The following is a 121,896-nucleotide window of genomic DNA, read 5'->3' on the forward strand; positions in this document are numbered from 1 at the left end:
TAAGTGGACACCCTGTATGTATTATCGAAACAAATTAATTTTAAACCGTAACAAACTACTTGTCCATGTTTGTTTATTCAATGATAAAAATAAAATCAATATATAGCAATTTATTTACAATTTATTCTATCCAAAAATAAAATTATTATCTTTGTTATAAAGTATTTTGTCGTATAATAAACACAAAATACAATAAACAATCTACATTTGCATGTTAATAATAATTTTATCCACGTCTGACTGGCTTCTAAGGAAATTAATTTGTAATAACAATTAGATAATACAAATTATAGAATTTAAACAAATTCTGTATGGTTTTTTACTAAATAACCTAACTTTTCTGCATTAATTTATGCATTGTTACAATTTGTTTAGAAAATCTAAGTGTTTCGAGGCATTATTCGACTTTTTATCATGAAAATAATTAGTTACAATTATTGACAGTGAGAAAGTTCATTTTTTTTAAGTATCGAAACTTGTGGGCCATCTGTGTGTTAGAATTCGACCTAAAATGTTAAATATCAAATGATTTCATGTGTATAGATAAAAAAATCATAACTCTCAAATGAATTGGAGGATTTTAATGTTTCTAAATGCAAACAATGCGTATTTTGGTGAAAAATATTTTTAAATTCTGAAATAATTGAAAAAGTTGTTCTTTAACTTCGTAACGTAAAAAGCCCCATAAAAATGGTCCAATTTTCAAACAGCCATAACTCCTACAATTGTGAATATATTTCAATGAAACTTTTTTTAGAAGTAGAGCTCATGGATACCTACAAAAAAGTATTAAACCACTTTTCTATAGGTCGTCAAACAAAATTACTAAAAACGAAAAACGAATTTTTGGGGTTAGGTGACTAAACTTTTCGACGAAAAAAAAAATTTTTAATTAATTCTAAAAAAATTATTTTCGGTTGCGGGGGTCAATTACAATCACTTTTGGTCAATAGGCATAACCACGAAATCCTAACCATTTTCGTGAAAAAAATTCTTTACCTAAAATATAATGCTTAGTCAATAAATGTTTCCCCGAAATTTCATGCGTATATATGAAACATCATAATTTTTGAACGGATTGAAGGATTTTAATGCTTCAACATGCAAACAACGCGTATTTCGGAGAAGCATATTTACAAATTCTAATAATGTTGGAAAAATTGTACCTTAACCCCGTAAAGTGAGAAAAAACCCCATAAAAATGGTCCAATTTTCAAACGACCATAACTCCCGTAATAGTGAATGTATTTTATTGGTCCTACCACTTGGCATTTCCTTGGTCTTCACTGGATTGCTGACCTTGATGTCAACCTCACTGTTGGCCATCTATGATCATAATCCTATCATTACAAAGTCGAAGATTAAAGCTTTCTTACAAGGATTGTCTTAGAATTTGATGCACGATTTTCTTAACATTTTGTTCCACTTTGGAGTGTATCTCAAGACTAGCAATTAAAGGAATAAATGTTAATCGACACAATAAGACATACATACACGTAATTTAGAATTATGCTTACCACTGGATACTGAATCCATGCTCACTGATACAGTTTATGTCTCCCACATTTCTTTGTCCATTACATAAAACATAAATTTATTTTCGATGTTAATAAGTAATCCACAACTAAAACAGTCTTCCTACAGTACCAACGAATCGACGTCGATAAATTAGATTTCATATCCAATCGATGATACGGAAAGGTCTATTATCAGAAGAGATAAATATTTAGTATAATAATTAAACGACTAGTGTCGCTGTGAACCATCTACCCAGGCTCTGACACTAATTTAGTCAATAATTATTTGTTAAACAAGATACTAAACCCTTAAAAGTTATTAAAAAACTTTTATTTTAATCTGATATTTTGATATAATAATTATTTGAGCTAATTTTTTCAATGAAAATTATTTGATAACAGTAGTGTGACCATACTAACAATAATTAGAGATTTTTTAGGAAACCATCTAAAAAATGATGTCAATATGAATTATACAAAATGATGGGAAAACTCCTATTTGACCTCTAATACTCACAGAAAAGTGATCTCAATTTTTAATTATTATAACTGTGTAAAAAGATCGTAGAATGATCGTCTTGGTTAGTTTTAAAGATAGGACCCTCTACTTTCAGACGTCTAACTTTAATTTACTCGAAAATCCATAGTTTCATTTAGAAAAAAGTAAAAAGGCAAGAGAAATTGTGCAACTTCAGAAACTTAAATAAAAATTGTTGTTTGGAATAATTTAAATAAATATTTATGGAATTTAAAAAATTTTTTCGTACCTTTGATCATTTTTCAAGGCAACACAGTACAATTTTCGAGGCTATTGTTAACAATAATTTCCAATTATTCAAATTATTACTTACTAAATTTCATTTTCATTAATGGCTGCCATATTTAGAAAGTGAAACTACGAATTCTCTTCGAACTTCTTTTACACATAAAGTGGATGGTCTTCTATCATGTGTGCCAAAATTAGGTTAGTATCTGTTATAGTTTCTTTTCTAACCGTTTAAAGAATTTGAAACTTGTACAACTTTCCTTGAGAAATCGTTTTAGAATTTTTTATTTCAGGTTAATGGACATTTAGAACGTCATATTGTAGGCTACGTACACTCACGCAAAGTTTCAAAATTTTTAAAAATATTTTACTCCAAATTTCAATGATTTAAAATGAAAATTCCCTTTAAATCCCACCTGGAAACCTTAAAAAATAGTGGATAGATTCAGAATTGAATGTTTCGACCATTTTTGGCTAAATTTTTCTTCTTAAAACTGGAAATTCTCAGTAAATAAACGAAACTTTCGTAATACTGATCGTGTATATTTGTGAATTCCGCGCCATTTTAAGTATTTCGAGACACGTGACGGTCGCCATTTCTGCCGGACACGCGTCATCCGTACAACTTAACCACGTGGTGCTGCTACAACTTGAGTGTTAGCACGTTTTACGATTCGAGTTTCGTGTTTTCAAGTAAAAACTGGAATTTCTATCGTCGCCACGCCAATGTTTTAGTTAATAACTTTCGTCGACCAAGGTAGGAACAACAATTTCTATTTTCTTACGACTATAAACATTCCAAACTTCCCACCGCCAACCATAACCTCATCTTTCTAGATCAACAATGTTTTTATTTACGTTTTTCTTCTTACTTAAACTTAAATCACTTTTCAAAATGGATTAAAAATGGACTATTAAAATATGTGAAAGAGACACGGTTGAACAAATGTGTAGTTTGTTAGGAAATAGTCGAACCTATGTTGCAAAAATTATTTAATATTCTTATTTAATTTCGTAGACAATAGAAAATTGGTTAAATTATTTCTTAATTAGAAGGAACAAAAATGAGAATTGTTTGTTTCATACGTTTACTTTTGGAAAGTTGTTTAAAATATTCTCTGGAATTTTAATGAGTAACAAAAGTGTAAAAATGATAAAAGGTGGCCATTGTTGTTCGAAGATCAATATTTTCTGATATGTAATCGCGAATATATGAATTTTATCAGTAATTATATAACGTATATTAACAATTCTTCTTTTATCAAACAAATTGTAAGTTTTTGGGTAAATATAGTTTGATTTCTTCTTTCTTTTATTCTACAGCCAAATAGAAAATTATTTAAATAGAATAATAGTAATTAATTTGAGGAATTATTAGTTTGATTCATTTATCTTTGACTTGGTTTAAAATAGTTTTAAAATTTTTGTAAATAATGAATTATATGGATATTTTCGAGAGAATAAAAATCTAAATAGTATCCATTGTTGTTCGAAATTTTATTTCGAATTTATAAATTTAAACATAAAGTCAATTTTATTAACTATTATACATATAAACGTAGATTTAATAAAAGAGAAAAATTTTGAATCGGATGTCAAAATTTTGAAAATATTACAAAATTATTAAATAACCATTCTTCGGAAAGAAAAGAATTATCTAACATAGGAATAATTATAAATAAAATTTATGGTCACGTGATTTGATAAAATATTCCAAAAATTATTATGATTAAGCCCTAACCTTTAATTACTCGCACCAACGCGATATCTGGTTTCTATTTTTGTTCCACAAATGTTACTAAATCTCTTAAAGAACAATAAAAGTACAATTGAAGGTTAAAAAATTGTTTAATATTGTAATATTCGCAAATAAAATTCACACTAGTATGATTTAATAAAAATTTTGAATTTGATGGTAAAATTTTGGGAACATTTGAAAAATAAAAAAAAAAGAATTACATTGCAACAATTATATCAACGAGTTGAAATATAGTTTGTTCAGTTTAAAAGAAATTTTTAAATAAATTAAATGCGTAAAAAGACTTTTGTACGAAACACGTTTTATTAAATTTTATCTTGTAAGGATATTTAATAAAATACAAAATTTGTTTACTCATGGAAGTTCTTTGTTTTTTTGATGACTGAATGGTGACAAATTAATAATAATTATATATGAAAAGTAAATTTTACGAGAGATTGTACTATTGCACAAAATGAAGAATACTACGATTCTGTATATAGTATAAAAAAAAGTAAAAAAAATGAAAAGGTATAATTGTTATCAGTTTATCAACATTCAGTCATAAAACCAATATGAAAGATTCATAAGTAAATAAATTTGTTATTTTACTAAATATCCTTGTAAGATAAAATTTGATAAAATATTTTATACAAAAATTTGTTTTTTTTGTTTTTTGTGTAGAATAAGAATCTGTAAGTGAAAACATAGATATCCATTTAAAAAACAAGATTATCATTCAAATAACCTTGAAAGCATTCAAGACATAAAATCAATAAAATAGTTGTGCTTCCTCCTTGAAATCGAATGACTTTTGTATTTAACATTTTTTCCAAAGATGTGTTGTTTTCGAGATATTTAGATTCAAAGCTTTTAAATGAACTCTTCGTATAAACACATGGTTGAGTTGATGGACATTTTGACCTTTTTTAGATAAAACTGCCTACTTGTTAAGTAGATATATTATAAATATCGAGGTCAACAAAGCTTTTCATAAATCTATGAAAATGTATAGATAGTTTAAAAATTGTTAGTTAGGAAACAGTTTACGATTGCACGATTGGAATTTATCAACCTCGAAACCTCGATACTTCGATACCTGGACCCCCATCAATAACTCCATAACCTCAGGTCATTTACAATTTACAAGTCCTTTAAAACTCCAGCATGAACCACCGATACCGTCGATATAACACACAAACCAAATCTGTGGTCCCCCGCTAAAAGAAAATTTTTTTCAGATGTTCCAGACTGTCCAAGATGGAGATGTGCAACGGTCGCGAGTCAAGCACCGCGAGCAGCATCGATGGAGGTGACACGTTGGAGCACTTCGAGGAAGAGGTGGACACTCTCCAATACATCACCCACAGCCCACCGATCAATCTTCCGCTCGAAATGCCCTTTAGAAGAAGCCTATTCCCACACGTGGGCCCCTATATCGCCTTTCAATCGTTCGACTGCGAGGGCCCGATGATTCCCGGCGAAATAACGAAACACTTAAAATGGCGCCTGAGCACCATCACTCCTCTGATCGTACGTAGAACGCTAGTAAACTCCGGTTTCCGTCTAATGAAAAAGTCACAGGAATGGTGCGGGACCTGGGGCAAACACATGAAATCCGTCGGCTTCCGAACCCTTAAAGAGTCACAGAAGATCAACCATTTCCCAGGCACCTTCCAAATAGGTCGCAAGGACCGGCTATGGCGCAATTTAAGCAGAATGATGGCGAAATACGGTAAAAAGGAGTTCAGTTTCGTCCCAAAGACTTATGTTCTGCCTCAGGATCTTCGGTGTTTCAAGCAGGTGTGGGAGAAGTGCGGTAGCAGGGAGAAGTGGATCGTAAAGCCGCCTGCGTCTGCCAGGGGAACAGGTATCAAGGTCGTGCACCGCTGGTCGCAGATACCAAAGAAACGAGCCGTAGTGGTGCAACAATATTTGTCCAGGCCGAAACTGATCAGCGGTGCAAAGTTCGATTTGAGATTATACGTCCTGGTGACTAGTTTCAATCCATTGAGAATATACATTTACCCGGATGGCTTAGTGAGATTCGCCTCGGTCAAGTATAGCGACGACATTAACTACCTCAGCGACAGATTCATGCACCTGACCAACTACAGTATCAACAAAACGAATTCCACTTATACCAGCAACGATTGCGTCGACTCTTGTTCAGGGCACAAATGGACACTCAAGACTTTGTGGGCGTATTTGGAGAGGGAGCACGTGAACGTGGAGAGATTGTGGGAGGCCATGAAGGATATCGTCGTTAAAACTATGATAGCTGGAGAGTCTTCTATTAATAGTCTCTCGAAGGCAAACAGGTCTTCTAGGTATTGTTGTTACGAGCTTTTTGGCGTCGATATTCTTCTGGACGAGAACTTAAAACCTTGGTTGTTAGAGGTTAATATTTCACCGTCCCTGCAGTCATCGTCGCCATTGGATATCGCTATTAAGGGGCCTTTGATTAAAAATGTATTCAATATGGCGGGATACCAACTTCCAGATACCTTGACGTCGGAGGAAGAAGAGAGGCTGGCGGAAATGTATAGGTTGGATGTTGTGTGTCAGGATTTTAGGCTACATACTACTAGTTTGAGCTCCAAAGAGATCAGGAAGCAGGATTTGTATGCCAATCTAAGGGACAGGGATGAGTATCTTGAGGAAATTATCGAGGATCTCACGCCCGATGATGTTAGACATTTTGTGATTTATGAGGATGAGTTAACGCAAATTGATAAATTTGAGAAGATCTTTCCTACAAGCGAAAGTCACGAGTATCTTCAGTATTTTGAAGTCCCGAGGTATTATAATTTGTTGTTCGATGCGTGGGAGTTTAAGTACGGAGATGATAGAGCAAAAGGTATATCTAGACTGCAAAAACTTTGTCGAAAGAAATATCATTTGGAACAGCAATTGGAGTTTTAAAAAGTTTGGATATTGAAATTTTGGAAAATTCGAGACCAGTTTCGAAGTTTTTTATATACATGCTATACAATACCTTGTTATATGCGACTCATGTGACTTTTGCATGACTGAAAACTTATTTTAATGTAAAATCTTGTCTGAATAAATCGTTTTACAGTTCAAAAATGTTTTTGAGTCGATTCCGAGTTTCATTTTATGAAACCTTGAAATAGAAACGATATGATGGGTAGGAACGTTCGTGGAATCTAAATTTCAGTCGAGATTGTCTTGAATTTATCTTAAAAAATTGTTTGGGCATTGGTGTTTACCCGGTGGCCGACGTTTCAAACTTTAAACTTGTTATACAATGACGGTTTTGTAAAATTTTGTTTCAAGTACCGCCATTTTATAACAAGTTTGAAATACCGGTCACCTTCGTCCACCATTTTATGACAAGTGTGAAACCGCCCCCAAATGAGAATCCTATTTATAGTATTCTAAATAATTATCCGAAACTGAACAACGGGACCAAGTTCAATTTCAATATGTCCTGGTGACCAGTTCCAAACCGTTGAGAGTTGAGAATATACGTATATGAAGTATAAAGACGATATTATCTACCTCAGCGATAGGTTTTTGCGCCTGACCATCTATACAAAACAAATTCTACTTGTACCAGTAACGATTGCGTGAACTCATGTTCGGATGCACAAATGAAGACTGAAGACTTATGGGAGGCCATTAAAAACCGTCGTTAAGACTGTTGATTGCTTTCGATGTGATACAGTTGTATATGTATAGTTGAAGAAGCATACTATATTTTCTAAGCTACCATAATATGTACTGAGGGCAATCCTTGGCACAAACTCATAAAACCGCAAAATAAATCGAGTCCTTGGCGACTTATTTTTAAGAGCCCCATTGCTAATACAATCCTTTTATTTATTTCAAACGTTCTGTTTTTAAACGGACTCAAATTAATCAATCGCATAGGGGAGCACAGCCATGAATGGGACACTTTTATTTAAGACAAAATAACAGAGAAACTAAACCTGCCTAGTTTGAAACATTTAAAAGATGCTATATAAATGCATAATATCAATAAGCTTCTCCTACGTTTACCTGCTTTATTTTTAATTAAAAGAAAAAGAAGTTTATCCATTTCATTAATTGGTTGTATCGAATGGGACAGAGTACAACAAACTTATGTAATATTAGTATTAATCTTATAAATTCTGTTTCTTTTATTCATTGTAAGTATATATAATATTATTGTATATTAATCTTAAATTATATAAATCATTTTCTACATCTTTGGTTAATATTTCAATATTGTATAACAAAGGTAATCCTTTCTATAAGAAAAACTTTAAAAGAATGAACAAAAAATATCAGAATAAAAAAATCTTAAAAATGTATGTCATAAAAAGAAATTTAGTGCACCTTTTATGCTACATATTTCGTGTACTCATTTACCATATAAATATGATTTATTTACATATTTGGCATTCATCATTATTAGAGGTTCTGATTTTAAACGTGGAGTTAATACATTCGTATTTTAATCTGTGTACTTCTTAATACACAGATGCACATATAATATGCATGCATCTGTATTCTATTACGTGTCATTATTTATGTCTAATGTGTAAGTACCATTCTTCCAGAAGAAGGTACAACGTGTTTACATCCCCACTCTTGCTGCAGTCCGCTGATTGGCTGTCACTGTTCTTCGTCACCGTTTTCGACCAATGCCTGTGAATCAGCTGACTGCAACAGGAGTGGGGATGTAAACACGCAGTGCACTGTGCCTTCTTCTCGTAGAAGTACCTGTAGTGTCAACGCGTTTTCAAGAACAGAGATGCACGTGTTTAGATCACGTTTTAGAAAACGTTGATTGGACTATGCACGAAAAGAGTCACCACAATAAATGCACTTGTCTCAATTATAACAATTCATTATATTTAACTTTCTATGCTACGTACAGTACTCTACACGCGTTCCATATTTACTCAAACCTAACCTCCACACACGCATACGCCTATTCTCGAAAGTATCGAACGACATAGGCCTTAATATACTATTTTTAAAAGTACTCAACGAAACAAATTTTTGACATATAAACGTGTAAATACTTTTGATGTCTCCCTAATCTGAAACAATGCGACATACAGGATGAATAAAAGTTTCATTACAATTCAAAAAGTACAGAACCCACCAAAATAAAATTAAACCCCATTAACTGTCATGGTTGTCACTCGAAACTTGGGAAAATCAACCATTCTGAAATGAGTGACTTTTGAAATAAAAAAGAAATTGCATACTTTTCACCGAACCTTCCTAACCAACCACAAGTTTGACACAATTCAAAATTCCCCAGTAATTAAAACCTCATAAAACGTCTACAGTTTGACAAAATGAAGATCCAATTACGACAGAATGCAAGCACAGGTACCAGTTACAGCAAACGAACTCTGAACCACTATCAGGACGACGAAACATATATGTATTCAGAGATCACAGAATATTTAATCGAACAGAAACCAAAACTTCGAATCTTGTCCACTTCGAACCTCGAAATCTCGCCATTACCATTACGTAGGAGTCTCTTTGCTCACGTACCGCCCTTTATAACCTTCCAGAGGGAAGAAGCCCCAAATCAGCTTCCTCCAGAAATCACGAGACATCTTTCTTGGTTAGTTTCTAATAATTCGTTGGAGTTAATTTTCTCCGTCGTGAAAAAATCCGGATTTTCCCCAACAAAGAAGCTCAATTCTAATTGGTGCGGGGCCTGGTGGAAGGAAACCCTCGTGCAACACGCAAAACCGTTCTCGAAAGTCAATCATTTCCCCAGTGGCAGCCATTTTGGTAACAAAATCCAACTTTGGAAACGTATCAAAAAGATGCAAAGAAAACACGGTTTTAAACATTTCGATTTCATGCCACTGTCCTTCATCTTGCCAAAGGAATTGGATTCTCTGAGACAATATGCAAGACAAAATGGCGGATGTTGGATACTAAAGCCCCCAAACTCTTGCGCGGGCGAGGGGATATCCATAATCAGTGACTTAAAAAAAATTCCAAAGAAACCGTTAATTTGTCAGTTTTACATCTCTGTACCTAAATTAATTAATGGCGTTAAATTCGACATTCGATTGTACGTCTTGGTGACCAGTATCGATCCTTTAAGGATTTACCTCTATAAAAATGGCCTCGTCAGGTTTGCAACTGTGAAATATTTAAACAGCCCGACAACATTCCAAAACAGATTCATGCACTTGACGAACACGAGCGTGAATAAGAATAGCCCAAATTTTATAAAAAACGTTAATTTGAACGAAAACAAGGGGAGCATGTGGTCCATAACCTATCTGTGGAAGTATTTGGGGTCTGAGTGTGGCGTGGACACTGTATGGATCTGGGATAGGATCAAAGAAATTGTGGTTAAAACTGTGATTAGTATGGAGTCGATTCTGGTGAAAAATTTGAAGAATTGGAATTCGTATAATTTTTATCAGCTTTTGGGATTCGATGTTATTTTGGATGGGGAATTTCGACCTTGGCTGTTGGAGGTTAACGTGTTTCCCTCGATGGAGACCGACACGACACTGTGTGGTATTGTGAAAGGGCAGTTGGTGGAGGATTTTTTAAATTTGGTCGGGTATCACGTGCCTGATCTCTTAAGCGAAGAGGAATTAAGGGTTTTAAATGGGATTTACGAAGAAAGGAATATTTGTTTTCAGGGGAAAATTTATTCCTGGGGTCTTACGTGGGAGGATGGGAAGAAACAGTATAAATTTAGAAAGATTACCACTAGAGAATTATATTTAAAGGAGATTTTGCGGAGGCTGACGCCAGCTGATGCTAAAGTTCTGATTCGACACGAAGATGAATTAACAAGGACCGGGAGATTTGAAATAATATTTCCTACGAAAGATAGTTTTAGGTATTTCGAGTTTTTCGAAGAGGTTAGGTATTATAATTTGTTATTGGACGCTTGGGAAAATGAATATGGCGAAGAGAGAAAGAGAGGAATTGAAAGACTGAGGAAACTTTGTAAAAGAAAATATCATTTACCTTAGAATAAATGTGACGTGAAGTTTTCGAGTCGGTTGTGAATTTTTTGGAATATTCGGTGAATTGTAATTTTTAGATTCGTAGAATTGAGATTTAATAATAAGTTACAAATCTCAGTTCAAACACTGTTTAATACTCAAGAATATATGTACATAAGAAAATATTGTAAAACGTGTATGATATAATAAATTAGAATACATATTTCCTGAAATATTGAGGAGTTGGTTCTTGATTTTTTAAATATCTATTGAATTACAATTTATTAGATTCTTGGAATTACTTAATATTTCATTGCAAACACTGTTAAGTGGTTATAAATTTTTGTAATGTACTGGCTGGATTAAATAAAGTGTGATAAGCTGTTTTCTTAAAATTTAATAATGGTATCAATTTTATTATCTTCTTTTTTAATTAAATGGCCTAGGAGATCTAATCTTTTAATTCTAATGACAATTTTTCGGGATCATAGCTCCTTGAAAATATTTAATTTACGAATCATATCTGTGGTTCATTTTAAAAATCATTATTGTAACAAAGAGAAAATTCCCCTTGTTGTATGAAACATTGGATATGATATCTAAATTCACAGAAAGATACATTTCTTATCTAAAGGAATTATTAATATGTTTGCGAGAGTTTTGTTCAAAGTAAATTGCTGTCAATGTTTCTTGAAATGAAATCTTTTTGTTGATCGTTAGTTTGCGGATTTTTTTGCGAAGAGAGTATTGCTTTAAATAAATTGTTGTGAAGATTTTATAAAGTAAATCTTTTTTTTAATTATTTATGTGACGCTTTGGTCGCTCGCGAGAATTCGTAGGAGGGTAAAAAAGGAAAGGAGGGGGGCGCATTTCGTCCGAATCTACGTAGTGGACTCATCAGAGATGCCAGATTCAGCATCCAAGTTAACCGAAGTAATTTCAGACCGCCTCGTGGGAGTCGAGAGAGCCGGCCAATTTGTCGTGGAATAGTTCGTTATTTTCAACGCTAGATGGCGTTAATTTTCCGACCTCAAACCCTCTGGTGCTAAAACGCCCAAGTTTGTCGTGGATTAGTTCGTTATCTACAACGCTAGATGGCGTTAATTTTCCGACCTCGAACCCTCTGGTGCTAAAACGCCCAAGTTTGTCGTGGATTAGTTCGTTATTTTCAACGCTAGATGGATTTCTCGACAAGCTTGGGCGTTTTAGCACCAGGGGGCTTTAGGTCGATAAATAAGCTCCATCTATCGTTGAATATAGCGAACTATTCCACGACAAACTTGGGTGTTTCGCCATCCGGATTTCCAATGTGCCCGGAACATTTCCAAAATGCTGGCGGCCTTGCGAAGAGCTGGCGTGTATCTTATAACTAAGGGAATAATGGGGAGAGGAAAAGAATGGTAAAAATGATGAGAACACATAGAATTCTTTAAATTGTATCATTTATTGCCATAGTTTTACATTATACAAAGTTTTAATACATATAATATCATGTCAGTAGATGTCAACGAAGGTCAGCAGGAGCCACCAGAAGCTAGCAGAGGCCAGCAGAGGACAGCAGAGACCAACGGCGGCTGGCAGAAGCAGAGATGCCAGAAAGGCACCGAAGGTGCTCTCTCACACTATGTCAGATCACGCGTACGCAAGCTCGTGGAGTTTCGGTAACCCGACAAAGGCAAACTGACACATGCCCTCTTTCTCGATTCACCGAAGCTGCCCAAAGTAAGTTCAAACCGTCTCATGGGAGTCGAGAGAGAAAGGCTCACACTTCCCTTCTCGCTCTTGAACAACTAATATCCGACTTCCCGTTAACAGGTCTCCACTGGCCTCTGCTGACTCGCTGCTGACCACTCCTGGAATTTCTGACAACAATAACGATTACTACTGACGTCTGCCAGCCTCCGCTGGCCTCTGCAGACCGCTGCCGACCACTCCTGTTACTTCTGACAACGTATAACGATTACTGCTGACTTCTGTCTGCCTCCGCTGGACTCTGCTGACCGCTACTGATCTCTACATGCCTCTACTGATTGCTAACTTGAATTAACAGGTAATGTCATAAAATTGTTTTACTAAGATACACCTCCTTTTACGAAGTACAAGATACGACGACATGTACTTTTGAATTTTCCTACAAAATCTCCGCTGGCCTTTGCTGACCGCTGCTGACCACTCGTGGAATTTCTGACAACGTATAACGATTACGACTGGCTACTGTTAGTCTCTCCCAGCCTCTGCTGACCGCTGCTGACCACTCCTAGAATTTCTGACAACGTATAACGATTACTACTGACGTCTGCCAGCGTCCGCTGGCCTCTGCTGACCGCTGCTGACCACTGCTGACCACCGCTTATATTTCTGGCAACGTACAACGATTACTACTGGCTACTGCCAGCCTCTGCTGACCTCTGCCAGCATCCTTCCGACCTAAGCTGGCCTCTGCCAACATCTCCCGACGTCAGCTGACCATCGCTGACCACTGCTGACCGTTGCAGGCAACTTGTGACATGATATAATATAATATAATATGTTTATATGTATTAAAGTTTTGTATAATGTAAATTTATGTCAATAAATGATATAATTTAAAAGATTTCTATCTGTTCTCATCATTTTTTACCGTTCTTTCCCTCTCCAAATCATTCCCTTAGTTATAAGACTCGATCGACACTCCGTATCTTTAAAAATTTTCTAAGTTCTTCGGAAAGATTTCAAATCTCCCGCCGCCAGAAAATTTCTGCGAATTCCTGGAAATGACGTCATTTCTAAGAATTCCTGAAAATTCTCGGAATCCCTGAAACTTCTCGGAAACCCTGAAACTTCTCGGAATCCCTGAAATTTCTCGGAAGTTTCAGGCAGCGGCAAAAATTCCGGCCTGAATTTTTCGGCAAAAATTTTAAAGAGGCCCCCCTTTGAAATCTTTCCCGGGAACTTTGCAATTTTTCTGGAAGAACATCGCAACCGCCCTTCCATCATCTCCTGACAGCCGGCAACCGCCAGGTGCCTCTTTCTCGTGCTAGCTGTGGAACTTAGAAATTTTTCTGGAAGGAACATCCCGAAAATTTTGCAGCGACACCCCCCCCCCCCCACTGGGTGGGAGACCGCCAGCCAGACCTGGCCGGACTCCCACCCTCCTCCCCTCCAGGGGAGGACCAGCTCCTGCCGGCTCCGCTGCTGCTGGAGATGTTGCTGCTAGGAAGGCATGTCATGAAATGGCCCATTTAGAGTTGGGTTAACGAGTGTATATATAGAAACGAAGGCCCGAGCGAGCGCTTGTGAGAAAGCCTAGGCGGCGGCAGATTCGAAATTTTTCCGCAGAACTTTGAAAATTTTTGCCTCTGGCAGCTAGTACGCTGAGCTGTCGTATACCTATCGACCGTAGCTATGGCGCTGACGATTTCAGGTCCATTTTAGACTTGAAAATTTTTATCTCTGGCAGCTAGTACGAGAGCTGACGTTTACTGAATGAATGAATACGTATCTCTAATCGACCATAGGTCAGGCGCTGACGGTTTTATGTCCATTTTAGACTTGTTATCAGGAGGGGATGGTAGAAGAAGAGGTGGCACGTATCTTATAACTAAGGGAATGGTTTCGAGAGGAAAGGAAAGGTAGAAATGATGAAGACACATGGAATTCTTTGAAATTATATCATTTATTGCCACAGATTTACATTATACAAAACTTTGATACATATAAACATATTATATTATATTATATCATATCACAAGTTGTCAGCAACGATCAGCTGTGGTCAGCGATGATTAACTGACGTCGGGAGATGTTGGCAGAGGCCAGCTGGCAAACAGTAGCAAGTAGTAATCCTTATACGTTGTCAGAAGTATCAGGAGTGGTCAGCAGCGGTTAGCAGAGGCCAGCGGAGGGTGGCAGAAGTCAGTAGTAATCGTTGTAGGTTGACAGAAATATGTATAAGCGGTGGTCAGCAGAGGAGAGCAGAAGTTGGGGAGGCTGGCAGTAGCCAGTAATAATCGTCATACGTTGTCAGAAGTACCAGGGGTGATCAGCAGCGGTCAGCAGAGGCCAGCGGAGGCCTGTGAGAAAAATTCAGAAGTACATGTAGTCGTACCTTGTAACTCGTACTTTTTACATTATAATTCAGTCAAAAAAGGGGTATAACTGAGAAAACAGTTTTATGACATTACCTGCTAACACAAGTTAACCACCAGTAGAGCCATGTGGAGACCAGCAGTGGTCAGCAGAGACGGGCAGAGGCTGGCAGAAGTCAGTATTAATCGTAATACGTTGTCAGAAATATAAGTGGTGGTCAGTTGAGGCTAGCAGAGGCTGGGAGGGTCTGGCAGAAGTCAGTAGTAATCGTTATATGTTGTCAAAAATATAAGTGGTGGTCAGCAGAAGCCAGCAGAAGCCAGCGGAGGTCTGTGGCAAAATTCAGAAGTATATGTAGTCGTATCTTGTACGTCGTACATTTTACATTATAGTTCAGCCAAAAAGCGTAAAACAGTTTTATGACATTACCTGTTAACTCAAGTTAGCCATCAGTAGAGGCATGTAGAGACCAGCAGTGGTCGACAGAGGCCAGCGGAGGCTGGCAGAAGTCAGTCGTAATCGTTATACGTTGTCAGAAGTAACAGGAGTGGTCAGTAGCGGTCAGCAGAGGCTGGGGGAGACTAACAGTAGCCAGTCGTAATCATTATACGTTGTCAGAAATTCCAGGAGTGGTCAGCAGCGGTCAGCAGAGGCTAGTGGAGACCTGTTGACGGAAGGTCGGATATTAGTTGTTCAAGAGCGAGAATTTTTTAAGTACTATTTATTAATTTTTTCCATTATGGGTACTTTGCTTATGTGCGCCTACATAGGTCGAAAGGTAAAAATGACTGGGCAGTCGAGAATCTCGGCTCGAGATTCCAAATCGTATGCCGTAGATGGGAGGTCGGATTTCAGTTGTTACGAGCGAGAAGTCAAATGTAAGCCTTTCTCTCTCGACTCCCACGAGGCGGTTTGAAATTACTTCGAGCAGCTTCGGAATAATCGAGAAACAGGGCATGTGTCGGTTTGCCTTTGTCGACTTTCCGAAACTCTACGAGCTCACGTACGCGTGATCTGGTATGTGTGAGTAGGGCACCGGGTGCTGAATGTGGCATCTGTGGGCAGAAGTCAGTAGTAATCGTTATATGTTGTCAGAAATACAAGCAGTGGTCAGCAATGGTCAGCAGAGGCCAGTAGGAAAATTCAAGAGTACTTAAAGCATTTTGATTTTGAAAAATCGTATTAATAATATACATATGTACGCTCATACATAGGAATAATAAAAAAAAATATCTTTGTTTAAAGAACGAAGAATTTGAAAGATTTATTAGAAACACTATTTAATAATTCAGAATGAGCATTTTATTGTAAATGTTAAAGACTGTTATTAAAAATCGTACATCATAATGATTATACGACCGTAACCAAATAATCTGACCTCCGAGGTTTCCATCTTGGTTCCAACCACGTTTGCCCTTTCCAAGATTACGACGAACAATTTTAATTAAAATATTCAATGCACGACTAAGCGACTCGAACCACACTATTTCCTAACCCTTCCTCGATTTTGATTCGACCTTGGAACAGAAGCAGAGAATTACTGTAGTAAGCAATCTAATTGCAGTGTTATCGTCCGGTTGCATTATCTCCGGGATATCAAGACACTCGACGCTAGTAATCTTAGATTATCTGTAACGCATTTTATTGTATCGATGAGCCAAGTCGACGATGACTGACGGTGGCCTCTGTCGGGCAGCAAGGATAAGGGAAAGAAACAGAAGAGCGAAGGTTAAAAAGCCGGAAACAAACGAAAGACAACGGACTGTCGAAGCGACCATATTTTCCTGGCTGCGTTTCACGGGCGTCCATTAAAGTCGAGGTACTTTTTTCCAAACGACATAATTGCTTTTATTCTGCTAATCCTGCGCGAGAATAATCGTGATCGGGAAATCAAGTTTGGTGCTACACTCCTTCGAAGATTCTTGGCTCGTAAGTTTTTCCATCATCTCAGCCATCCTTTGCGTGGAACTCCCCATTTTGTCAATGTCTTTTCGATATTTTTCACTATTAAATTTTCAGTCTTGGTTTTATAAAATTCTCAATGTCTTTACTATTAAATTTTCAATGGAATTTCAATTGCGAGACGATTTCCAGAAATTGGTGATCTTTCAGTGACCTTGGGTGGGGGGGTTTCCAGTTTGTCTCCTTTTCTTCGAATTTTCTCCAGGTTTTACCAAACCGTGGGAAACTGTCTGAGAAAATGTCATTAATTAAAAGACAAACTCTACTAATACCATTATTTCTAGCTAATTTTCTAATAAACACGTGGGGATTTATTATAGTTGCTGCTAAAATGTTGATAGAATTGTTACGGCGCATTCTTCCCTGCTTCAATTTTTTTAAACAGTTACTTAATTGCGTACAATTAAATAGCACGTAAATAAAATTATTATTCATATCAAAATTCGTATCTGATTTTTAATAAACTTTAGAAAATCGAACAATAAGGAAAGCAATAATACTGAAATAATTTGATAAATATTCGCCAATTAATTCATCGAAAATCATAAAGAAACGCGTAAGCAGATTGTAAAATAGAAATGTTATTAATAAAATAGGAACTACGATACCAGGAAAAGATAAAACGGCTATATTAATTATCACAAATTTATCGTAAAAGCAGAAGTTTTAATTAGTATTGTCAACGAGTGATAAAATTACCAACTATGATAAGAGAAATAGTATAAAAAAAAGGAATCCAATTGTTCTAAACAATGTTTTCCCAATCGAAACTTCGGGAAAAATTATATTTCTCAGATTATAATAGTGAAAAAATTTTTTGTTAAATTCTAAAATGGGGAAAAACTTGTTTTATCAAATGATACAAATTGTTGATAAATATAATAAATACATAATTGATAAATTCGAGACGAGGAAATTATGGCAAACGGAGAGACCCATTTGATTTATCAGCGTGCAGCGATCTAAACAAGAATAAACAATGATAAGGAAAGAGATAAGGTTCGCAGCTAATTTATATCGCCATCGAAGGCAATTTCCCAGAGTGCAACGTGCAAAATGGAAGTTTATGCGGATGCGCCATAAATGTTGCCATAAATAAGAACGATCTAATGCAGTTTATAAACCGGTTTTCTAACGTGCTGATTCGAGGAAATTTCTTGGAAATAATTAACTATTAATTTTCTTCTTTTGCATCTAAGAATAAATTTTCTATATGTTTCTATTCGATACTGGTTATTTATTTTATTTAAAAATTAATAATGTCCATACCTGGCCATCGATTACAATATCAACTATAAATTATTTTTCCCATTCGATGCTTTAATACTTCAATTATCATTCCTAAATATATTTATTTAATAATAATTGACGTAAGTTTTTTAATTAACGTAATTAAGGATATTCTAAAATAATAAATGTACCCCTAAGATATAGGAAAAGCTTATAATAACGATAATAACATCAATAACCAGTGATTGATACAACATTTGTTCAAACGAAACATTAAACTTAAAATCTTTCACAAAGATCCTTACATAAATTAAACCTGAATATTTATGAATTTTCTTAATCAATAAACATTAACTCTACTATAAAATAATAGGTATTTCATTAAAGTATCGACTGGAAGATGAAGTAACAATTAATCGATGGTCAACTATTGGAAAATATTCGTTTCTATAACCAAAAAAATTTTTTTAAATATTCATTATAGTATCGAATGGTAGAAAATGAAATAGTAATTAATAACATCTCCACTTCTCGATATAGTATTCGTTCCTACGATAAAAACTTTGATGTTAAATTAAACCTTAAGGTAAACGTCTTAATCGACATCATTAAGAACATTTTAAAATAATAAATACGCTCTTAAAATGCCTCAAAAATCATCTAAAAACAATAATCGATAACCAATATCAACAATCCACTAATCACTTTCGGTTCACCTTACTTTGTTTCCTCAAACGTAGACCCTTACTGTCATCGTCCCTTCTACTAACCATTCCCCACCACTCACGTAACCTTAACCCTCAACCGCGCGTGCGCAGCATCCCACGTGACCTCTAACCTCGAAATACGCATGCGCAGCTCCTCTTAGCGGGCAGTCTACTGCCAATCTCACACGTGCATTCAAATGAATCGTGTTCCAGCAGTTTCCAAGTATCCTTCAACCTTCCATCCTCTATTTCCCCAATTCTACCAACAATTCAGTGAAAAATAAACTCTGGATCCACGGATAACTGTAAGTAATCTTCATAAAACAACAATTAATAATCGAATTATGAGAAATTAGGCTTGAAAGACCACGTGGGATGATCCGATTTGCATACGTGACACGGTTCGATCTTTCGCTTCTTATTGGTCGATTCACCTCACATAATTACAGATAATTGATAGATTAGGTTTATTATTTGTCCTTGTTGGTCCGATAAATGAGAAATTTTACGTTTCTTGAAATTTGGTATTGTTTTCCGTGTGTTTAATATTGGTTACTTTAGTCTGTACATGTTTTGAATTTTGTTTTTATTTTATTAAGTTTTTACAATGTTGGGAACTGTCTGTGAATAATTGTGTGGGTAATTGTGGTGAGATAGGCGATATTATTAGATACGGCCTGCAGACATTTCTTTGTTTGAAGATTGTTTTGTATTGAATTCAAGGCCGACCTTGCCGCGACGCAAACGTAATCTCTACCGGGCGTACCGAAATATCTTGCCCTTGGACAAAAAGTTCGTTACAAATATTAGGTTGTTGTTTTGGGTTTCGAAGTTTGGAATTTATATAAATTATAATTGTTTCTGGAATATTTAAATTCGATGCTTTGGAATTTACGGGATTGTAGTCGTTTACAGAATTGTTCAATAGAATATTTATATTTGAATTCTTCGAAATTTACGCCAACATAATCCTGTATAAAATCATTTGACACGTTTACATTTAAAATTATAGAACAATCATAATCGTTTATAGAATATTTAGATTCGATATTTTGAGATTCATGCGACCGCAATCGTTCGTAGAATATTTACATTCAATGTTTCAGAATTTACACAACCAGGATCACTCGATAGAATATTTATATTAAGACTGATATTTATACGACCGTCATCATTTCGAATATTTAGTTTCGAAATTTTGGGAATTTACGAGACCATAATCGTCTATACAATTATTTGGAATATTTAGATCACAAGTTTCGGAATTTACGGAACTATAATCGATATTTATATTCAGATCCTTTGAAATTGACGCGACTACAGTCGTTTATAGAATATTTAAATTTGAACTTTTTGAATTTAAGTGACCATAATTGTTTAGGTAATTTAATTCCAAAATTGTTGGTTTGGTTAGTTTTGTTCAATTTATGAAAAATGTTTGCTTTTGAAATTTAGATAACTGTAATCGTTTATAATAGCGGTACTTAACGTTTTGTCTACCACGAACCCTCTTTAAATAACTTTTTGCGTTTGCGAACCATTAAAAATTTAATGCGGACCATACGTTGAGAAACGCTGATTTATACAATGATTGGCTAGTATATTTATATTTAGATTCGAAACATTGGAATTTACGTGACCATAATCGATCATAGTTACATTGTAAATTGTGTTACATTTAAATTCGAAACTTCGAAATTTAGGTGACTATAATGGATTATAGAATAATCATTCATTAAAATAGATTTGAAGATTTGAAATTTATGTGACTATAGTCATGTACAGGCTGTTCTCGGCCACCCCTGGAAAAAATTTTAATGGAAAATTCTAGAGGCCAAAATACGACGAAAATCAAGAATACCAATTTGTTGATGGAGGCTTCGTTAAAAAGTTAACAATTAAATTCAAAGATTTCAAATCGTTCTGAAAAAATTATTTTTAATTGCAGGAATCAATTACAATCATTTTTGGTGAATAGACATACCCCCGAAATCCTACCCATTTTCTAGAAAAAAATTCGAGAACGTGTGAAATTTTTCGGCGAAAAACAAATTTTTCAAATCGTTCTAAAAAAATTATTTTCGGTTGCACGGATCGATTACAATCATTTTTGGTCATTACACATACCCCCGAAATCCTACGCACTTTCGAGAAAAAAATTCCTTACTGAAAATCTAATTAGGTGCCTAATTTGTCGACCAAAAAAGATTTCAAATCGTTCTGAAAAAATTATTTTTAATTGCAGGAATCAATTACAATCATTTTTGATCAATATACATAACCTCGAAATCCTATCCATTTTCTAGAAAAAAATTCGAGAAGGTGTGAAATTTTTCGCCGGGAAAAAGAATTTCAAATTGTTCTGGAAAAATTATTTTCGGTTGAAGGGGTCAATTGCAATCATTTTTGGTGAATAGACGTACCCCCGAAATCCTGCGCATTTTCGAGAAAAAAATTCAGAACGGGCGGAACTTTAAACGTTAATAACTTTGTAACAAAACCTCCATTAGCAAATTGGTATTCTTGATTTTCGTCTTATTTTGGCCTCTAGAATCCCCTGGAATCATTTCGAATATTTAGATTCGAAGTTTTGGAAGGTACACAACGATAATTGATCGTAGAATCATTTGATGAGTATATTTAAATTTTTTGGAACGTACGACTACCAACGTTTATAAAATATGTAGATTAAAAATTTTTAAATTTATGCTATCGTAATCGTCAATATTAATTATCCCGAAATAAACAAAACTTACTTACTAAAAATATTCGCCTTATTATTTCCAGATTTCAACCATCCAAAATGGTGTCTTCATCAGTAACAGAGGTTGCACAACTCCCAAAACCCAAACCCTCCTTTCCTCTAACTCCAGGTGACTACCAACTAGTAGGCTGGGATATGGACACAACCGGCAAAAAAGTAATAGATGAAATCTGCCAGATAGCCGGCTACACGCCTAATTCGTCCTATTCCCGATACGTGATGCCGTACAAGAACCTAAATCCACCAGCTATGAAAAGACACAACATGAAAGTCGTAACTATCGGAAAATTTCGAGTTCTGAAGGACATGAAAACCAACAAGGTCATTAACTAATTATTTCCAACTAAAATTAAATATTTCCAATACTAAATTATGGTTGATTTCCAGGTTTTGAAGACGAAAAGCGAGATTTCCTCTTTGATAGAATTTTTAAACTGGCTGGAATCAATTAAAAATGATGAAAAAAATGGAATTATTTTAATTTATCACGAACCGAGGAAAGTTATTCCGGCAATGTTGATAGAATCCTTGAAAAAATATAATCTTCTGGAAAGATTTAAACACACCGTAAAGGGATTCGTCAATGGATTCAATGTTGCCAAAGTAAAATGCGAAAATTCGATTAGAGCATTTTCTTTGAGGACTTTGTCTCGTGTTTTACTGAATCAGGTAAGAACTTTCAATTTTAACTACAATGTATTCGTTTGTGCAAAATATTTCTTGCCCAAGGAAATTGTAAACTTTATTTTTTCCGGGAAAATTTTCTTCGAAAAACTATATATTTGCAAGGGAAGTTAATTAATTTGGGGATTGTTTAAAAGGAGAAGGAGCTAGATAATGCAAACGACAGAGCCTGCTTGGCTTTGGAAATAATTCATCATTTACATTCTTTGGAAACTGTGACCGGAAGCGAAGCAAACGGAAGTGGCGACGGTGGCGCCAATGGCACGAAAAGTACTATAATAGAATTTATTAGTGAATTTATTCAGCCAGTAGAAATCGAAGAACAAGAATATGCAGGTAAATAAATTATTTTACTATTAATTAAATGATTTAAAAATGAAATATAAAATATCTTGAGATTCGTTTAGTCCTTGTACAATTTTTATATAACTTTAATGCAGTTTTTCTTTTATTGTAAAATAATATTTAATGATTGGTAATTTTAAATATGTTGGATTTGTTTTAGAATTGAAAATAGTATTTAAAAGGCAGAATAATTTGAGACCCATTTTCGGAGTTCTATTTCGATTAAATCGACGGGAACGCCAACATGCTAGTCCTTTAAGAAGACTACTGGCCGAAGCAGGAATTGAATATTCCCAATTGCAAGTTAGTATAATTTATAATAAGTAATAATTGTCTTCTATTGATATTTAATCGCAATCTTTACAGAAATTAAATTAAAGAAAAGGTTTAGAGCAGTGGTATCAAACACGTGGGCCGCATATGGCCCGCAAGATCTTAAAATGCGGCCCTCTGCCAGAAGCTTAAAATTAATTTTATTGAAACTTTTATATTCGGTAATTCATCCCTATGCAAATAATTATTTTCTCATTTAAAGACTAATAACACTTTGCACAGGGGGAGATTAACAAGTGAGCATTTAATATCTATATTAAAAATATTATTGCAAACAGTTATACCTGATATTGATCGAATAATTTCTGTCAAAAGATACCAACTTATTAGTAAAAGAAAAATATTAATTTTCCTACTTTCCTACTAGTAATATCTATAACTGAGGTATTTTTTCATGTATAACTTCATAGTTTGTGTAAATGTAAACAGAAAGAAAAAAGAAGTAAAATTTAAATGAAATTTAAATAAGTTTGTTTAAAAATGAATAACAAATTTTAAGAGACCTTTTTTTTGACCGAGACCAACGGATTCCCCGAAACTGTATTTGTTGGTTCGTGATCACATACGAGTTTGACACGACTATTTTAGAGGATAGTAAAATATTAAATTAGTACTTTTTTTAATATAATGAGAAATTCTTATATAATATTTTATTGTGATCAGAAATTTACATATGTATTTGCCTTCAAGTGATATTTAATCGCAAATTCTACAGAAATTAAATCGAAGAAAAGATTTGGATACTAGAATATTAAATTAGTATTTTCTTTTTTTAATGTGATTGAACGTCGATTGCACAAAATTTGTCTTGGTGTGGGGCTTTAGGAGAATTTATTTAGAATTTTATACTACTAATTGTAAATTTTCTAAGAGATAATATTTGCAAAAAATGTTTTATTTTGTATATTGATTGATAAAATAATGCTTGGAAATCCAATATAAAATATTCAGAGGTATATATGGGTCTTGTATAATTTTTCTACAATTTGATACAAAATTTTTTCTTGTAAAATAACACATAGAAAATCTTTGTCTCTTGCCTTTTGAAATTTATTACTTTTGATGCCATTAAACTTTGCAGAACTCCAAAAATAAACTATTAATTCACTAAAAAATAATAATAAGTAACTAATTAAAATCGTTTATCCATAATCTTTAATTTCGAAAGAATACTAAAATAAATTATTTTAAATTAATACAAAACAATTTATTATTAATAATTCATCGCCAATAGTATTTGAACAATACATACCCCAAAAAATTCTATTTTTTTATACCATAAATTAAAAAACTTTTTTGACAAGATTGAATTACTGTAAAATATACAAAGATTGAAATGTTACAATATATAAAAACAATCTTAGAAACCTTATTCTCACTATATGTATATGGAGATGCTTCAAATCTATTTCATTAATTTCATTTCACCAAAATCCTTCAATTATTTATTAATAACGTTGAAAGAACTGAATCTATCGAATTGTTTATCCACAATCTTCAGTTTTAAAAAGAAATTTCAATTTTTATTGCTATAAATTAAAAACCCTCAATGAAAGCATTTTTTTTATTAAATTTTGCAAACCCCCAAAAATAAATTATTAAATTACAAAAACGTTATTAAGTACTGAATAAAAATTATTTTCTAGGAAGCTTGGACCAATGGAAAGAGAGAAGGCCTAGAGAAATTGCTCAAAGAGAAACTAATAACAGAAGATAAGAAAATGAAGGATTTGCTTATAGTACTTGAAGGTCACTTCGATTCAGAGAAAAACCCAAGGTCAAGTTTATCCCAAGACTCGAATAATTCGAGAATTATTGACGACAAGATAAACAATAACAAATGCGATTCTGACCAAGAAAGTACAGATTCTTCTACTTTAAAAAGAAAAGCAGAGTCCAAAATTAGTGCAATGATTGCCGAAAAATAATGTGATTAATCCTTCCAGTACCTTTTAATTAATTAGATCAAACCTAATTAAACAAAGAAAAGTCATTCCGTTTATTTTTACAATGAAAAGTGTTATTTGTTGCAAGTATTATAAGTTTTATTTTTGTTTTGTTTTAAGTATAGAATTTATTTAACAAATGTACAAATAACACGTTAATTATTTTTATAACAGTAAGTTTAATTAATTATGCAAAATATTGTTTTTTTTTTTTTTGCCTAATATAATAGATTATTCCTTTCTTTTTTGTAATGAAAAATGTATATTTTTTACGAAATTTCATTTAAATTAAATAAAAACTTGAAAATTGGAATATGTTTGGTCTCCATTTTTTATGGAAGATTTTGTGTTTTCGCTTTTATTTTTGTGAAAAATTATAGGTTTTGCATCCGTTTAGTCTCTATTTTTTATAGAAAATCCTGGTAATTATATGGTTTTATGTTTTGTATTTGTTATAAAATTTTTTTGCAAATTTTATAATTGTTCAATTAGGAAAGTTAGTGTAATAGGTAAAAAATTGAGAGTTTCTGGTAATTTGTTAACTGATTTCATATGTGAATGTCTATGCGGTGGACCGTTGTTTCCGTTTATGGCTTTTCATAGAGCGTGCCGAACGATGCGAACCGTGAAGAGTATACATAGTGCGTAGCATAAGCGATGACTGAGTTTGAGAAAAATTTTAGGACGGATTATATACGGGATTATGCGAATTTTTTAGTACTTCATGGAGTTTTCTTTAAAAGTGAATTTTTTTATTTCTTTTTCCGGGGTATAAATCGTTGAAATTTGTTATTTAGTATAAATATTAGCATAATTAGTTTTTTCCCGTGCATACGTGTGTGGGTGTATGTGTGTGTGTGGTTGCTTATTTTATACTGTTTTTGAAATTATTATAGTTTGACCAGAAACAAAATTTTAGTGGATATGGAGAATATATGTATAAGGTACAATTTTATTTGGTAAATATTATTAAGCATGATTTCTTAACCTCAAAATACAAAAATAGTGAGGTGAGAAAATTCCGACGATTAAATAAATTTTTAGGATAAACTGGTATCTTTAAACCTCAGAATCAGGATTTGTTCAGTTTATGCTTGTTACGTAAAGACGTATGGTTTCTAGTTCTCGAACTATCTATAAAAATTGTAGATTCTACAAAACTACGATATTTTTCAATTTATTTATAAATTTCTGTGACAAAATGGTTTCCTAATTCTTAAACTAGGAATTAAAACACAAAAGCTTCGTTCATTGCTTTTTTTCTGTAGAAATTTCTATGTAAATAATAAATAATATTTACTATATTAATTCTCAAAATAATATCAATTTAAAATATAGAAGAAGATTATTTCAGTATATTATTAATTATCATAATACTTTTTAATTAGAATCCTCCAGCAAAACCGAAACTAATTAATTTTTTAAACCGTATGATACAAGCTGAGCAATTAAAGAAGATTCGCTCGAGGAACTCGTAAATTAAATCCGAAACAAAAGGAAATGAAGTAATCGATTTGGCGTAAAAATTATGCCTTCCATACGTTCCTGGAAAACCGTTAATTAGAATAAGGATTTATTTTAAATAAAACAAGAATTTATGATAAACAAAAATTGAACAATTCAAAACTAAAATGAAAAAAAAATAAAGAAATGTTCCCCAAAGTATTATAAACAATATAATTAATACGGTATCACCATGATTAAATTTTCAAAAAATTTTCAAGCTTTTTAAAGAGTTCAATTTTTTAAGGATGCAATTCTTTTTTTTCACAAAAGAAGATTGTAATATAATTTACAACAAATTGTGATAAAACAAACGATTTCCATTTGTGGACTGTTTAGAATTAAACAATTACTACAAAATCTTGGAATTTTGAAATTTTTCACGTGTTTCATATTTCCTTATTGTGTCAACAAAGATTATGTCAATATCTACAATAGTATTTTGGCAATCTTTTAAGTTTCACCACCCACGACTTCCATTTTGTTCGAAAAATAATTTTTTTGCCTCTCACTACTTATTATGTTCTAAGCCTAAATTAAAATAGTTTCTTTCAGTCTTTCAGTGCAATTGTTTAAATGATAACGAAGAAACTATAATTGTTTAAAATTGTTAAGTTTGTTTATCCATAATTATTAAATATGGTTTATAATCATCAACGGAAAGAACATTTCGATTATAGTCTTCGAAATTATGCTACTATGGCTTGCTTCAAGCAGTTTCAGCAATAATAGTCGACCGTTATAGTTTGTCACGCTTCAAGGCAGAAAATGTACCCGTTAGGGTGAGCATGAGCGCCGCCATTGCCATAATTTCGTGCCACGATAAAGGAAGAAATCATTTCATTCGTAAAAGCTTCGTCGGCCATTTTAAAAAATTTGTTTAAATTCTATCAAAGATTTTACAGTACTTAATTACTTCAATAGAATAATTATGGTCATTGACTGTTTGTTATAAACTAACGAGAAAAAATGTGACAAATTAATTTATAACATAATTTTGCTTTTAAGGGTAAAAAGATTTGCATCGTTTGGAAATTTGATCGAAATTAGAAATTAGTAATTGAAATAGTATAAAATAGACCAATTTTTGTAAAATCTTTGTAAATAATACTTTTGTGCATGCAACTTTCTAAAAAATTCTAATATGAATTAACTTTGATCTGTCTTGCAATTTATAATATAGTATATTACAGTCTTTGAGAAATTGAATCATAATTTTATTTTTCCAAAGGAAAAAGAGGTTATGTTCTTGGAAAATGGGCCAATTTAAAACCAATAATTACCAAGGAAATTATGAAATCGAGGTTCCAAAACACGTAAATAATTGCCCAAAGTGCAGAACGATACAAATCCAATTCAAAATGGTAGTCGTTTTGCCAGCCTCGGATGGAATCCTAACGGACGAGCAATTTTCCCGTAGAATTTCGACGCGTATGAATGCGTGACATAGCACTATGCTCTGTTAGATACTCTTCCGACTGACAGCTGCCATAAATCGCTTCGAACGACGCCATCTCGCTTTTTATGCAAGCATCTGCGTTGAAAAGAACGAAAAAGAAAATTCAACAAAACTGAAACTTCGATTTCCTCTACGATATTTCAACTTTGTAACCATAAACGCTAATTCTGATTTACTCGAGTCAGGTCTCAGTTAAGTAACAACATCAAACTGTAAGTTTGCAATCACTATAGTGCATTATCTTGCAATGGAAGCTTTAAATATTAAATTTTGTGACAAATTGTGACTAATATAACATTCGTTTCTTCTTTTAGAAATTATTTAACAATTATTATTCGAGGTCTGCGTATTTAAAATATCTAACTTCTATATTAAGTGTTATAATAAATTTAAGCAACAGCAATTCTTGGTGAAATTAATTTTAAAACATTCTATTCCCAATAAAAACAATTTCTTGTGGATTTAATTATTTATTGAAATAAATTCTCTCGGTACGTAGGAAAAATATGTTCTCCTTTTAAATAGTTTCAAGTTCGAATCTGATAACAAAGACGCTCTATAAATTATTTATAGAATTCTTTCCGTTATCTTCCAAGTAACAAAGAGGACGTTGATACTGATCAACTGGATGGAAACTAACGCTCAGATGACGCAACTAAACCGTCAAAATCATCATATTTTGGGACTATACAGTGTCCCATACAACTGTATGCAAACAAATGTCATAATTGTATCATATTATAAATGTTAATATTGTAACTAAGACGATGAAACAGTATATGTATGGCCAAGAACAAGAATCCTTCGAAAGATAGGAACAATCTGATATAGGAGTTTGCTACGGGTGAGGTATCATCAGAGTTCTCATGTGATACACTCTTAGAACTAATTAATAGTGAATAAGAAACAGACAACATGCTACAATTTAAAAGGATAGAAACCACTTCAACAGTCAGAAGTATAATTGATGCTCCTGGTCCATTAGGCAGCAAATGAAGGTCACAGGCTAATGAGTTTACAGTTAGTACTGATTCTTCTGGCGACTCTAGTGTCAGAGTTGTTAATTCTTTCAATTCGAAATAAAACATATTAACATTTTCACAAACTCAATAAGAGCTGAGAACCGTAACGAAATCGATATACCCATAACAGTTGTAATATTTTACCGATTCTTATAACTGTTTTCATCCCTTTATACTGTAATAGAAGACCGTTTGAATATTTATTGTATCGTGAGAATCGCAGAACGTCTGTAAAGTACACCAAAATAAGTACCTCAATACTTTTGTTATAAAGATTTAAAGACTGCATCGAATAGTTCGATAAAAATTGTACAATTTCATTCAAAAAAGAAATGAGGTTGCAGTAAATAAAATTACATTCGGCTTGTACATCATTCGATACCGTTTACTTGTGCCTTATAACATTTTTCTGTATTTGTAATCGTTTTAGAGATATAGATTTCCCCATTATCCGTGGAATACCCCGTATAAATTGATTTTTATCATTTTGGGATCAGAACAGTATCGTCAACCGTAGGGTATATACTCGAGTGAACGAGACGAGTCAGTGAAGAAAAACAAAGAGTTCGTGTGATATCCACGTAGTTTCTGCAGTCATTGACTACCAAAGAACATTTAGACAGGGGGGCACACGAGCGTCCAAGCGACGATCTATGTTCTTCCTTGTCTTGTAATTGAAAAGACATAGAAACGCCGATCTTGTCTGTCTTCGTTGTTTTCAATTACAAACAAGGAAGAACATAGAAACGCATGTCGCTTCGACGCCCATGTGCCCCCGGGCTTTACGATTCACATTCAGAAACGTTTGTTTACGTTTGCTGAGTCGTCCCGTTCGCCCGAGGATGCATACGTTGCATCACGTTCGTCAGTTTGTTTTATTTAGCGAGATTGGTCCCCATCTTTAGTCGCCGCATCACCAGTGCTTCAGCACCGAGCAACAAGTTGGTAATTATTCGTGACAAGACACACTGTACACCTGTATGAAAAATATAGAATTCTATTCATTTAATAAACGACTAAATCACTTAATAACTCATCGTCTAATTTAGTAATCCTTGTATATAATCATAATAGAATACTACCACAGATACAAAGGAACATACCCAATTCCAAAAATTTTGATACTTAGAGATATACAGGGTGTTTGGCCACACCTAGGAAATATTCTAATGGGAGATTCTAGAGGCCAAAATAGGATGAAAATCAAGAATACGACTTTGTTAATGGAGGCTTCGTTAAAAAGTTATTAACGTTTAAAGTTGCAACCGTACTGAATTTTTTTCTCGAAAATGCGCAAGATTTCGGGGGTATGTCTATTCACCAAAAATGATTGCAATTGACCCCCGCAACCGAAAATAATTTTTTTAGAACGGTTTGAAATTTTTTAATTTCACTGGAAAATTTGGGCACCTACCCCCCGTCGATTTTTCTTAAAAATTCGTTTTTCATTTTTGATAATTTTATTTGACACCCTACAGAAAAGTTGTGTAATACTTTTTTGTAGGTACCCATGAGCTCTACTTCAGAAAAAAGTTTCATTGAAATATATTCACTATTGTAGAAATTATGGCTATTTGAAAATGGGACCATTTTTATGGGGTTTTTCTCATTTTAGAGCGTCAAGGAACAACTTTTCCATTATTTTTAGAATTTCTACATATTCTCTACTAAAATACGCGTTGATTGCTTTTTTAAACATTAAAATCGTCCTATCCGTTCAGAAGTTATGACGTTTTAAAGATTCGCATGAAAATTCGGGCAGACATTTCTGGCCAGAAATCATATTTTCGGTGAGGAATTTTTTTCTCGAAACTGAGTAAGATTTCGGGGGTATGTATAATGACCAAAAATGATTGTAATTGACCCCTGCAACTAAAAATAATTTTTCCAAGACAATTCGAAAGTCTTTTTTTTCACTCAAAATTTTCAACACATACACGAATTTGTTTCTCAAAAGTGGGTAAGATTTCGGGGGTATGTAACAGAAAATAATTTTTCCAAAACGATTTGAAATTTTTGAATTTAATTGTTTATAACTTTTTAACAAAGCCTCAGTCAAGAAATTGATATTCTTGATTTTCGTCTTATTTTGGCTTCTAGACTCCCATTAAAATTTTTCTCACAGGTGGCCGAACACCCTGTATACGTATCTGCAATCGTCTTATCTTATCAAGCTTAATTAAACTCAGAAAAAATCATTGCAATAATTTACTGTTGGAAAAATGCTATTTATTCTTTGTTTATTTGTGGAATTTTGAGTCCAGGAAGCTCTGGAATCGCGAAACGATTAAGCGAATTGCTTAGACGGTTGCTGACTTTCTCGGTGCGTTGGTTTTTAGGTCAATGCCGCAACAAAATGAAGAATGAAGCCTCGTACAAGAACGGAATATGTAAAAATATACCTTAACATTATTAATAAATATTTATTAACTATCTTTGAAACTTTTTCCACGTTGGAAATTAAATTTACGCTTTAGAACATTATTTCACATCTTTACTCTACAACCCACGATAATAGAAACTAATAAACTTTGCTTTTAAAAATGTTTCTAACGAAGTGAAAAATTTATTGATTCATCTGAATTATATTATTACAATTTTTTGTCAATTTTCGACCAGTTAACTTGTTTTACTGAATTTATCATTGTTTAGTTAATCGAAAAAATAGAAAATTTTCAATTCTTACAACTTAATATTCCAATTTTTTACTTTGAAATTTTCAAAATAGTTAGTAAATATTTTTTTAAAACACAGTCTGATGAGAAAATGTTTCATATAAAAGTATTTACTCTTATTTTCATAAGATGAGAATCTGCAAAGAAAAATATAGGTTTCTATTTCAAAAAACTAAGTTGACTTTGGAATGGCCTTGAAAACACTTAGAAAATAAAAATGGAATAGTACGGGTTTATTTCCCTTCCAAAATCAAGAAAATTTCTTTTAAAAACACATAGTTTCCAAAATGTTTCAATTCTAAAATTCCAAAATTTCCCTACCAACAATTCAAATTTTCACTTAAAAAAGATAATAGTTCCTTTCCAATAAAGCATCTCAAAACACCAAGGCAAAGAAACCATTAATTTCTATGTCTAACAATTCCGTAAAAAAATTGAGAAAAAATTTTCTTCGTCCAAGCTGTACATTTTTCTGAACTGTATTTTAATAAACGAAGATATTTAATATTTTAATGCAGCTATGGTTTCCCAGGGGTGCCCATAAAGTCCATAGGTGGCGTTTGGGGATGTACAAGTATCGAGGTTTTAGTGCGCGAAGCTGACGGTGGAGTTAAAAATAGAAACCTCGAAAGTTGTTCGTATCTTTCGCTACTGGCGAGTTATGGTTGTTAGCGGAGGCAGCGAGCATGCATTAACAGTACTCTGGACGGGCCGGTGGTTCTCTGATCCCTCGATTTCCGCCTCCCTACCCCACGAAAGACGCTCGTCGAAGAATTCTCAATGCACGCGACTCAGTTCCCCGAGAAACTTCGTGAAAATTTCATCTTCCTCCACGAAAGTGTGTGTTTTTGTGTGTAACCATCCACCACCGATCAAACTGCAAATATACCGAAGAGGAATAGCTACAGAAATCATGTTCACTGTCCTTATCGCTGGATTTTGCACGGTTTGTACCAATTTCCCACATTTTGCGCGATTTTCTTTGAAAAATTGAAAAATTTTGAGTTTCGTGGGATCTCGTTTGAATTTTATAAAATTTCCGCCATTTTTATTGAAAGACCGCCTCCATTTGCAAAGTTTCTGTGTATTTAAATAAACTTCAGCTCTTTATATTCTGTAGAGGCGAAAGTGGGATTATAAGAAAGGGTAGAAATATGAGACACTAAGGTTTTGAGCCCTATCCAGTACTGACATATACATGAGAAAGAAGCATGATGATCATAGTAACATCATATAGCCGCAGCCATCGTTATGTACCATTATTCATTGTCCAACGAACCCTTATTGCTTTTGATACAACTAAAAGTTTTTGCGCGTAGGTGTTCAAGTGCAATTTCTGTTATTTACTTTGTGATTTAAAAAAAAGAACAGGAAGGTATGTTAGTCTATAATAATCGCAGTTTCATAATATCAATGGGGGTTTAAAGTTACTGTGCGTTTAATTATATTATAATGAGAAAAAAATAACATCCGGAGATGGTAGCAATATGAGACATTTGATATTAATGAACCTGGATAGTTTCGATCAGGATCAAATGATGCAGTCTGCATGTTTTGCAACACTAAGTTTTCTGAAGACACTAAGGGTGAGCTGTGGATCCAATGTTTGTCCTGACAATTATGGATCCATTACGATTGTGCATAAAATTTTAAACTTGTATGATATTAAAACTTTTCTGTAAATCCTTTAATGCTGTTTCATATTACTACCCCATTTTTTGGATGTCCGATCTTGCATCAATCTAAAAAAAGCGAAAAATTCATAGGTTTTGCAAGGTCCACAATATTGATATTCACGCATCTTTACATCAAATTCTCTAAATCCATCAAAATTTTTTAATTTGTTCTGAAAGTCTCTAGGTTAAAAAATAAAAATGATACCTTACATTCCTATCGCTTCGTCTAGTTATTAATCGAGAAATTATGATTTTTGTGAGAGTTTTAAAGGAATTTTATAGTTTACGATCCAAAATCGAGAATTAGCTGCCATTTTAGAGCTGAAAAAGGGAAAAATAAATTAAAAAATGTGAATTAGTTTGCAACCAGTGCTAGCTGCGACCGCCATTTTGGAATATTTTTAACCATTTATTTGAACCTTTTCCCATAATTGCTCGAATTTTTGGACTGGCTGTTTAAAAATAAATTTCGCAGCCATTTTGAAACATTAAATTCTTCTTCTAGCGGCCATTTTGTTGTTCAATGATTTTTACTCCCGTTCGAATAAATAGTTTCAATTGTTCCGTTATCTTATTCAATTTTTCTCCAGATTTTCGCTTCGAATAATTGAAGGAATTACTCTGTCGCCATTTTAGAATTCATTTTGGAAATTTTGATTTTAGACCGTTGTAAGTTACATAACCTAAAATTTGTTTCGGTACTTATTTTCGTAAGCTTGTTAAAATTCACAAATTCTATTCAAATTTATTTCCCTCGACGTCTTAACTTGAGAATTAATTTTTCTAGTATCATAATAATAAATCCTCTCACCAATACATATATGCGTGACGTGGCAGTCAAAGTGTTAAATTAGTTTTGATTGCACGTGCAACAACACGACACGCTAAGAAATTCGACGCGACGTCAAGTGGACCGCGTAGCGTAACCTGATCCGGGCTCAAATATCAATAACACAATTATACCGGGTGAGTCGGTCACTATTGTGCTCACGCGAAGCACAAACGTCTTCACTGCAGTAACCGTCAGTCTATCGTGCAGCGTCACGGGCTTTGAAGCTCATTTACTTTTGTATTTTGCTTAACCTAGGCGTCAACACGCGGTAAACAGACCAGACTGATGCTAAACTGCTTTGTAACGGAGATTATAAGAATCGCGATTTGCTGTTCGCGAGCCTGGCTCGTGATATTCACGTTTGGGCCCAAATCTTCATCACGAGTCGGACTCGTTAAAGTATGAGAAAGAGTTAACAAAACTTTACCAACGTGTTTCTGAGATTTTTTCAGATTAAAATAGGACTATGCACGATTTAATTTGGATAATATTTACCTATTAATATTAATTGTATATTACCATTCACTAATATGTAAATAAGGCCCAAATTATATCGTCTTTGGTCTTATTTTAATAAAAAAAAACTTGCAAATATACAGGGTGTTCGGCCACCCCTGGAAAAAATTTTAATGGGAGATTCTAGAGGCTAAAATAAGACGAAAATCAAGAATACTAATTTGTTGATGGAGATTTCGTTAAAAAGTTATTAACGTTTAAAGTTCCGCCCATACTGAATTTTTTTCTAGAAAATGGGTAGAATTTCGGGGGTAGGTCTATTCACCAAAAATTATTGTAATTGACTCCCGCAACTGAAAATAATTTTTTCAGAACGATTTGAAAAACTTTTTCTTCGTCGAAAAATTTCAGCACCTACCCCCTGTCGATTTTTCTTAAAAATTCGTTTTTGATTTTTAGTAATTTCATTTGACGCCCTACAGAAAAGTTGTGTAATACTTTTTTGTAGGTACCCATTAGCTCTACTTCAGAAAAAAGTTTCATTGAAATATATTCACTATTGTACGAGTTATGGCCACTTGAAAATTGGACCACTTTTATGGGGTTTTTCTTAATTCACGGGGTTAAGAAACAACTTTTCGAGATTTCTTAGAATTTCTACATATTCTCCATTAAAATACGCGTTGTTTGCTTTTTTAAACATTAAAATCCTCCAATCCGTTCAGAAGTTATGACGTTTTAAAGATTCGCATGAAAATTCGGGCAGACATTCCTGGCCAGAAATTCGATTTTCGGTAAGGAATTTTTTTCTCAAAAACGCGGAGGAATTCGGGGATATGTCTATTCATCAAAAATTATTGTAATTGACCCCTGCAACCGAAAACAATTTTTCCAGAACGATTTGAAATTTTTTTTTTTCTCCAAAAATTTAGGCACCTTCTCGAATTTTTCTCTCGAAGATGGTTAGGATTTCGAGTGTATGTCTATTCACCAAAAATGATTGTAATTGACCCCTGCAGCTAAAAATATTTTTTTTTGAACGATATAAAATTTTTTAATTTCGCCGAAAAATTTCAGCACCTACCCCCTGTCGATTTTTCTTAAAAATTCGTTTTTCATTTTGGATAATTTTATTTGACGCCCTACAGAAAAGTTGTCTAATACTTTTTTGTAGGTACCCATGAGCTCTACCTCAGAAAAAAGTTTCATTGAAATATATTCACTATTGTAGGAATTATGGCTGTTTGAAAATTGGACCATTTTTATGGGGTTTTTCTCATTTTGCGGGGTCAAGAACCAACTTTTCGAATATTTTTGCGATTTGTACACATTCTCCACCAAAATACGCGTAGTTTGCTTTTTTAAACATTAAAATCGTCCAATCCGTTCAGAAGTTATGACGTTTTAAAGATTCGCATGAAAATTCGGGCAGACATTCCTGGCCAGAAATTAGATTTTCGGTAAGGAATTTTTTTCTCGATACTGAGTAGGATTTCGGGGGTATGTCTGTTGACCAAAAATGATTACAATTGATCACTGCAACTAAAAATAATTTTTCTATGACGATTCGAAAGTCTTTTTTTTTACCCAAAATTTTCAGCACATAAAGGATTTTTTTTCTCAAAAGTGGTTACGATTTCGGGGATATGTATAATGACCAAAAATGATTGTAATTGCCCCCCGCAACCGAAAATAATTTTTCCAGAACGATTTGAAATTTTTGAATTTAATTGTTAATAACTTTTTAACGAAGCCTCAGTCAATAAATTGATATTCTTGATTTTCGTCTTATTTTGCCCTCTAGAATCTTCCATTAAAATTTTTCCCAGGGGTGGCCGAACACCCTGTATATCTTAGCAATACTAGGGGCGGAGGACCCTTAGATCTAGTGACTAACGGGCCTTGTGACTTACAGACGATGACTTATCGACGTCTGGCCTATTGGTCATCCAACACTTTTCTATCGCTTCAAAGAATTTTGAATTTTAATTTACAGCGTAACAGACTGCTATAGGTTTTCAAACGGCATCTCAGAAGTCGAATCCTCTTTCTTGGAAGCTGTAAAGAACAGAAAAGGGCGCACTGATCGCAATCGACTACGAAATTTGGAGTTTCGTAGGAGCTTAATTTCCAAACTGACAGACTTCCCTTGATGATTGAGCTGTCCTTCCAGGTTGCGGCCACTGTTGCTCAGGATTACGAGGTGTCTGAGATCCAGTGCAGCGGCGCAGGATCGGCCGCGGACCTTCTGACGGCGAAGATCAAAAGACCGATGAGTTTCAGGGGGGTGCCGTTATTCGCCGACGACAGGGCTGCCAATCCCCTCACAGACGTCCATTGCCAGATCAGGCCTGACCCCAGCGACCCCCAAGAAGACAACTACTTCCTCAAGGTCACCGATTTCACCAGGTGTGGCATCCTAAAGAGAAACGTAAGTCTTTTCATCAATACTAGTATGTAGATTATTTAGATTATTTAAGTTACAACAAATAAAACAATTGATAATTAACGAAGTGTACATTTGCCACCAGCACTAGTAATACTTCCAAACAGTACTCTTTGCTTTGTGAGACACTAGAAATACAAATTGTTTACAAAATTATTAAATAATTGGTCAATTCACACCAAATCGATCACTTTTGCCCCTCGATTCCTGAGATCTTGTTTAAAATTGAATATTAAGTTTCGAATTTGTTTAAAAGCTATAGGCCCCTGAAATTTACGACTTTTGTGAAAATGTATTGTACTTAAGAATTTTTATTTTGAAAACCATTTATCATGATGTACTTTTTCAGTTTTATTTGGAAAGGTTGACTTTTCTAAATAAATTGGAAATTAACTTGAAATCGACTGGAAGGTTTCATACATTTCTATTTCTTTTCGTAAAATTTTATTTAAATGAACGAAATTGTAATTTTCTTTTAAAAAGATGGATTCATAGTGAATATTGTAATTTCTTTAAATTCCATTGAAAATGCGAAATCGAGGAGTTATTCGAGTTTGTTTGGTTGTTTGGAAAATGATGGTTTTACTGATTTTAGGGTTTCATTCACTTACGAATATGGTTCCCCACGTTCCCTGGAGTCGTCATGTTAGCCGACCAGGAGTTGATCCTTATGTGTCGACCACCGGAACCTACGTTACTTCGACACAAAGCTGCTGGATTCGCTGGAACCTTGTGAGTCCTTTTCTCTACATTAATTAAGATAGATTTATAATTAATACTAATTTCTCTATATTAGGAGACAAATTACTGAGGGCAGTTATTGGTTTTCTTAGGTCTTACGTTTTCTCGATTTTCCAAGCTTCTTTCGTTAATGAGATTATTTTCCCTGTCGTAAATAAACAGTAAAAATCTTACGAAACCCACTAAATCCCGAAAAACTAGAATTCTCCCTTTACCAAGTAATTCTCAGTCCACACGATCGCTATGCTTTCCAGTCCACACGGGGCCCGCGTGTCTGGTGTAGTGGAGGAGACTCCGGGTCGTCTAGAATACGAAGTGGCCCTCTATCGAGAGGCCACTGGCAACTCTTCGGACTCTCAGGGATCCCAAACCGTGGACCAAGCGGTCCCTATCGGAACAAAGCTACAATTAAGAGCCAGAATCAGCCCTGACAGTGCTTGGGGATACGTGAAATTGTTAGAAGTTACTGTTAGTCCGGATCCTGACCAACCACACGCCCCAGGAAGCGTGGTTCTTGTGAAAGACGGCTGCAGGAATCGAGACTTCGCCTCGATAATCCCTCACCAGCCCGCTAGGTACAGGGAGAGGAAGAATGAAGTCTTTTTGGACTTTGAAGCATTTCTGCTAAGCTCTATGAGGGAGAGATCTACTTTGTGGATCCATTCGCAAATCAAGGCTTGCATGGAGCCGCAGGACTGCCAACCGGTAAGCTCTATGATTCTAGGAGAGGTAAAAAGAGGGGGTTCCAAGATAGAAATTGGGGCGTTCCAAAGTAGAAACAGAAGGTAATCAAGTTAAAATAGAGAGTTCCAAGGTTAAACGTAAGGTCTTAAGATTTCAAATGGAAGGTTTCGAGTTAAAATAGGGAATTTCTAAAATTAAAAGAGGAGGTTTGTAGAAATAGAAGGTTCCATAGTTAAAGTAGGTAGTTCCAAGATAGAAACAGGGGGTTGCAAAACTAAATAGGAAGTTCTATTGTAAGTTTTAAAAAGAGGCCAAAATAAGACGAAAATCAAGACTACCAATTTGTTGATGGAGGCTTCGTTAAAAAGTTATTAACGTTTCAAGTTCCGTCCTTACTGAATTTTTTTCTCGAAAATGCGCAAGATTTCGAGGGTATGTCTATTCACCAAAAATGATTGTAATTGACCCTCGTAACCGAAAATAATTTTTCCAAAACGATTTGAAATTTTTTTTTTCCGTCGAAAAGTTTCACACCTTCTCGAATTTTTTTCTAGAAAGTGGGTAGGATTTCGGGGGTATGTGTAATGACTAAAATTGATTGCAATTGACCCCCGCAAACAAAAATAATTTTTCCAGAACGATTTGAAATTTTTCTTTTTCATCGAAAAATTTAGTTGATTATATTTTCGGTAAGGAATTTTTTTCTAGAAAGTGGGTAGAATTTCGGGGGTATGTGTAATGACTAAAAATGATTGCAATTAACCCCCGTAAACGAAAATAATTTTTCCAGAACGATTTGAAATTTTTCAATTTAATTGTTAATAACTTTTTAACGAAGCCTCCATCAACAAATTGGTATTCTTGATTTTCGTCTTATTTTGGCCTCTAGAATCTCCCATTAAAATTTTTCCCAGGTGTGGCCAAACACCCTGTATACATATATGTATACATACAATTAAATTTAAATACTCGCTTAAAGAAGACCAATATTAGAAAATTCTATTAATATTTTCGAAAAATAAGTAATATTCTCAAAGGTGAAAATTTCTTGCCAATTTTATCCTTTTTGAAAAAAAATAGCCACAAATATTTATAAATCAAACATTAAAATCAAGAATTAAAAATGTTTTCTTGGAGAATTTGCATAATAACCAATGTATTATTAAAACGTTTATACATTTGTTCGTAGGATTTTTGTCTGGATCTGTTCGAACCATCGGGACACGGAAAAAGAAGAAGAAGGTCGTTAGAAGAGTCGAAGAAATTTCTTCCCAAACGCAAACGTTCAATAAAAGAGTATAATGACTCTACTGCCTTCACAAAATTCAAAGAAAACATCGAATACACTGTAATGATGCCTAATGGTGAGTTTAAAAATTAATTTTGACACACTTTTTTGCATTAATAATCTTTAAAATTAATTTTGCATTTCTTATAGAATAGATCAATTTTTAAACACTATTTTATAATAAATAAACAATTTTTTAGAACTATTTTGTAATAAATGAATAGCAATCTTGTTAAAGTAACGCATGCTATACATTTCTATTTATACTAAAAAAAAACACAAACATTGAATTGTATGGAAAATAATTTAAAGACTTTTGTGGCTTCGGTTTGACGAGTCTAATTTATCTTTTTGCAGATTTGTATCAGAAGGTCGCTGCTGGATTGGAGAACAGCTGTGGAAATTTTGTGTACGTCGCCACAGGATTAGGTGTACTTCTGGTTTTATCGGCGCTAATTATGTGTTATCTGGCGTCTCGTTTGCACAATTTATCTTCGACAACGTTGAAAAACAAATCCATCGACGAACTAATTACAGATCGGGCTAGGAAATATTGTGAATCTACACAGGGCTACACGGGACGATCCACAGTACAATAGTGAAATGCGGTGGGTGTTGATTTAACTGATCAAACACACAGAACTATGTAAATAAATAGTATGTGTGTGTGGCAGTCATAGATGATGTAGGTATAAGTATATTATATTTATAGTAATATATTTGGTTTATGAGAGTAAGATTTTTGATTGCAAAATCAGACTTTATTCATTTTTTTACGCAGATTTATGTGATTATGTGGTTTAAATCGTTTTTTTAAAAAAACAAAGTATGAATAAACAAAAACGATTTTTTATTAACTTTTTAGAATTCGAAAATTCCTTTCCAACGAAATATTTTTACTCTAATAATTTGAGACCTGGAATAGAATTTTTGGAAATTTCTAGAACAATAAACATATATTTATTTTAGATTTTATTTATTGATACAATTTTTATTTATTCGAATAACACGTTCGAATAAATAAAGATTGCAAAATTCTATTCTGGATGGTGAATAACGAATAAAAATCAAGAATAAACACTTTATTCATCGTTAATCTATCACAATAAGAATTTGGTTGAACGAAAAATTATTTTTATAGGCATTTGCATGAAAATTTATTCGAATAAATAATACCATTAATTTATTATGAAAAAGAAATAATTATTTCGCGGAATTTTATTATTATTAATAAATCTCGTTATTTATTCGAATATATTTAAAAAATGCTTGATTAAACAGAATTTATTCGAAAAATCATTCGAATAATAAACAAACTCAGTCGCATAAATAATTATTGGGTTTACTGGAAAATTGTGATTTCTTAAACAAAAGAAAATAAATATATCTTCTCATTATTTATAAATATTTAATTTACAATATAATTTTCATACAAATTAAAAAGTTTCAATTTCAATGGAAAAAACATATTTTCCTCCATATTTTTGAAACAATTTCCAGTAAATCTAATATTTAAACAATTAGTATACATAACATATAGTATATTTAACAGTTCAACAAGTTTTATACAATTAAATAAATTCACCATACATTACTGTAACATTATTTATAACTGGAAAAATCACAGAGATTTAAATTTACATTAATTAAAATCAAACTCGTCCACCTATCATACGTTTCACAAACCTAACCGCACAAAAGACCATAGTCTTACAAATTTCATTCGTGAATAATGAATTAAAAATTTATAAACTAACGTAATAAATTAATTTCTACACTTCAACTTTTTAAATTGAAATTCCGTCAACTTTTTACGAATAAATCTGAATTTTTTTGATTGAAATTCAGACAAACATTTATAAATAAATATAAATTTGTCAAAATTTATTTAAAATAAATATACAATTTTTACGGATTACTCACAAATAAAATTTGTTCTCCCACACTGTGGAATGTTAATTATAATATTTTACTTTCCACAATTAATTTCCCACTAGCATTCAAGTCTCTCCACAACTCTGTGTAAACTAATTATAAATAAAATTCATGCGTGCAGTGCTATTACGTGACCTGAAACAGTGCGTTTATTCATTCAGTAGCAATAACTATACTCATTATTGTTCGCTGGTTTCTTCAACAATTCACACATATAACTTTGACACAGTGTACATACACAAAAAACATACACACGCTCAAATATTTATTATACTTGTACTTTAATAATGTACGTTGACTTCTTAGGTTTATTATTTATTGCAAAATAAATTTTCTAAATTACTTTTTCTTGCTCGCAATTATTTCACCAAAACCCCCTAAACCACATACAAAAATGTTAACTAATTTTAATTATTATTACACAATCATTCTATTTCGTTAAATAAATTAAATGCGTGCAAATGTTTAAAATAGTACTTTAAAATCGGAATTTCAAGTGGAGCAGAATTTTAAATTAAAATTTTCCCCAAATTCCGTTAATTTAAAACTTCAAATTGAAAAATACTCGATCGATTGATCGAGCTTAATAAAGATTTCCAGCTACGAATCTAAAATTCTATTCGATTGACTAAAATCTGTAATATTTACGCTCGCCAATAAAAATATACACGGTTCCGAAGAAATTGAAATTATAAATATCTAATGTGATATATGTATTTACAAACCATCTTCGGTAGAACTATTTCCTTTTCTGGGCCTCGAGGAATGCTTCATAGACAGCCAGCTCCTTTTTTTCTTTTCGGAGGTTTCTATCTTCAAATTCCAACCTGAAATTATTAATGAATCTAACGAAATTAATTAAAACACATACTTCCATTTAGATGCGACAATTTTAATGGAACCTGTGAAAAATAATATTAAATGCAATCTAATAAAACACAAACATAACTCAATTGCAACAATTTTAATATACCTATGGAGAATAATGCGTTGTACAATTTTTTCCGTCGTCATATCATTCCCACTATCCAACAACTTAAACTTATTCCTCCTTTTCGGTTCTGCATAAGGATCAGAACCATCTTCGCAAGGCATGATAGGAGTCTGACCATGGCACACGATTGAAACATCGAAATGCTCCATAAGATCCTGCGTAACTTCATATGGGGCACCAATAACTACCTCGTTCACATACTACGAACACAAAAAATACATTTCTCTGTAAACCTCAATTTCTCATAAAATCAGAACTCTCACCTTGCATGCTAGAACGCTGAGTACTCGTTCATGTAAATTCATAATTGGGTGATTTCCACACTTGTATCGGTTTACCACAGGGTCCGTGTGGAGTCCCACGATTAAATAATCGCCTTGTTTCTTTGCAACCTCTAAGAAGTCTAAATGTCCTACGTGGAAGAGATCAAACGCACCAGCCACGTAAACTATTTTGTCTCCAGGCTGGGGACTCTTTCCGTCGCTGAATTGAATTATCTTCTGTGTGGTTGGCAAAAACTGCGAACAGCCTGTCCAGGGGCTTCGCGCAGTTCGATCCTGCCCCATGAAGTTGCTTGGTTCTTTATCAACGGTGTATTCGCTGTCGCCTTGTTTGAAATGTTGACGAGTCATCAGAAGCATACGTCCGACCATGTCTGTCGTTGATACGCCAGCAGTTCGTTGCACTTCTCTGCAATGAGAATAAATATTAACGCCAATTGGGATTTCTTTTCACTGTGAATTTAATACGAATGGATTCTGTTTTAAACGTAAGAACCAATTTCAATAAGTTTCGCTAACAGTTGTGTCTGTGCAGGAAATCTACCTGTAGCGACCAGCTGCTTTTACTAGGTGGTAAGTATCCACTCCATCAGCTGTTATGGTGATGTCATCGCCATGGACACAGAAGTCGCAATTGTACTTGTCTAATGTGTCTAGTGTGGTCACGTAGGGGGCTCCTTCAACCACCTCATCCACCCATTTTATCCCACGCACCATTTTGTACCTGGGGAGTACACATAAGTTGTGTTCAGTGATTTATATTTGTTTTATTTTAGAATTTAGTCGAGTTTCTACTAGTTAAATTTGAACAGCAGAGTTTGGAAAATTGGAGTTTAGAATACGTTGACGAAAGTACGTTGGCCTTGCCAGCCGTGCCGAGGGCCTACCGACTTTTCAGCTAGCGGGCCCGCATAGAAAATTTGGCAGACCTCCAAAACTTTCATCTCGGGAAAAACACCAGGGATGCCGGATCGTCAGGGCTGGAAAGTTCGAGGAATTCTGGCCTCATGGCACCCCCGCTACGACGACACTCGGTGGAGGGAGGATTGGTACAGAGATGACGAGGTGGATGGTCGCGGGCGTTTTGGGCAGAACATTGTCGAAAACGCTATAACGTAGCCATTAGAATAGAACAATTTTTGTAATTACAAACAGTTGACATGTGGGTGTTGAATTTTCATTAAATCTGTTAATTTCGTTGAACATTGCCAGTTATTAGTCCCCTACCAGGGTAGTCCTTCGGTTCTTAGTAAATATAGTTTAGTCTGCACATCAGGTACAAGCATCCACATTCAAGCAATTCTTTTAAGAAAGTATGGAAATAACAACATGAATTAGGAAGATACTGGATATTTTGATGGTTTATTAGAGTTGGGCAGTGAGTTTGTAAAATATCAGACTATTTTGGGCATCCTTGCAGCACAAACTAATTGCAAGAAAGCAATGCAAATGGAATATAGAGCTTTGTTAGGTGCAAACCCTATTTTGGAGTCACATGCTTTTTCACATTTTGTATTGCAACCTGGCACAATCATGCAACGTTTTGTTGTTTATTGGCTAATTATGAAATTAGTAGAGATAGTTTCTCTATAAGAACACCCGAAACCTTGAAACCTGTCCACATTAAATTGCAGTACTGAATATTTTCAATAATATTATGTTGGAATTAGAAATTGAGGTTTTTTTAAAAACATACCTTTCTTCTTCTGTGAAGACTGGTGGACCTTTGTGTTTAGTGATTTCTGCATCTGTGTGCACACCGACCACCAGATAGTTGCCTAATGCCTTCGCTTGACGCAGGGAATTTGCATGACCAAAATGCACCATGTCATAACTGTGTCAAAGAAATAATTGTCTTTAAAATAAACAATTTTGTAAAAAGAATGACTTTCAATGAGTTCTAAATTTGAAATTTATTAATAATCAACTACATAACACACATATAAATACATAGAGTACACAAAGAAAATAGGGGTACAAAATACTACCATAAAGAAACAACTGAAGATAAAATATTGACTACAAAAGATTCTAAAAATTATAAAACAAAAGCTATAAACACATATGCAGTTTCTATCTTGACATATTCATCTGGAATAATACAATAAGCTGACACAAAATTGGAGCAACTAAATAGACTAAAACTGTATTATGAAAGATTCAACCATAGTATCAGCCAAATGCAAACTATGCAACAAACAGAGGATATGCTTGGCCATAGGGTTGCACTTATCTACTAATAATAATAATAATTCGAAACTCGAAATTTGTAAATTCAGAGGCTGGAAGTTCAAAACTTGAAGTTTGTAAATTCAGAGATTGGAAATTCAAAACTCGTGAACGATTGAAAATTTAAAAATTCAAAAACTCTCAGTTTTAAATTACTGAATGATTAAAAATTAAATTAAATTAAAACTTCGTAACAATTGAAAAATTTGAAATTTATGAACAATTAAAATTTCGAAATTTCGAGAATCGAGAATTGTAAACTATTCAAAATTTTTAGATTCGAAATCTGTGAATAATTGAAAATCATTATTATAATACAATGTAAAAATTTTGAACTCGAATATTTAAAAATTTTAAACTCAAAACTCATAATTCGCAGATATTAAAAATCTCGAAATGTCAAAATATCGAAATTTGCAAACACTTAAAAACTTCAAATTCAAAATTCCTCAACAATTGAAAATAGTATACGTGGGAGTATTGCATCGATTATTCTTGCATCATTACAAAAATACCATAGTCACTAAATTTCAAGGTAACTTACCATCCGTCGCACCACACTCGAACTTCTTTCTTTTCATCAGTCATAGCGAAAACTATAAATTTCTAAAACACTATGTGAACTTTTCCTAAAGTAAAATTTTTTTAGGTTAAATATACTAATTCTTTCAACGATCAGTGCTCGTCGAAGACTTGCGCGTAGTGTTATCAGGCAATAGACCGGTGTCATGAGCAATATAACCAGACGTCAGCCAGTGTCATCAGGGAACTGCCCCTCCACTTACACACTCTGATGCAGAGCCACGTGTACATGAGCTTCGTACAACTTCGTACAGCTTCGGACAGTTTCGGAGAATAGAGAAAGAAGACGAATGTGAGCCTTTCCTTCTCGCTCTTGAAATAGCTGGAATCTGACTTGCGTCAACTGGCACACGATTTCGAGTCTCGATTGATTTTTACTTTCTGACCTACGTAGGTGTAAGAAAAGTATCATAATGAGATAAAAATGTCGAAAATATTTGTTACGAAAACACACGTTTTAAGACCCTTTGATCATATTTCAAATATTAAAAAAAAAGAAGAAATTTCTGTTCTGTGCTCTGTGTACGCGCGTACATACGTATGTTACTAACACAAATCACGGGAAAGATGGTGTTTTACATTATGAAGGAAATATAAAAAATTGTTATTCGAGGTAATAAAGGTAAAAAATCTCATAGATGCATCAATTTTGATTAATATACACACAAGATATCGAAATAACAGAATGATTGTTTACTTTTTCAAAGGATACGTTAGGGCAGTTTTCTGTTAGACTGCAATTATAGCACAAGCATTTACGCGTAAATTATGCATCGCGCGACGCCGCGATGTAAATCGCCGTGTCATTTCTATGATAACGCGACGTAAATTAAGTACAATATACCGTGACCTTGTACGAAAAAACTTGGATTGTGTCGCAGTTTTATTAATTACGTCCCGTATATTTTTTTTAGATAGCGTTAATATATAGTTGGCCGTTCGATTTATCTAACGCGATTCCTTGTTTATGGTTTTTGATTTCTGTAAATATTATTTTCATTTATTATTGGATGCAATACATATTTTTTTATTTTATTAATCAATATTGTAAATAATACGCGAGATTGCAATTACGACATACTACGATGTACCCTGTTGCACCTACGATGCAGTATCATAGGAGTAACAATGCGGAACATATTGCGGCGTCGCGTAATGCATAAACACGAAAATGCTTGGCACTGTAACAGTAGTCTAATAGAAAACTGACCTACCCTATCTTTTAGAAATGTAAACAATTGTGTCATTCTTTCAAAATTAACACGGTTATCGAAAAACTTATCGAAAACAATCATTATTGATCTACTTTTACTAAATATAATTAGTTTACAGTACTGACCAAGAGTGAACTCTCATTTTAATAAATTTTATTTGTTTACAAATTCTAAATATTTATACTTTCTTGTTGCGGGTTGCTGTATGGAAGAATGGTAATCCAGATAGCAGGAGTTCAGAAAAAAGGAATAGAGAGGGAAGCGTTTCTTAAATAGTGTTCAAAACGACAACTTTTACAAAAACGACAAATATAAAATTATAACGAAACTGATAGATACTAATACTCAATCGCTTAAAAAGCCAGAAGCAAAGGCTCGAAGCTGCTGAAGCATCGGAGCTCACGTATACGTGGCTGTGCATCAGAATGTTTAAATGAAGGGGTAATTCCCCCATGACATCAGTCTGCTATCGGATAACAATTGTGTCACATCACTCTGACTCACTTCTTGTAATCTCTAATAAACTGTTCTCCCATTTTTCTATTCGATTAATCGGAACATCCGATTATCAATCGATTTTTTATACATTTTTCGAATTATTTTTATTCAATCGAACAATTTCTTTGAAAAGTTATTTTTATATTTAATATGTTATTCCCATTAATAACATTTATTTTTTTATCCATTCGATTACTTAATTGATTATGTAATCGATTATACGATTTAATTATTTTCTATATTTTTTTGAATTATTTATTAGTCAGCAAATTAGTGATATTATTTATTTGAATAAATAACAATTTAGTTTATGTATTTATTTATCAATTTATTTGATTATATAATCTATTATACAATTGTATTCGATACGTTCTCGAATTCTATTTAATTGAATATTTAATCCACACAATAATAATTATTTATTATCTATAACAAAATTATTATTAATATTCAAATAACAAAAAATTTTTTCCAAAAATCCTCCAATTTTTGTTTATTCAGACCATTTAGCAAATTATGAATTTCATTACGAATTATTATAAACAAAAAATTCCAATTTCAGAATGAAATTCAGTATTACGCATATATGTATATATTTATTAAATTCCATAAATGTTACGATTATTACTTGATTCTAAGGACACATATATTACACAATAATAATTAATAATACACTTGCAGTGTCAGTGCAACGAAGAATGGAATACTTAATTATTTGTTAGACAACATTATACGATACAAAAATATTGGAATAATTTTGAACTCTGCAATGATTGCAATTCTAATTCAAATCGTGTCGATAAAATCAATTATTCATGTAATTATCCTAGAAACTGAAATGTTATCGCATTCTAATCGAAAACACGCAAAAGAAACTGGAATGAACGATAATAAATTCAAGCAATATTCTATTTGCATTCCACGCAAAAAGAATTCTATCATTGCTGTTTTCCTTGTAGTCACTAATACCTTTCGTGTTCTATTTCATCGTTTCGCTATATTACAGAATTCTTGATTAAGTTATTAAAGAATTAATAGCCGTTTTGTTGTCTATAATTGCTTCCGCCAGCTGTTCCACTCCCATAACCGCTTCCGTTTTGGCTGTAGCCGCTCGAGGTTCCGTAGCTGCTCTGCGAAAACGGTTTACTGCCATAACTTCCGCCTACGTTACCTAAACCGAAGGAAAATTAAGAATTAGATCGATAGAAAGTTTCCCCCTTTTCTTCAATTTTCTTCTATAACAAATTTTCCATCCCACAATAGTAAAAAGAAATTATTTACTACTGTTATTTCCGTTCCATTTGTTCCCCCGGTCGCCGCCTCCGCTGCCCCTCTCGAATCTGCCTCTATCCCCTCCGTCCCGCCCCCCTCCGCGTGACCCTCTGGAGCCTCGACCACTTCCGCCGCCGGAGCGCCCACCGTAACGCCCTCCTAAAAACAAATAAATCAAAATTAATTCTCGAAAAAATTCCAAAGAAATAAAATTCGATGTCTAAAACTAGAAAACTGTACTTTTGTAGATTCCTGGGTTCCTGGAGAGTTCGTAGAGCTTAGGGTTGACCACTTGTTTCGCTTCCTCGAGCACCTGAATCAGGTCACTGGCCTTGTGAGCGTTTCCTGGTGTGAAAAATGCGTAGGCGGTTCCGGTTCGTTGGGAGCGTCCTGTGCGCCCTATACGGTGCACGTAGTCCTCGGAATTCGACGGGTAGTCCAAATTAATCACAAACTTAACGTCTTCGACATCTGTACAGCGTTAGAAATTAGGATAATCGCGAGCCTAAGCCCCTAAAGATTCGATTTGAAAATATCTAATCGCGTTTTAAGTCGATACGGTGGAATTTTAAGCTTTTATTCACGAATCATTGAATTTAAAGTGTAATTTTGCTAATAAGAATTTTTACAATTATGGACTTTTCAATTCCACCACAACTCTAGTCGCAAAAATCAATTTTAGGGGGGTTTTTTAAAACTTCCATTTTTCAATATGACTTCTATTGTTAACACTAGATTCAAGGACGTCGATTTCATTTATTTTAGTTAAAAATTTTTATTTCGTAGCAATTAAATTGAAATTAAATTTTTAGCTTTTTTTTTATTAAAATGTATAGTCTCTCATAAGCGAATATTTTCGAAATTATTGACAATAGCGACAATATGTAAAAGTTGTGTGATTTCAAGGACCACATAATCTATTACAATTAAGTTTTTCCTAAATGGACGTGTAGAGGTCACACAAAGGTTAACTGTGTTTTAGTTTAGAAGATATTTCAATTTTAATATTGCTTGTCATTATTTATATTACAAGTGTAATATAAAAATTAAAATATCTTTCGCGTTAATCATTTTTTGCCATAAGTAGCTTTTGCCAAAAAACAAAACATGACTTCCAAACAGTCCTTACAGATCTATTTAAGAAAATTTTAATTGCATCAAGTTATATATTCCGTGAAACCATACTGCTTCTTCAAACATTGTTTCCTATCGATAATAGTTTCCAAGATATTTGATTAATTTAAACGATTCACCCTGTATCAACTAAATTTTCAATTATTTATCAATTTTATCGTTTCCCAAATCATCGGTACTAAATTTCCAAGACATCGATCTTTTTCAAAACCCTTCGCAATACTGACACATAAAAACACAAATTTTCCGTCGATGTGGAATATACATATATTCCAATTCCATCGATGGAATACGAGTAAATCGTTAACAAACTATGTTTGCAACTGAATTTTAGAATTGTGGAATCAAATCGACTTGGGATTCCTTAAATCTAGCGTGGATTATGAGTTTGATAATTCCACCGATAAACCATGGAGACCAACTCTTTGTGTCATTGGTCTGTTCATACTATAACTTTTCAATCATTCATCAACTCTATTGCCCCCCCCACATGATCAACACTAGATTTCCAAGACACTGAACGCTCTAATCTTTATGGAAACTCTTCCGCAGGCCGATGTTTACATTGTAACAGAATATTCTTTCAATCCAGGATATACATTCTAGTTCCATCGATGGAATTAAACTAAGTTACTAGTGCACAATGTTTGTGACTGAATTTTGGAACCATGGAACCGAATCGACCGGGGTTCCTTAAATCTAGCGTGGATTGTAAGTTTGGTAATTCCACCGGTAGACCAGAAATAGCAACGTTTCAGTGTGTTAATTACCTGTTTGTTGCCAAAGGCTGGAAAAATAGATTTTGGAAATGTAGAGGGAATCAGAGCTCAGATGGTTCTCATTCTCGGTTTAGAATTTACACCGAAATCTCCCCCTGCTACCAAAGTATGGACGTTTCCCGTCCACGTTGATTAACAAACTTAATTAACACTTAATTGACTTTCTTATTTTTTATCAGCGACCGGTGTGTGAATTAGGCTTTTTTTCATTCTGGTTTCCATACTTTGGGACCGTGGCAGGTGCGGAGAGTGTAGGTTTTCTATTTTTTGTGGCACATCGAGGCACAGCGTGTGGTTAGCTTGTTGCACGGGGACTGATGACAACAGCAGTCACGCCCCATATTCAATTTATTATTCCATAAGCAACCTCTCCAGAGTTCTTATCATTGATAAAACTCCGTCGCATGTGCCTCTGAAAACACATAGAACAGCACGTTAATACCAGACTGACACAACTTCTATTTTTTTTTTATATATATTTATGTATATATAAAGCAACCTACTGTTAGATTCCTATACATACTTACCATGGGTTGGATAAGCCTGAAATATTTTCACTTGCTTTTCAAAACTTTTTCGATTTGACAATTTTAATAATAAAGTCTGTCAATTCAATAATTTTACCGCCGAAGTCTGTCGATTCAACAACATTAATAATACAATCGCAGAAACCTCAGAATTTTAATAATAAACTCTGCAAATTCAATAATTTTTAACTAAATTGCAAGACCTTGTTTTGAAGCTTTTGGGAAGGATAGAGGGGAAGAAAGCAAGTGAAAATCCACCTAAGTTACTGATTAAACTACCATTTGAGTCCTCTTAGTATTGTCAGGCTGAAAAGATTAGAATATTATTAATTCCTCCTGGAACGGCATGTTCTTTCCCAGGGAATTTAAGCTTGAACACGTGGAAACATGTTCGCTGGCCATTCATTGCGCACTGGATGAATTAAACTATTTAATTCGCTGCCACTATCCTTTCAAACTATGCTCAGAAGCCTATGGAGTCAAGTATAGTAAATTCTTCGAAATTCCGTAATACCCCAGGTGCTTTGAACTTTATGGTAAAGATATTTCCTTCTTAAGGGGGTATTCTAACGTGGTGAACCTTTGAAAAAATCGATTTCCTTCTTTTTTGCATTTTCTTAAAAAATATAATTTGAAAAATAATATTTGCAAATCTTTATGCCTGAACTACTAAAATTAACGAAATTATGGCTGTTTAAAGGACGTGATGATCAACATCATTGTTACAGAGATACAAAACTTAAGAGTTTTTCTCGAAATTATGTTTATCAGAAGAACGGTGTTCATGATATCTCAAAATCTACTTGACCAATTGGCTTAAAATGTTAGGTGCACGTTCAGTAGATATGTGACTATAGCCCATACCAGAATGAACCCAAAATGTTTATTTTTTTATCTTTCTTTAGGCCTCCGAAATTAAAAAAAAAACATGAAAAAATCAATCAAAATGTCACATTTGAGTCTAACTTCAAAGGGTTACCGTATTTTTAATTATCGACTTTTTACTTTTATTCTACTACTTTTATTGGCTATTAGCTATAGCCAAATTCATACTAATTAAAACAAACAAACAATGACCGGAATATGAACACCGTGAGACGACTTTTTTTAAAAGCGACTATGTTTTTAACCTTGTAAATTCGACTGTAAAAGGTGTCATAGTTTATTTGCAAAAAATTCTTCAAGAAAGTTTAAAAAATGCACTTTATAATACTAGAGTACCCTCTCTTAAGACATACATATATGAAACGTAACAGCAAAGAAAAGAAGATATGCAATTAAACAAAAATCTACAACTTCGTTTTTTTCAAAAGATTAATAAACTTTCACTGAATTAAATAATTATATAATTAAATACATATACAATATTACATTATCAAAATGTTTTTCATGATTTTATTCCGTGATTTTTCCATCGATTCTTCCGTACTATACAAATTTTCAATTATCCGAGATAGTCTCGGTCCACGTTATCTCGGATAATTGAGATTCTACTGTACAATAAAGATTGCATAAGCAACTAAACTTTCTTAATTATACTTTTTGAAACTGAATATTCTGTTCTGAGAACGTTTTCCAACCAGGATTGTGAAAAAAAATTGCAAAATTGGCCTCAGAAGCTCCATAATACGATAATGACTTCGTAGGCAACTGAAGTTTTTAATTCAAACCGAAATGAAAGAAACCATCGACTTACAAAAGAATAATCTTCTGTAGTTCACCCAGTGTACAAATTAAGTCTCCGTTTCCCTCACAAAGTACTGTCGATCAGTCTGGCACATGCCGTCGTTGCCACATAACTCGATGAAACAACCATCGCAGCCTGACCCTTACACTCTATCACTAGCGGATTCTCACCTAAGCCCCTCGCTGCCACATCTGTCGCCACCAAGATTGCTGACCTGCTGTTCCGGAACTCTGCACATACAAATTTTCTGCTCAGAAATCTTCATAAACCTTTCTAAAAATTATGATTCAATACGTAGTTTCTCAAACCCTAGAGACCCTTCAAAATCCACAAAAATTATTAAAAAGTTACGATTTAATACGCAGTCTCTTTAATCCTTAGAAACCCTTAGAACCCCTTAGAAATGTTTGTAAACCTTTAAAAAACTTACGATTCAATACGTAGTCTCTCTCCTGCTGACTTTTATCACCATGGATTCCAATTGCTTGCCATCCGTACCTATTAATGGCTCTTGTAATATCATCAACCTTCCTCTTGGTTTCCACAAAAATAATAGTCTTGTTCTCTGGTTCATTAGAAATCTCTTCCAATAGTTTCATAAGTTTTCCTTCTTTTTCGTACTCCTCGCAGACATCTACGATTTGGAGAATATTATGATTCGCAGCCAATTGCAGTGATCCAATATTTATTTGTATGTAGTCGGTGAGGAATTCTTCAGCTAGGTTTCGAACTTCTTTGGGCCAGGTTGCAGACCACATAAGAGTCTGACGATCGGGTCGAATTTGTTCAACAATTTTTCTGATCTGCGGCTCAAAACCCATGTCCAGCATCCTGTCCGCTTCATCCAGAACCAGATACGTACACCTAGAATCATTAATCGCAAAGATAGTAGCTAAGCAAAGTTTTTAGTTAAACGCAAAGAAAACTACCTAGAATATTCATTGCAATTATAGAAACTTGGGAAATCTAGGGAAAACTTGCAAAAATTTTTGTTTGCAAAGAGAACTACCTACAATACTAATCCAACACACTTGAACTTGCTTAATCTAGTTATTCCCAAAGAAAACTACCTCCGTAGGTTGGTGGTTCCCCTTTCAAGGAAGTCGATGAGCCTCCCAGGAGTAGCAATGCAGATTTCCACGCCACGCTCCAAATCCCTAGCTTGTGGACCCTTGGGGGCCCCCCCAAAAATACAAGTATTCCTCACTTGTGAAGACACCCCAAAATCTGAAGCAACCTGCTGGATCTGTTGGGCCAGTTCCCTCGTTGGGGCCAGGATCAGAGCTATAGGCCCATCGTTTCTATTTAATCTAGGTTGATTATTTATGTGGACAATAGCTGGCAGGATGTAGGCCAGAGTCTTTCCTGACCCCGTCTGTGCGATTCCCACCATATCTCGACCAGAAAGAGCAATTGGCCAACCTTGGGCCTGAATAGCGGTCGGTTCCCCGAACCCCTGTCTTCTAATTTCATTTAGAACATAGTCTGGGAAACCCCCCTCTTCAAAGAAGATATTTGGGCTCGGGAGGTTGGTACCTTTGACAGTTATTTCCTTGTCAGAGCGGTAGGCTTCTACTATGTGAGGACTTCTGGTTGTAACATTTGGGTGGGGTTGGTAGAAATCTTTTCTGAAGGGCTGGAGGGTGCTCATGTCCCAGCGCGGTTTGCGGAGACGTTCTCCTGGTTGACGGTTTTTGAAGTTGGAGAATGAGGGGTTCGAGTCGCGGGAGGGGAAACGACCATCGCGAGAAAATCGTGCGCCTCCACGGGAGCCGCCGCCGCCTCTTCTGTCACCACGCTCGCGGTCTCGGTACGCCCTGAAAGAATTTTAAGAGATTATAAACGGTAATTTGAGGGGGAGGGGGGAGGTGAGGGGCTTGATGAGGAGTTTGATTGGAATAAGATAGTTTCATTTGTTTTGGATAGAAAAGGAATGTAATTAATATTTTTATTACTCCAAACTTAGTGAAATTTAACTGAAAATCATTTCTCTAGTTGTATTCTTTTCCAACTCACATAATTTTCCTCAATTCCTGTTCTACGATACAAAACATTGAAAAGCTTACTTGTTGCAATGTATAAAATAATTTATTTGAGACAATTACTTAAAAATCACACTCAACGAAATAACTGATCATATTTTGCAAAGAAATATTTCACAAACTGGAAGTAAATTGGTTGCAATACAGAATATTAATATAATAAATATCGAAACTGTTCTTTTTAATAGTAATTACCTATTGATCAATTATTTAATCAATATTAATCGAAATACAAAATTTAAATCTAGTATTAATTAAAAAATAAAAGTGTTCATATTAATAAAAAATAAACTATGAGTTTTAAATACAGTGAGTGACGAAAATATTCTGACACTGGGGTATACATAGATTTATTTATTTATACCTTAATTGTTTATGAATAAAATCAATTTATTCTTTTTCCATATGATAAGTCATTTATTAGAATTATAAAATATATATATATTTTTTAAAAATTTTATAAACATCATACTCTAATTGACAATAACTGAAAAGGTATGTTATTATTGTGTTACAAAAATATTCTGACATTTCTATATTTCTGTAGGTAATGCATTGATGTAGCAGATGTAATATAAATTTGTGGAATGAATTAAATCGCAGAATAAGAATAACACCTATAAATTCCAAAAATGAACTTAAGAAAAAATTACAAAAACAATGGAAATGTAGTAGTCCAGATTTTTTGCCAAAAATAGTCTCCAGTATACCAAAACATTTAAGACATATCACAAAAGCGAAAGCTCATACTACAAAATATTAAGTTGATTCATATAGCTACCCAGGACATTCAAATCATCATTTTTTTTAAATGTATCCGAATATTTTTGTAACCCAATAATAATGTACCTTTTCAGTTATTGTCGATTAAAATATAATGTTTATAAAATTGTTAAAAAAGAATTTATACATTTTATAACTCTAATAAATGACTTATTACATGAAAAAAGAATATATTGATGTTATACATTAACAATTAAGACATAAATAAATAAATCTATGTATATTCTAGGGTTTGAATATTTTCATTACTCATTGTAATTATTATCACTTCTTCGATTAATTGGAAACAATATGGAGGAGAGACAGTCACAGAAAGACACAAACGTCAACACGAAATAATCGAAACATTTAGAAAAATTACCCAAAATTAATACAAAATCAATCAACTTACATTCTCATTAAAGTGCCTGGAGTTTCTTAAGTTGTGAAAATTCGGTCAATTTTTCTCAAAAACCAACTTTTCGCCAAGGAAAAATCGAGAGAAAACCAGAACAGCTCTCACGATCCAAAATGGCTTCGTTAAACAACTGTCATGGCGTCTATAGACGCTTCAAAAAACCCAAGCATACCAAAAAAGAAACAATTTTCCCTTCAAAACCTAAACAATAATTTTTAAAAATTATTTCCTCCCTTTTCAACTCCCTTAATGATTAAAAATTAAATTAGAAACATGAAACACCGGAAGTCGATAGTATTCGCTCGAAACGGAAGCAAACTATCGAAAGAATCGATAAAATAACACATTCGATTATCGAAATCGACTTAAAATAATTTAAAATTTTACTTTTTAAACAAGTACAAAATATTACAATTAATATTTTAATAAATAAAATTTAATTATCGAATTTCTAAAATTCGAATTCAAATTTTTCTTCTTTTAGACAATTATAAAATATTATAATTAGAATTTTTATTTAATGCTTAACAAAATACAATTTAATTACAATAATTTCCTTTTGCATAAACATTTACACAGCGAACTAAAAATAATATTCGTACGATAATAAATTCAACGAATTCCACTGGAAAAGACTATAATTACACTATATAATACTTCTTTGGTTGTTTTGGTGAACAGAAATTCTCTATCGACACTATTTAATACAAACTTTATCGCTCCAACGATAGTAAACACAATTTCAATAAGTTATTCCTCGATATTGATAAGCGTTGGCATAATTGTCGCCCCCTGCATAGCTTTGTGTCACGCTACTCTGTGCATAGGACCTCTGTGTCGTGTATCCGTAGCCCGCATTCTGATTTATCTGCTTCGTGTTCCCGTAACTACCATAATCTGATCCGGAATAGTTATTTGTAGTCGATTGGTAAGTCCCACGACCTCTTCCTCTTGAAGATCCTCTTCGTCCAGTGTTTCTATCGCTTCCTACAAAGCGTTTCCCACCTAACACCATGAAAAAAATACACAAATACCACAAAATTCGAATCTGAGGTATGGAAAATCTTACTTCTGGTACCAAAGTTCCCTGCTTTGGCCAATTCTGCCATTTCTGTAAGTCGTGGATTTATATTTTGGCCAGCTTCTTTTAGAACTTCAATTAAGTCGCCTGCGTGTTTCATATTGTGACTAGTAAAAAAAGCATATGCTGTTCCAGTCTGTCTTCTGCGGCCTGTACGACCGATCCTGTGGATGTAGTCCTCTGATGATGAGGGATAGTCGAAATTTATCACATACTTCACATCATCCACATCTGCAAATAGTTATTAGAACAATGAAAGAAACGCTGAAATTTGGAATTCAACTTAATCGCTATCATTGTTAATTCTGAATGATCTACGAACCTACATAAAAAGAATGAAAAACTTTTGAATCAAACAAAAAACCTACGAACCCAATCCCCTGGCAGCAACGTCAGTCGCGACCAAGATCGGAGCCCTTCCGCTCTTGAACTCCTGCAGCACGTGATCTCTTTCTTGCTGGTTTTTGTCTCCGTGAATACTCAGTGCCTGCCACCCATCCCTTCTAATATTTCTAGTGATATCATCCACCTTCCTCTTTGTCTCCACAAATATGATGGTCTTGTTTTCCTTCTCGTTTCCAATTTCCTGCAACAATCTATAAAGCTTCGAGTCCTTCTCGAACTCCTGGCAAACGTCTATGATTTGGATGATATTATGGTTGGCAGACAGAGTTAGGGAACCAATGTTTAGGTGCATATAGTCTGTCAGAAAGTCCTCAGCTAGAGCTCGAACCTCTTTGGGCCATGTAGCAGACCACATCAGTACCTGCCTGTCCGGTCGGATTTGCTCAATTATTTTTCTAATTTGAGGCTCGAAACCCATGTCCAACATCCTGTCTGCCTCATCCAGAACTAGGTACGTACACCTAAATTATTCATTCAACATCACAAAACTTGCAAAAGATTCAAATTGATTCAAATTCTTTGCTCAATACCTCAAAGTTGTAAATTGTTTCAATTAGTCATACCTGCGTAGATTCGTAGTTCCTCTTTCAAGAAAGTCAATGAGTCTCCCAGGTGTAGCAATGCAGATTTCCACGCCACGCTCCAAATCGTGGGCTTGTGGGCCCTTCGGAGCTCCACCAAAGATACAAGTATTCCTCACTGAAGCTGTTTCTCCAAAACAATTACAAACTTCCTGAATCTGTTGTGCCAACTCTCTTGTTGGAGCAAGGATCAATGCAATTGGTCCATCGCCATTTGTAAGGCGTGGTTGATGGATAATGTGAACGATTGCAGGCAAAATATACTGAAACCGAACCCTCAATCATAAATCTCAATCAAAATTTTATGACTTATTTCACTTACTCCAAGGGTTTTGCCAGATCCAGTCTGTCCAATTGCTACTAGGTCCCTGCCACTGAGGGCTATGGGCCACCCTTGAGCCTGGATTGCCGTTGGTTGAGTGTAACCTTGTTTCCGGATCTCATCAAGCACGTATCCAGGGAAATTTCCTTCTTCAAAGTATTGAATTGGGTTTGGGACATCATCACCTTTCACAGTTATCTCTGCATTCTCTCGGAACTTGCTTACCTCCTCCTTGGACCTACCACAATAAGTCACACGGAGATTTCTTTATGCAATCACAGAGTTTAAACTCGTTCACCTGTTGCGGACTGCTGGATGCTCCACATAAAAGTCTTTGCGAAGAGGTTCTAAGGCCCGCACATCCCAATTTACTTTCCTTAGCGTTCCACCAGGCTGTTTGCCCTTGACACCACCACGAGAGTTACTGGGAGTCCCTCGACCACGTGTAGGAAATCTATGGAGCTCGCCTCGTCCACCACGGCGACCCCTGTGCTCCCTGTCGCGATTAAACCTGAATGCATTATGTTTTGTTTAGGGTTTTTGTGAATCTTTTGTGTGAGGATTGGGTATTGTAAATTGTGTGTTGAGTATTGTGTGGGAAATGGATTTTAGATTGTAGAATTTTTGAGTTTTTAATGTGGAATTTGTATTTATTTGAGACTTACATTTTTGGAAATCTTCGAAAAAGATTATTTTCGCTCTGTGGTTGATTCGACGGGAACCAATCAATAGTTTAGAACCACTGGATAGTAGAATGGCCACTTGTATTGGGAAACGGCGATATATCGAGTTTCTCCGAGGGAGAATTTTCGAGATTCAAGACACGAAATTGGAAATTAATGGATTAGATTGTAGAATTTTATGGTCCGTGGCTTTAAACTTGCCGGTTATGATTCGGGGGATCAAACTGACAAGTGAACTTCCGAAAGTAGTTCCGTGTAAACTGTTTCCATGACAGCGTCGGCGGAGTAATACAGGAGAACCATGTTGGATTGTTTGTGGGAATTGATGGATGGTTTTTAATGAAATCTTTTTACGTAAGGGTTTCAGGAATAAACAGGACGATTTATTTAAAATAATTAAAAAGATTTATTCGAATAAATTTTGCCATTTATTCGAATGATTTATTTCAAGATTTCTATGATTTTTCAGACATTCAATAAATATTTCTAAAATTTCCAAACCTATCAAGATTACATATTAAGATTTCCAAGAGCTTCAAGATTTTCAATAGTTTCAAGATTTTTTTCAAGATTGCCATGATTTTTAAGACTATCAATAGTTTCAAGATTGTTTCCAAGATTTTCAAGACTTTCCAAAGTTGTTAAAACTTCATAGTTTTGGAAGTCATAAAAATCATGAAAAAATCTCAAAACTATTGAAAGTCTTAAAAATCTTGGAAATTTTATAACTATCGTAAGTTTTAAAATGTTCCAAATGTTAACTGAATTTAAGAACTATTGGAAAGATTGGAAATCTGAGAAATAATCTTCCTTTTAAGATTTCAAAAATTTTCAAAACTTCAAAGTCTCATTACTATATATAAACAATAAATAAACGATTAGATAAACAATAACCAATCTTCAAATTCTCTGACCACCTCCAAACTTAAAAAAAAATCCAACTTAAAATTACAAAAATTAAGAGAAGGACTAAAGCATAAATCCATCTAAATTAAATATAGCGGTAATTTCACAATCTTCAGCTGCTTTCTCCACCGCTCCGCTATGGTCTATAGCAAATTCATCGTTACTATTGTTGTTCTCGATACGCTCAATTTTGCGTAACCTAACCACACTGTTTTAGTGTTTCTCCATTTCCATTATTTACCGAGTACAATAATTACAAAATGTCGAATGAGAAAGCACACGTAATTTTATATTTTCACATAATTGTTAACAAAATTACTATTTTTCTTTTGTATACAATTGTTAATCTACAATTATTTATATCCAGCGGTTCCTAACTCTTCGTAACTATCCAGTTATATTCCAATTAACCCAAATAACTTTACAAATCATAAACACCAATTTATGCCATATTTATATTTTCCTCTCTTGTTTCTTTTAACATACAATTCTACAAGCATTGAACCATATTTTCACCACATTTCAGATTTCAGACACCCTAAGAATTCTGCACCTTCCACCAGAGTTATCTGATGCCAGGCGTAGTGAGCTCCTAAAACGTTATGGAGCTCTCAAAACCCAAACCCTGAGGCCCTCTGCCAAATACACTGTTACATTTGCAAAGTTTCCATCTCAAAAAGCAGCTACTGAAGTGTTATTGCGTCTTCACCAACTAAATATTGGAGGTCAATACCTAACTGTAGAGTTTGCTCGGAAATTCATGACAATAGAAAACACTAACAAAATTAGTGACAAGGAAACTTCCACACAAGAAAATAAGAACGAACCAATTAGTAAATCAAACTTTCAAGCTTTTCTGCAGAAACTAAATGCATGGACAAATCAGGCATTTGCTCAACCTCCTCCACCAAATATTCAGTACAAATATCTTCCACCAACAAAATCAACATTGACGAGGATAGCCATACAGTTGTTAAAAGAACCAGCTTTCTACACTCAGGTAAATAAATTAAATTATGTTTGTAAATGTGTATTCGATCTATGATTCCTTTAATAGGTTCTCCATTTGATGAACAGAATGAACCTTCCACCACCTTTTGAGGACTTAGAATCAGAGTTTCCACAGCTCAAAGAAGCATATGATATGGAAAAATATAATATTTTCACAAATCAGAGTTCATGTGAGGAGTCTGAAATAGAATCAGAGGAGGAAAGCTCAGTTTTAGAAATAGTTCCTGTGAAAAGGAAGCGAAGTGCAAAGCATTTAAAGATCCCAAAGTTTGTGAACCCTGCAAAGCGAGTTGCCACAACAAGCTCAAAAGTTTTGAAGCGGGAAGATCTATTTGAACCAGTACAGATAACAGAGGCAAAGAATTTGAAGATTGAATTGAGGACAGAGAATTTGGGAGATGGGCCAAAGATGGAGGACAGTGATAAAAGGGAAAATGTTGCGGACGGAGGATTTGGGTTGATGTTTCCAGTTAATAGAAGTTTGGATGATGGAAACGAAAGTAACGAAGAGGTTCAATTAGAAGTTATTGAGTCAAAAGAACTGGCGGATAATAGGATTTCTGCAAATGGTGAGAATTGTTTTTTAATCTTATATTTAAAACGTTAATATGAGAATCGAGAGAAAGTTTTTGTTTTGCTTCTTGGGTTTTATATTAATTGATAACTGTTTTATCAATAGTTGATAGACCATTGATATTAGAATTGGAAGAAAAATATCAAATGTTTTTGTTTTCGTTTTAGATCAACGATTGCTTCCAGTATTTAAAAACTACCACCCTGGGAAACCGTCGAATAGATTATATATAAAAAACCTTGCAAAACAAGTCGAAGAGAAAGATCTTCACTTCATTTATAGGAAATATTTGGTCCCTGGACTGAAAACTGAGTTTGAGTAAGATTATTTGAAAAATAGTGATATATTCGAATAATTTGCGTAATGATGTTTGTTTTAGGTATGATGTGAGACTTATGCAAGAGGGACGAATGAAGGGGCAAGCTTTCGTGACTTTGCAGAATAAAGAACAGGCACAGATGGCTTTGGATGAAACGAATGGGTTTATTTTGAAAGATAAACCTATGGTTGTCCAATTTGCGAAACCAACAAAGTTTTAAATATTATATAAATTGTATATAATTTCATGTATTAGAAAATAGAAATATTTTTTTAATAAAATTGGAGTTTTGATCTATTTTTTCTGTACTTAGAAAGTGCTGTTCAAATACAGATAGAATACAAAAATTACCATTCAAATTCAATAAATAAAAAACATCATTTAAACAAAATTTTTACCACAAAAATTTCTATAACAATCCCAACCAATTATTTTAATATTTTTTTCTACCCTCAAAAAATAATAATTACATATAAAATTTACTATTTTCCATTCCAATCATAAAATTTTAACTCTCTACCAGTCTTTTATAGTATTGTTTAAAATTCCAAAGCTCAAACTTGTTTTCTTAAGATTTAATTACTTTCTAAATAAATACAAGATTTCTATGAATTATAAAATTTGTACAACAGTAATAATATTTTAACAATAACATAAGCAAATACATACCGTAAATAAGTAAATTTAACTATTCAAACTCGAATATTAAAACACCAATTTAGAAGCCATTACAATACAAATTCCCTATAGTAATTTTCCAAATATACAAATCTTTCCGAAAACAAAATTTTTAAATATTAAAATCGATTCCGGACAACCTAGTCAAATTCACAATTTTTAAATATTGAATATCACAGAATTTTGTATTAAATTCTTTAATTATGGTATGTAACATTCTCAATTTAATTAATAATATATCAAAATATTAATATTTTTACGAGTATTAATCTCCAAATGGAATTTACGAAATATTTTGGAAAATTTCGAAGTATGGGAGAAAAATGGCGGCTTGACATGCGCAGTGGCGTGTCAGAGCCGCGTCAGCGACAATTTGGACTCAGTAGTTCGCGGACCATCCGTTAGGGAGCAATGTGCCGTGCATCTAGTGGGAACTCGTAGCTTTTTCCGTCATCTCCGTCGGTTTCGTCGCGATGGACGTCAACCAGCTGCTCCAGCACTCACAGTACGCGCTGCCCGTGGGCGTCGTCCTCCTCTGCGCAATCCTGGTTTTTGTTTTTGGCTTTAAAAAAGCCGAACAACCACCATTTGCACAACTATCTGCTGGCGGCGACGTGGACCGAAAAATTGCGAAAAAACGCACCAAAATCAAAGAAAAGGTTAGTTCATATGATTAAAATCAATTAAATTTATTTATATTTTACCGATTGACCGATTTGAATTACGATTTATTTGATAGTTTTATTGATTATTCCATATTTTAGGTTCCCATATGGTTCCAGGAACCCCATGTATCGAATATCTCAAATCTCTGTAGTTTAAATTGAGCTTTTTTTGAGTCTATGGTTTTTATATTTTTTGATCATTTTGTGGGCACTTGTTGAATCTTTAGGAATTTTAGTTTGAGTAGATGAAAGAAGTTTGAATTGATGATCTTTCATATATCAAATGCTATTTTCTCATTGTATTAGTCAAACTTTGATTCTTTCAAGATAATTTTACAATTTGTTATAAGCTCAATTTAATTTGTAGGCCAGATAAATATTTATATTTTTGTTCATAGAAGCTCCATCTGAATTTCAATGGCAACAAACTCCATTTTTGCCATTCTTTCTGTCATACTTTGGCTCTTCTGAAATGAATTTGTGAATCATTGGAAGCTTAATTTAGATTCTGAACTGGGAAAATATTTATATTCTCACCCATCAAAGTCACATTAATGAATTCTATACCATCAATTTTCATTTTCTACTGTTTTGGCCCATCTTTGACTCTTTTGAGGCAAATTTGCAATTTCCCTATTGACAAATAAATTATTTAAAAATTATTACAACTCAAGTCAATGGTAATTTTTTATATAAATATTCATATTTCAGAGGTCTGCCAATGGTCAAATAGCATCAGAGAAACCAAGTCCATTGAAGAAGACTGTCTCCTCTAAGACAGAGTCTTTAAAAAAGTCTGTATCCAAGTCAGAGGACATTGAAGGGAAGTTAAAGGAACACAAACAAGACAATGAAAGAATTTCTGCTGTCAAAAAGGATAAAGAGGTCTCAGTAGCAAAGGTTGGGAAAGAAAACAGGGCAGAGCAGGCAAAGAACAAGAAGAATTTGAAAAATCTGTTTCAGGAGAAGCCAGTAGACTTTGACGAAGGTATTTATTAAAAGAATCATAGAATCTTCAAGAAATAATTCTCCTAATTTGGAATTTAGGAGATTGGGAGCAAGCTTATTCAAGGAAGGAGAAGAAAAATAAGAAGAAGGAGGAAGAATCTCCCTCAAAAAAGTCTAAGAAGACTGCCAAGAAGGCAGATCTGATCAACGAAGCCGTTGCAAAACAGAAAGATCCAGAAAAAGTTGAAATTAAAGATAAGGTAGCAAAGGAGACAGAGAATAAAGAATTGAAGGAAAAGGATACTAAGGAAATTATTCTCGTACCAATTTCTAACGAAGAAATCAAAGAAAAGGACAAAGATGAAGTTAAGGTAGCCTAAAATTGTCGAAACTTCTTCCAATTTGGAATGTAGTATCATCATTTATAGAAATTTTGGTTTTTAGGTCGAAAAGTTGGAGAAAGAGGAGAAGAAGAAGTCAAAAAAGGTAAAGAAGGTTCCAGAGAACGAAGGCGCAATAGTAGGGGAGAATAAACCGAAAGATGAGGACAGTGCAGAGGATTCTAAGGTTCCACAAAGTCAGGAGAAGCCTGGTGCAGTTTTCGACGAGCTTGGAGGTAACTATTCCCCGTTGCGATAATTTCGCGCATTGGAAACTTATCGATATTCTTGGGAATTGTGTCGCAGATGTGTGGACAGAGGCTAAGCCACAGAAGAAGAGTAAAAAGAAGGCCCGTAAGGACAATTGAAGACGATCGAACCATCAGAGCGACCAAACTGTTTCTTTTTGTACATAATAGCCTGCGCAGCGGGGAACAGTCTCCACAGACACAGCGATAGTGTTTTGGGAAACCTATTCGCAGCGACAGAGTCCTGCATATACATACAATGGTACTTACGAGTCCTGTGTTTGAGAAGGAGACGTCAGGGGTAAAGTTTGCATCGATTGAGCGTATTCAATCGAGAGAAATATTTTCTTATACCGGAGTTTAGTATGCTTCGTAAGAAACTAGATAATAGTTCGTTGTGCTGAAGCATTCACTGAGTGAATCTGTGCCAAGAAGGGTACGAGAGAAAGTAATTGTGATGGTTTATATTTGGTTGGAGTTTGGATTATCGATGGACGGTAGAAGATTTAAATTGGTGGTTTTTAACCGTATGATTCCAATTTGAATTCAATGGATGAAAATCAAATTTGAATTCCAATGATCGAGTGTTTGTTTGGAAATGCAGTAGTGCCCACTTAAATGTCCGTGCTCGGGACCGGCCTCGGTCACTTAAGTGGGCATGGTTACTTCTCAGAATTCAACGGAGATAAGGAAATTGGATAAGTGCGAGTGAGATACAATAGCTGGCACCCGAAATCATATACCTACACACATATATATATAATGTATCGATAACAACTGGCGACAAGTTACACTCGACACGCTCGACGTTCCAAGAATTCGTGGGGATAACCGCGGACATTTAAGTGGGCAAAAGTGCGGTCACTTAAGTGGGCACTACTGTATTTCATTGTACAGTTCCAAATTGAATTCGAATCCAACCAATGAAAATCTAATTAAAATTCAATCAACGGCTTGTCCTAAAATATTTCACTCTCCAGTTATAAATCAAACACCCGTAGGAGAATCTTATTCACTTTGTCGAGGAATGCATTACTGCAAAGCACACTGAAAGATTGTGATAAGTAAGTCATACGCGCTGTATGAATATTGTAAAATAGTCCCATTAAATAATTCTATTGTTCTCAAGTAGCTTTCACTTAACGAAAAAAAAAAAAACAAACATCCGCTCGAATAGTTAATATTTTCTACTTTCAGTCCTCGATCTCTCCACCCACGACTGAAACATTAATCCCACTTTCTCGTGTAGCTCCCCATACACGTGTCGCAGAACCCAAATTGTACTAATTTAAAAACTGCAAAAACTACGAGATCGCTGCTGTAAATATGTAAATTGATCGTCGACAAGCTTTCGGATATAAAATGATCTGCGAAACAGAGTTTACGAGGATGTATCTAACAAGAAATTACTATTCTGTACAAATATACTTGTGTGAAGCGTGTCAGAATCTTATTTCTAGCATAGAATATAAACTAACGAATATATTCTCTTTTTACAAAGGCAAATATATTTCGAGTTGTTGGAAACTTAAAATTAAGATTTGAATGAGTAGAAATTTGTATTTTTTTCCCCAGCATTCGAAGCTTTGTACATAATTTGATCGTTGTTGGGACTTTCGTTGTGACTAAAATAGTTCCATGGGACCACATAAACTAATAAAGCGTGCGAAACTTAGTTCCTAGTTCCCTTTCTCCGTAGCTCCACCGTTTACGCTTCTTTATTTCAGCGAGTACAATTGTATGACTAATTTCTTGTTAAATGAAAACTAGTGACGCTACAAACTTATTTTGCGTTCCTGTTAAATTTTCCACACTTTCGCTTGAACGGTTTGTTCTGCTTCGTTCCTGGTTCGTTCCGTTCACCATTATCCTTCTTTGGTTTCTTTCGTTTTCTGCGACTCTTTCTTCTTGTACTCTTATTTTTCTTACGTTTCTTGCGGTCTAGATTGGCAATTATCGCCTCTGTATCCGCAGACAGTTTTACTTTTACACGGTGGCTCGTAACTGGGACTCTGATGAAGGAGTCGTACAGAATGTCTCCGCAGAACTCTCCGGAACAGAATTCTTCGCCACAATCTGAGCAGACCTTCACGCTGCTTTCGATTATCCCTGCACGGTTCTTTGTGCGTCTGATCGGGCTCGTTGTAGACCTACGCTCTCTGGAGATCGTCTTAGCCTCTAGTTTCCCCATTTCTACCTGAGGAATGGGGCGGAAGATTAATTGAAACAGGTTCGGAAAACTGGGTCGCTTAAAACTGGCGAAAGGTAGAACAGAGGACTAATTTTTCGTTCTGAAAGTTTCATAACTTCGAAAATTCTAAATTTTTTTTAGAAACATAATTTCTTCTACGATCGGCGGTTTCCATCCTTTCAATAGCGTTTGCGAACCGGTTTACAAGTCGAATTACCAATCGTGAGAACATTTCTTCGTCCTGGCGGAGTTTCGGCCTGACCGGAGTGAGCATTCTCCAGTCAATAGGTACCTGGTGCAGCTCTCGCAGGCTCAAACTTCTCATATCCGGAGGAACTGGATTCCCATAGCTCCATTCCCTTCCCAATGCCTTTGATTCCTTCTTAGTTGCTCTCCAGGAGAAATCTCTGTCCCGAACCTTAGTGTCGTCTCTCTTCACCTGCGTCAACAAGCTTTATTAACTCACGCTAGTCACCAAACTTGGCCCATTAGCTTTCTTTAACCAGCCTCGAGTCAGGATAGTTTTAGTTTCGCTATTTTGACTGAATTTCAGAAGACTAATCTGTGAATCGTATCGCAGAAACCTTTTCCGGTTTGATTTTGAATTCTGGACAATTTTCGAGCAGCCTACGAAACTCTTCCCGGGACTCGCAGGTAGCTTTGCTGAGGTCCGGCACCAAGTTAGTGTCCTTCCTATCCTCCTTTAACAGATCGTCCAGCTGGAAGGTCATCGCATCTGCAATCGGAGAGAAATTCTCAAGACTTCATCGACTCGCCAATCCCCATCACACTCTGCGCAATCTCACTTTCTACAAAATCGAAACGAAACGAACTAAAAAGAATTTAATCGATCGATTAGAAGATCGTTGACGCAGCCGGGGAGACCTGCAGCCTCTCCGATTTCCACTCCATTTGCTTGCTCAAGAGCCCCTGCGGAGAATATTACATTGTAATCTCGATCCTCAACCCTCGTTAGGCGATACGCACTGTTTTTAGGCTGGAAAGCTTCGACAGGATTTCTTCTCCGTCCCAGACGCTGGACGTCTCATTACGAGACTCGAGATTCTTTGGTTCGTACTTGTGAGTTTCAATGTTCGTCAGACCATCCTCGTCGGTTCTGAGACGGACAATGGAGTTCAAACTGTCCATCGAGAGGTCCGCGTCGTAACTTTCTGGCTTTATCTTCCGTCTGGTGGGTCGAATCTTCAATTTTATCGACTTCCTTCTGTCGAGGGATGGTGATCTGTTAAAAAAGAATTGTGACTAAGTGGTAGTTGAGAATTCTTGGAGCGGAGGACTTTACCTGGACCTTTCATCGCTGGACTCTACTCTGCGCCTCATTCGCAGTCGACGTTGGTAGTGTGGGTCCTTTTCGCTTTGCGTTCGGTACCTGGTGCAGGGTCTAAATACCAGTTTTTATTATTTAGATTCGACTCTAACGTGAACGTGAATTAAATAGACAATTCCTAAGTTTCAATGGATGGGTGAGTCGTTGGAAGCTTCGAGGTATTTGTAATAGCAATAGCAATTGCAATCGGCGGAATGGAAAATAATGTCTAAACGTAGATTGTTCGGTAGCTCTGTTGCAAAGTTACGATTAAAAGTTCGGCCATTCTTGGGAAAAATTTTAATGAGAGATACTAGAGGCCAAAATGAGACGAAAATCAAGAATACCTATTTGTTGATTGAGGCTTCGTTAAAAAGTTATTAACAAAATTATTAATAAAATTTGTCCAACTGCACGAATTTTTTTCTCGAAAGTGTATAAGATTTCGAGGGTATGTCTATTCACCAAAAATAATTGTAATGGACTCCAGCAACCAGAAATAATTTTTCTAAAATGATATAAAATTTTTTAATTTCGTCGAAAAAGTCCACCTATTCAAATTTTTTTCTAGGAAATGAGTAGGATTTCAGGGATACGACTCTTCACCAAAAATGATTGTAATTGATCCCTGCAGCCAAAAATATTTTTTTTTGAACAATTTAAAATTTTTTAATTTCGCCGAAAAATTTAGGCACCTACCCCCTGTCGATTTTTCTTAAAAATTCGTTTTTCATTTTTGATAATTTTATTTGACGCCCTACACGAAAGTTGTCTAATACTTTCTTATAGGTACCCATGAGCTCTGCTTCAGAAAAAAGTTTCATTGAAATATATTCACTATTGTAGGAGTTATGGCTGTTTGAAAATTGGACCATTTTTATGGGGTTTTTCTCATTTTCCGGGGTTAAGGAACAACTTTTCGAAAATTTTTAGAATTTCTACATATTCTACACTAAAATACGCGTCGTTTGCTTTTTTAAACATTAAAATCGTTCAATCCGTTCGGAAGTTATGATGTTTTAAAGATACGCATGAAATTTCAGTAGAACGTCTAAACGCATGGTCAGACAAGAAAGTTTCGGTAATGAATTTTTTTCTCGAAACTGGTTAGGAATTCGGGGGTATGTCTATTGACCAAAAATGATTATAATTGATCTGTGCAATCAAAAATAATTTTTTTAGAACGATTTGAAATTTTTTAATTTTTGTCGAAAAATTTCACATCTTCTGGAATTTTTTTCTCGAAAATGGTTAGGATTCCGAGGTTATGTCTATTGACCAAAATTGATTCTAATTGACTCCTACAATTAAAAATTTTTTTTTTGTCGATAAATTTAGGCACCTATCCTCTGTCGATTTTTCTTAAAAATTCGTTTTTCATTTTTGATATTTTTATTTGACGTCCTACAGAAAAGTTGTCTAATACTTTTTTGTAGGTACCCATGAGGTCTACTTCAGAAAAAAGTTTCATTGAAATATATTCACTATCGTAGGAGTTATGGCTATTTGAAAATGGGACCATTTTTATGGGGTTTTTCTCATTTTCCGGGGTCAAGGAACAACTTTTCGAATATTTTTGCGATTTGTACATATTCTGCATCAAAATACGCGTCGTTTGCTTTTTTAAACATTAAAATCGTCCAATAGTTTTCCAGGTTCAAAAATTAGGAACAGTAAGCTTTCGCTATAATTACATGAAATCTCAATTTTAAATAATTTACTCACCGGTTAGCGTTCCATTGTGGTCTAGACTCGATGCTGGTCCTCGGCTGGGATTTCGACCGGGGAAAAGCTTTCATACTAATTTCTCCAGTTGTCGCGCCACTTAAACATTCCCCGAATCAAGATTTAAAGCACTGTTATTAATAATAATTATACCTTTGAATATATTTATCAAAGCTCGCGAATAAACCGAAAGAGAATTTCAGCAAAGAAGAAATTAAGTACTTAATAATTTCACTAATTCTCCATTCATTGCAAGATTTTAAAGCTCCGTTATGATAAATGCCTTCCATTCGCTAAACAGAATAATGTCTACGATTCTAAAAGCTTCCCAGCAATTAATAACGTAGTTTTTACTCACTTTTCAGTGCCCCTCTTTCCAGCATCCCTAGTTTCCCCTCGTAGAGCCAGCGTAGAGACATCTAAATCAGTCTGTGTTCCAAAGTCTCGACCAATCGCTGCTCTGAACTTCGTAGGAGTGACCAGTCGCCTTTCAAAGACCGTCGATGGGAAATTCAAGCCTCCGCATAGCTTGTTTTCGAAGTTTCTCGGTGTAGGGGTGAGAACAAGGTTCACAAATTGAAGATTGGCTCCGTTGAGGAGTTCGGAGTCCTCCAGTCTGCCACTCAGCACTATCGCCACGTCCTTGCTTACAGGAACTTGCAACGACTTTGTTTCGTTCGTGTCTTTCTCTAATTCTTTTGCACTATTCCGATTAGTCTCGTCGTCTCCATCGCCAACGTTTGGAGTTTCTTGACACTGAATGCGACTCGAATCAATCGAATGGAAGTTCACGGTGGAATTGGAATTTTCTTCGTTTGGGGATTTGTTTTTGCGCAGAATCTTTTTCTGTTCTTTTGCTAATCGTTCTGCGGCTTGTAAGACCTCTCGCATGGCCTCGGATTCCTTCAGTTTGGCTGCATCCCTCTCTCTTTGCCTTCTCTGCTCCTCGTCGAACCTGACGAAAGTAGAATTGAAAGACTCAGGACGGTATCTTGCAAAGAAAGTCCAAGATTCATTGGTAACTTTTAGTTTATGAATTGGGGAAAGGGAATTAGGGAATTCTATGGTTTCAGAACTTAAATTCTTCTGCGTTCAGAGTTCAATTTCAATGGCAATAATAATACCTTTCTTTTTCCTTTTCCCTTTCTCGTTTGATCCGCTCTTCCTCCAAACGTTCTTCCTCCAGCTTCCTCTCTTTTTCTTCTTTCTTCATTCGATTTTTCTCTTCGAGTTGCCGTTTAATCGCAGTCTGAAGCTCCAAAGCTTTCTGCCTTTTAATTTCTCGTTCCTGGAGAACGTTGGCGTCGACAGGAATATTCTGCCCACGTAGATAAGTTTTTTCGCATCCGGTGGAACCAACCGTTGAACTGTCCGAACTACTTGCGCTCTCATGGTTGATAACCAAAACCTGCAACGGAAAGGAAGATTGAAGGCGATTCCATAACTTGGAAACCAAACTCTACGATTCCCCGTGAATGTTTCATAAGCTCCCATTGAAAGCAGAAATCGTTCGACACGTCTGTGTCAAGTCTCTATAAATATCAAGGTTTTGAAACCCTCAATGGAGGATGCTGAAAGAATACCTCTGGAATTTCTTTCGTAGGAACTAGAAAGCTAGAGAAATTAACATTTTATGTAGCAATAGAGTTAATATAGATTCGATCGATTAATCGTAGAAAGTAATTAGTGAAAATTCGTAGGAACGTACTTGACTGGAATGCCCCAATCTAGCGAGCCAAGAGGGTGGCGGAGGATCGCCGCAAGAAGTATCCTGACCCCACACGCTGTCCCAACGTGGCCTATTTAGCTCTCCCATCCTGTCTTGCAATCTTCTCGATGGTGGAAGTGAACTTTCAGGCGTGGAATAAGGATTCCGCCAAATCTTTTCTATCGGTGGCTCTGGAGGCTTGCAACCTGGCAATAGAACTAGCACAGAAGAGAATATTGCAGTTGTAACTGTCACAGACACATAGCGTGCGGCACAGAAAACAGAAAAACCGGAAGAATTGCCTTTGATATTCTGCGAAACTACTTCATCCCCAAGATGCAAGTCTTTTTCGTCTGTCGATTGTTAATTAATTGGAAAATTTGAGAGTTTAAACCAACAAGAGAAAAATGGTTCTAAAAAGAATAATCGACACGTTTCTTTTTTACTTACAATCGTCCATGTTGAAGAAGTAAAAACAGCCCCTAAAGTTGGAGTCGAAAACATATCTTTTTAAATATCTTGGGAACCAAAGAGGCTACGAAGAAAGTTTCTTTTAAAAAATATACATTTTTGAATGAGGAGCTCTACAATATAAAAATTTGTTAGAGAAAGTTATTCTTTTACTTAGGGACTGTTTTCACCCTTTCGATATGGACAATTACAGGTAAAAAAAAACGTCGATTATTTATTTGTTTTCATAAAAATCGGCATATACGAATTGAACGTGTTTCCTTTATTTTTTATAAAGTGATCGAAGGACTTTCAGTGTACTCTGCTTAATATTCCGAGCTTTATATTAATATTTATCTTTATTCGATATAGTCTTTCTCGTTTAGTAATTATGAATTAGTTTCTCTCAGTTTACAGAACCTATATAAAAAATTGGTAAACATTATTAAAGCTTAAAAAAAAATTAATTTATGTATGTATCGTCTAAATTTGTTTAGAATAATCAATTGAAAAATTGAATATTTTACTTTTAGAAGATACTGGAACGTCCATGGAATCGCTGGCATAACCGGAAGTTTCTCCCTCTTGATCTTCAACTTGGGTATAGTGATTTTCGGACGTTTCGTGGTTGCACAATCGGTGATTATGCTGAGATTTAAGTTTATTTTTCAATGGGAATTCTTTCTGCTGACTCTGGAAACATTGAAACAATTCAGACTTTTAGCGGCTTTTGGGATATTAAAAATTACAGCAAATTTTGAATAACTGAAAACAACACAAGATCCAAGTCTCGCAATTATAAAAACAGTTATGTATTCAAGATTTGCTATATTGGGACTTTTGTAACAACAGAACAGTAGTTTTTTTATATTTAAATGTAATATTTGTAAACAATATTTGCAGAAATAATATTAGTTTAAACAATTATTTCCGAACACACCTGGGAAATATATAATTGTTGATCTTTGTTATAAATTGGAGGCAAACTCGGATTTCTGTGCCTAATTCTCGCCACTTCTGGTTCCTCTTGTAGATTAATCGTGCTCTCACTATTGTAATTTAGACTTTTCAGGCTGGTACTGCTTCCAAAATGGCCACTAGCGCAGATAGGTTTCGAGGTTGACTGCTTTATCTCCGCCAAAGTCATTCTGCCGCTCGGATAACTGATACTTTAGGCTTTTTATCGATCATTTCATACGAGATCAACGAAATAATTTTCGTTAACCTAATTTATAATCTTCTGAGAACTTATATTTATTTATTTAACAATGCCTGTGTGAGCAAAATTATTATTTCTAGCCATTTTTACATAAGAATGATTGGATAAACAAAAAAAGAAATTAAAATTCGTAATTTAAAGTGTAATTTTGATTAGAAAAATCGCTTGTTTATAATAAAAATGATATTGTGTTGTAATGAATTGTTCATAATATGATTAATTTTTAAAATCATTTTACAAATTATATTCTTGTGGTATTTTCTAATAAACGTTTCTAGGAAATGAAAGTCCCTAGTAATAATTGCCAATTGTTAACATTATTTATAGTTAAAAATTAAACTTTTTATTCTGAAAATTACAATTTTTAATTTTAATTAATTTCTGACGAAATTATTGCAGAATTCAATAAAAACGATAGGTTGCAAAAATGATGTGTAAAATTTTGGTTTTCGTTGTCATTTGTAATAATAAATACTCACCGAAAATTGTTGTTATTTTTCAAAAGCCCCCAATTTCCGCCAAAACGGGTCATTTCTTCTACGATATTCGCATAAATTATTAATTTCCCACATCAACTACCATTATTTGACATATATAAGATATCAGAATAATTTACAACCATAATTTTTGTAAAAATCGGAAAATTTTCACAAAACTTTCGAATAAATGGACCGTTAAAATTCTTGGCTGCTTTTATTCAATATTTGATTTGTAGAGACCACGAACCATAGTTAAACTTAATTTTTTAAGCCAAAATTACTGATAATTTTCAATAGTATCAAATTTCTTGAAGGAAATATTACGTTTGTGCCAGTTTCACCATTTCATTTTTATGTTTCACATTTTATTAAATACTACGGTGCCCTATGAATTAGGAACAACACTAATTTGTGTTTGTAAATAATTACGACAAGTCTAAAATCTTAAAAATCTGAAATTAGGTCCCTTTTTCAGCTTTTTCTCAAGTTCTGTCATATTGTTTTTGAGTTTCAATTTTTATTAAATATTTTAAGTCCCATGGACTGAGAACAGCCAGCATCTGTGCGTGTAAACGACCATAATAGGCCCAAATTTTTAAAATAAAGTCGCAAAGAAATAAAATTCTTAAACAAAAATTTTCCGATTAGTTTTTCTTTTGTCTCTTTTATTTCTACGATACCCGGTATAATAGAGGTACAGTAATTGAATGGTTATTGATTATGATAATTTGAAGAGCCAAAGCAATTAAGTATACTAATACACAAACCATTTGTATCCGATTCAAACGAAACTTTTAAACTGTGAAATTATGGTTTTTAGACTTAAAATTGACTAAATATCCGAGATCGTGGTTTGAGATTAGTATGATTCGATCCTTACCTCTCTCCTTGGCCCATTGGATCCTCTTTTGATCCAGCAACGAGGTCCTCGCGATCATTTTCAAACCACAAGGATCGAAATTAAAAAAGGAAAAAAAACCCCCGAAAAATTGAACTAACTCATTCAACCATCGCGCGCAAACCTAATCGAAAACACTATAAGTTTACCTACATGGTGTTGATAGAGAGTTCTGGGTCCCGTAAACCCGGGAACGATTAGAAAATGTCGCCTAGGCTCATCGTGGGTCGTGGAAATATTAGAAACTGAGACGAAAGTCGAGACTTGAGGAAGTTTCGAGCGATCTATAGTTCGTGCGTTAGTATGAAAAGGAGGGATGGTTGTTGGAGCGAGTTAGGTTTCTATGGGAACTATGGGGAAGCTAGTCGGGGGCTGTCAGGGTCGATAATATTGACCTAACTGGAGGGGAGATTGGGGGATGTTGACCTCTGGGAGGCAGGGTTGACGGTCAACGATCGAGTCTTCGGAGGAGAGAGGATCTAAAAATGTATTTCGAGCCTATTTACATAGACTGCGGAGCATAACTATACCATCACCCACATTTTTTAATGTTTCGGTTTTCGGGAACAAAAGAAAATCAATTATACGAGTGCACTGTTTACCCAAAGTCATTTTCTACTTCCGCGGCTATTTTTGGTACACTTACTTTTGGATCTTGGCGAATAATTTGCAGTACAGATCGAATTACTTAGGATTTTAGGACATCTCTATTACTTAGGATCTTAGGACGACCACTACGTATTTTATTTTCATATTTACTAGTTATTTTGAAATTTTTTTTTTTTATGATCTGAATAGTAGAATGTTCTCTGCACAGAATGTCATTACAATTTAACAATTAATTCCTGCATTTCAACGCTTGTTTTTCTCATAGAAGCAATCATTGTCGCTAAATGATTGTTAGACATCTTTTAACTGAATCACAATATCATGACAACGTAAACAAAACATTGTCGGGGAAGCACAGGTAATATGTTTCAAAAATTTACTAGATTTATTCGATTTACTACCTTCGTATTTTAGTGTACGAACAATTTTATGACATACGGATTTCGTTTTTTCTTCATTGTATAAAATATTCTTAAAAAGACAATAAATTTTTATGTAGTTCAATTAATAATATCATACATAATAATAAATTAATACAGGGTGTTCGGCCACCCCTGGGAAAAATTTTAATGAGGGATTCTACTGGCCAAAATAAGACCAAAATTAAGAATACCAATTTGTTGATAAAGGCTTCGTTAAACAGTTATTAACGTTTAAAGTTCCGACCGTACTGAATTCTTTTCTAGGAAATGGGTAGGATTTCGGGGGTATGTATATTTACCAAAAATGATTGTAATTGATCCCCGCAACCGAAAATAATTTTTCCAAAACGATTTGAAATTTTTTTTTTCCGTCGAAAAATTTCACATCTCGAATTTTTTTCTAGAAAATGGGTAGGATTTCGGGGGTATGTATATTTACCAAAAATGATTGTAATTGACCCCCACAATCGAAAATAATTTTTCCAGAACGATTTGAAATTTTTGAATTTAATTGTTGATAACTTTTTAACGAAGCCTCCAACAACAAATTGGTATTCTTGATTTTCGTCTTATTTTGGCCTCTAGAATCCCCCATTAAAATTTTTCCCAGGGGTGGCTGTACACCCTGTATAATATTATACGAAATTGTTGCTTATTTTCTTTAAAATTACTATTTTAGGGGGTGCACGAAGACTTTCGTGACTGGTACTGAAGCTTCGATTGCTGCCTAACAGATTATCGATCGGGCATAATTCTTGTTTCTTTTCGGGTGAAGAAACTTGGAGCACCTTCGATCGTTACCAAGCAAAGTATCGATCGGGCGTAATTCTTATTTTTTCCTATTGGAGAAGCTTCGTGAAAAACACCCATATTTTAGTCATTTTCACTAAACTAATAAAAAAAACTTTTTGAACAAAAGTTAATCAGCAAATTGTTGACAAGAAATTGCAACGGTAAAAATTAACAGAACATTTTTTATTCAGTAAAAAATCTTTTTAGCCAACTTGTCGAAAAATGTTTTCTTATTTGTCCAACATATCGTCACATCGTTAATTTGGCTCACGAAACGTTTATAACGTACTCGATACTTGTGATCAAGTCGCCAATTAGGAAGAGAGCAGGCGTGAGCGTGGTAAAATCATTTGGATCGGATGATAAGGGAACAAGTGGGTGATAATTCAAAATGGCTTCGACCTCGGTTAAATACGTGGTCGTGGATGTCAATAATGTTTTTCCAACTGTAAACGGGGCTTTATTAGTTTATAGGGAGAATTAAATGCCAAGTGATATTACTGTTTATTGCACAATGCTGTATCAATCGATTAGTTTGATTAGAGTAATCGATCGATTAAGATTATTTAATTCGAAACCGATTATAAAGCAAATTAAAAAATTATTTATTATTCAATCTCAACACTAATATACAGGGTGTTCGACTCCACCTGGGAAAAATTTTAATGGGGGATTCTAGAGGCCAAAATAAGACGAAAATCAAGAATACCAATTTTTTGATGGAGGCTTCGTTAAAAAGTTATTAACAATTGAATTCAAAAATTTCAAATCGTTCTAGAAAAATTATTTTCGGTTGCGGGGGTCCATTACAATAATTTTTGGTGAATAGACATAACCCCGAAATCCTACCCACTTTCTAGAAAAAAATTCGAAAAAGTGTGAAATTTTTCGACGGAAAAGAAAAAATTTGAAATCGTTTTGGAAAAATTATTTTCAGTTGCAGGGGTCAATTACAATCATTTTTGGTGAATAGACATACCCCCGAAATCCTGCGCATTTTCGAGAATAAAATTCAATACAAGTGGAACTTTACACGTTAATTACTTTTTAACGAAACCTTCATCGACAAATTGGTATTCTTGATTTTCGTCTTATTTTGGCCTCTAGAATCCTCCATTAAAAGTTTTCCCAGGGATGGTCGGACACCCTGTATATAAATAATATCTGTATATTAAATTTTACCATTTCATTTTGGCGCCAATTGAATACTTCCAACTGTCATGGCGTCCATTGTGTGCCGGTAGCTAGCCTTGATTCCGAATTCTAATCAAAGACTGTAACAGAAATAAAATACAAATTAAAATCAAATACATTACAGTAAACATATCTAATCATAATTAAACGATGATTGATGTACAAGATACATAATTTCATTTAGGGAGACGTAATGAACCAACGCCCCGGTTAGATATCGAAGAAAACGCGCGAAATAGGATTCACTTTTTGTCGCAATTACGATTCAATTTTTAACATAAATGTATTAAATCTAAATGTAAATCTAAATCTAAATCACCGTTAGAAAGTAAATGGGAGTGGTAATAGTAACGAAATATGAACAGGTTAGAAATACGCACTTCGTTGGTCGCGAAATGCTGACACGTCTTGAAACGTCTTTCGACGTTCCTTAAGAATTAAATTCTCAATCGATAATGCGGTTCATAAGTCGATCGTTAGAAATACTTTAATGTTAATCATGCAAGCGTATAATGTGTAAATATATTAACATTCGATTTAAATTTCAATCAATGTCGCGAAGTCGGATTTAAGTCGTTACAAGAGCAAGAAGGAAAAGCTTACACTCGCCTTCTTTATCGATTTTCCGAAGTTGCACGAAGTACCGAGCTAACGTACATACGGCCCGTATGGTAGCATGTCTGCTTTCCCCACCACTTCGTTAAACATTTATAGGAAATTCGTATTATGCCAAATCTAACCACACTAATTACATTAGAACGAACTTATTTCCAGTGTAAGTACCCGGTGCTCATCCCTGCCACTGAGATTCCCCTTGACATACTGCTAAGATCGGCAGCTGAGGGAACGTTCCTGTCTTTTATTCGTTATCCTTCTCTACGTTCAACAGTCGACTCGAGAGCAGTTTGGACTGTTTCTTTAATTATAATCAACACGTCTACTTCGTAATCGCGTGATTTGTGGTCTCAATTTTCGGACATATATCGAATTTTTATTGTATCGAGATCAGTGTTCACTATCCATACAAAATCACTATAATTTCCCTAGAAAATTACATATACGTTTCAATTTCATGGAATTTTAATTATTAACGAAACTTTCAAAGTGAATTATTTAAGTCGTAGTAAATTGATAAGGAAAACGAATAAATCGAGTTATTTGTTTAATTAAACGATTATTATGAATGGCAATTGTTTGTTTTATGGAGTAGAAGTCACGTTCTTTTGAAAAATTAATGGGAAAGTAAAATAGGTAATTGCATGAATTAAATTAGGTGTTTATATAAAAAACAACAATCCTCTCCATAATAATCAGAATGAGAGCTGCTTATTTTATCAAGTGGACGTCACGTGATCTTGGAAAATAAATAAAAATGTCTTTGGATCAAACTGTTTGTGAAGGTAAAAATAAAAATAAAAATTCGTTTCATTCCACGTTCATTTCTTTATTTATTTAGAGAAAATTTGGAAATTACGATAATAATAATATCGTTTAGGTTATTGGATGATTTTGAGGTTATAACTTAGTTTTTCTGTAATTAATTTCAGATTTGAAGGCTTTCGAAAGACGTCTTACAGAAGTTATCATTAGTTTACAACCGGCAACTTTAAGATGGAGAAGTATGTTTGTTTATTTTTTCAAAAATTAACAAATGTTGAAATTATAGTTAATATAAAAATAATGTTTCAAGTGGTTCTTATTTGAAAACTGTATGTTTTTCCTTTTTAATAGTATGAGAAAATTTCACAGCTTTTGCTTCTTTTATGCTATTATGTTTCATTACCCTTTGGTGGAGACAAACTAAGAACTACAAAAGCATAATTTTTTTCTAATACTACCAAATGATTCAAATTCTTCAATTACATTGTTAATTCCTTTCCAGTGTTGCTAGGTTTCATATCAGTATGCACAGCAGTGGGTGCGTGGCATTGGTTAACAGATCCCAACACATCCGCTGTCTCCTTTACCCAGAGTCTCTGCAACCACCCATTCTTTGCCATAGCTAGCATCATTCTAGGTAAAAACTAGAAATCCTAATCTTTTTGCCCATCAATATTCATCAAAATTACTATGATTTCAGTGATATTATTCATGCTGGGGGTTCACAGACGAGTGATAGCGCCAAGTATCATTACTCAGAGGGCTAGGATTGTGCTTGGGGACTTTAACATGAGCTGTGATGACACTGGAAAGCTCATTCTCAAACCTACTAGGCCCCTGCACCTTCACGATACCTAAAACCCACCTCCTACAATCTTCACTGATTGGGTTTTCAATGTTTATCGTCCGTTGAAGGTTTCGATATACAATTTTTTATAATTGAAAATGGATTGAAACTATTATTTAATTTAGTAATGAGGGCTCGGTGCCGAAATTACAATTGTTAGTGTCTGTTACGATTAATTATGTACCTTAAACTATGAGGGTTCAAAGTCCAAGTTCCAATCATTTTTATCTGTTACAATTAATATTGTACTAATTATAATTAAGGAAAATGTAAAATAGACAGTAAAACACATGCAAAGATCATCGAAAGCAATAATTAATGTATTTTCTAAGTTTCTTGTTAATAGAATCTGTTGTAATTGAATACTTTCGTAAATATTCTTATTTATATTGTGATGCAACTCGCCGAGAGTTGAAACGATTGGAAGCAATCGTTTAGTTAGTTTAAATCGCTTTTCGAGTTTTCCCAATTCATAGTCAAAACTGTTTCTTGCAACAAGTTCGCAAAAATATATTATAGGTTCTTTTGTAAATACACTATGAGATAACTTGCCAGGAATCAGAACGATTTAGAATAATTGTTCAGTTGGTTTGAGTCGCATTGTACTAATCTTTTGCGTTAATAAACTTATATTAAGTTCCGATTACAGTGATTCACAGTTGAAATCAATTTATCGTTGCATCCATTTACGATTTTAAATCTGCGTCAGAAAAATTTATTAAAAGTTACCAAAAGGAAAATCGAATTAAAAATGCACCATAACGATCAAAACATTTATTCGCATCATTATAATCTCCCCACGGAGTCTCGAAACCACTTCTTCTTCGATTTGCCTTCCCAGAATCACGTTACAATATATATACACGTAGCAATTATTGGGATCCTCACCAAACTCGATTCCTAAATCTTCGATTCATACGATTCGAAATTTTGAAGCTTCTCCAGACTTCTCATAGACAAGTTTTCAGCAGTTTCACCAATTCGAATCGCTCCTAGTGCATGGAAAATAAATCGCCAGCTGAAGGAAGAGGTGCAAGGCCTCCGGTGACGTCTGGCAGTTGTGTTAGGTCTGGAAGGTTTGAAATGTGGGACTTGACTTCCGATCTAACTGCACAGACTTTTTTCAGTTTCTCCTTATAGTCCTAAAACACACAATCGTTAACATTACGAAGCAACGTCTAATCAAAGAGAAGTCTTACTTCAAGTGTAGTTTGTGCCTGCTGAAGTAGTTGCCTTTGGGCCAAGGTATAATCTCTGAGCATAGTAAGCAGCCGCCTTCTGTCCTCCATTTCTGCCTGTAATCTTCCATTATAATCTGCCAGCAAAGCTGCGGCTTCGTTCACAGCGATGCTCAGCTGGTCCGCAGCTGCCCTGTCCGCCAGGTTTGCAAGCAGCGATACTTCCGACACCTCTGGCGGCAAGGATGCAATTCGCTCTCTCACACCAGCATCTGAAGATGCCGTGTTCTCTAAGTCCTGAAACACAATACTTCGATACCAGTTGTCTCAACCAAAAATTTCATTCAGGGGATTGATATATTTCCCACTCAACTTTGCAATAGTTCTTTGTCTAAAAATTATTCACCATAAGCGCTTTGATGAGTTCCTCCGTCTCTGGGGGGTCACCAGCCGGAGTTCTAGGGCTCAGCGTCACGTGAAGTTCCTTTGTCCCATCGACTTCCACTTCCGTCTCCGATTTCTTTCGCTCCTTCTTTTCTTTCTAGAACGTGACAATAGAATTGAAATTTTCAAACCAAAATTTTTTAGCGAAATTAGATTTTTACGGGTACATACCTTCGCTTTTTCGATGTCATTCTTCAGTTTCTTCTTTGGAGGAGTTCCAGGATCTTTAGAGGTATCAAAAGCCAATTTAAATTCTGTGATTTGGGCCTTGTCGTAAACTCCACGTTCTTCCCAAATTTGAAGCAGGCGGTTCAGTCGTTCTCTAGTTTTATCATCAAAACCTTTCATATGTTCAAAAGCTTTAGGAAGCACTGATTCAAATTCTTTGCCAAATTCAGGGCCCTTTTTCTTGCTGTTTTGGATCACGTCATTGGCTAGATACATGAACATTAATTTGCGGTTGTCCTTCACTGAAATAAGGGTCACGATTATGGTTGAGAGTGATGAAAGCTTGTAATACAAGGAATTTAAGATTGTGATGTTTGGAAAATAGAGATAATGTACTAAAGGACCAAATTTGGGAATATTGCGAAAATTTAAAAATTTGTGTTTTGAGGGGTATTTATACTAAGTTAACCTAAAAATTTCAACATTTTTGTTTAACAACATTTAATTAGTTTCAAAATGATAATGTTTCCGTTGAAAATTAATGGGTTACTAAATATAAATAAGGGAATAGTTGTTAAGGTCTTAGAATTTATGGCGTTGAGTAGAATTTTTACGAAATTTTCGATCCTAACCTAAAAATTTGGATGATTTTTGTATGGGACATTAACTAGCTTTGTAATGATATAATTTCTGTGAATTACTGGATTACTGAATAAAAATAAGAAAATATTGTAGAGATTTTAAGATTTATATTTTCAGTACATTTGTTACAAACTTAATTTAAGAATTTCGACTATATTTTGATATTTAATCAATTTTTTAATAATAATATTTTCGTTGCAAATTATCACGAACTACCAAAATATTCTAATGAGTTTAAACTTTCCATTTTGTTAATAATTCTCCATAAACCTAACCTAAAACAAAAATTGTCGAACCTAGTTTGTCTCATTCAATCGACTCCTTAACGATAAAATATCTGCTACAAATCAATACGAATTACTAAAGAAAGATAACGAAATACTGTGAAGATTCCAAAGTTTATATTCTGCTTACAATTTCTACAAAGTTAACCTACAAATTTCGTCAATTTTTGTTTGACATATGTAATCAGTTTTGAAATATTAAAATGTCAGTTCTAAATCGATGAACTAAAAAGAAAAATGACGAAACATTTTAAAGAATACAAAGCCACATTCTAGACACTATTTTTACAAACCTAACCTAAACATAAAAATGTCGAACCTTGTTTGTTTGTCATTGGATCTATTTCCTAACGTTATTGGTGTCGTGTAACATGTAAAAATTCTGAAATAATTGTACCTTTGCACATTTCTTTGAACCAGACTTTGACGATGGTGGGATGATGTTTTCTGTGATGAATTAACCAAAGTGAAAGTGTCTGGATGCTCTGCTGCGAATGATTCAAGTCCATTAACCTTTTCACCAGTGCGCTTTCGGTGAAGCCTGTCATTTCTAAACGAAAACCACGAATCCTTCTTCGAATAATACAGAGAACTTTTTATTCACCGATTCACGAGTCGCCATAAGTGCACGGACTCAACAGCTGAAATCTAAACACGAAACGTTTCTGTCGTTACGTCTGGACACCATCTTTGAAACAAACTTCCAACTATATTAATCGAAACTCGGTCGATTGATGCTCGATTAATCACAAATCGAATTAATATTCATCGATATATCGAACTAAATTTTGAGTACAAGGTTATTTTCAACCCAATTTGCTCAGTTTGGAGTTAGCTTTTTGGAATTAGTTTCAAGTTGATTTCTTGAAATGAATGTTAGTTTATTCTATATTACAGTCGTTAATTATGGTCGAAATTTTCAAAGGAAAAATTTATTGAAATATTGTTGAGGATTAATATTTAATTATAGAATTTTAAAAGTTTAATAATTAGTTGGAGGAAATGAGTAATTATATGATTTTCGAGTTGTGTTCTGTAGTGTGTTATAGCATAGACGAGGTTATACCACAGACGAGGTATACGAGTAGACCTTACACTTTATGGATTTTCGTGGCCCAATCTGACTACCATACCGACCTGAAAATTCGGAGGTGATTTTAGCGTCCTCTTCTCATGGATGGCGGTCAGTTGAGAAACTATTCACTGAATTAGTATTGATGGGCTGGCAACTGTAGTGTGTGCATAAATACATGTGAGTTGACTATGCAGGGATTGAAATTCATTTCTAAATCTGTTGGTAATGTTGCAAATGACACGAAAATGGTAATGGGGTTCCGAGACCCTATAAAAATGGGCCGAAAAAATACATTGAGTGAAAGATCTACTCGTATACCTCGTCTGTGGTTATACCGTGTCTGTGATCCAATGTATTTTTTCGGCCTATTTATCCGGGGCTCTAAAGGCCCATTACTATTTTCATGTCATTTGCAACATTACCACCAGGTTACAAAAATGAACACAAAAGGAAGTAAGACAGAAAATAAAATTACAAAAATTTTATTGTTTTTTAACGGAACGAAAGCTGTATGGTCCAGAATTGGGCATCAATCGATTAATCAAAGTTTAACCTTTAAATCAATGTCTCAAAAAATACCAAACAATATTTCAAATTAAAATTATCGCGATCCTACTTTACCAACAGTAGAATATTCAGTGGCGAACGTCACATTTGAGTTATTACTAGGTTAGGTTTGGGTTAATAGCACTAATTCCCTCAATCAAGACGTTCATTTTTTATTTCTCCGTATTAAAATGTATTAAAAATAAAAGCTGGTTTGAAAATTTGTACTTCACCCAAGAAACGAAATGTAACTTTTAAATGAATGTCACAATGTATACAAAACAAAATTCCAATATGAACATCTCACCAATGTTCATAGATTGTAGAGAAAGAAACACCAACCATCAAAATTCTCGCAATTCTTTACTAATATTAGAATATCAAGTGAAGGAACTTCACGTTCGAGTTATTACTGTGTTCAGTCGGAGTTAATAATATTAATAGTATATGCATTATATAGTAGTCAATGTAATAATAGTAAAACATGAGTAAAAAATTACCGTTCGTTCAAAACGAACTTTGAAATCAATATTACGAAGAAATATAGGCGACCAATGTTAATACATTATTACATAAATTTCACCATAATCAACAAAAATCCCTACGAATCTTCCTTGCCAATACATTCAGCTTTAAACTTCAACCTTCTGCCACATTTTAGTTCCTCAAATCAACCATCCAGATAGCACCACAAGCCCCCCCACTCCGGAATCCCATCCACCATCCAGTCTTTCGCCTTCCGTGCGCATCGAAGGTATTATGCCTGTTGTTCCGTTCCTACCTGCTTTCCGTATATTCTCGTTTCCTTGCTTCCGTGCAATTGCTACAATCCTCCAACGGAGGCACTAAAAACCACAATGGCCGCGACCTGACTTCTTCAAACTAAGCGTGTCGTGCATGATTACGCGAAAACAATCCTAAACCAAACTACAAAAACTCTTACGACGCAGTTTAATTTGCGTGTGTGGCGTGTGTGTGTGTGTTCAGTGTTGAGGAAAAAAGTCGCGACAACTTGAAAGACGGAGATCATGAGCGAGGATAGAAGCGAAGAAGATCCCATAATGGATCTCTGGTACAGTAATTGGGAACAACAGTGCGTCGAGGCGCTGGAGGCGGAGCCGGATTACGAAACTCAGCTCCACAATGAGAAAGAACTATACTCCCAGCAAATGTGGATAAGCTTCCAGACCACGGCGTCGGCCATCGCCCAGCTGTACAAAGGCAACCATAATTTCTTCCTTCCAACTATCATAATTGCTAGAAAACTTTATTTTGTGGAGATTATGTTTGACTTTGATCGTCTATTTTGTCTTTAAAGACAATATTTCGATGAATCGAAGTTACGAAAGCGACCGTAATTGACAACCATAATCTTTTCAAAGTATTTTAATAATAGTTGAAAAGTTTATTATTTGGAGGTTATTTTTGCAAAAAGTGACCGTCCATTTTGTTTTTAGGTAGTGTCTCGATTAATCGAATATACTATTATAAATCATAATTTCTTTGAAATATAATAATAGAAACGTTTATTGTCTGGAGGTTATTTTTGGTTTTTGCAAAAAATGATCGTCCATTTTGTTTTAAACACAGTGTTTCGATTAGTTGAAGCTTCGAAGACAGTAATAATCTATTTTCCAAAGTACAATAATTGAATATATTATTATATTAACAAATCGTCTATTCTTTGAACAGTAATAATAGCTAGAAAAGTTCATTGTGTGGAGATTATTTTTCATTTATGCAAAAAGTGACCGTCCATTTTGTATAAAGATAGTATTTCGATTAGTCGAAGTTTCCATTAACCATAATTCATTCTCCTAAGTATTATAATAATAGATAGAAAAGTTAATTGCGTGGAGGTTATTTTTGCAAAAAGTGACGTCCATTTTGATTTTAGACAGTGTATCGATTGATCGAATGTAAAAAGGCAACCATAACTAGCAACCATAATCTTTTTAAGTATTATAATAATATTTAGAAAAGTTCATTATTTCGAGGTTGCTTTTGCAAAAAGTGACTGTCTATGTTGTTTTAAAGACAGTATGTACCGTTAACAATCATAATCTCTTCTTCAAAATATAATAATAATAATAAAAAGGTTTATTATATTTGGTTAATGTAGAAAAGCAACCGTCCATTTTGTTTAAAAGACAATATTTCGATTAGTCGAAGTATTCGATATATACGAGAGGTAGAAGTATCGATCTGATTTGAGTATTTTATTTAACCCCACTTTTTCCGTGTTTTACAGATCGAACGCAGGGCGTCTCGCTATGGCTGCCCTTCCAGACTGCCGCTGGGACTGTCACGTCATTGTACAAAGGTACGTCTAGGCTTGTCAACAAACTATTAATTTGGGATTTTCTGTCTCTTTATTTTGAGGTTATGATCAAGTACTGTTTTTGTTACGATTTCTCTTTCCTTCTTCTATTTCTATTTTTATTTTTGGTGTTGTCTTTATCATTTTTTTTCTTCTATTTCTAGTCCCGTTTTTGTCACTCTTTCCTTCTTTTATCTTTGTTTTTGCCTCTCATTCCTCCCTTTACTTCTAGTGTTATTTTTGTTGCTTTTTTCTTCTATTTATATTTCTATTTCTAATGTTATCTTTGTTAATCTTTCAATTTGAAAATACAATCAAACCTTAATGACAGTTCATTCCACCTATATTTGGCATGCGATCTTGTAAAAAATAAATTAAGCTTACAAGTTCCAAAAGTTTCTATCAAATGTCTCAGATACATTATTATAATCTTATTGATTAATAATTAATTACAGAATCAAACTTATTGTGCATTATAAGAGAATATAATATTTATTTTCCCAGCAAATAGAAATGTCAAGATAGTTTCAAATGTCAGAAATATTATTATTTTTCATATCATAGAAGAATATATAATTTTATTTCCAGTTAATACAAATTCAAAAATAATTTTTGTATGTTGAATGTCTCAAATGTTATTATTATCCTATATTACAGTAATTATTGATTGAAACGTATCATTTATCATAGAAGAATATAAAACTATATTTTGTAGTGAATAAAAGTTTCAAAAGTTTACTGCAACTGGTTCACAATAATAGATATTGTCACAGAATATTTGTATTAATACAATAATTGTTTCCATAGATTCGGTGGATAGTATGCGTCGATGCAGTGAACTGGGTGTAGAAATGGGGCGCCAAAAGCGTAGCAAAGAAATAATGAACTGGGCAAGGAAAAAGAGACGCATGATTCGCAGAGAAGACCTCTTAGCTTATCTTGCTGGGAAACCGCCTCCACCACGACCACATTCGCACAGGTTCTTACTACAAACACACTTCTATATAAACTTTTCGCACACAGTTTTATTAAAATGATAAGTTTGCATAGAGTTATTACATAATTTTATCAAAATGTGAAAATATTATAGAAAAATTGTATTATAATTTTATTATTGAAAATGGTACTGGATAATGAAAAATCGTGTGTGTGAAATTTGTGGAAATTTGCAGGAGTTCGCCTAAACCACGGATGATGGTGTGTGGTTCCCCACCATCACAGAGTGCCACACCGAGTATGGTGATGGCTCCTACACCCACAGCTGGAAACGACCCTGATCCTGAGTTACACACATTTAGAGAAGCGATCGCACTGTCTGGTGAGAATTATTTTACGTTTGATTATGGTAACACTGTCTTTCATTATGTTACTAGGTGTTAATTTGTGGAGTTTCATGTTTTATTCGGAACTATTGCCTGCGCGCGCGTGTATGTGTGAATTGTGGGAATGGTGGAGAACTTGGAATATAGTTTGAAGTCGTAGAATTTAATTAGAGACTTGAAGATTAAATCTAAATTAAAAAACTATATTTTTAATTAAATCTATTTTAGTGATTATAAAAAGGCCACCTGAATAACTAGTTTGCTTGTAATTATAGAAAAAGAAAAGTTGTTTGATTTTGAGGGCACATAAAACAGTGTTAATAATTTTTTTGTAGGTGGAGGAAGTATAGAGGAGATATAAAGATCGAACTTGTTTTTTTAAATGGGATGATATAAGTTTTTATGTATGTTCTGATAGAGTTTTTCAGGACGAAAACAATTACCTATAAATGAAGTTCATTCAAGGTTGCACAAGGTCAACTATAATATCTTAGTCATTTACTTATTGGTGTATTTATTGCTACAACAAGTGTTCAAAATGATGACCTTGTGCTGTAAAGTTTTGCTGCACGCTGAATTTCATTCGGATCACTCGCAATGCAAGCTTTTCTTATATGCACCATCATGCCTTCTCTAACTGAGAACTCTAACATTCCCTGACCAATTCAATAATTTTTAAATAACATGTTTGAGAAAACAGTTTGCGAAGAACGAACACGATCGGGAAATCGTTTCGTATACAAATGCACTGATTTTCTCATCATTCGGCGACACTCACCGAAAATGAAAATCATATTGACTTTTTCCGCCTTCGTGTAATGCATATCGCAAGCATGTACTTTGATCAATCGATAAATTCAAACTAATTAGTATAAACAAATAATGCTTTGTGTGACTCAATGTTTATTTAAATTCAGTGATACGTTTGAACGATTACAAGAGCGATATCAATAAGACACCAACAAGTAGAGAAGACATGATTTAAACGTATAAATAATTTATAACAATATATTTTCTATTTCAGTTAACCCTGTGTAACCTTGAATAACCTTCATTTATAGGTCATTGTACTCGCCCTGAAAAGCTCTATCAGAATATACATAAAAATTTACGTCGTCTCATTTAAAAAAACAAGTTTGATCTTTATATTTTCTTTACGCTTCCATTTACGAAAAAATTATTGTCATCGTTGTATGCGTCCCTCGAAATCAATCAACTTTTGTTTGACATTTTTTTTTTCTGTCATTACAGATAAGCGAGTTATTCAGGTAGCCTGTTTTAGGTGCTTCATCCTGTATATAAACTGATTAATAGCAATAAGTCGGTATGAGAACACGTATATACATTTTTAATGTAAAGCATGTTTCATGATATCTTTCATTTTGTATCATGGCGGACACACATAGAATGCAGATGGAGAAACAGCTAAAAGCGGTCCTCGGAAAGCTCGTCACACCCTCTATGACTGTGAACGCGGAAACCATTTTCAATCATCCACTTTTCTGCATTCAATCTTTGCATATGTATACATCTTTGTTAATTCTTCTCGTCATGTTGGTGGGATTTTCGTACGACGGAACACATGCAATTTCGACCAATCCATTCTCCACACTTTCGATTATCGTACTACATATTAACTACTCTATCCGAAACATAATTAATTTTAACTTTCTTAAGAACAGCTTTTATGCCATTCGACATAGCGATATGTAGTTTGGTATTCCTCTAATCTATTAAACTCTTGCCTATGCACATGACTAGACTTGAGAACAAGTCTCTGTGATCTATATCTCCAGCCCAGTGTGCATCAAGTCTACCTTTTGACTACGTTTATAGACTATGTCGTATTCTTTGGTATTCGCCAGATTCATGTTTTATTGGAAAAGCTTCGTTGCCGCAAATGAGACTTTAACAATAGACAAATAAGAATTTTTTGTATAATACATGATTCATTTCTTTAATTTCTTCTTGCATCGTTGGTCCATTTCTCATCGTTAGTACGACGCCAGATTCCAACCTGGCACTTCACCATATTAAACTTCTAAGCTGCTCTATACATATGTTTTTTGCAACAGCCTTATTTCTCAGTTAGAATTCCTTTGTATACTTATCTACCCTTCTCTTAGATATGTACAGTTTAACAATTTAAATCTTTTGAATCCCTGTTCCATGAGAAAATTGTCTAATTTTCTATTCCAGTTCCTGCAGGATTGCTCCAAGCTATATACATACAGAGTAGTCTGTGGTAAATGCTAGTAAATGCTCTCCTACTTTCAAGGCTCATTCATAAAATGAACAATAACGGATTTCCGCAAATAATGAAATGCATATTAATTTGATATCTAATCTTCTTTTTAATTTGAGATACGGACAACAAATTTTGCTAATGTCTGAAACGATACTCGTCATGTAGTATTATACCTCTTTCTTCGTCCTTAACCAGTTTTCAAAGCTATGTTCCTTGTGTCCTCTGCCTTTAAATTAGTACCATCGTATTTCTTGAGGTCTGTTGCGGTATTCATCGTTTCTGAATTCAGCTTGTGGAAATCTGTGAGCCATTCCTTTTTGTGACAAATGTGATGCACACGTACATCCATTGTCCAACAGCCATATATCCATTTTTTTATTCTCAGTCTACGTATAAAGCTTCTGTGGATGTCGCCTTCAGCGGTTTCTCTTGACATTCTTCCGTGGTACTCGGTTAAGAGCACTCTTTTTAATTCTACAGAGGTGAACTTCTCGCCTGGCAGTGTCATTATCAGGGTTTTGTAACTGTCTGGAAGCCCCGATAACAAAGTATATGCAAACTCTGCATTGCTTCTCCCAAATTAGTCGCAGTTATTTTGGCTCTTTGCTAGGTAACTGAGCATGTTCTCGTTATCTATCATCTTCATATGATAGAATTTCTTTTTCAGTGGCGTGATTCTGACCCTCGATTTGAGTTGAATCTGTTACCAAAAGCCCATACATCATGTGCACTTATGGCAGTCTTCTGTATGTACCTGTTGCTCTTCATTTACATTTAAACCTATGGCCTTGATCGCTTTATTTTAACTGACTTGACTCGATTTTGACATGGAATAAAAAAACATAATGGAAATCCAGTAAAAAACATCACTGCATTTCATTAGAAAAATATTGGTGCAATGGCATGTTTAATGTCTTTGATTTACCTCGTTTACTGGCTAAACCTGATTGATCTTGAGCTGAGTGTTTGTCAAATGTATTTATGAAACATGGAATACTTTTCTTTAAGAACTGTACTGGCCAGATACTTTTTTCCAAAGTTTCTTTCTACAACTGTGATTGTGGGAACTATCTTCAAATGATAAAATAAAATGAATTAAATTAATTGAATTTCTTAACAAAAATTTTTCAATTACGATTTCAGTCCAAGGTTTAGATTTGTAGAGTTTTGTTTACAATATGTGTGCGTGCGTGTGGCTTGCGACAGTTGTGTGAAACGTGGAATATATTTTGAAAATTTAAGTTTTAAATAATCGCAATGTTTATAGATGCAATAGCTTAAATATTGACGATAGATTTTTATGATAAATAATGATGGATTTGTTCTGTTCTTTTTTTTTTTGTAATTCTGTGTTAATTGTTAATTGGTACATGTTTTAATAGAAAGATTTTATGATTTGAGAGAGATTTTGAATATTTGAGATTGATTTGTGGATTATGAGACAGTTCTGGGGATTGTGAAAATGAAATTCTATTCTGAATGAAAAACAACGAATGAAATTTTATTCGTTTATTTTATTATGACTGTTTGATTGTTTACTTGTTATTTGTCAGTACTTCATTATTATTAGTTATTCGTTATTACACTGTTTGTCTGAACGGATCCTTATAGATAAATCGTCAATACCAATCAATATTAATAAACAACTATCAGAGTTAATTCGTTAATAACGAATAACGAATAATTTTGTACTGGTTTTCTTTCTAATTCTAATTCCAGCCAATTTTCATCCAACACTCCTAGAAGATAGATCCACTGTACAGTATTTTTTCTGTTATACAATCTCAACTATTTATTATTCTGTAGTATAATTTTAACTTGAAATTTTTTTTTTACAAAGATTCCAAATTTAATATGTAATAGTGCATACAAAATTTTAACACCCACCTCCCCCAATCAGTTTCAAACCCATTAATGGTCCATAAAAGAATTCTACACTCCCAAAAAACTGCTTGAAGTCTAATAAATAGTTTATAAAACAATTTTACACACCAAAAAATTAGTTCTAAATTCATCGATTGCTCGTAAAACCAACTAATTGGCCCACCAATTTTTATTACGAAAAATTCTTATTATACAGGGTGTTCGGCCACCCCTGGGAAAAATTTTAATGGGGGATTCTAGAGGCCAAAATAAGACGAAAATTAAGAATACCAATTTGTTGATGAAGGCTTCGTTAAAAAGTTATTAACCATTAAATTAAAAAATTTCAAATCGTTCTGGAAAAATTATTTTCGGTTGCGGGGGTCAATTACAATCATTTTTGGTGAATACACATACCTCCGAAATCCTATCCATTTTCGAGAAAAAAAATCGGGAAGGTACTGAAATTTTTCGGCGAAAACAAAATTTTTCAAATCGTTCTGGAAAAATTATTTTCGTTTGCAGGGGTCAATTACAATCATTTTTTGTGGGCAGACATACCCCCGAAATTCTACGCATTTTCGAGAAAAAAATTCCTTATCGAAAATCTAATTAGGTGCCTAAATTTTTCGACGAAAAAAAAAATTTCAAATCGTTTTGGAAAAATTATTTTCGGTTGTGGGGGTCAATTACAATCATTTTTGGTCAATAGACATATCCCCGAAATGTTGCGTATTTTCGAGAAAAAAATTCAGTACGGGTGAAACTTTAAACGTTAATAACTTTTTAATGAAGCCTCCATCAACAAATTGGTATTCTTGATTTTCGTCTTATTTTGGCCTCTAGAATCTCCTATTAAAATTTTTCCCAGGAGTGGCCGAACACCCTGTATTCCTCTTATCGATCCTCTTCTTCACTTTTCATATCAAATTTACCAACTGATTAGCTTACCAGTATTAATTATTATTAAAAGTTACTATAATTTTCCCATTTATTAATCCTCCATTAAGAATATCCCTCGCAATTGTCCCAGAAATTCCCTCGAAGGAACAGAATTATTTCAATTTTCCTAGAATTTCTTGAGAAGAATATAAGTTTCGTACATTAAAAAAAAAAAAAAAATCGTTTATAATTTGTTTATTAATGAATAAAACATGTTTTGATGGATAGGTTCACCGATGTCCCGCCGCACTGGGAGGCAAGCAGAGTTGTCTGCGTTCATTTCTAGTGAATTCGCTCGACACCATAAACGGCCAGCCTCGCACGACGTGGACATGGGCTCACCCACGCACAAACGTTCGCGTTTCATGTAACGGCGCGCTACATGTAAATCTTCTCCCTCGTTCTAACCCCCTAATCAACACCTAATTAACGGAAAGACTTTTTCCACGCGCAATTTCCAATTTACGCCGTAAACTTTCCCAATTTTTCCACAAAATTGGTTATAAAAAAAAAAAAAGGTCCCTTTACACGAAACCTAACACGAAGGTGTTCCAAACATTGCGAAGAGGTCTACAAAAAATCCACAGAACAATGCGGGCGGTTGCGAGGGAGATCTTTGTAGAATATTCTTTGATAATCCCAAAGGATCGCTTAGACTCTGATTAATTTACTATAATATCGTTACGATTGGTCTAAAGAAATCGTAGAAATCTTTTGTCCGACGGAAGGATCATTTTATACAGTTTTTTTGTTGTTGTCGAACGAAGAGAAAATTGTAAATTCCAATCTTCCCCAACAATCAGAGAATTTTGTTTCCGTTGTACGATAAAAAAGAAAAAAAAGAAAAAATCCTTTTCGATGATAATATATATTATAACAATAACAACAATTCTTTTCGTTCACTAATTAGCGCTTTCGACAAACGAATCCACCTAACGAACCAATCAACAACGCTTGCACTGTTATTTTTTTTTATTAATTATGCTTCGTCCCTTTTCTTCTTCGCTGTTTGTAAATATAGCATAATCTACTAAGCGTTGTTGGTTCGTTTACTTTCCGTGAAGATTAATTATGCGAAAGAATGATTTGATCTTGAATTGTATAATTAGTAAACTGGCACTCGGGGGAAATTTAATAATAAAGAATTTTGTTTCGACGATGGCTGAAGCGATTAGTTTATTTATTCTGCGTGGTTTCTTGTATAATAATGTGTCGAATAAAGCCGCAAGGATTTTTTAAGGAAGCTTCCGCTATTGGTCGATTTGGTATTTACATTTATTTCGTTTCGTTTTTACAAATTTATATTAAATTTTACTGCGATACAAAGGAATTTTTCTTAATTTTTACAATAAAGATAGAAATTTTGGGAATTCTCTTCTTTATTGAAGAATATTTGAGATTCTACAGGAAAGAAATGGCGAATTATGGCATTTACAGACTCTATTAATATTTATTTTGGCCATTTGCTGTATTAAAAATCGAATTTTTGATTCGAAATTGTGAAAATTGGGTGCGGAAGTTTGGGAAAAAGAGTTTTTAATGGAAAATCTTTCCATTGGTAAAGTTGATGACTGTATTATTATAAAAATATAAACCCTCTATCGTGAATTTTAATAATCATGGTTATTTTTCTTTAAAATACTAATTTTTTTTAAGTAGTTTTAAATGCATAAATTATCATCAATATTGCCAATATTACTCAAACCACGTTTAATTGCAGACATAATTTTTTTTATAGAGAAGAATAGCGAACGAAAGACAAAAAGGGAATGAAAGCTTGAGCATTTGAAGAAGTTTAAAATTTGATTGTTTTTTTTTAAATAAATAAAAAAGGTTTGAGAGAAGTTGGGATAAAAATTTTTGAGAACTTTTTAAGACGATGTACGCCATTTTAGAATTTAAATATGGCTTTTACTCAAGCAAATGGCTGCGTAAAAAATTATTACTTGGTATAAACCGTAAAAAATCAAATTTTTAGAGGAAAAGGAGATTTTTAAGGGAAGGTTTGTATAAAAATGTTTGGAAGCTTTCTAACACGATATCCACCATTTAGAAATTTCAATACGTCGTCTACGTAAGACAAAGAGCTTTCGTTAGGAAATAAGAGAAGATTGGGATATTAATGTGGTTTAACATTTTTTGGAAGCTTTCCTATAATTGTATAGGCAATTTAGACATTTAAATATGACTTCTATGTGCTTAAGTACTTAAATGGCCACCTTAAAAATTATTACTTAACGTAAAGTACGAAAAAACCATTCTTGGAAGAAAAAGATTTCTAAGCGAAGGTTTGTATAAGAATGTGGTTTAAAACTTTTTAGAAGCTTCCCGTGACAGTGTACGTCATTTTAGAATTTAGATATGGCTTCTACGTAAGTATATCACCACCATGTTTTTGAAAATAGTTAATTCTGCCAATAGGGGACCGTCTTTTGAAAGTTTTTCTATTTTAATTGCCTTATATCGTCATAATTCGGCCTATTTGCGAATGTCCGGAGGATTCTAGACTTTAGTATTAAAAAATAGGTTCCCCAGATAGTGTTCTAACTATGTAAACTCTGAAATTTGAGGTTTCTGCCGTTTTTTTATCAAATTAATTCGAAAACTTTGTTCTTTTAGTCTATTTTTCTATTAAAAATTATTTTTACAACATTTCGTAAGGCACTTCATAGTTAGGCGATCTGAAACTATTTCGTAAAATGGCCGCTAGTGTGTATTACATTCCAATGGCCGCCATTCTTCCCAAATTATTCAATTTTCCTAATAATAGTTCGTCTTTCTCTTTTTAACCTTCTTAAATCGTCAAAATTCGGCCATTTGACTCTCTTTCGTGGTTTCTCCGTCATCCATCTTGAAAATCCTCGTCTTCCAGATGGTGCTGCATCGAATTACACCCCAAAAATCTCAGGTTGTTCACTCGTGACACCAAAACTTTACAGTTTACTGTCTTTAATGACATTTTGAGTAGCATCTAGTGCCCTCTTTCGGTTGGCTATGGCGTTAATAAGCTTCCTCTTAGGTCCTAGCGGAAGTTTCAAGGCCGCCATGTCGGTTTCCGTCAACAACATTAAGGCTTCCAAGTCGATTTGCTCGGATTCCAAAATAGAATGAATGGAAGAAAGGTTGTTTGCGACTAAAAATCTCTGCAATGGCGTCCATTCCTCGTCCGTTTCTTCTTCTTCTGCAATAATATTATACTTTGAGGCTACGTTCGGCTGTAAACTTCGCTAACAAATTTATTATAGGTGAGTGAAATTGCAAACGACGTACCTGAAAGGAGATCGTCGTCCCACATGCTTTGCCTTCGAGCCAAACTTCCTGCGCTTCCTATACTAATTTCTTCGTTATTACCATTCGAATTGGGCCTGTGGCCATTCATGGATCCATTTCCGGTCCCATTTGCAACTTGGACGCCATTTTGAGCGTCCACTTGAGAGGATAGGCTGTCGAAAGCTGTCGTTATCTTGCAAGTAGAAAATATTTTAAAACATTTTTATTTGTTATTTGGTAATTTATTGGAATAGTATTTTTTCTAGGTAGGGCACACTTCAAACTATGAAAATTTCTATTCCAAAAATATTCTGCCAATATTAATATAAATTCCCAAATAAATCAAATTTGGAATTTATTGATTATTGCAGAAATGTAATTTGAAGAGAAAAAAGTGAATGATAAAATTCGTAGTTTAATAGCTTTCTAAGTTAATATACATATATTGAAACATAGTTTAGAAATAAAAATTTGGCTTCTGTTTAAGAAAATGGTCGTCCCAAAAACCTGGTAAATTCAGAAAACCGTGTACAATTCTTAAAAAATGGGAAAAACTCCACAATATCACATTTTTCTACTCTAGGAAGCTTGCACAAAATCCTACTACACTCTACAAACCTAAATTCGTTCGAAATCCCAGAAATTGACCTTTCGCAATAACTTCTAAAAACTTACAGTTCTTCTAAAAGCCACGGATCCGAAACCCGGTCGGTTGAAAATGCTGGCCGGTTCCTGAAAAAATCCTCCCTCTGCCGTTCCATTCGTGTCACTCGCGTCACAATCCGATTCCCTATCGCCTAACAGATCAGGCGTGCTCTGTGCTTTGCTTAAACTTCCCCAAACATCGGAAATCCTTCCCCTTCTTCCCATTTGCTGGGCCTGCGTTTCGTAAGTCCCCACGTACATCACGTCAGAATCCCTCCTGAGGCCCGTCAGGCTGCGAATTGACTTCTTTCCGTTCGTCTCCACCTGGAAATGCAAATCCAATTCGCATTTTGAAAGGATTTTTTATCAAATAAAAATTATTTAAACGATTTCTGTCCATTTAACAATCATATCATTCCACGGTTAAATCAAGGTAGATTGTTCCATTGATGTCTAAAATCGTTTAGGTGAATTTTAGTTTGTTAAAGAAGATGGCGGCCCGGGGAAGGCGAGATTTTTACTTCTACGACTTTGAAATCGTCGACAGCCTTTTTTGCTAGGGCTTTTCTGTACACTGCGCCGCCATTTTTCTTCGCGGCCGTTCCCACGATGTCACTGAAGGTCGGGGAGGGTCGTACGCGACCCCTGAACGTTAAAATTCCAGGCTTTTGAGATGGAAACGATTCATTCGGAATTGTCAAGTCCGATTTCGTTCGATCTTTCGACTTCTTCTGTTCCTTTTCCGCCATTTTCTGCTTCTTCATGTACTCCTTTAGCCTGAAATACGATATGGTTTGCAGGAATTATTCGTTTAAAAGAATCTTAACTAAGACATTTCCTTTATCAAACAATCGAATATTGACTTTCAAGTCAAAAAGATACCTTTTCTCGGCGTCTTTTTCAGCCTTTTCTCTTAAGATTCGACTTTTTTTACGGTTGTTGAGCTCCTGGTCGGCCTGGGCGAGATCCAAGTATTGCAAAATCATCTCCCTCCCGTTTATGGCAGCCAGATCCCTCGCAGAATGTCGGTCGATGTCTAGGGACCAAATATTGCAACCGAATTTCACGAGGAACTTGACACAATATTCGTGACCTCTCGCCGCTGCAAGATGGAGGGCCGTGTTCCCGAAATAGTCACTTCTATCCGGGTCACCTCTACGGTAAACATTATTTAACAACAAATAATTAACAATTTTTTCGTCCAAGAATAAGTTTAGATCATGTTTGATCCATTTTGTTCAATTTTAAGGCAAATATTTCCTTTTTTCTATCGAAATTGCCCCAACATACTCAATAAAAGTCATCAACTGGACTAGATTTCATGACTTTCACCGAGGTACCTTCTTATTTTTCTGGTTACAACACCTTTTCCAATTAGAAAATCGTAATTTTTGATTTAAAATCATTAAATTAACATACAAAAGCCATCCTTGCCTTGAAAGTTTGGATTAACTTATTATAGTTTGTCAAATCATACTTTTTTAATGTATATCTAATGTATATCATAATTTTTTGGTGAAAAAATTATATTTTCGTAACTCTTAAATACTGGATCGATTATTAAATAATGATATAGGTTGTTTTATCAATTTCTTTTAGAAAATTTTCATCGTAATGTTCGCAAATAGAGTAAATAAATGTGTCCTTTTGCAGTAGAACGATTAAATTTTTGATCGACTGTACAAGTGACGATTCCCCTCTCTTTTATTCTCTCTTTTCCCCGCCGTGTTTTGTTCCACTCGCTTTCGATTTTGTTCCATCAGTGCACCCATGGTCGCGATTTCCGCCCGTGGCGACGATCGATGCAAGATTATGGCGTCCACTTCCGGTTTCGCGCATCTGTCAAGGCTCACAATCTTTGAACTGCCATAATTTCGTGAAAAATGATCGTACGGCAGCGTTTGCGGTGTCATTTTAAAAACGAGATCGTATATTTTCAGATATTTAAATAAAATTTTCCCAAATACCTTCCCACGCCTGGAAAAATATGGGGAAAATGAAGACGAGCGTTTTCGAAAACATTTAAAAACGATTCAGAGGGCTTCTGGAGTCTTCAAAAATTATTTCCGGCAAACCACTTTGAATTTGAAAGTTGAAATATTTTCTTTCCAAAACCTCCCCCGAATTTGGTATATAAATTTTTTCACAGTGCCATTCCACTTCGAACTTCTTTCATATTTTTGGAAAACGTCATATTTACTTTTTTTTTATCTTTCTCTGGCTGTGAAAAGGAATTTGAAAAAATTGAATGTAAGAATATGAACTCTATAGCTATCGTTCAGTTCTCGACGATGAACTAAGAATTTTCAAAATTTTACGAATGATACGTAAACATCACCTCGTGATAATATATTCTAGCGATAATTTCAAACTATGCAGTCTGTATTTGTATTCATCACCAAATGACGTGTGAAAGGGGTCGCTGAAATGATAGCACATGTTAATAAATGAAGCTTTTTATTTAATGGAAATGAAATATTTGTGTAACAAGAGTAACATCAATTGAAGGAACACTTTATGTTTTAATAGTGTCTAAGTCCGCCCTTATTTTCAATTACTTCGATCATTATTTTTAATAAAGAATTGAACAATTTACGAATATAACTGTGGTAATTTGCTCTATTCGTCTTTGCACAATTTTCAATTCTTAATTGCAAGATCACTTTTACATCGTCGCTGTTTAATTTCTTGCCACGTTTCGATTTTTTAAATGAATATTTAAAAATATTCTACTAGTCTACTATTCCTTGTGCTTGCACGACTTAAAGTGTAAAAACATACTGAAACATACTTTTCTTGATAAATATAAGCATAGTTTCATATATGTATATTACCATGTGACGATGTTTACGCATCATTCGTAAAATTTAAAGAATTCTTAGTTTATTCCCATGAACTAAATTACAGCATACATGTGTATTCTTTTTGTCTAAGTGTATTATTCAAAAATTGTGAGCGTTTTCGATTTTTCGAGCATCAGTTTCGATTGAAATTCAAATGCGTTGAGTTTTAATATAATTAATTAGGTTGTTGGTGTACCCTTTGGCAACGAGCAGTCGAAGGACGTCTATATGACCTTCAAAAGCTGCCCATAGTGTCGGGGTCGTTCCGCCATCGTCTCTGACGTTGCAATCTTTTTTTGTTGCTTCTTTTAAAATATCCAAGGCGCCATCTCGTGCAGCTCTGTAAATAAAGAAGAATTTTATCCAGAGAAAACTTACCATTTCGAACAGGATATACAATTTTGAAACACATTTCTTTTCTAAACAATCATATTTTTTCGAAATTATTAAAATTAGCAAAATTGCGACATTGAAATTAAAACAGATTAAAATAGTAGTTTCATATCGTTAATAACAAATCCAGGAATTAATTTTTATACATTGTTAAAATTACTTTAATGGGAAAATTTTTATAATTATTAAGTCTCTTGGGAGTTATTTTAATTTTTTATCTATTATTTATTTAATACTTATCATCGAGAGGGTCCAAAGACAGAAAACAATTTTTGTTCATTTACATAGAAAGTACAGGACAATCTTGAAACAAAATTTGATTAAACAATCTTTAGAATGTTTAACAATTAATTGTTACTAATATTTCAATTAATTCACGAATTATTCATTTTGAAATTGGCATTTTAATTGAGAATATTTTGATTAAGAGGAAAATATTCTCTGGGACTATATACCCCATTTTGGAAATATTTGTTAACCATTTTTTTGCAATCGGTTTTAACAAATTTTGATAACGAAGAAGGAAAATTGTAAATTTGCGTTTATTTATAATGCGTTTCTTTAAATTATTTATTAACAGTTCAAAATTAATTATACGATATGTAATTGAGATGGGGTTCTTCTAAAAATATTTTCAAAAATTCGAACGGCTTCTGGAATCTTCAAAAACTTTTCTCTTCAACAGAAAACATTGAATTCGAAGATCGAAGTTTCTTTTTCCAAAAATCTTCCTAAGAATTAGTAAATCGTTTTTTCTCCGCGCGACATTTTATAATGTATATCAACGTTAAAAAATAGTTTAAAAGTGTTTTCCTCAATTTGGAAAATTGTAGAATTTAAAATTTGGAAATTTGTTACAAAAATTGAATATCCAACCACAAAGCTAAATAAATTCATTAAAATACAATTAATTTTACAAATAATAATTTTATTATTATTTATTATATTTTTCTATTTTCACTCAATTTGTTTGTAATGACATTAAAAAATTAATTCTCAGTTCTATTGTTTACAAAATACTTCGTTACCTTAAACTACTAGTTAACCTGCCCACCACGAGTCATAAAATAATAATATTTGAATATTTTTTTGTTTAGATTAATATTTTTCTCCAAAAAATAATTCCAGTCGATTGATATCATTTTTCAAAATTTATTTTCCGCATGTGTTATAATTTGTTTAACTAATTAATGTAATTGTTTAGTAATTTTACTGGTTTTTAAAGGCTTAGAGAATTAATTAGGATTTGTAAAGTGGCGGTAGAGAGCAAATGAGTTTGGAGAAAGTTTGAATAATATTTTAATGAGTACTTTACATGATAATTTTCTCTCTAATTTGCTATAAACACGTTTTGACATAACCGAGCTAGAGAACACGATCGAAGGAAAGTACCATGACAATTAGTTCGATAATTAATACCAATCCAAGATAACTTTCTTGATTAGTATATATTTATAAAGGATTATTATATTTTATAATCAATTATAATTTTAAGGAATTATTAACTTTGTAAGGGTTAGAAAAGTTTAGACGAAATATAGTTTATTATTAAATTATTTTTAGTGATAGAATTAATTATTGTAATCGTTCTTCATCAAATGGAAATTTTTGATAGGTGAATGGTTATTTTGAAACATTCAATATTTTTGAAAAATATTGATTCAAATAGTGGGATATTAGAGTTAATTAATTTTGATTAGGAATTTTGAAAGAAATTAGATTCTCGATTTATCAATTAAATAATATTCTATCAGTCATAACAACGCCATGTACGTTACAATTTTGGTACAATAATTGCTTTTAATATATGTCCAAAAGTAACAAAAGAAAATTAAATATTAATACTATATTAATGATATTTAATTACTGTTCGAAATTCAGTAAAAATCAATCAATTGTGTCCAATATATTTCCCACGTTAAAAAGTCCACAATGAATTAGTTAATATTACTTCAAATTCAATAAATTTGCTTCTACAAATATCCAAAACAGTCCCAAATGCATCTTCCTTAGCTCAAATTCAATTTTCCGCCCAATTATCACGGCGTAGCCGAAAACCAAACAAAAAATTTTAACGAAAGGTCCCGAAATTGTCCAAACAGAAACCCCAAAAACCTTTCCCATTCAAGCATTGAAATCCAATCTCCCCCATAATTTTACATTTTAAACTCCAAACTCTTTATTCTCATGATAAACCAGCCACATAATATTCCCCCTCCACCTACACCACACAAACGTACAATCGAACACGCAATCCCCCAGTGTCAGCCAGACATAATCATTCAATATTATTGTATCCAACCGTACAAGAACCATAAAAAAATCACCGAGAGCCCACGAAACTCTAAAATGCCATTGGAAATCTGTTCATAGGAAATGGAAACTCACTTGTGGAATTTTTCCGACGTCATTTTCTTTTTCTCGGGCCAGTTCACAATTTTTTCTGTCGATAAACAACCATAACTGCACTTTAGATTAGGTATTTACCGACATTTATTATAAAAAAAACATTTTAAACGTAAATATTTGTCGGAATTGGTACGTTTATGATTAGAGCATGATCGCACGCGGTTAGTATGGCGTCCAGCGGATCACTGCTCGAACCGAGCAAGTTGTTTCAACGAGTTTAGTGCCGTCGGCCGCCATTTCTGTCCTTGTTCCGATCATAATTTCGACGAATCTCTTTCTCGCGCGTTCCCGCCATCTTTCACCTGTCCAGGAACTCGAAATGAATTTTACCCACCAGCTGGCGGCCGATCCTCCGCTCCACGAACAATGGAATCTGTCTTACCAATGGGGATTTAATATCCACAGAGTAAAAAATTGAAAAATTGGATTTTGAAAAGAATCTTTTTGGTTCACCTTGTTTGCGAATGGAAAGTTGTAAATTTTAGGGAGAATGTGAGGAAATTTGAACGATATCAAGTAATTTTAGCGTAAAGAAAATCGTTTTGTGAACTTAAAATATGGAAATTGGAGAAAATTGGCCCAAGAACCAATGAGAATTCTTCTTTTATATGAATTTGATTTTCCATGGTAATGAGTGATTTTGGATGTGGGAAAGAAGATTTAGGCCATTTTTAGGTGGTATACATTTGTGTGGAAAATTGTTTTTTGACTTTATTGGTCGTATTTGAGAAAATGAGCCTAAAAAGCAGGGTGAATTTAATGCATTGAGATTAGAAGCTTTGATTTTGGGGTTTTCAAGTTGAATTGCGAGCTGATTAGGTTGGAATTGTATACAAAGTGCCTGGCCACCCTTGGGAAAAATTTTAATGCGAGATTTTAGAGGCCGAAATAAGAAGAAAATCAAGATACCAATTTGTTGATTGAGGCTTCGTTAAAAAGTTATTAACGTTTAAAGTTTCATAAACCGGAAAACTTTTCAGCGAAATTAAAAAATTTTAAATCGTTCTGGAAAAATTATTTTCGGTTGCGGGGGTCAATTACAATCATTTTTGGTCAATAGACATATCACCGAAATCTTACTCACTTTCGAGAAAAAAATTCGAGTAAGTGCTGAAAGTTTTGGGTGAAAAAAAAGACTTTCGAATCGTCTTGGAAAAATTATTTTTAGTTGCAGGGGGCAATTGCAAGCATTTTTGGTCAACAGATATACTTCCGAAATCCTACTCAGTTTCGAGAAAAAAATTCCTTACCGAAAATCTAATTTCTGGCCAGGAATGTCTGCCCGAATTTTCATGCGAATCTTTAAAACGTCATAACTTCTGAACGGATTGAACGATTTTAATGTTTAAAAAAGCAAACTACGCGTATTTTGGTGGAAAATATGTAGAAATTCTAAAAATATTCGAAAAGTTGGTCCTTGACCCCGAAAAATGAGAAAAACCATATAGAAATGGTCCAATTTTCAAACAGCCAATACTCCTACAATAGTGAATATATTTCAATGAAACTTTTTTCTGAAGTAGAGCGCATGGGTACCTACAAAAAAGTATTACACAACTTTTCTGTAGGGCGTCAAATAAAATTATCAAAAATGAAAAAAAATGAAAAAAAAAATTTTTAATTAATTCTGAAAAAATTATTTTCGGTTGCGGTTGTCAATTAGAATCATTTTTGGTCATTATACATACCCCCGAAATCCTACCCACTTTCTAGAAAAAAATTATAGAATGTGTGAAATTTTTCGACGGAAAAAAAAAAATTTCAAATCGTTCTAGAAAAATTATTTTCGATTGCGGGGGTCGATTACTATCATTTTTGATGAATAGACATACCTCCGAAATCCTAACCACTTTCTAGAAAAAAATTCGAGAAGATGTCATTCGACAAAATTAAAAAATTTCAAATCATTCTAAAAAAATTATTTTTGGCTGCAGGGGTCAATTATAATCATATTTGGTCAATAATCATACCCCTGAAATCCTACGCACTTTCAAGAAAAAAATTCGTGTACGTGGACAAATTTTATTAATGATTTTTTAACGAAACCTCGAAAAATAATTTTTTTTAAATAGTTTTCTGGGCTGTAATTTAATTATAATTATATTAATAATGCGTGGTAAATCAATTGAGATCATAGTAATTGAACTGTTCGACGAGGCTAGAAGACGGAAAATATTACTTTCGGACGTTTTAAAGTTTTGAATATTCAATATCTGAGTCGTTTTTAGGGAAACTAGCCTCAGGAGCCTCACAAGTTGATTAAATCCAGTTTAGATTCTTTTCCAATTCGAATTGTGGGCTAAATGGATCGTAATTGAATGTAAAAACACAAAGTGTTATCATAGCAATTTTATTGAGATTTCACAACAATTAACATGCAAATATTACATCGACTCGAGAATCTTACAACTATAGGCGTTCCTTTTAACACAATTGCTAAACACGATTAATATTACGACCATAATTGCTCTTTTTCCAGCATCAGTCCTTCAGAGAATACTCTTGAAATACATTTTTATAGTATTTTCTATTATAAGATTTCCAAACTTATTATTTTTTCGATTGGAAATTATTTTTTATAAATGATATTTGTTTCTTAGTGCTCTATTTTCAGATCAAATTAATTAGTGTGATGATAATTAATTAAAAGAAAATTATTTTCATTTTTAATAGACAACTTTTCCATGTAAATAATAAAATTGAGGTTTTAAATACTTGATTACAAATTTGTTGATGCTTAAATTTAAATTGATTCTTGTATTCCAAGAGTTTTCGAATTATTTACACTTATGGTTGTTATAATTTGGGGATTCTTTATACGATAATCTTTGCCACTATCGATTCTTATTTATTTACGATTTCATCACAGTTTGATTATGTTTTTCTTGTTAACTACGTTTTTTAACCGTATATATTGTTATTATTCTTATTATTATTATTATAACAATGTCCAATATTTAGTTGACAGTTTCTTAATTATAATTTTCACCCGAAGACCAAAATTTATTATATAAAAACTGTAATAATAAAAAAAATGATATAATTAAACAAATGGAAAATATAATTTCAATGAACAGTGATTATTTAAAATTTTCTACGAATATTGGAATATTTTCTGCTGACTAACACCAATGATCGCTAACGTAAATATAAATGTTTTAGTTTTATCTTCGAAAAAATTTATTATGCGGAATAGAGTAATTATTTCGAAATTTTTTTATAATTATTTAGTAATGTTTTGTAATAATAAATTTTAGTCTTTAAAACTAAGTATTGTAATAATTATTGGTCCGACTTAAATTCCTTCGACGCGATTTTTTTGGAGAACCGTCGCCATTTTGAGGAGTATATTTGTTAACAATGTTTAGTACCAATCTCGTGGGAGAAAATGAGACTTAATTGACTACTTATGGTTAATTCTTCGAGTGTGAATCATGGTAAAGAAGATTCCTACTTTTTTTGCACGTTTTAGGACAGTGTTAGAGTATAGCAAGTATCGTTGAACGACCACTTCGTTTTATAGAGGAATTTTTCAATAGTGTTTAATGATAGCGTAATAAAGCTGTGCTAGAGATATAAAAATAGATTTATTTATTTATTTAGTTAAGCCTTTTATTTAAAAAAACAACGTTCGACTCGGTCGACGTTAGTTGGATTGTCACGTTTGCTAAGCTTTCTCTTTTACCATCTGAAAACTGTACAAAAATCACTGAATCTACAATTATACAAGTCTGACATCGATTTTAACATTTCGAAATAGTTTATATGTAATTAATTATTCATATCATATTGAATTATGGTAATTTCGTGAAATTAACGGGGAAAAATTATGAACAATTGGAGAAATATGTTTCGTAGGAAGTCATTTTACGAAAATTTACGAAATGTATTATTTTTTGAAATTTAATTGACCCTAAAATTTGATTTCAGAAACTTAATTTTTCGTTTAGAAATATTAGAATTTATTTACATCCGAGTGGTTAAAAAATTACGAAATTTCTCATAGCAATATTAAAAAAATTCAACATTCCGGTGGCTAATCGATCAATTCGCAGTCTTTCCAGTAAAATTACCATTATTCAAAATTTCAAAAAAAAAAATTTATTCACCGTGAGCGTTTCAAAAAAACCTGATCATAGTGACGGTCAGTGGTGGCCATCACCTTCAATTCCAAAAGTCTCCCTAATAAAAAATTATTTTCCAAAAATTTTTCTAACCATAATTCACCCATTTTTGGCACCGAATCCCCATATTTGTTCACATTTCAAATATCTCCTACCATTTGCATATTATCTTCTTCGTTTCTCACAAAATCATCGAAACTTTCTTCGCCAAAGTTATTCGGTTTCGTGAATTGTTTCTTAATTACACGATTATCCAAAATTAAGCTGTTCCTCTTGCTTTCTCTGTTATTTTCCTGAAGATTCTCTAATTCTGGTACCTCGAGCAAAGCATGAGCTTCGATAGGCCCCTCAGACGCAGCAATGCCGGCCGATTCTTCGAAATCCGTCGCGTGGCTTTCGTCGGAATAGTCCGCTCGACTTTCTTCGGTGTCCAACGACGTTTCTGCGTAATACTTGAACTCAAAGTCAGATCCACCACTCTCGATGACCGCCTGTGTGTTTAACGAATGTCTACTCGAGTTATCATCTTTCCTATTTTTGAACAATTGTCGTTTATTGTCATCGGAAATCGATTGGTAGAGTTTGGGCTGGCGATGTTTTTTCAAATTTTCGCCACTGCTTGTCCTTGATCTAATACCCAGTTCCTCGGGAAAATATTTAGTGCAGTCTACACTAAATCTGTCCACTGATAATTTCCTAAAACAAATTGTTTAATAACATTTTAGAGTCTCCATTATTAATTTTGGTGCTGAAAAAGAGATATTACCATATTCATTTTTATTAAATATGTTTATTCAATGAAGCATACTAGTGAAAACGTCTTTTAATTTCTAAACAAATTCTCATTTTTCAATCTTAAATTTCTCACTTATAATTTAGCAATTATTTTGAATCATTAATATACTATTATTAACTTAGTATATTAATAATTTCACTTATTAATTTCTAAACCAATTTTCATTTTCCTAAATTAAATTCCTCCGAAAAGATTCGTGATTTTAAAATTATTTAACAATTACTCTTTCGCATTTGTAATTTTTCCTTTCAAATTGAATTTATCAATTTTTAATAATTGTAAACTTTCCTTTAGAATTATACTGTTGAAAAATGGTATAATCAAAAGTTACCTATAATCCCCTCTCCTAAAATCAGGGCTTCTTCTAAACTCCAAACTAGCTTTTCGATTTCCCATAGATCTCTCCACCCTCCTGTCATTTCCTGCCTTATCGACGGACATTCTCAGGAAGCTCGATGCTGCCATCCTGCGTGATATTTTCGTCAGCTCCTTCGAGGCCAAATCTTCGAAATGTCGATCGTCCAAAGAATTTCTATTTCCTTTCTCCGAAAAAAGTTCCAAATCAAAATATTTTTCAAATTTTACAATAAATCCACTGTGGCTTACCTGGGGAATTAGACGAAGAATGACTGACGGGGGATCGTAATTCGTCCAATTCTTCCACATATTCGACCTTGGTTTGTCGAAGTAGCTGATGGCGTCTCGAAGTGTCCGATCTATCTTTAATTTTTAGCGTAACTGGACCTTTGTTTGGAATATGCAAATCCATCGCCATTGAAACCTGGCTACCGCCCATCCTCTGCTGCTCCAGACTCTCCCTACTAACCTAATTGAACCATAGTAATTTTCTACAGCCATTAAAACAATCGCGAAATCTTTTAAACTGTAAAACATTAATAATAATATTGGTAAAATCGTTAAAACTTAACAAAACGTATCGAAAGATTCTCAAGGGGTACATCATATTGGAAAATGGCCGCCCCAGGCATTACCAACTAACCTTCTTTAATTACAATAATTTTCACAAGCATTAAAATTCTCAAAGAAACTTTCTCTTATTATTTACTGGTTATAAATAGTTAATAAAGTGAAATATTTAGAACATAGTAAGAATTCAAGGGGGTCCGCCATATTAGAAAGTGATCGTCGACAGTGGGAATATTCAATTCTCTTTCAGGAAATTCATGAAATTTTTCAATCGTTATATTGAGAAATGTTTAATATGTTTTTAAAAGTGTACAGTCATACCCCGATTTACGTTCTGATTTACGTCATTTGTTTCAACAGTTAGGCTCTGCTGTGTTTTCTGAGATATGCAAAGTTTAGATATCTCAAGATCTAGTTGACCGATTTTCTTCACATTTGGAGAGAATTTTCAATAGATGCGCTTGCCCCACAGGAACTAGAGATTTTTAAAAATTTTGAGTGTTACCATCGAAATTTTGACTTCTCCCTAGTTCCTGCTATAACTACATCCTTCCTAATGAAGATACTTTTTGCCTCTCTGTATCAGATTAGCGGATTGGCTGGAACTATGGAAGCAATTGGAGCATCTTTTTGGGAAGAGCCATTAAATAAGAGGCTATAATAACCAAAATTTTTAATATTTTTGGATGAAAACAATACTCTACATATTTATGAGATTAGCATTGGAAAAAAAATCATAAAATGAACCTAACAAGTAGCAATCTAATCAGCAATAACCCCATAAGCAACGTTATAACGTTAATACGTAGCCATGGCTACTGTTTGATGATCTTATTTAAATTAGAAATCCATCTGCATCTGAGACAGTAATACTTGAACAATTTGAAGAAGCTATGACTGTTTCAAAATTGCAGGAAGGGTTAGATCTGTTTAGAAAATATTGATCCAAACGAAGAAAGATCATCAAAGGTTAAAAATAGAGCAAACCAATTGTTTGTACCTTGTCAAGAAACTTTACATGAAAGGAAGGAGCTTCGTCAGATATTCATGTCGAAATTTATTAATCATTTATTTATTAATAAAGAAGAATATATTAATAACAACTAATAAATAAAAATGTAATATATGAAATTTAAATAAATGTGTATGTATATGTATATTTGCAATAAACACGTAGTATGTACATATGTAGCTTACATTTTATTTACCCCGACTTACGTATTTTTCAATTTACGTCGGCTAATCCTGGAACCAATTAGAACGTAAGTCCGAGGTATGGCTGTATAGAGGCCATTTTCTTGGAAATAAGCCGATTAAGCGCCTAGTTTGATTTAAAAATTCTGAAAATAATTTTTCTATTTTAGACAAATTAAAATTTATATTTTTTTTGACGGCCATTTTTATTCTAACGTTGTTTAAATGAATTAAATATTAATTGTAGGCTATATTGAAGCCCAATAATTAAAAATATTTAAAGCCCAAAAAATTTAAATATGCGACATTGAAAGAATTCGAATCAATAATAAAATATATTATTTTTGCAATTTCAAGCGTGAAATGGAATATATTATTTAATAGTTTAAACTGTAAAATACAATACTTCATCTTTGTTCAATAACTACGTCTTCGAAGAGGTTTCGAAAACAACAATTGTAAATTAAAATTTATTTTATAAAGTAAAAATAAAATAAAGATGGTCTTCAATTTATTAAAATAAAAACATTAAGAAGCGTTGGATACATACGAAATTTAAAAGAATGTTTTCCAAAGGAAAATGTTTTATTTTTATCTAAAATAAAAAGAATGGTATTTTATTCAGTTTTAGTGATTGTATACTTCAGAGTGAAATAAAAACAATAGAAATATTTCCACTAATATTCTTATAGGCGATCCTTCCAAAATTTCAAAGAATATTTTTTTCTAAATAAAAATAAAATAGTGCTCATACCTGATAATTACTATAGCTAGGATTGTCAACGGATAGAGCATGCCTCTGCAATAATTCAGGATTCAACAAGGCACAGCCAGCATATTTAGCCGTCCTTTTTCTCGGCGATTTTTTCTCCACCAAAGTTGGGGCGCTGGGACTTTTCTTAATCGAGTGTCCGGCCTGTTTCTCGTTTATTTCTTTCGAGAATTGCATGAACTCCGCCGTCAACTGTTTCCTGAGGACCTCGTGTATGCTAGGGCTGGGGCTTCTGTTCATCCTAAACACGCCTAGCTGATGATCCCATTTCGTAGTTTGGCTAGAAATGGATCTTCGATTACGTTGGTTCCTTATGCTCTTTATGGTCGACGGCTGGTTGAAACGAAACCGCGCTGGGACCACTTTGGCAGCGTTGTCGCGGGCCTCGAAGGTCATTACACAAGCTGCCACCACAATGAACCCTGAAAAATTTCAGCCTCTTAACTCGTTTCTCACAGAACCATTAATTATTTAATATTAATCGGTTCGACGAATTATTTCTTCGACGTCACGGACGGAATATCTCGCGAACTAATAACTTTTTCGCCATAGCGTCTTAATAATTTTCTATACGGAATGACATAGCAAAAAATTTGCGTTTCCACTAAAAAAAAAAATTGTGCAACAGTCAATTGCACATGCACCCTCGTGTTAAAAAAAAAAAATCGAACTCCTACAAACGTAGATCCCTTCTAGGCATTCATCTTTTCCCTTTGGCATTTTTTCGTAATCGTATCGATAACGGAGCTATGGCGCGAGACGATAATTGCGTCGCGAGATATCTCATCCGTGACTTTGTTCGGATTAGCATTGGGAAACAAGATATTTCATATAGTTGGATAGTTGGACAATATTAGGGACCTATTAATCGGCGTTCGAATTAATTTCGAGAAAGTTTTAAGCTATTTTCTAAGTTTAAATTCTCATAAAATTGGAAAATTATTTAATATTAGATTAAGATCGAATTAGTCATTATTGGTTTGTTTGTTAATTTCGATGTTTAGTATAGGGAAAATATGAATATTTATAAGACAGTTTATATATAGTATTATGTAAGTTTCAAGCGTGAGCCTCCATAGCTCAGGGGTTAGAGCACTGGTCTTGTAAACCAGGGGTCGAGAGTTCAAATCTCTCTGGGGGCAAATAATTTTTTTTTCTTTTTTTCTTCGTCGATTATGTTCGTTTTCATTCTACAATAATGGAATATTACTTAAATATTTTATCTAAATCGATTTGACCTATTTTTATTCGATTTTTCGGAATCCGTATTCAAGATAAAAATTCAATTTTCTCTACATATTTATTATTTTTTTTCTTCTTTAAATAAGAATTCTAAGCTTGTATCTTTTGGATAATAATTGAGCGTCAAATAAACAATTTTTCTTTTTTGAACCAAATTGTTTCTATTCGCTTTTTTGTAATTAGTACTTAGCATTTATTTTTCTGTTTTTAAATATAATTCAATATGTACGTATAATAAATTGGAAAATGTATATTATTTTAGGTTCTTTGCGAATATTTTGAAATTTTATTAACAAATAAAAAATGAATGTTATTTTACTTTTTTAAAATCATTTTAATTTAATTTCAATTTTATAATTTGTCGAATCATAATCGAAGACAGAAATTAGGATTTGAGTGGTTATAGTAATATAAAAATGGCGAATATTATTACCTCCTACGCCCATCACTATAGGTCCAGCATAACTGAGATTGTTTAAGTGAAATCCACGAGATTCATTCTTCACTTTTATAGTAATATTGCCTCTGACTTCCTGCGCCACGGATAGCTGGTCTGCAAAATAGCCTGATTCCAACTATGTATCAATTCTTCTAATATTACTAACTCTTAGAAAAGGTTTGGATTAAGATTGCAAGATTTAATAATGCTGTCCAATAAATTTTAACTTTTTCTTTATTGGTGGTGTCATGTTGTACAAATTCTCAATTATTAATAAAAATAAAGTTTTAATTAGTGAAAACTAAAATGGTTAAAAAGGTCTGTCTTAGCTGAAAAGACAGAGGAGTTAGTTCAATAAAAAGATAGTTAATCTTAAAAATTAATAAGTTGAGAGAAGACGTTATATTATTATTCCCTATTAATCCTATAATGGAATCATGTAATGAAATTAACGAAGAAATTTTGAGAAGACTGATCACGAGTAAACACAGTCGCATTTTTGAGTTAAAAGAAAAAAAAAACAAGATTCTACTCATTAAAATTTTCCATTCTATCGATTCAAATTATAACTTAACACGGCGCTCAATGGCAGCACCTGTCATCTGCTCAAAGAAAGATGCGCTCAACGCCGAAATTGGGCATCTGCTCATGATTGACATGCGCGCGCATCGATCATGGGCCTGCTGATCGCTGCCTCGTGGTGGCCAAGTTCACGGCCATTTTGTCAGTCGTGTTCTAACCGCGTGCAGGTGAAGTGTTCGTAGTGTACTTATGAATTGTGTTTCTCGCGTTCATCATCTTCTCATACTTTGTGTAATATCATCATAACATTTCCAGGTACTCCTTCTCATAAATCTTCCACAATTAATATAATTCTCACTCTCGATCGGTTCTAGATTTAACATTTATGTCAATCATTATCAACTTTGCGAAAATTAATATTTTTAACAAATTGTTCTTTAATGAAATCTATTGGACTACCGGTATAACGCATTAAAATGTAAGATATATCTAACATTTTGATCGCTGGTTGTATGGGTAGCGTTTTTTTGGAAATCGTGTCGTTTTCCTGCATTTTCGATTCTTTTTTCCTCTGCTCCTTTGTGCACGTCCCTCTTGAGTACATCTTCCATCCTTCACTTTTGATTCAGATTTTTCAGTTCTTGAAATCTTCGTTTCTTCTAACAGATCGACTTTTCTGAATGCTTTCAATAGTTCTGATTCCGTAATTGTCGATCAGGAATATTAAGAAATCCAATAATTCTTCATCAGGAACTGATATACGATTGGCCACGATGATTTTTCATGATAATAATCATAAAATGTTTTTTCTTTTTCGCGAACTTCGTGCTTCAAATTTTTTCCGTAAATCACATTTGCTAGGACGATGATTATACATCATTTTTGTAGGACAGAATATTTAAGCTAGATTCAGTTGCAATAATTCAACAAGTTAAAATATAATTTTAGTTGCCTCTCCTACTGCTCGAAATCTTGATCTTCATCCTCAAAATCAGTCAATAGCTCAGAAACAGATTTTATATTCACACGCGACCTCACGTTTCTTTTACCGGACGACGATGTATTTGTTTTTAACGCTTCATTTTCACATCGCAATAATTCAAGTTCTTGCCTTCTTGAAAGTTCCAATTTACTACTTGCATCCGAAAAATGCAATGTTGTAGCCATTTTTAAATTTGTGTCCGTTGAAATGGAAATTCCTTACATGTTGCCCACTAATTGTATCCTCCACTCTTCACGAGAGTCTACTTCTTTTAAACATTTTATTAATTCTGCCTTATTCCGTGGTGTCGATAATGCTTTTCCTCTAACTTGAGCCCTTATCCCACTTCTGAAAACATTGCGAGGGTATTTATCCAATAAATAAATAACTCCTGAGTTAATATGAGAGTCATCTTCTACTCTTATGATTTTATTTTGGTGTTCTTCCAATGTAGGCTGTAGATTGGATGACCGATATATTATTTCCATTAAAAAATGTAATTGGAAACTCAAAAGTTCCAAGCGGAACAAATCCATCGATTCGTTTTTGACCGATAAGGTAGGTTGCGACGGACTGGTAGGTACGTTATCAACAGGTTCACTCACTAGCCGGTAGATGCCGTTGGGGAGGATAACATTGTGGCCCTACCTTATCGAGCGGACAGTTTGGGATATAGGTTATACGACGCTTCCGTTAGATATAGTCCAACATTGTTATTAGCGAACTATGCTATACACGTTGTACAAAATAAAACGAATAATTGTTGTATAATAAAGTTTTTGGTAAAATATTTAATTCTACCGTTTCTACCTAAAGGTTCGTGCTCATAGACGAGCATAATGACTAAAGCGCCATTGGCCCCAGCGTGATAGAATTACAATTGGGTCTAAAACTTCCCTTTAACATTCTCTGCACTTTGGTGCTGGATTTGCCATTGTAAACGAGGACGAATAGTCAATATAAAACTGATATAATCGAACTGATAACATCGAATGGTTTCTAAACTATTGAAATTATAGAACTACACTTTATTCACAATAGGCTTCTATTTACGTTGTATAAGTCAAAGTCACATAGCAGAGCAGACGTAATACATAATGAGGCATTTAAAACAGTCCATCTAAATAGGAATGGTGTAGAATTTAATTAGAGACTTGAAAATTAAATCTAAATTTCATTCATTCAATTACGAAAAAAAACAGTCATAAATAATGTAGCTTTCAAATTGAAATTTTTACTGTCTGTGTACGTGATATTGAAGAAAATTGTTTATGGATTTCTCAGTCTGAGTAATTTTTTGTTATTAAAAGATGGGTGTTGGTAGATCAATTTGTACATAGATCGATTCAGCGTAAAAAGCGTTATAAAAATATATATTTTAAAAATTAAAAATTATTTAAGGTTATTTGAAAAATTACTAGTACTTGATTTTCAGCTGAATGCCCACCCTTAAAGCAGGCGGCCAGGAGGTTATCTTGTTCCTTTTTTCGCGGTATTTCAAGTCGTTGCTGGCCACGAGCGGTCAATAAAGAAACTCCGTAACTACGTGTACATACAGGGTGTTCGGTCACCCGTGGGAAAAATTTTAATGGGAGATTCTAGAGGCCAAAATAAGACGAAAATCAAGAATAGCAATTTGTTGATTGAGGCTTCGTTAAAAAGTTATTAACAGTTGCGCCTGTGGACAGGCAATCTGCGTACAGCTGCGTGCGCGCGATAGTGGTTCTCACCCAGCATGAGAAACTCTACTTCGTGACGTATCGACAGCCTTACAGTTTTCTGAATGAGAGTCACTATCGCGCGTACGCAGCTGTTCTCAAGTCGCCGTTCTACAGAGGGAACTTCAAACTTTAATAACTTTTTAACGAAGCCTCAATCAACAAATTGGTATTCTTGATTTTCGCCTTATTTTGGCCTGTAGAATCTCCCATTAAAATTTTTCCCATGGGTGGCCGAACACTTTGTATATTAAACGCGTGATTTCTCCAAGTTTCGCCAAATTTCGATCGCGTTCTCCCGTATCAGTAACTGGCACTATTCATTTTTTCCATGTTAGGGAATTCCTTGTAGGCTCGTTCGTCTCGTCTTGTTAGAATAATGTTTTTAATCACGTGTAATTTATAATAAAAGGAATGATTTTAGGCGTTAAACAAAGAGGTCATTCACATTAAAAATTGAAAATTAATTATTGGGCAATCTAATATTTGTAGAAATAAAATAGCATTAGCCATGCATCAAACGAATAAACATTCATTCTTTTCTAAAGTTCTACTCACCTATGGTCGCCATGCAAGCTCCTAAAAGCATTAGCAGCAGCCCAATTCCTAGCGCTTCACACGCGTACCACAAGCATCGAGTTGTCACCTTGTCTCTCACCACCTATATTCGATTTAATACCTTTTGTTAACAATTAAGATGCGAATCTTCTATTAGCTGCATTGATTAATTGATTTTTCCTTCAATTTCACCCATTTTTTGCAAGAGACATAAATATCTGTATTAGGACAGTAAAGCTATACTAAAACCGATATAATACCAAAATACATTACATTGCTGATTTCGATGCATACATTTATACGAAACATTTGAAAATAAAGGAAGTGACGGTGGAATAATCTATAGAAATATATACAAGGTGTCACCACTGGGAGAAATTTTAATGAGAGATTTTAGAGGCCAAAATAAGACGAAAATCAAGAATACCAATTTGTTGATTGAGGCTTCGTTAAAAAGTTATAAAAACATTTCCAGCCACACAGTATATTTTCGGCAAAGAATTTTTTTCTCGATAGTGCTTAGCATTTAGAGGGTATGTCTATTCACTAAAAATAATTGTAATTGACCCGTGCAACTAAAAATAATTTTTTTAGAACGATTTGAAATTTTTTTTAATTTTGTCGAAAAATTTCACACATCGAATTTTTTTCTCGAAAGTGGGTAGGATTTCGAGGTTATGTGTATTGACCAAAAATGATTGTAATTGACCCCCGCACCAAAATATAATTTTTCCAGAATGATTTGAAATTTTTTAATTTTTTCGAAAAATTTGTCCACATACTCGAATTTTTTTTTGGAAAGTGGGTAAGATTTCGAGGGTATGTATAATGACCAAAAATGATTGTAATTGACCCCCGCAACCGAAAATAATTTTTTCAGAATTAATTAAAAATTTTCTTTTTCGCCGAAAAATTTCAGCACCTACCCCCTGTCGATTTTTCTTAAAAATTCGTTTTTCATTTTTAGTAATTTTGTTTGACGCCCTACAGAAAAGTTGTCTAATACTTTTTCGTAGGTACTCATGAGCTCTACTTCAGAAAAAAGTTTCATTGAAATATATTCACTATCGTAGGAGTTATGGCTGCTTGAAAATTGGACCATTTTTATGGGGTTTTTCTCATTTTGCGGGATCAAGGACCATCTTTTCGAATATTTTTAGAATTTCTACATATTCTACACTAAAATACGCGTCGTTTGCTTTTTTAAACATTAAAATCGTCCAATCCGTTCAGAAGTTATGACGTTTTAAAGATTCGCATGAAAATTCGGGCAGACATTTCTGGCCAGAAATTATATTTTCGGTAAGGAATTTTTTTCTCGAAACTGAGTAGGATTTCGGGGGTATGTCTGTTGACCAAAAATGATTACAATTGACCCGTGCAACCAAAAATAATTTTTCCAGACCGATTTGAAATTTTTTAATTTTGTCGAAAAATTTGTCCACCTACTCGAATTTTTTTCTCGAAAATGGTTAGGATTTCGGGGTTATGTATAATGACCAAAAATGATTGTAATTGACCCCCGCAACCGAAAATAATTTTTTTAGAACGATTGGAAATTTCTTAATTTCGCCGAAAAATTTTCCAGTCGTTATGGAACTTTGAACGTTAATAACTTTTTAACCAAGCCTCAATCAACAAATTGGTATTCTTGATTTTCGTCTTATTTTGGTCTCTAGAATCTCTCATTAAAATTTTTCCCAGAGGTGGCCGAACACCCTGTATTATTATATAGAATTTTCTGTAAAAATATGAAGAAATTCTTTGGACAAAAGAATTATATAACTAATTTTCAAATAATTTTTTTTAAATTATGTATTTTCTAGAATAGTACCTTTAGAAATTTCAGTTTCAATTGTACTTACCTGGACATTCCAATGTGCTCCAGGACCACAGGCTCTCCGCTGTGTTCCTTGATACTGAAAGCTTCCTTGTGCCATTTTGTGCTGAAATTAAACGAATTTTCCATTACAAAATAATTAACCTAAGAACTGACTTATATTTAATAATCAGTAAATATCATTACTTTAATAAATCACGCGATTCAAATGAAAAAGTTAATTTGCCAGATTGGAGATACATTTTTCCTTGAACGCTATTTCAGAAAATAAAATTTGTTATAACATAAAATTTAAAATAATTATTCGACTGATAGATCACCTTGCAAACAAGAAAATATACTATGGAATATTATGGATGGCGATATTTACGTTTATTTTTAATATCATTTCCATCCCTTCCCGGATAAATAGTTGTGTATTTCATATTTTTTAGGAAACACAGAATCGTACACTGATAACATTGTTCGCCGCCAACATGATTCATAATCCGCTTATTTTTACTACTCTTCTTTCGCAGATACAATATACAGGATGTTCGGCCACCCCTGGGAAAAATTTTAATAGGGGATTCTTGAGGCCAAAATAAGACGAAAATCAAGAATACCAATTTGTTAATGGAGGCTTCGTTCAAAAGTTATTAACGTTTAAAGTTCACCCCATACTGAATTTTTTTCTTGGAAATGCGGAGGATTTCAGGGGTATGCCTATTCACCAAAAATTATTATAATTGACCCCTGCAATCGAAAATAATTTTTCCAGAATGTTTTGAAATTTTTTTTTTTCGCCAAAAAATTTAGACACCTACCCCCTGTCGATTTTTCTTAAAAATTCGTTTTTCATTTTTGATAATTTTATTTGACGCCCTACAGAAAAGTTGTCTAATACTTTTTTGTAGGTACTCATGAGCTCTACTTCAGAAAAAAGTTTCATTGAAATATATTCACAATTGTAGGAGTTATGGCTGTTTGAAAATTGGACCATTTTTATGGGGTTTTTCTCATTTTAGGGGGTCAAGGAACAACTTTTCCAATATTGTTACAATTTCTACATATTCTCGATCAAAATACGCGTCGTTTGATTTTTTAAACATTAAAATCGTCCAATCCGTTCAAAAGTTATGATGTTTTAAAGATTCGCATGAAAATTCAGTGAAACATATCGATAGTATGGTCAGACATTATATTTTCGGTAAGGAATTTTTTTCTCGAAAGTGGGTAGGATTTCGAGGGTATGTGTAATGACCAAAAATGATTGTAATTGACCCCTGCGACCGAAAATAATTTTTCCAGAACGATTTGAAATTTTGTAATTTAATTGTTAATAACTTTTTAACGAAGCCTCCATCAACAAATTGGTATTCTTGATTTTCGTCTTATGTTGGCCTCTAGAATCTCCCATTAAAATTTTTCCCGGGGGTGGCCGAACACCCTGTACACAATAAAACAGAAACAAATTATCTTCTAACAAAATAGTTTATTACGTATTATTATAATTATAATTATAAGTAGGGAACAAGTGTCGTGGAGGTCTGCGTAGTTTTTTCATACGCAATATCGTCATTATTTTTTTTTTATTACATCGTGTAAATTGTATTTTTAATTAAATATTAAAAATTACTTACAGAATTCGAGTTCTTCAAATCTTTGAGGCTCTTCTGCAATCTTCGATTTCTTCTTTCCACAGATTTCCGCCAATTTCGCCCGCACTTCTTCAGTCATGCTTCAGCTTGAACTCAACAGGTGGCCAATCAGCTGATCGGGTCGTCCATTTTTAAAAACTTTCGTTTTTTCACAACGGGAATTACTATTCCTACATTTTCCCCTTTTCAGCCACGGATTGGAGCCACCAAATCGACTCTGGATCATCGATCACACGTAGATCCCCCTTCCACCAGTCACTTTTCGAAACCGAATTCCCTCTCAAAGTGTCACCACTTTAAAATAATAGTTCAAATCTTTGTAAAACGATATTAAAAATTGTAATTTTTCATTTTCGCATTCGGACTTGAATACTAGAAAACAATAACAATTTTTTCAGAATGTAATTGTTCACAAAGTATTTACTTCCAGTTTGAGGGGGAAAAAGACAAAAACTTTGTAATTAGTTATTTAATTTAAATAATATTAGAACAAGATGAATTTTAATTTATTAACATCGTAATCTGTGGCAAGTATGGTAGAAAAGTAGCGAATGATCGAATTATTTAATAAATAATAAGAAAAAAAGATAAAAGTGCGAAATTTACGGTAATATTGAGAATTTTCTAATTAATTAAAATGCTATTAAAAATCAAATTATTAATATTCACTATCATACTCATTTTTCCGCGTAATTATCGGAAAAAGGTAGGATAATATGGCGAAAAAGGTTTTCGAAATTTTCAATAATTTAAATAATAAAGTTGATTATGTTTTTTGATCACATTTTTCTTGAAACTGGATATTTAGTACAGCCTTTGGAGAAGTATACGTAGGATGAAAATTATACTTCGTTGAAGCAAATGATAATCACGTTATGCTAATTTCCGTTTTAGAAAACGTTTGTTTTGGAAGAGGAATGATCGAATATCGTCAAATTATTTCAATTATGGATTTTCGCGATCCAAGAAATTTGTTGTGGATCATAGATGAATCTTAGATCTTTCGACTGGCGGGTGGGAGGAGGGGGGGGGGGGTGTAATAGTCACAAACATTAATTCTTCTTTAACTTTGTGGGGTGTTAGTTGAGATTAAAACACATTTGAAAGTTGTTATAGTATTGGAAAATGATGAGGGAGGGGATTGAGGAGAGGAATATCACTAAAAGTTCACAGAATTATAAAAAAAATCTTACTGCTTTACAAAGTTAAAAACTGGACGACTGGGGAGGGGTAATTCCCTCTGAAAGTGTCACAAATTCACACAAAAAAAACCGAATTTTCCCTCCACAAAGGGGTTCGATAAAGGGTTTAAAACACGTTTAAAACTCGTCACAGGGTTAGGAAAAATAATTAAGTGGCGACTAATTGGAGAGGACGATATCACAAAAAGTTCACAGAATCATCGAAAAATCGTAATTCCCCCCACCAGTTACAGGAAAAAAATGTCCTCTTAATGTGTCACTCACAATTGAAAAACAACCACTTTGGGACTCACTGGGGGGTACCCAGGCACTTAAAGGGGGTTTTTTTTATACCTCAACGATGGAAAGTGACCGCCGGCGGTCGTGTAGTTGTGGAAACACACTTAAAAATCCAAGATTTATAACTAAATCCTGGCGTTACTTGAATCTTTCGAGAAAAAATCCGTCTTCCCGACGAGTTTCGAGACTTTTGAGGTGTACTTATCGCGGTTAGGGTCGAGGACTCATGGCTGGCGACGCCGACGCCGCTCGAGGGAGTGTCTGAGCATCACCTGTTGGCTTCGAATCCCGGTCAGGGCTATACAGGGTGGCGAAAAGCGAAGGAAGAGGCTGGAAGCGTCTGCGCGAGGACAGATCGATGTGTTATATCGCCGGCCACGGGCGTCCTCCGTCTTTAAACAGACGCGTTGCGACGTCGACGCTCGTCGTTCGGTTCAGAGAGCCCCTTTGTGTTCGCTTTGTACTACAGACAAAAAGATGGCGGCCATTCGGAGCCGATAAACGAGACTTAACCTTCTTTTTCTGACACTTTTTGAGGATTACTCGAACCTTTTGTGTTCGGTTCGTAGCGAATGTTGGCTAATCGGATTGGGAAACCCGAGAACATCCATTTGGACGAGAAACTTGGCTTTGAATTATAATAGTTCGAAGATTCTTGTTACAGGATTTTTCGAGTTGGATGAAGCGTTTATTAAGCCTCCATTTTGTTGTATAATTTGTTTCCAGTTTTGTGTTAGACAGAAAAGGATCGAGGATTTTTGAAATTATTCAAGAAACAACGAGAAATTACAATATTTCGAAAAATGTTTTATTTAATTTCGATTAAAGAGAATATTTGGGACAAAATTAATAAAGGGCTTATGGTCTTGATT

General features: G+C 33.9%; 16 protein-coding genes and 1 non-coding gene across 30 annotated transcripts in view; 9 read left to right on the plus strand and 8 right to left on the minus strand.

Annotated features, from left to right (window-relative positions):
* Nucleotides 1-7,111, plus strand: part of LOC143348011 (tubulin monoglutamylase TTLL4) — an 11,545-nt gene extending 4,434 nt beyond the window's left edge. For 2 of the 3 annotated variants that reach the window (XM_076777749.1, XM_076777750.1), the window contains 2 exons: nt 1-14; nt 5,263-7,111. The exon at nt 1-14 is cut by the window's left edge and continues 34 nt beyond it. In XM_076777749.1, coding sequence (XP_076633864.1) covers nt 5,282-6,946 — 1,665 coding nt within the window. In that variant the 5' untranslated portion in view covers nt 1-14; nt 5,263-5,281 and the 3' untranslated portion in view covers nt 6,947-7,111. Of the gene's footprint in view, nt 15-2,908; nt 3,041-5,262 lie in introns of those variants that run through there. The other variant, XM_076777747.1, reaches the window with a different exon arrangement.
* Nucleotides 7,112-9,184: 2,073 nt separating this feature from the next.
* LOC143347779 (tubulin monoglutamylase TTLL4) lies at nt 9,185-11,173 on the plus strand. The gene has a single exon (XM_076777287.1). It carries the CDS (start codon nt 9,343-9,345, stop codon nt 11,005-11,007), a length of 1,665 nt encoding a protein of 554 aa, XP_076633402.1. The 5' UTR covers nt 9,185-9,342; the 3' UTR covers nt 11,008-11,173.
* A 5,526-nt stretch (nt 11,174-16,699) lies between these two features.
* On the plus strand, nt 16,700-25,243 carry Exu (maternal protein exuperantia). Of its 4 annotated transcripts, none has more exons than XM_076776490.1 (6): nt 16,700-16,867; nt 21,735-22,032; nt 22,099-22,380; nt 22,533-22,731; nt 22,901-23,043; nt 24,720-25,243. In XM_076776490.1, the coding sequence occupies exons 2-6, from the start codon at nt 21,751-21,753 to the stop codon at nt 24,999-25,001; spliced, it is 1,188 nt and encodes a 395-aa protein (XP_076632605.1). In that variant the 5' UTR covers nt 16,700-16,867; nt 21,735-21,750; the 3' UTR covers nt 25,002-25,243. The 4 variants fall into 4 exon arrangements, with proteins under 4 accessions (XP_076632605.1, XP_076632604.1, XP_076632603.1 ...); XM_076776489.1 differs by lacking the exon at nt 16,700-16,867 and adding an exon at nt 16,904-16,977; XM_076776488.1 differs by lacking the exon at nt 16,700-16,867 and adding an exon at nt 19,103-19,252 and having other exon boundaries at nt 24,720-25,241.
* Nucleotides 25,244-32,212: 6,969 nt separating this feature from the next.
* LOC143347871 (uncharacterized) lies at nt 32,213-41,280 on the plus strand. The gene is made up of 6 exons (XM_076777464.1): nt 32,213-32,624; nt 36,816-37,073; nt 37,684-37,820; nt 38,084-38,534; nt 39,703-39,877; nt 40,159-41,280. Exons 1-6 carry the CDS (start codon nt 32,340-32,342, stop codon nt 40,398-40,400), a joined length of 1,548 nt encoding a protein of 515 aa, XP_076633579.1. The 5' UTR covers nt 32,213-32,339; the 3' UTR covers nt 40,401-41,280.
* Nucleotides 41,280-46,007, minus strand: Pect (phosphoethanolamine cytidylyltransferase). The gene is made up of 6 exons (XM_076777466.1): nt 45,785-46,007; nt 44,708-44,845; nt 43,556-43,735; nt 42,994-43,420; nt 42,710-42,930; nt 41,280-42,563 (listed from the first exon to the last, which is right to left on the minus strand). Exons 1-6 carry the CDS (start codon nt 45,826-45,828, stop codon nt 42,476-42,478), a joined length of 1,098 nt encoding a protein of 365 aa, XP_076633581.1. The 5' UTR covers nt 45,829-46,007; the 3' UTR covers nt 41,280-42,475.
* Nucleotides 46,008-47,929: 1,922 nt separating this feature from the next.
* On the minus strand, nt 47,930-56,398 carry LOC143347641 (putative ATP-dependent RNA helicase DDX5). The gene is made up of 7 exons (XM_076777015.1): nt 56,150-56,398; nt 54,004-54,750; nt 53,364-53,797; nt 53,104-53,163; nt 49,047-49,277; nt 48,816-48,965; nt 47,930-48,705 (listed from the first exon to the last, which is right to left on the minus strand). The coding sequence occupies exons 1-7, from the start codon at nt 56,155-56,157 to the stop codon at nt 48,566-48,568; spliced, it is 1,770 nt and encodes a 589-aa protein (XP_076633130.1). The 5' UTR covers nt 56,158-56,398; the 3' UTR covers nt 47,930-48,565.
* A 259-nt stretch (nt 56,399-56,657) lies between these two features.
* LOC143348425 (putative ATP-dependent RNA helicase DDX5) lies at nt 56,658-59,512 on the minus strand. 3 transcript variants are annotated; one of them, XM_076778609.1, is made up of 7 exons: nt 59,210-59,512; nt 58,843-59,040; nt 58,545-58,782; nt 58,205-58,485; nt 57,609-58,102; nt 57,225-57,467; nt 56,658-57,160 (listed from the first exon to the last, which is right to left on the minus strand). In XM_076778609.1, coding segments are annotated over exons 1-7 (1,719 nt in total). In that variant the 5' UTR covers nt 59,212-59,512; the 3' UTR covers nt 56,658-56,897. The 3 variants fall into 3 exon arrangements, with proteins under 3 accessions (XP_076634724.1, XP_076634725.1, XP_076634723.1); XM_076778610.1 differs by having other exon boundaries at nt 56,658-57,142; nt 58,843-59,055; XM_076778608.1 differs by having other exon boundaries at nt 58,843-59,055.
* LOC143348427 (RNA-binding region-containing protein 3) lies at nt 59,496-62,303 on the plus strand. 2 transcript variants are annotated; one of them, XM_076778612.1, is made up of 5 exons: nt 59,496-59,581; nt 60,660-61,133; nt 61,191-61,713; nt 61,886-62,036; nt 62,098-62,303. In XM_076778612.1, the coding sequence occupies exons 1-5, from the start codon at nt 59,567-59,569 to the stop codon at nt 62,255-62,257; spliced, it is 1,323 nt and encodes a 440-aa protein (XP_076634727.1). In that variant the 5' UTR covers nt 59,496-59,566; the 3' UTR covers nt 62,258-62,303. The 2 variants fall into 2 exon arrangements, with proteins under 2 accessions (XP_076634727.1, XP_076634726.1); XM_076778611.1 differs by lacking the exon at nt 59,496-59,581 and adding an exon at nt 60,277-60,414 and having other exon boundaries at nt 62,098-62,301.
* An 807-nt stretch (nt 62,304-63,110) lies between these two features.
* Nucleotides 63,111-66,084, plus strand: LOC143348429 (uncharacterized). Its single transcript, XM_076778615.1, has 5 exons — nt 63,111-63,374; nt 64,092-64,368; nt 64,428-64,699; nt 64,773-64,944; nt 65,015-66,084. The coding sequence occupies exons 1-5, from the start codon at nt 63,189-63,191 to the stop codon at nt 65,074-65,076; spliced, it is 969 nt and encodes a 322-aa protein (XP_076634730.1). The 5' UTR covers nt 63,111-63,188; the 3' UTR covers nt 65,077-66,084.
* Nucleotides 66,085-66,331: 247 nt separating this feature from the next.
* On the minus strand, nt 66,332-68,074 carry LOC143348430 (uncharacterized). The gene is made up of 4 exons (XM_076778616.1): nt 67,954-68,074; nt 67,732-67,883; nt 67,365-67,586; nt 66,332-67,153 (listed from the first exon to the last, which is right to left on the minus strand). The coding sequence occupies exons 2-4, from the start codon at nt 67,876-67,878 to the stop codon at nt 66,740-66,742; spliced, it is 783 nt and encodes a 260-aa protein (XP_076634731.1). The 5' UTR covers nt 67,879-67,883; nt 67,954-68,074; the 3' UTR covers nt 66,332-66,739.
* LOC143348424 (uncharacterized) lies at nt 67,954-75,997 on the minus strand. The gene is made up of 11 exons (XM_076778607.1): nt 74,936-75,997; nt 74,056-74,113; nt 73,298-73,505; nt 72,885-73,050; nt 71,908-72,125; nt 71,324-71,607; nt 70,558-71,154; nt 70,200-70,298; nt 68,451-68,549; nt 68,135-68,390; nt 67,954-68,077 (listed from the first exon to the last, which is right to left on the minus strand). Exons 1-11 carry the CDS (start codon nt 74,991-74,993, stop codon nt 68,003-68,005), a joined length of 2,118 nt encoding a protein of 705 aa, XP_076634722.1. The 5' UTR covers nt 74,994-75,997; the 3' UTR covers nt 67,954-68,002.
* A 2,920-nt stretch (nt 75,998-78,917) lies between these two features.
* Cnep1r2 (CTD nuclear envelope phosphatase 1 regulatory subunit 2) lies at nt 78,918-80,512 on the plus strand. Of its 2 annotated transcripts, XM_076778618.1 has the most exons (5): nt 78,918-79,221; nt 79,285-79,370; nt 79,518-79,589; nt 79,853-79,987; nt 80,051-80,512. In XM_076778618.1, exons 2-5 carry the CDS (start codon nt 79,343-79,345, stop codon nt 80,206-80,208), a joined length of 393 nt encoding a protein of 130 aa, XP_076634733.1. In that variant the 5' UTR covers nt 78,918-79,221; nt 79,285-79,342; the 3' UTR covers nt 80,209-80,512. The 2 variants fall into 2 exon arrangements, with proteins under 2 accessions (XP_076634733.1, XP_076634732.1); XM_076778617.1 differs by having other exon boundaries at nt 78,918-79,370.
* A 327-nt stretch (nt 80,513-80,839) lies between these two features.
* On the minus strand, nt 80,840-83,608 carry LOC143348428 (regulation of nuclear pre-mRNA domain-containing protein 1B). Of its 2 annotated transcripts, XR_013080764.1 has the most exons (6): nt 83,311-83,608; nt 81,991-82,289; nt 81,782-81,916; nt 81,397-81,672; nt 81,086-81,339; nt 80,840-80,897 (listed from the first exon to the last, which is right to left on the minus strand). XR_013080764.1 is itself a non-coding variant. In XM_076778614.1 (5 exons), the coding sequence occupies exons 1-5, from the start codon at nt 83,459-83,461 to the stop codon at nt 81,190-81,192; spliced, it is 1,011 nt and encodes a 336-aa protein (XP_076634729.1). In that variant the 5' UTR covers nt 83,462-83,608; the 3' UTR covers nt 80,957-81,189. The 2 variants fall into 2 exon arrangements, 1 of the variants encoding a protein (XP_076634729.1); XM_076778614.1 differs by lacking the exon at nt 80,840-80,897 and having other exon boundaries at nt 80,957-81,339.
* Nucleotides 83,609-85,254: 1,646 nt separating this feature from the next.
* Nucleotides 85,255-109,696, plus strand: LOC143347881 (HUWE1-associated protein modifying stress responses). Of its 2 annotated transcripts, none has more exons than XM_076777491.1 (5): nt 85,255-85,755; nt 86,786-86,857; nt 87,662-87,833; nt 88,027-88,172; nt 109,223-109,696. In XM_076777491.1, exons 1-5 carry the CDS (start codon nt 85,563-85,565, stop codon nt 109,225-109,227), a joined length of 588 nt encoding a protein of 195 aa, XP_076633606.1. In that variant the 5' UTR covers nt 85,255-85,562; the 3' UTR covers nt 109,228-109,696. The 2 variants fall into 2 exon arrangements, with proteins under 2 accessions (XP_076633606.1, XP_076633605.1); XM_076777490.1 differs by lacking the exon at nt 109,223-109,696 and adding an exon at nt 93,458-94,388.
* Sans (SAM_USH1G_HARP domain-containing protein Sans) lies at nt 95,039-102,978 on the minus strand. 2 transcript variants are annotated; one of them, XM_076777480.1, is made up of 7 exons: nt 102,769-102,978; nt 100,184-100,327; nt 98,027-98,299; nt 97,666-97,921; nt 97,175-97,468; nt 96,500-96,692; nt 95,039-96,407 (listed from the first exon to the last, which is right to left on the minus strand). In XM_076777480.1, exons 1-7 carry the CDS (start codon nt 102,789-102,791, stop codon nt 96,163-96,165), a joined length of 1,428 nt encoding a protein of 475 aa, XP_076633595.1. In that variant the 5' UTR covers nt 102,792-102,978; the 3' UTR covers nt 95,039-96,162. The 2 variants fall into 2 exon arrangements, with proteins under 2 accessions (XP_076633595.1, XP_076633594.1); XM_076777479.1 differs by having other exon boundaries at nt 95,044-96,410; nt 102,769-102,976.
* On the minus strand, nt 106,874-119,652 carry LOC143347876 (uncharacterized). Of its 2 annotated transcripts, XM_076777475.1 has the most exons (8): nt 119,526-119,652; nt 117,929-118,009; nt 116,064-116,166; nt 112,278-112,409; nt 110,585-111,024; nt 108,316-108,535; nt 108,041-108,248; nt 106,874-107,609 (listed from the first exon to the last, which is right to left on the minus strand). In XM_076777475.1, exons 2-8 carry the CDS (start codon nt 118,001-118,003, stop codon nt 107,054-107,056), a joined length of 1,734 nt encoding a protein of 577 aa, XP_076633590.1. In that variant the 5' UTR covers nt 118,004-118,009; nt 119,526-119,652; the 3' UTR covers nt 106,874-107,053. The 2 variants fall into 2 exon arrangements, with proteins under 2 accessions (XP_076633590.1, XP_076633591.1); XM_076777476.1 differs by lacking the exon at nt 112,278-112,409.
* On the plus strand, nt 111,672-111,744 carry Trnat-ugu (transfer RNA threonine (anticodon UGU)). The gene has a single exon. It is a non-coding gene; the product is annotated as a tRNA-Thr (tRNA).
* Nucleotides 119,653-121,896: the final 2,244 nt, after the last annotated feature.

This window comes from Colletes latitarsis, chromosome 11 (genome assembly GCF_051014445.1).
Source record: "Colletes latitarsis isolate SP2378_abdomen chromosome 11, iyColLati1, whole genome shotgun sequence".
NCBI classification, from domain to species: Eukaryota; Metazoa; Arthropoda; class Insecta; order Hymenoptera; family Colletidae; genus Colletes; species Colletes latitarsis.

What these genes read in the sequence shown, in the direction of transcription:
- LOC143347881 (XM_076777490.1), top strand. Translation starts at nt 85,563, where the DNA reads ATGAGCGAGGATAGAAGCGAAGAAGATCCCATAATGGATCTCTGGTAC. An exon ending in CATCGCCCAGCTGTACAAAG is followed by an intron (nt 85,756 to 86,785) that starts GCAACCATAATT and finishes CGTGTTTTACAG; the next exon opens with ATCGAACGCAGGGCGTCTCG. An exon ending in TGTCACGTCATTGTACAAAG is followed by an intron (nt 86,858 to 87,661) that starts GTACGTCTAGGC and finishes TTGTTTCCATAG; the next exon opens with ATTCGGTGGATAGTATGCGT.
- Exu (XM_076776490.1), top strand. Translation starts at nt 21,751, where the DNA reads ATGGTGTCTTCATCAGTAACAGAGGTTGCACAACTCCCAAAACCCAAA. An exon ending in CTCGTGTTTTACTGAATCAG is followed by an intron (nt 22,381 to 22,532) that starts GTAAGAACTTTC and finishes ATTGTTTAAAAG; the next exon opens with GAGAAGGAGCTAGATAATGC. An exon ending in CGAAGAACAAGAATATGCAG is followed by an intron (nt 22,732 to 22,900) that starts GTAAATAAATTA and finishes GATTTGTTTTAG; the next exon opens with AATTGAAAATAGTATTTAAA.
- LOC143348424 (XM_076778607.1), bottom strand. Translation starts at nt 74,993, where the DNA reads ATGATCGCGAGGACCTCGTTGCTGGATCAAAAGAGGATCCAATGGGCC. An exon ending in AAAAATAACAACAATTTTCG is followed by an intron (nt 73,506 to 74,055) that starts GTGAGTATTTAT and finishes TCCGAGCGGCAG; the next exon opens with AATGACTTTGGCGGAGATAA. An exon ending in GATTGGGGCATTCCAGTCAA is followed by an intron (nt 71,608 to 71,907) that starts GTACGTTCCTAC and finishes TTTCCGTTGCAG; the next exon opens with GTTTTGGTTATCAACCATGA.
- Sans (XM_076777479.1), bottom strand. Translation starts at nt 102,791, where the DNA reads ATGACGTCGGAAAAATTCCACAA. An exon ending in ACGTCGGAAAAATTCCACAA is followed by an intron (nt 100,328 to 102,768) that starts GTGAGTTTCCAT and finishes CTTTATTTACAG; the next exon opens with AGCTGCACGAGATGGCGCCT. An exon ending in GGACGACGATCTCCTTTCAG is followed by an intron (nt 96,411 to 96,499) that starts GTACGTCGTTTG and finishes ATATTATTGCAG; the next exon opens with AAGAAGAAGAAACGGACGAG.
- LOC143347779 (XM_076777287.1), top strand. Translation starts at nt 9,343, where the DNA reads ATGAAGATCCAATTACGACAGAATGCAAGCACAGGTACCAGTTACAGC.
- LOC143347871 (XM_076777464.1), top strand. Translation starts at nt 32,340, where the DNA reads ATGGTTGTTAGCGGAGGCAGCGAGCATGCATTAACAGTACTCTGGACG. An exon ending in TTATCGCTGGATTTTGCACG is followed by an intron (nt 32,625 to 36,815) that starts GTTTGTACCAAT and finishes CTGTCCTTCCAG; the next exon opens with GTTGCGGCCACTGTTGCTCA. An exon ending in GTGGCATCCTAAAGAGAAAC is followed by an intron (nt 37,074 to 37,683) that starts GTAAGTCTTTTC and finishes TACTGATTTTAG; the next exon opens with GGTTTCATTCACTTACGAAT.
- LOC143348430 (XM_076778616.1), bottom strand. Translation starts at nt 67,878, where the DNA reads ATGACCTTCCAGCTGGACGATCTGTTAAAGGAGGATAGGAAGGACACT. An exon ending in TCAAAATCAAACCGGAAAAG is followed by an intron (nt 67,587 to 67,731) that starts GTTTCTGCGATA and finishes TTGTTGACGCAG; the next exon opens with GTGAAGAGAGACGACACTAA. An exon ending in AAGAAATGTTCTCACGATTG is followed by an intron (nt 67,154 to 67,364) that starts GTAATTCGACTT and finishes CCCATTCCTCAG; the next exon opens with GTAGAAATGGGGAAACTAGA.
- LOC143348428 (XM_076778614.1), bottom strand. Translation starts at nt 83,461, where the DNA reads ATGACAGGCTTCACCGAAAGCGCACTGGTGAAAAGGTTAATGGACTTG. An exon ending in GTTCAAAGAAATGTGCAAAG is followed by an intron (nt 82,290 to 83,310) that starts GTACAATTATTT and finishes CCCTTATTTCAG; the next exon opens with TGAAGGACAACCGCAAATTA. An exon ending in AGGCACAAACTACACTTGAA is followed by an intron (nt 81,340 to 81,396) that starts GTAAGACTTCTC and finishes TGTGTGTTTTAG; the next exon opens with GACTATAAGGAGAAACTGAA.
- LOC143348427 (XM_076778611.1), top strand. Translation starts at nt 60,394, where the DNA reads ATGTCGAATGAGAAAGCACAC. An exon ending in AACCAGCTTTCTACACTCAG is followed by an intron (nt 61,134 to 61,190) that starts GTAAATAAATTA and finishes TTCCTTTAATAG; the next exon opens with GTTCTCCATTTGATGAACAG. An exon ending in GGACTGAAAACTGAGTTTGA is followed by an intron (nt 62,037 to 62,097) that starts GTAAGATTATTT and finishes TGTTTGTTTTAG; the next exon opens with GTATGATGTGAGACTTATGC.
- LOC143348429 (XM_076778615.1), top strand. Translation starts at nt 63,189, where the DNA reads ATGGACGTCAACCAGCTGCTCCAGCACTCACAGTACGCGCTGCCCGTG. An exon ending in GCCAGTAGACTTTGACGAAG is followed by an intron (nt 64,369 to 64,427) that starts GTATTTATTAAA and finishes TTTGGAATTTAG; the next exon opens with GAGATTGGGAGCAAGCTTAT. An exon ending in AGTTTTCGACGAGCTTGGAG is followed by an intron (nt 64,945 to 65,014) that starts GTAACTATTCCC and finishes ATTGTGTCGCAG; the next exon opens with ATGTGTGGACAGAGGCTAAG.
- Cnep1r2 (XM_076778617.1), top strand. Translation starts at nt 79,343, where the DNA reads ATGTCTTTGGATCAAACTGTTTGTGAAG. An exon ending in GGCAACTTTAAGATGGAGAA is followed by an intron (nt 79,590 to 79,852) that starts GTATGTTTGTTT and finishes ATTCCTTTCCAG; the next exon opens with TGTTGCTAGGTTTCATATCA. An exon ending in CATAGCTAGCATCATTCTAG is followed by an intron (nt 79,988 to 80,050) that starts GTAAAAACTAGA and finishes CTATGATTTCAG; the next exon opens with TGATATTATTCATGCTGGGG.
- LOC143347876 (XM_076777475.1), bottom strand. Translation starts at nt 118,003, where the DNA reads ATGGCACAAGGAAGCTTTCAGTATCAAGGAACACAGCGGAGAGCCTGT. An exon ending in TATAGTGATGGGCGTAGGAG is followed by an intron (nt 111,025 to 112,277) that starts GTAATAATATTC and finishes GAAATTTTTCAG; the next exon opens with GGTTCATTGTGGTGGCAGCT. An exon ending in TTCTTCGTCTAATTCCCCAG is followed by an intron (nt 108,249 to 108,315) that starts GTAAGCCACAGT and finishes TTTCGGAGAAAG; the next exon opens with GAAATAGAAATTCTTTGGAC.
- LOC143348425 (XM_076778608.1), bottom strand. An exon ending in CATCCAGCAGTCCGCAACAG is followed by an intron (nt 58,783 to 58,842) that starts GTGAACGAGTTT and finishes TTATTGTGGTAG; the next exon opens with GTCCAAGGAGGAGGTAAGCA. An exon ending in CGTTGCTGCCAGGGGATTGG is followed by an intron (nt 57,468 to 57,608) that starts GTTCGTAGGTTT and finishes AACTATTTGCAG; the next exon opens with ATGTGGATGATGTGAAGTAT.
- LOC143347641 (XM_076777015.1), bottom strand. An exon ending in TGTGGCAGCGAGGGGCTTAG is followed by an intron (nt 49,278 to 53,103) that starts GTGAGAATCCGC and finishes AACGCTGTACAG; the next exon opens with ATGTCGAAGACGTTAAGTTT. An exon ending in ATGGAACGGAAATAACAGTA is followed by an intron (nt 48,706 to 48,815) that starts GTAAATAATTTC and finishes CCTTCGGTTTAG; the next exon opens with GTAACGTAGGCGGAAGTTAT.
- Pect (XM_076777466.1), bottom strand. Translation starts at nt 45,828, where the DNA reads ATGACTGATGAAAAGAAAGAAGTTCGAGTGTGGTGCGACGGATG. An exon ending in GTCTTCACAGAAGAAGAAAG is followed by an intron (nt 43,736 to 44,707) that starts GTATGTTTTTAA and finishes TGTACTCCCCAG; the next exon opens with GTACAAAATGGTGCGTGGGA. An exon ending in TCAGCGTTCTAGCATGCAAG is followed by an intron (nt 42,931 to 42,993) that starts GTGAGAGTTCTG and finishes TTGTGTTCGTAG; the next exon opens with TATGTGAACGAGGTAGTTAT.